Raw genomic sequence first — 144,179 nt, 5'->3', positions numbered from 1 at the left:
CGCGAGATGTGTTAATAATCCAATAAAAATAAAACTTACTGGCCTTACGCAAACGATTATAAATTATTGTAGCCATCTAATCGATATTCGTTGGCGCGCGCGCGCCTGGAATGGCCACACCATTACGCGAAACAAGAGGATCTCGTTGCGGTGAAGATTCGTCTTCGCGGAGGCTGTTTGTGTCTTCGGATAATCTTGAGCGGAGAGATGAGATGTTATTTGCGAGTGCCGATGTGACTACTGACAATAGTCCGGGTGCGCTTCAATTGGAGAAAATCAGTTCAAGCTTAGAAAGCAAGTTTCCGGAACTAACCTTCACCCTTGGGCGTGCACTGGACAATGGGAAGCAGGTTTTGGTCGTCAGCCAACGCGTATTAACGCCTTTGCCACCGTTTGGCTACACATCTCGTATTCAAGTTACCATCCTAGAAGATTGTACTTATAGAATCCATGTGCTACTGCGAACGCTAGAAGACGGAACTGTAAGTGATGAGACTGAGGTGTGTGCCCTATTGAAGAAAGTTTGTAATCCTTCATACAAGTTCTGCCCAGGAATTGAGTGGGCTCACTATCATGAGCATTACTTTGAAGTTATTCGTTTCCATCCGAAGAGTGTACATCGAACAGAGGCCCCTTTCTATCGGGTGGACTCAGTTGATTGTAAGTTATGGTTTGAAGTCCCAGCTAATGCACCTCTGACGGCCAAGAGTAGTGCTGAGGTTACTTGCTCAGCTTGCAAGAGACTGATTTCAAACTTGGATTGGCAACTGAAGCGCACCACAGATGAGAGCCCATCGGTGAAGGTTAAGAGGCAAGCTGCTTCTTCAAGAGCCAGACTAACATACATGTCTCCAGCGAGCCAGGTTAAAAGAAAACAGAATGCCATGATGGAACGGGGCCTTGACAAGAGGAAACTCACACGATATGAAAACACGGAGATTACTTTGTCAGAAGAGCAGCACACACAGATGTGTGATGTAATGGATCAAGTAGCTGTTGATGACCTACAACGTATTTTTGAGGAAGGAGAATCACATGGTGTTGGCAATAAACTGAAAGAGATATGGACAATGGATAAGAGGCAACAGTTGGAAAGTTTTCAGAAAGATCAAGCTAGAAATGGTAAGAGTTTTCATAGTAAAATGATTGTTTAGATGGTGACTACATTATTTTCCTTTAGTGACTGGTAAGCGGAGTAATCAGTGGAGTATGATCACCATTAGGATGGGTAAGATGACAACTTAAAATTTTAATTTACCTTTACCTTTTGTAGCTTTGGCAATTTATACTCGAAGTCCAGCGGCATACGAAGCATTGAAGGGCTTTGACATATTGCAATTACCATCAAGATCCCTACTTCAATCATATACTGGTGCATTTTTGCATGATCCAGGCACCAGTAAGAAATGCATTGTTGATCAAGTTGCCCAGTATGTACTGTTCAAGTCCGAATGTGAAAGGCAAGGCAAGCATCCACCCCAGTCTGATGGTGTATTGGTGTTTGATGAGGTGAAGGTGGCATGTCAGCTGATGTGGAATTCGAGAAATCAAACACTATCAGGACTGGCAATGACTGCGGACGATATGTCTTCACTGATTGATGTTTACCAGTTGCTGCAGAAGCCACAAGTTGCTGCACAGACCAACTACATCCTGCAATTTTTGTGGCGTGATCTAACTAGTAGTTATGATATTATTGGTCCGTATTTTACATCTGCTGGATCTGTTGACTCGAAGTTTGTTTTAGCGTGTGTACTCGACACTGTCAAGCTGTTCCAGCACCATGGCCTCAAGACTAGCTTGCTAGTTTGTGATGGTTGTGCAGCTAACCTTACAGCCATCAAAGCTGCACGTGAAGAGTGCGGTGCATACTCTATCCTGGATGATGTGACCACTGATAGATTTGAAGTGAAACCATGGTTTAAAAATCCCTTTTGTCCACCAGACGTCATTTTTTGGATGATATGTCCTTCACATCAGGTAAAATATGACGTACAGTGATTGCGCAAGACAATTCATTGTGTTTATTCTTTGCAGCTGAAAAATATGGTCAATGCTCTGTTTTCATCAAAAAGTGGTGGTACCAAGCTATTTCATCGCAGTCGTGAGACAAGTGTTTTCGGGTGGGACACAATCATAGAAATGTATAAGAGAGAAGTGAACCGAGCCAAGCAGCAGCAAACTCGCATGGTTCCTCGTTTAAAGGAAATACACATTTTAAGAGATTCCTGGACAAAGCTTAACGTGTCACCAGCTAAAATTATGCAGGTTTGCTCCATTGTACTCTCCATGAATGTATTTTATACATTTACAGCAAGAGCAAGTATTGACAGAGTTATACTCGCATATACACCAACATCCACCACCTGCTGATGTTAATGCAGCTACTGAGGCTCACAAATTTTTAGAGGCATGCAACTTGCTTTTTGAGAAAGGATTCCTGAGCCACGAGAAAGTTTCCTCCGTGGATTCAACTGTGTTGCAGAGTATTTCAGGTGGCTATCAATATTTCACGTCATGGCTTTCAACACTGTTGTCTGAAGGTATCTTGTTGTGTTGCTATTCTTTTTCAGTTGTCACTGGCATTATTTCTAGATGGTCAGTTTCCTCACACATCTAGCACGCAGAAAGCCTTTCTCTCGTGGCAAAGTAAGTGATTTGGTTTAGTGATTTATATTTTATTTTATAGTTTGATTACATAGCCTGGGATCTACTTCGCATAGATGTTTATGGCTTCCGAGGATTCTGTGCTTATTTCTTTGAGAGATACCCAGGATATTTTGTGTCTCCACTAAGGATATCAAGATCAGCGGTGGAGAGCTTATTTAGTCAATTTAAGCACAATGCAGGAGGGAAACTGGATTCGTGTAATTACGTTACAGCAAGGTGTGCACATTTGGTTAAACAAAGTGCAGCTCAGCATCACAGCAGCACTGGGTACCGCGACCAGACACTTAGCTACATGGAGTTACCCCTTCAAAAAAAGAAATATGGAACCAAATAATTTATCTTTAATAATTTACAATTTTTAAAATTTATGTACACAGTTTACTTGATAATTTAGTGTGATTACTCAACAGACTAGTGCGCAAGTTTACATCCACCGTTGATGCCAAACCCTTCTTAGCAGCAAGTTCTTGTTTTGTCGCTGACAAAAATTCTTGGATTCTAATGTTGCATAGTTTTCTGGTCAGTTCTTCAAACACGTTGTTTACAGCTGTTTCACTTTCTTTATCAAAAGTAGTAACTGGCAATCGCTTTGATAAAGCTTCTAAGAACTCTGCTTTGTGTGTGGGCTGTTTCTTTATTTCATCATGTGCAATCTACAATGTAAAATTGTATAGTTAAACTAATGTACGATGGAACCTGTGCAATCAGTTGTTTGTGTATAGAGGTCACCCAACTGTAAATTCCTCGACTCCAACATTTATACACTAAACAGCCTGCATGTCCTACGGCCAAAATGTGTTATCCTAAATTTAACAGGTTCCATTGTAGATGCAGTAAAATAGTCTAACCTTAATTAAATCACCTCCGTGCTTGCTAAAGCTTGTCGGATTTACGACTTTCTTCACGTTCAGGTCTACTTGTTGTAAAAATGGAATGAACACCTTGTGTGGGAAATACATGTATCCACGATCCTGATATTTCAGATAATCAGGTATATCCGACTTGTCCTTAGTGTTTATTGCCTGTAAAAGGCTTATTTCAATGGACATCAAATTCTTGTTCGTTGCACTACGAATTTGGTCGTAGCGACGGTGCAACATTTCACATAGTGCTCCCCCACCAAACCTGTAGTACACTCCTTCTTCTTCAATGACTTCATCACTTGTGCCAGTGTCCACTGCATCACTTTGGCTTAGCTGAAACGATGAAACGTGCTCAACCAGAGAGTTGTATATGGCAGTTGACAAAGCCATCATTGCTGGTCTACTGGCAGGCACCGGAGCTTTATGCTCCTTGCAAAAATCAAGCCAATCTTGTCTTAACTTAGCTAGCTCAGGATGATCGTCTTCTTCCAAGTCGATGGTGCTTAGCTGGTATTTTTCTTCAAGAAGAAATGCGCTGCAATGGGAGTACCACTGCATTTGAAATCGAATCTGCGAGTTTTTCTCCTTCTTGCAGTCCGAATGGAGTCTGGCAAAAATGTCTCGATGGTACTCAATTAGCCTATTCAACAACTCGTTCGCTTCGCACAATGCGTTTGCAAACTCTGTTAGGGAACTATCCGAACACTGTTCCTTTAGCGCAGTGACAACTTCACCAACAAGAATGCTTGAATCAATGGCTCTAATAGACCCTTGTAGCGTTTTCCTCGCCTTTTTGTTCATAGCCTTTGTCTGACGCTTTCTTTTCGGCTTTGGTTGTTGCGCGTTAGCCCCTTCCGAGGAGCTTTCTTTAGACCGTCGTCTCTTCATGTCCACGTAGATCACGAGATCACTACTGAACAAACTGTATCGATATTGGTGTTGGCGCGCGCGCCGCAATCTCGCTTTACCTTTGAAACAATTAACGTGTCTAGCCAGAAGCCATGTATTCTACGCGCTCATTTTACACAGGCCTATGGGAGGTTAGACACTCTCTCTCTCTTCTATTATTAACTCTTGGTATTACTTACCAAACAAACAAAGACACCGCAATCACTGCTATTTGACTGTAGTGGCATATTTGAGATCTAAATTAGGTATAATTATACGTTTTGTTTACTATAATTCTAATTATGCACACCACTGATGCTGCATTAATATCTCTCCAGGTTGTCGCTGTCTTCGAAACCAACCATTCCTTAAAGACACTGATGCAACTGACATACACATTTGCAGTTGAGTCAAATAGCCACAGTTCTTTCTTTGTGGTCTGTAACACCTGGAAACATGGCTGTTATGTATAACAGTCAATCAGAAGATATTTTACCACAAGTATCCAGTGTGACTCGTTGATGTTGACAGGAATTACCCACAGCTCATAGTCACAAATGTTGACCTTAATCAAGTGACATTACAAATTAAGATATAATTAAAAGTTTACTTATTACTTACATCTCGGTACCATCTTTTTGCTAAATTCATATTACGGCACATACTGTTGTATAGAAAAGTGGATGCAACAAATGTATTCAGTCCCTTCTGTAATGTTATTTTGTTAATGTACAGTGCTAAAAGTTAATTTCATACCATTTGTAGGCAGCGTTTTGCAGCAACCTTTAGAAACGTAGTGATTCCCTAGCGTATAACAAGATTGTACATTATGTATTGTTTACCAATAAGTACCTTATCTGTTAGCCAGTTGCCAGGGAACAAAGCATATACATCGATGTCCATCATATCAGATGATCCCATTTTCCCAAATATACCTTGACTTGCTTCCTGCCAAATATCAAGTACCTGTATGTGTGCACATTAAATACAGGAAGTCATGAATGACATAGAAACAACATACCACTTTGCTAACTTCTGGCTTAAGTGTCCACCATTCAGGTTTACAAAGGTCAACCCAAGTATGGCTGGTACCTGAATTGTAGCTACATTTATGTTGCTCTGTGTAGAAAAGAAATTATACTTATATATATATACAATGCATATATATCCATTGCTTAGCTTACTAACCTGTAACAACACATCGCCTATTTACACAGCACTGCTTCTTCTTTCCTGGGCCACCATACTTGACCATATCCTGGCATGCTGAGCACTTCTGACAATCCACGGATGTGCATCCAATACACTCTCCACATCGACGGGATCTCTTTCTTTGTGTATTATTACCTTTAAAAAGTTTTAAACATACGTTATTTTGCTTTACACTAAATCACTTACTTGCTTTGCCAACTTGCACACTTGGCTGAATATTCTCTTTACACCTGTCTTCACTGTGTTGTCTTTTCTTTGATTTTGATGGCCACAGTTTGGAAGAGTATTTTGGACGACCTCGAGCTTTTATACTAGGCTTCAGGTGTATTGAGCTTTTTTTAATGGATGTGACTGCTAAGTTTTTCAGTTGTGTTTGCTGACCAGCTCCATTACCGTCAATAATCTCCTCGATACTGCTGTGTAGAATGGTATTTTGTTGCATGGTAGCCCTCTTGGCTGGTTTCATAATCTGTTTTTCAAGCTGTGCAGTATCATCATGCCTTGTGGTATCACTCTGTTGCGTGACATCACCATGCCTTGTGGTATCACTGTGCTGTGTGACCTCACCATGCCTTGTAGTATCACTGTGCTGTGTGACATCACCGTGCCCTGTGGTATCACCGTACTGTGTGACATCACCGTGCCTTGTGGTATCACTGTGCTGTGTGACATCACCGTGCCTTGTGGTATCACCGTGCTGTGTGACATCACCGTGCCTTGTGGTATCACTGTGCTGTGTGACATCACCATGCCTTGTGGTATCACCATGCTGTGTGACATCGCTATGCCTTGTAGTATCACCATGCCCTGTGGTATCACCGTGCTGTGTGACATCACCGTGCCTTGTGGTATCACCATGCTGTGTGACATCACCATGCCTTGTGGTATCACCATGCTGTGTGACATCGCTATGCCTTGTAGTATCACCATGCCCTGTCGTATCACCATACTGTGTGACATCACCGTGCCTTGTGGTATCATCGTGCTGTGTGACATCATCATGGCTTGTGGTATCACCATGCTGTGTGACATCATCGTGGCTTGTGATATCACCGTGTTGTGTGACATCACTGTGCTGTGTGAAATCAACATGCCATGTGGTATCACTGTACTGTGTGGTTTCATCATCAATATCACACTCGACTTCATATTCTATGGTTTCCCATGAACACTCCTTAACAGCTTCATCACTGGCAACCTGCCCATCTAGTGTTGATTCCTCATGATCGCTTGTGCATTTTTCACATTCATCATCACAGCTTACAACAACACATTTTGAACCTGAGTCCCAGTTCTTTACCAGCGTTTCAACTGTGTTGTACATCTCTCGAAACTGTGGCATACCAACCATGCTAGCCTGAGCTGCAATCTTTTGGCACAAATTCAACATTTTCTTATACTTTTGAGCTTGATTAAGTGTTTTCTGCATGGGTGGTTCTGGCAAAAGATCATACTCAAGTGCACAATTGCTAGTACAGGCTGGGTCATCATGATGGGTGCTTTCTGTGACAAAGTCGATTTGATAAGATTTCAGCCAACGCTGATTTATCATAGAGAGATCTACAACAGAAAGACCCTTGTGCAAACGAGTACCAATTATGTGCCTACAAGGAAGCAACATAGTGTTCCAGAATGAGCAAGAACAAACACCAGCTTCTATGTCCACACTGTGAGTGTGGTCTTTATACTTTACTGTTACTGCAGAATCACCTGTGTCTACAAACTCGTAATCAACTTTCTGAGCTACTTCTACCTGATTCTGTAGAAGTTTAGTGGCATATCCTGTACAGATCGCAGAAACTTCTTGCATTCCAGCAACATGGTCAAGTTTAGTTGATATGGAAGTAAACTGCTCTACGAAAGCATTGTGGCTACTCTCTTGGTTGATGAAGTTCATAAAGCTGAGTACCCCTTCAAACATCTCAGAAAGTGAGGATGTACGACCAATTAAATCTTTAAGCTTGCTATGGCTACATTCTAAACGGTTATTTGTTGTGTTTCCAAAGTGAACACTAGAATCACGTTGAAAGGAAGCCCACATCTCCAAGCAGCTATTCCAGTTGTCAAAAAAGTATTTCTCAAAACTGGGATTTCCCAGGCGTACAATTTCAGCTAAGTAGTCTTCATAATCATCCATGCTTTCACTATAGACAATATCATGTAAAACTTTCCTTAAGCTGTCCCTTTGTTCTTTGGGAACTTCTGCATCTGACACAGCTTTGTAAAAGCACTTAATCACATGAAACTGGCAAAACAAAACTGTAACAGTTGGAATTTCATCCTTAAGTACAGCTATCTCAGTGAAATCTTTGTCTATTACAATAACCTTAGTGTTTCCATAGCATGGATTGCTATTCTTAAATGCTTGGACAATGGCTCTCAAATGTTGTGCACTCTCGTCTGTGGTAGCAGCATAAAACACAGTTCTCCCATGACCATTGCCATCCTCTATCATAAAGGAGTATAGAGGCATACGAGACTTATTCACATTGTAAGTTCCATCAATCATAAGCACCTCTGGGAACTTTTCATACAAACCTAGCAAGTGAGAAGATGCAAAGTAAATGATAGACAATTCGCTATTTTCATTGACAATTATGCCTCCTTTACTACCCTGATCTCTTTGCATTTCCTCTTCTAGCCGGTCAATTGTAACCTGTGCCTCATCACGACCACCTTTAGCTTGAATTTTAACCTTAGTGCATACATTTTGAATATCTTTTAATATAACCTGCTTCCCGAACTGCTTTAAGATATATTGTCTCACCAATTTCAATTTTGGGGCAAGTGTAACCAAATCTTCTATCTCCTTCAACTCATCACCAGCCAGTCATCGTTTAAATGGATAATGAGGCAAAACTTCTGGCCCTATTGGATGACAGTGTTCCAAATTGCATTTCCGCACTTCAAACTTCCTAGCATGGTGATTATATGAAACATACAACTCAGCTTGGCACTTCAGAGCAAAATGATGTTGAGTTGGCCTAACTCCTTTGCCTCTTTTTCTTGGCTCCCCATAGTGTACACACCTATGCAAAAAAATACAGCTATTGTTAATTTTATTGTATATAATATATTGCTTACAAATCTTTGTATGTATGTATGCTACTTGTTTTGAAGGTACTGACATGGCAAACTAGGGTACAGTACAGTTATACATACCCAACTGAGTACACTGTTTGCACTACATAATATGCACAATACCTATAGATAGTTTTTATAATCAACTGTGGGTAGTACTGTATATCAGGGATTATGAAGGTTCGCACATTCTTACAACAATATTGATCAGAAAACAACCTCACAATACTTCACAGCACCTTGACAATATTGGTGAGACAAGTCCAAAAGTGTCTTCTGTGCAGGAGTTGGAAAAAGGGTTAAGACATTGTCACTAAGACAATTTACGCAGCTAATTTTCACAGCTGACATTTTAGCGTTTGTTTCCAGACTCAGACATCTTGTCATCGTGTCATCGTGTAGCAATTATTCGTTTATAAGCATGTTTGCAAGGCACAGAATATTATTATATAGACCATAATACTGCCGGATGAGAAACATGTGGCATTGTTTTAAGTTGTGACATTCAAGCCTGCAAGGTTGTGCTTTTACAGGGTAAGTGACATTAAAAAGGTAGCTGAAAAGCTAATAAACAAATATAATAAGGTAGTGATATATGATTACTTTAACTGCTTGAATTTCTGATGATAGTTAACATCTAGTCTTGCATACCACATGGTTTATGTGGGGGCAGCAAATAAATCGTCTGGTGTCTGTTGCACACATTACGGACTAGTGGTCAGCGGTATTGAAATTTGAATTAGTAGTAAGAAAATATCGCGGTATATCGGTATATAGTTAGCCTGCTATTTTAAGTAACGCTTGAAGCCATCAACAGTATAGGTTAAAAGCAATACTGGTATTTTGATATATTGGTCAAAAAACCGGTATTTCGATACATCGGTATTGAAATACCGCATAATCAGTTATGCAAATTTATCACGATAAACGGTATATCGCTGAGCACTATTACGGACCACTACCAGAATGTTGGCAAGGCCAGTCAGATCACTTCGTGCACTTTATGATGAAACAAACACCAATTATTCAAATTCTTAGTGCTGAATCTGGCTTTCTCTACAGGCTGTTGTTTATGAGCAATATGGGCTTAGGATCTTAGTTTCCCTACTACAGGAAAAGGATATGGTTTGCTACGACTTCGTGAAATGGCAAAACTGTAGCGAAAGACTTTCAACAATGCCTCAGATAAATTACCAAGACATTACTAGTACAACATTAGTCTGTTCACAGAGGTCAATAGCAAGACTATTACATCATCCTTGGTGCAAAACAATGCCACTATGTATTCTGGTGTTCATGGAAAGTGTGCAACAGTGACCAGATGGTTTATTTTCTGCCTCCGGCCCACACAAACTGTCAGGCATGCAAAACCGGTCAACATCATCACTAACAGTAGTACTATAACAGTCATTTGATGTTTAATCAAATCTACACGTACACCCGGGAGGAGGGCAGTGGGGCTTAATATTGATAGGTGCACTATTTGGAAGATACACCTTACTGTCTCAGGCTTGATCTCAAATACTAAGTGTGAACTTCAACTTTCTGATATTGTAGGTTTGTTTTGTTCTCAGCTTATAACAAAAAGTGAGAATTTTCGTATCCAGTCAAGCAAAAGGTTTGTGATGAATAACTATAATAGAACAGCTAGTGTGACAGAAGTGTTGAACAGTTTACAATGGCACACATTGGAGAAGCGAAGAAATAATTTGAGAGCCTCACTAATGTATAAAATAATTAATGACATGGTAGATATTAATGTGCACCAACAGTTTAGACCAAGCAACACCACAACTAGAGGTCACCATCAAAGATTTCTGCAGTTGCCAACAAGGGTAGATGCTTATATGAACTCCTTCTTTCCTTTTACAATAAAATTATGGAACCAACTAGATGATCATATTATCCAAGCTCCATCTCTTGATTTATTTAACAATTATATAAATTTGTAAATAAGTAGCTAACTACATATGTACGAATATACTCATGATTGAGTTTGTACATTAACAAATATATATATATAAAATCCTAGAATAAACACTCTGTGATTACTAACCTATATGATACAAAGGCAAATTTCAAGCTCTCAGCAAGTCTCAAATTACTGCCAATGTTCTCCCGTCGTTGGTTGTACTCTTTTACAGACTGAGAGTTGAAACGTCGAAATGGATGGTAATGCTCATTTTCTAGCCGTTTCACAGCCTCCTCAATTTCTTCATAAGTCTCGAATCCTCTACCAACAACTATTTCAGCCATATCCATGGCCACGAACGATTACTCAATATCTCCGTAAACTTTCCGCATCACATCGTGCCACGAGGCAGACACAGTATCGATACCATCTGATCAGGTCACGTGACTCGATTGGTGTCGATAGCGTATTGGTGGCCCTTAGCGCCACCAACCAATTGGTGTCAATAGCAAAAGCCAACTTATTAACGCTAGTCGTGTAGCTCTTTCGTGAGCCACGCCCACTTATCGCGTTACAAATGTACGCTCAGCTACGCTCGTTTATTAGTAAGTGCAGTCTGTAGCACGAAATTGTGTACGTTGTTGTCAGCAAGCTTACGTGGAGCCACGCCCACTAATCGATTATTGTACGAGTTGTATATAGTCTAGTCTTACAGCAGGATAAGTACTTTTGTGAGCCACACCCACTTTAATATATCGGAAAATTGTAATACTAGGTATGCACGAAGCCACACCCAATTGCTGACTGTAAACTCACAGTAGCTACGTGGAACCAAACCCACTGACTGATTTTAAATTATAAACTTACCGGCTTAGTTATCACATAGCTACCTGTTTACTCAACACAAATTGAACGCTCAAAACGTAGTCACGCTCGCTCGAGACTGCACGAAACATAGCTCTTATCTCACGCCTCAGCTTTAATTAATCCGGGTCAGTGGATCATCCTGGTCAGCTGTAGTGATCCGGTTTCAACGCTGGTTATGTCACTTCACATGCAGCGATTGGCAGTCAGGATAGTTTCACAGATGGTGTAATTATATACACCAGTTATGATACTGCACAGAATTCCTTTTAAGTGATACTGTGAATCCATTACAAATGATCCATATGCCATCCTTGGACATAGAACTAACATGATCATAAAATGGATTTCTTCCAATGTTGGCAGTCAGGATAGTTTCACAGATGGTGTAATTATATACACCAGTTATGATACTGCACAGAATTCCTTTTAAGTGATACTGTGAATCCATTACAAATGATCCATATGCCATCCTTGGGACATAGAACTAACATGATCATAAAATGGATTTCTTCCAATGTAAATGGTTGGTACTTCTCCATATTGTCACTGATTATCATAACCAACATAGGCGGATCTAGAAGGCATTGTCTGGGTGGGCCAAAGGGGGGCAAGAAGTTTTAGTGTACAACAGTATTTATTCCACTAAGAGGAACTCTAGTACACAAGTTATATTCACTTGCATAACTTTATTAAGTGTATTATTATTATTATTATTATTATTATTAATACTTTGCAGAACTGTACAGATCAATAAACAAAATTAAACAATATTTAAGAGCTTATAACAATTAAATTACAGAACTGAAGGTCTACCAGTGTCTTGCACTGGTAGCCATAATTAATTACTTACAAATTACAATAAACTATATAACTACAAATAATAATTACAAGGGGTAGCTATAAAGAGTACAAGTTAAAGAATAAAATAGTTTGTAGGAGCTGGAATGTTTAAACATTTGGAACAGGGGCAACGGAAACAAAAAGTACATAGGTTATTACTGCCAAAATTGTTAACAAAATGATTCCAAAAATAATTCTTGAGTTTGAATTTGATAGTTAGGAGGGTTTGGGATAGGTCAATTAATGGTAAGCTGTTCCACAATCTGGGTATACGATAGAAGTAGGAATTCATTACACTGTTTTTAGATGCTAGCTGGATGAATGATAGACATACAGTTTTAGACTGTAGTTAGAGAAAAAATTTTAAAGTGATACCTCCTAGGTTTGAATTTGGGAGCATTTTTGATAACATTTAGCTAACAAAGTGTATAATTGCAAAGCATATAAAGATCAATTAGCCTATCTGATATAAAACCTGTTTGATGGTAAAGTGTGCTAAATCAAAAATAAGATCTAGCTAGTATTGCTATATTAGGCCAGGCCAAGTTGATTGACAGTTTATTATCCAGGACATTTGAAAAAGTCATGCGGGCGGGAGGTCATTTTTTCATATTTCATAATTTTTTAACATGGAAAACATTTACAAAGTAGTTTCACACAGTTGCTAGCTACTTTAACAATGATTGCAGAGCTTATTTGATTACGTCACTGTTGATACTTAGCTATTCGTTTATGCAATCTCTCTTTAGAAATCCATTTATTGAAGGTACTAACGAGTCCAGGCTGGGAATGATCGTCACATTTGTTGCACACACCATGTTTTAATATACAAAAACGAGTTCAGAAGCGTAAGCAATGATTATCACGTGAGAAATAATGAATCATGAAATTATTGCTCTATTCCTAGAAACCCATGCGGGCGGTGACGATAAACTGAATTAATTAGCCTGGCCTAATGATATTAGAATTGTGACTGTTCTATTAGAGTAGTGACTGCTCTATTAGAGTATCTCAATCTTAGCACAAAAATCCAAACTTATTTGCTTCACTTTCTTTACAGTGTACAGTATAACTGTAAAGTACATTTATAACTGTTGTCTTCTATTTGCACATTGGCTTTCTATACTTCTGAATACAGTGTGAATGCATGATTCCAGTTGCTGGCATCAATATAGTACTCTAAGCCCAAAGGGGCAAGAGAAGTAGTGGTGTGCGATATCAGGATTTTTATTTCGATATGTTATCGATACGATATTGGGATAAATATCGAAATTTCAATACGATTTTCGATAATTTTTAATTGTGTGGGTGGTATAATTGCGTGGGCGGCCGATATTTATAAATATGCTTGAAATACAATTTACACACAAAGCATTGCATAAAACTAATAATAAGCCTAGGAAACTGGTAGACAAGTTTTTAAAGTGGCTAAATAGTACAGAACCAACCTTCATTTCTAGCGTGATTGCGCAATCACACACTAAATGATGTAGATTTATCGAAATATTCTTCGATATTTCCATAATTATTGAAAAATATTACCTTTTCGAAATCTGCTAAAGCAGTATCGAAAATCGATACGATAACGATATCGACAAAATTATCGCGAAATCGATGTTTTTCGATATATCGCACCTCACTAAAGAGAGGGCCAGCTGGGGCACAGCACCCCTTGGCTCTCCTCAGATCCGCCTATGATAACCAACACTTTTTACGCATTTGCATATGATACATTTGATCACCAAAAGCTTGATGGGAGCAACACAGGAGCAACACGGTGTATATTACGGTTGTACTGCTGCACTATATTATTAAGTTGTGTGTACTCTGGAATAACTTGCATGCACTCCACTGGAATGGTAGTCCCAGGTGGCACCAGAAATTTGGGACATGACTGTTGAAGACTCTGGTACAATTAATGACACACATATACACATACATACCTCAACAATCAACTCACCCTTTGCATTTCATCTGCTGCGATGAATTGATTCAACCCAGACATACTACAGTTACTTGTGGTGCATGATACCTTTAATGTTGTAGTTACAAAGCTTCAAGTAAGAAACAATCCTACTTACTTCAGACATTTTACATTGTTTCTGCACGCAACACTGCTTCATTCTACTAGTGCTACCAAATTTCTTCATATCTTTGCAGTTTGTACAGTGACCACAATCAAGACATACGGTAGTGTGTCATGCAGCCCAAGAAGCCAGTGCACAACACCATGAGTATTGTATCTTGACAGGAAGAAAGAAAACATGATTTTCGCACCTCCGTAGCTCTGTGCTGCCTTAACAAAACAAGACAATTTTTCTTATTTATTTATTAATTTTATTAATTAGCAATCACCCGACAGGGTTTTAACGCTAATGTACACGGTATGTACACATACCGTAAGTTCCTAGTTTAAGTTACAATAACATAAGTGCCTAGTTTAAGTTATAATAACAATTAGTGCTAAGTTACAATAAGTGTTAGATTACAATGAGTGCTAAATTACAGTAAGTGGTAAGTTACAATAAGTGCTAGATTACAATGAGTACTAAATTACAGTGAGTGCTAAGTTACAATTATAAAGTAGGAGTAGTTAATTGTTTAAATGTTTCAAGATCAATGCATGGTAGATAGATTTGGGATACATAGATCGTTCCAATGGGGAATAGTTCTGGGTAGGAATGAATAGAGATACGTGTTTACTGAAGATTGTATATGATTAAATTTCTGATCGTGATGGGCTCAGGTAGCAGTTTGATTTAATGATGGCAGACAGCAATTTGGGACCAGTAATAAATGATTAACTATCTTGTACCAACGTTGAAACCCGGTAACTACTGCTGACCCGGATGACCCACTGACCCGGATAGCAATCTGGGTCAGACCCGATTGACCCGGATTAATTAAAGCCGAGGCGTGCGATAAGAGCTATGTTTCGGCTAGTCTCGAGCGAGCGAGCGAGACTACGTTTTGAGCGGTCGATTCGTGTTGAGTAAATATTGCAACTTCAGCTAGGAAGACCAAAAAAAAAGAGGTCATCACCTACTGTAGGGTCCGTAACGCGAAAAATCGATATCCTCCAATCAACTACCTAACTAACGCTACTTCAATTGACTTTTTACTTACTTACTTAATATTAATACATATATTGCACTTACATACTCGCTTGCGTGGTTTTGCAATTATCATAATAATAACTATTGTCATGTGTTAGGCTAAGTGTAACTTGAATAACACCAGCGTGGCAGCCAAGTTTGTCACTTTCTTCTGGTAGAAAACGATACAAATGTCTTAAAATCACGTGATTTTTCGTTGCAGCGATTCGTAGGGTTCTTCGTATGCCACGATATTCACTCTAAACATTGTTAAAGTAGTCTATCATCAACTCAAAGTATTGGTGGTTTGATTTTATTGGTCAGTTTCTGGTGGCAGCACGATCTGTGCAGCTTTTTGGCGACAGACAAAATGTTTCTTCCGCTGGAGCACAGGACAAGCAGAGCAGCAACTGCGCCGTGGGTCAGCAATGACCAGTACTAGGTAAAGTACCTGCATGCGGAGTATGGTTATAATTGAAGCTTGTTAGCCATCTGGCTGAGCCATCTATATGCTGAAATTAGGCCAAAATGACGCGATTTTTGCAAACAAATACCAGAATGGTTGATACATCAGTGAGACTGTCGCCAACAGAAAGGATACGAAGCTTATAAACACCTAACAATATGGCTATCTCGTCCAGTAAACGCATAGAGCAATACAATGCATGAAATAGCCACCCACGTGATCGATATTCAAATCTCGGAAAATATTATTATTATTATTATTTGTTAATTGGTACAAGGAAGACAAAGTCTTATAAAAACCAATCTCAATACATCTAAATAAAATCAAACCGGCGGTCATATAAAAATACATCTACTTTAGTCTTAAAGATCAGTACATTAGGTGCAGATACAATTTCGTGGGGTAAGGTGTTCCAATCATTGACGATTCTCTGTGAAAAACTATGACCTCTAATAGCAGTGTTAAAGCGATTTTTGTAAAGTTTGAGTCCATTTGATCGGGTGGGGTTGGTATTAACAGTAAAAAAATAGTCTTTGTCCACAGATACTAAATTGTTCAGGATTTTGTAAGTCATAATCAGATCCATTCTGGTTCGACGGTAAAGTAAGCTGGGTAGATTAAGTTCTTGGAGTCTTTCAGAGTATGTCAAATTATAGAAGGAGGGTATAAGTTTTGTGGCTCTTCTTTGAACTGCTTCTAATTTACGAATGTTTTTCATAAGATGAGGGTTCCAGACAGTTGACGCATAGTCCAAAATTGGGCGAACAAGAGTAACGTATAATAATCTTATTGTGTTGGCATCCCTGGAGGCAAAGGTACGTTTAATAATTCCCAATACCCTGTTAGCTTTCATTACAATTTGATTAACATGCGTATAACCATAATCTATTGTAATGACCTTAAAATCACTTGGAATTAAGTGACAATCAGTTTGTGTGCATTAGGTTCAGCATCTCGATTAGCCCAGCAGTCTAAGACTCTCCCTATGATGCCATCACAGCATAAAACACACATATCTTGATTTACATCAATGACATCATTGCCAACATCCAAAGTGAGATCCGTCTTTTTGCAGATGATATCCTTATTTACAAAACCATTAAAACACCACAAGACCATAAAATACTTCAAGATGATTTAAACTCACTGACAAGATGGGCAACTGACTGGATGATGGAATTCAACATCTCCAAATGTAAAATTTTACAGATAACAACACACCATAACAAGAGTACTTTCACATACAAAATGTCCGACATTCCACTGCATGGCTACAGTATTAGAACACAATTACCTTGGAATCCGTCTCCACCACAAATTATCATGGGATCCTCACATCAATTACATCTGTAACAAGGCAAATCGACTCCTTGGATTCTTAAAAAGAAATCTCCACAATGCACCATCAGAAATTAAAGAACACGTCTACAAACAATTGCTCTTACCATCATTACAATATTGCTCAACCATCTGGGACCCCTATCATCACACTAGTATTAGTAAACTAGAAATGATTCAACACCGCGCTGCTCGTTTCGTTTTGAACAAACCCTGGCACAGATCTAACCAAAACCATGATAGCATCACAGACATGTTAACCAGTCTTGAATGGCCTACACTTCAAAACAGAAGAACAATTGCTAGACTCACCTTCCTATTCAAGATTGTCAGGAACTTACTAGCAATACCTGATCATTGCTTACCGTCACCAACTCCAGTGTCCTCCACCCGTGCTCAACATCCTCTCAAGCTAACTCAATTGCAAACAAGAGTTGATGTGCACAAATACTCCTTCCTCCCTCGAACAATTATTCAATGGAACTCCCTGCAAATTCCTAACATCGACACAATAGATCTTGAAACATTTAAGAACGCTGTAAGTAATGTAATCATAGATATTAGAGTACAGGGATTAGAAACTAGCGCGCGCCCTGAAACACTCCGCCGTTGGTGAATTCATGAGGCCAAAATAGTGTCTTCTGCTCTGGACTACTTTCTACGGGCGTGGAGTATTTCATGACAATCTCTTTATGTTTTACAAGTACTAGGCAAACTCCTATTGTAAGTCTTGTTGTGAGTTTTTGCCGCCATCAATCATTTTAATCTCCGTTGACACGATTTTTTTGTGTACCTGTTGTGTTCATGGTGAGTTCATTTTCGACTGGCAAACAATGCCACAGTAACCCTAAAGTAACATAGTTTTGCATGGTGTATTTCATTTTATTATTCCGCTTGATTAATGCCCTTTGGCAGTCTCATCTCGGTTCTTTAAAATACTACTCCATGATTTATCAACTTCAACACAAGCGCTGTTATGCGAGAAACATCTTTCAGTGGTACTGTGCAAAACTTCAAAGTATTGCGAAGACTTCAGCACTATTTCCCCAGTGGAACTAGACTTCTGTTCTTCGTAACAGGTAGACAAAAAACGGAGGTATCCATTGATGATCAAAATTGTAAATGGCGATGAAAACCACCCAAGACGATTAAACAACAGAAGCCAGAAGCATTAAAAGTCTTGTATATCAACTACAATACCACAAGGTGGTTGAAATCAACTGTAAGACGACTAAACCACAAACTGCCATCCTGTCCGCATGGATTTAATCAATACCGAGGAGTGCTTCAACCACAATCAATGGTAGATATACACGGCGCGCGCTCGGTTGCCTATCCCTTCTCTCTAATATCTATGATGTAATATAATATGTGATTGTAATGCTCATTAGCGTGTTGCCCCTAGTGGGCTTTGCTAATTAACAATAATAATAATAATAGTGTGTTTGATACTAGAGTTATAGGTGACACTTCCCAACAAACGACCAGCTAAATAAATATTTGCACGGTGACCGGCTAAATATCCACTTCGTAATATAAAACATTTAAACAGTGGACAGAGAGGCAAACTCTGCCCAGTCCTGGGATGATGGTATTGTTGCCATCAAAAGGGCAGGTCCAAGGACTGAGCTTTGGGGGACACCAGGTCAGCGTTGAAACCGGGTCGGGTCAACCGGGTCACATTTTTCAGGGTCATCAGGGTCCGACCCGGTTTACAAATTATCCGAGTCTGACTCGGATTGGATCACGTGAGAAACGAAATTGATCGTTTGACGACGTGGAACCTATAAACGCTATTGCGTAGCTCTTTCGCTAGCCACACCCAGTTAGCGCGTTACAAACATACGCTCAGCCATGCCCATTTATTAGTAAGTGCAGTCTGTAGCACGAAACTGTGTCAGCTGTCTGCAAGCTTACGTGGAGCCACGCCCATTAATCGATTATTGTATGAGTTGTATATAGTCTAGTCTTGCAGCAGGATAAGTACTTTTGTGAGCCACACTTATTTTAATATATCGAGAAATTGCTGCACGAAGCCACACCCAATTGCTGTCTGTAAACTCACAGTATTATTATTATTATTATTATTAATACTTTACAGAACTGTACAGATCAATAAACAAAATTAAACAATATTTAAGAGCTTATAACAATTAAATTACAGAGCTGAAGGTCTACCAGTATCTTGCACTGGTAGCCATAATTAATTACTTACAAATTACAATAAGCTATATAACTACAAATAATAATTACAAGGGGTAGCTATAAAGAGTACAAGTTAAAGAATAAAATAGTTTGTAGGAGCTGGAATGTTTAAACATTTGGAACAGGGGCAACGGAAATAAAAAGTACATAGGTTATTACTGTCAAAATTGTTAACAAAATGATTCCAAAAATAATTCTTGAGTTTGAATTTGATAGTTAGGAGGGTTTGGGATAGGTCAATTAATGGTAAGCTGTTCCACAATCTGGGTATACAGTAGAAGTAGGAATTCAGTACACTGATTTTAGATGCTATCATGTGTCTACAAATAATAATTCATGTGCTATCATTCATTCATGCTATCATGTGTCTACAAATAATAATCAATAATAATTCATTCATGCTATCATGTGTCTACAAATCTGGGTATACGGTAGAAGTAGGAATTCAGTACACTGTTTTTAGATGCTATCAGTGGGTTTGGTTCCACAGTAGCTACGTGGAACCAAACCCACTGAATTATAAACTTACCGGCTTAGTTATCACATAACTACTCGTTTACTCAACACGAATCGAACGCTCAAAACGTAGTCTCGCTCGCTCGAGACTACCCGAAGCATAGCTCTTATCGCACGCCTCGGCTTTATTCAAATCCGGGGTCAGTTGGTCATCCGGGTCAGTAGTGATCCGGTTTCAACGCTGACTTGTACAGCAATGGTAAGCTGCAAGCTTCAATTTGAGAAAGCATTCCGTTCCGTGGTTTAATCTATCATTCCGTTCCGTAGAATAGACCCCACGTTTGTCTGGCAATAGCCAGGATAAATTAATATTGGCAGTGGACTCCATCACTCCTATAAATGTTTGTTCCACAGGTTTGAAGTCAACCCTTCTTCCTTGTCTTCTCATTTTAGCTTGGACAAGTTTTAAATTAAAAGAAGGTGTGGAACGTCTCGCAATCACCGATAGAAACATGATGATGGCGATGATCCAGAGGTTGAGTTAGTGGCATATGCAGGAGATGTAGACGCACAGGTCGAAGACAACGAGCCTTACAGGCTGGGATAGCTCGACACGGCTGCAGTGGTGGTTCCTGATGTTCCTGATGCAGCTGTACTGTGTCCCATACTCGTCCCTCCTTCTACCAGCAAGGTGGTAAAATTATAACTCATTCATCGGCCAAACTGAATGATCCGTCACCCCCGCGAGAAATATGTCATTTCGAGAATATCATCCTTAAGGTAAGTTTCAGCTGGGTTGACTTATGAAAGGAACAAAAGATGAATTTATCAGCTAGCTACATAGTTAAGCTGAAAAAAAGATTACTATGATGCGGTAGCTACACAGAAATAGCTAACACGTAAGCTAGCTATACTAACTTTGAACAATCTGCGAATGTTTCAACAGTAACTTGCTGAAAGTATACATCGGCGTGTTGTTCACCTCTCTGGAGAGTGAGGCGGTGCATGCACTGGTAGACATATCCACTGATTTTTGATACTTCGATGATTTGTGCTCACAAGCTGTAGCTATTTATACTAGTGGCACTGTAGACCACAATCTCAGCACTAGATCTCAAACCCAACGCAGTACAATACACAGTACTATTCCTTCTTTGTCCAGTCTGTGACAGTCTTTATGCAGCATAATGAAACAGATAAGGCCACTCCAAATAAATTCTCTGTTTCCCGTCCTGGACTCGGGCATATTTGCATGCGGGCGGGCGGTCCATTTCCATTATTTCATTATAATATTGGCAGCTTTTCAAGCCATTATTTATCTGGTACAGCCATAAAAAGCTGTGTAAAAGCATGATTGAGCTTGTTTCTTCCTTTTTAGTTGCAAAATAACACAAAAGTGAAGTTTGTGAGCACCGTTGACACGTGAGCTGACACTGTTTCAAGATGAGCCTGTCAGTATGCAAGAATAACCAGAAAATAATGGAAGAATACGGAATAATGGAATATTTAGAGCTGACAGTAACCAGATGCGGGCGGTGGACGGGAAATAAGAGAATTAATTTGGAGCGGCCTAATATAGATAGTAGTTAGCTAATCATGTATAGGGTCCACAAACCGAAAATTCGATATCTTCAAATCGACTTACAAACTATAGTCATGTGTAGGGGTAGGTCTAATCAAGAAAACGCTAGAGTGGCAGCAAATTCCATCCATCTCTTCTAGTGAAAATAACGGGAAATGTCTTGAATTCGATCGATTTTTCGCCGTCGTATTTGGCAATGTTATTCTTTTGGGCCAAAACTCTCTCTCAAGCTTTTAGAGGTTGTCCACTCTTACTATGGAGTATAGGTAGTTTAATATAATTAATTAATATTTGGTGGTGGCGTCGCGCACATCGCCTATCAGCGAAAAAAAGACGTTTCGTGATCTGGAGTACAGCAGACTTGCAGGAAATACTGCAACATTTACTGTAGTGATCACCTCCATGTCAAGTACCTGTGTGCAGAATATGGTGTAGATTGAAGTTTGTTGACCATCTAGCTGAGACTAGCCTAGCCAGATTTAGCAAAACTTCCTCTCCGATCCAACAAATACTGCAGTCTCGTGCACATAAGCACCTTTAAGTGTGTGGAATTATGGAAATGATTACTCAGCACAAGTAAAGCTTCCAGCGAAGGCTAGATTACGAACACTTTAATCAATTACGGCATGCGAAACGCGATTTTTCGCACAAAACCAAGCCTCTCGTAGCTAATATATAATTTTACAAAAAATATATTGTGAAATATACTTGACAACTACGCTGAGTGCAGTTAAATAATCATTTTTGTGATTGTTGATTAATTTCATTGACATTCTGTATGAAAAATCGATCATTTTGACTGCTCTATAACTGCTCTATTGGAGAGTTTCCTTCAAATTATACATAGTAGCTATGTTGCATTGGTCTATATAATTTAATGCTGGCATACTGCATGCTATAGTAAAATCATTGTACCTTTTTCTGAAAAATATCTTCTTCCTCATGCTCAACAGGGCTAACAGGTAGTATAGACATAGCATCTGCATTTTTATTATGATATACAATGTACTATTTGGAATGTATATGCTGAGCCCACTTATGCATGGGAGCAGTACTAGCAATAATTATAGTAGCTATCTAAAGCAGAAACCAAGGGCCTGCTCACCAAGGGCTCACTCCAATTCCATAGTTGATGGTAGGGAAGAGTGGCTCTGCCGACTACTGTCAGTGAGAAAATTAAATCAAAAGTTGAGATATATGCCTGAAAGCAATTTTCAAGCCAATTAACAGTTTAATGTACATACATTTTGTTTATTCTATCTGTGTGGGCCACTCTTATACATTCCATGTAATTTTCCAAACTACACTGTTAAAAATAAGGAGTAACTGTTACTCCCCTAGGGGAGTTCCCAGTGTAGGGAGGATTTAACACCCCTATATTTTTGTGGAGAGTAACTAACACCCTGCAAAGGAGTAACAGGAACCCTTTGAAAAATCTATTGTAGGGAGTTTTAGTTACTCTAGGAGAGTTCACATAAGCATGCAAGGTGTTTCCTTTACTCCATGAAATTCTACAAATGACTCCATATAAAATCTCAAATGATGTTAAAGACATACAGCAAAACTGTAACAAAATGTTTAAAATATCCAGCTTTATAATATTCGAAAGTCACTCAAGAGATCAGTAGCAAGGCTTCATTTCATCATCAGCAAACGACGCTTCACTGCCACTTCACTGGAGTTACTGCCTGTCACATGACATATTATCAGCTGTAGTAAATAGCAGTATAGTAAAGAAATATTCAACAATCACACACTTGTTACCTGTATGGCTGAAGGTACATCACACGCAGTTGCCAACAAAGTTGTAAAAACAATTCTGCCAGACCAGCAGCATTGGTAGTGTAAACTAAAATAAGCACAGTTGCTATCATGCAAAACAGTACATTTTTGCTACCTGGAGTTCATCATTTTGTTTGTCTACTTGTTCACTGATTTCTTGCAGCACCTGTAATATATGTTTACAAATTGATGCACAGTCACTGTATGTTAACACACTTACTGGATCAAGGGCGGATCCAGGAGCTGGCAAGGGGAGGGGAGGGGCACAAACAGGCTAAGTTGTGTAGGTGCCGGTTAGGGAGAGCATATTCTCTTGTTAGTTGCTGTATTTTTAAGCAGCAATGATCACTCTTTAGTAGGTTGATTGTCCTTTGCAGATGGTTGTGAAGTCTTAAAAGCTGTTTACAAGGCTATGTAAGTCTTAAACACCAGCCATACGATAATTATTTTAGAGGCACTTAGTACGTACGAAGGTACTGGGTGACAGTTTCACAGCTTTAACTTTAGACTTTGCAATAAATGGTGATAATATGCAGTTTTATATAAATTGATTTTGTTCTGACAACTATGACAAAGTATATAGTATTTCTATCAAAAGAAGCAGCTATGGCTCTTCTACTGAGGGAGAGGGGGGAGGGGGGCATTTGCCCCAAATGCCCCATCCTGGATCCGCCATTTTGGATGTTGTTTAAATTCTATGTTCTCAGTGACATTGAGACATCCGTGCTAAAAAGGTAAATATGTGTTTACGTAACTATAAACATTATCTCCTTACAGGTCTTGGAAAGTTGATGAAGTCGAAGACGCACAATGTACATTGTATCATAAAGATTCTTGTTAACTGCAGACGATATATCTTACTAGTTAATTCCAGTGAATCTGCATGTAATTATGTAAATACACTGACAATGATACATGCTACTGACCTTACCAGCAATATCATTGTGTCCGGCTGCTAACGTTAACTGAAAGCATACGGACATGATATGTACGCCATGTTTAAGCTAGGTGGCTTTCCTCTCCTCCCTCAAGTCTTCAACTTCTTACACACTGAATACTAGTAGCTAGTGGTGAGTGGGCTGAATACTGTACGTACTAATCGGTGATACGGCTGAGTCCGCCGAATTTTATTCTCTTTCCTTATGCCTTGAACTATTTCTGCTGTGTCACGATAAGGCGCCTAAACCCTCACGAGCAGTGGTGACTTCCGTTGCAGCCAGTTTAATAAACCCGGCGTGTCACACAAGACGACTCAAATATGAGCTCAAACGTGCCTGAAGAAAGAATGAACGAGATAGTGAACGTCCAGTAATTATTCACGACCAAGTAAACACTTTAGTATCACCTTTTAAGCACTACAATTCCTCAGAGAAACAAACCGCTTTCAACTACTCAACACGGTTCTGTTGTTAAAGAAGCCGTTTCTATGGTAATACTCTTCACTCTAAATAATGCACTTGTAATAGAAATGGTATTTAATAATTATACATACGTATTTCAAAATATTCTTGACTCTTGAGTAACAATTCGTCCTCCTGCTTTCGTACTGTCCACTATGTCTTGGTTAGTCTGTAAAATAAAACTTGAGTAGCTAAATGGCTGCCATTGAAAAGGAAACCTAAATAATTACTTTCCTTTTTACATTGAGTGGCTAGAATTGAACTGGGTAGTTAATGGAGAAAAGATCATAGTGAGACAGCTATAAGTGGCTCATCATTCAGTTCAGCTATGTGGCCTCAGTAGCTAGTTATATAGCTACTGGCTCACTGAGTTCACCTTAGTTACTATAACTAGCTGGTAATTGGAACTCTTCAGTTTGGTGCTTTCACTTACTTGGAGTTCTCTTTACCCTTAGTGGGTTATACTGTTACTCTCCTAGTAATCCGAACTCCCCTTTTAGAGTAAAATATTTTACTCCCATAGTTACTGTTACTCCCCTGTTTTAACAGTGTACTAAAATTCTGCCTCAAAAACTTTAAAATCAGGACCCAGTGCAGGACAACTTTTCAACTATTTGAATTTTGTGAAAAGATCTTAATATGTGACCGGGCCTACAAAAATAGGGCATGTGGGCACATGATTTTTCCTACTTTTGCAAACTTTCATCACTCATAACGTTTTGTACCAGTATGCTATGGCAATGCAATTTTGAGCATCTAGTAAGAATGTAATTGGCTTTATGACGCAAGTAACAAAATACAAATATTCTGTTCCAGCACTGAGATATGAACTGTAGAGCGATGTGGTATAGTTTGTGCCCACATGCCCTGTTTTCGCAGGCCCAGTCACATATATTAATACAACAAAGTTATCACGATAATTACTCTAATCCAGTGGAATGTGCATGGCTACTGCTCTTATTAAATGTTTGATCTAATCCATTATAACTATGTCAATTTTCAAGTTCCAGTAAATCATCTGATCGGCATCTCATTTTTTTGAAAATCACAATAACTAAACTTCATTTTTAGTGATTTTATGTCATGAAGGTAATACTATGTTTTTAATGTCTTGCACAGGATATGATAATAGCGTTACTATTCGTGTGCTATTTATTATGTGCTATTTATTACAGTCTGTTCTAAACTTAAGCCTTTTTATTCCAAGACTTCCTCCAATCAATATTTCGTGGGCGGACGAATTTTGCTGTAGAAACTTTGTTTTGTTTATTAATTTTTTGTGCGTGTGTTCACGTGAGGAGTGTCCAACAGTTGTTGCCCCTGTACAAGTAAAATACACTGTCAACACAGAGGCTTATTTATTTCCATTGTTATAAGGAGGGCACTGAGAGTTTTCACCATACGTAACTACATCACACGTCGACATTACACACCCGCAAATGTTCTAGAGACATCTACACTACAGCATCATGGTAGACTAATGTTTTCGCTGTTTATACTAGTGTGGCTTCTCAGCATATCAAGACACACGATAGTGTGTCGTGCGGCCCAAAAAGCCGGCGCGCAACACCCGTTTGTATATTTTTTTTTATTCCGACCCTAATGGCACTCCCATCCTCCCCGATCTCTAGTTTGAAGTTAAACCTAATTTAATTTATAAATGACAAAAAGCAGAAGAAAGAAAAGGCGTATATTGACAGGAAGACTGAAAACGCAATTTTCGCACCTCCGTAGCTCTGTGCTGCCTTGATGAAAGATGAAACAAGACGAGCTTTACTGTGAACATGCCCTCCAACTTCAGCACTCCACATTCCAAATTTGAACGAAATCGATTCAAGCGTTCCCGATATATGCGACTTCAAAAATTGGTTTAGTTTCTTCGCTTCTTTCTTCCTCTTTTCGCACACTTACAAAAACTGCTAACGCAATATCCGATTACCTTGAAATGTGGCACACAGAAGGGGGGTATAAAGGCGCATCTCTCTACCAACTTTGGATGGAATACGATAAACAGGCACAGAGTTATTAGCGATTATTCACGAAAAATAGCACAAATATGTTGTCACTCCTACAAGGTAAACCGCTTAAGGGAAGAAGCTGATAATCGGTGGGTGAATAGGATAACTATTGAACCTCAAACCTTTTGTGGTTTGAAAGAAATCGAGCTAAAAACCAGGAAGATACAACGAAAAAACCAACAGTGTGTAACAATTACACAATCAAGATTAGCTAATAAAAACGACTATATAAAGACACACGGTAGTGTGTCGTGCGGCCAAGAAGCCTGCGCGCCACACCGTGAGTATATTAACAGGAAGAAAGAAAACGCAATTTTCACACCTATGTAGCTCTATAATCCCTAATCCGATTGGGACCAAATTTGCTACAGACGTGCCGGCCAGGTAGGGGAGTCTACATACCAAATTTGAAGAGAATCGCTCCAGTCATTTCCGAGATACGAGCGAACAAACTTTCATTTTAATTTCTTCACTTTTTTCTTCTACTTCTTCATTTCGCACACTTCGCAAAATCCGCCAAAACACACGAATTCGTGCTCCAATTAAGCTGAAATTTGGCACACATACACGGCTCATTAAGGCAGATTTTAGTACCAACCTTGGTAGGAATCCGATGAAGATCCACGGAGTTATGACTGATTATTTGCGTAAAATAAGGTCGAAGTTCTGTCACGCCCACAGGGTAAACCCCTTGGAGGAATGAGTTGAAACTTGCTATGTGGATGGAGTAACCATCGTAGGAGTGCCTTTTTGTGGTTAGAAAGGAATCGAGATAAAGACCATGGAGATATGACACAAAACCCAACCTGTGTCACAATTACGCGATCGATTTTTATGAATAAAAAACTATTAGTTTTCACGCCTACCAGGTAACCCGCTTAGATCAATGAGCTGAAAATCAGTATGTAGCTGGAATAATCATCATAGAAAGTCCTTGCAGTAGTACAGAAGAATCGGATTACAAACCACTGAGTTATGATTCGAAAGGCAACTACGTGTAGCAAATGCGAGATCGAGATACTCTAATAGAACAGTCACCCTAATAGAACATTCAGCTACGTTTATAACTTACTCCATTATAGAATTATATTACATTGCAGGTTATTCTGTAGGGAATTCAGCTACAACCAGTTAATCTGATAGACATTTCAGCTACAGGCAAGTCACCCTGTCAAGAGTTTACTTAGAAACAAATCACCCTGTAGAGAGATCAGCTAGAAGAAGTCACCTTGTAGAGAGTTCAGTTACAAAGAAACTATGCACCATGTAGAGAGTTCAGCTGCAAACAAAATCATCCTGTAGAGAGATCAACTAAAAAAAGTCACCTAAATGCTTGTAGAAAGTTCAGCTACAAAGAAACCATCATGTAGAGAGTTCAGCTGCAAAAAAATCACCCTGGAGAGAGTTCAGCTATGAAAAGATCACCCTGTAGAGAGTTCAGCTAGAAGAATTCACCTTATAGAGAGTTCAGCTGTAAATAAATCACCCTGTAGAGAATTCAGGTACAAACAAACCGCCCTGTAGAAAGATCAGCTAGAAGAAGTTACCTTGTAGAGAGTTCAGTTACAAAGAAACCATCATGTAGAGAGTTCAGCTGCAAAGAAATCACGCTGTAGAAAGTTCAGCTATGAATAAATCACCCTTTAGAGAGTTTAGCTGCAAGCAATGCACCCTGTAAAGAGATCAGTTAGAAGAAGTTACCTTGTAGAGAGTTCAGCTACAAAGAAACCATCATGTAGAGAGTTTAGCTGCAAACAAATCACCTGTACAGAACAGCGTTGAACCGGGTCTGGTCATCCGGGTCAACCGGGTCACATTTTCTCCGTCACATCCGGGTCCCACCAGGTTTACAAATTATTTTCCCGGATTGGATCACGTGAGAAACGAAATTGTTCGTTTGACGACGTGGAAACTTATTATGATTATGATTATGATTAAGATTACTGAAAACACAGTTACAAACTGATATGTTCAGGTAAGGAAAAACATTACAAATCACATAGACAAGAGTCACAATTATAAACGCTATCGCGTAGCTCTTTCGTGAGCCACGCCCACCTATCTCGTGACCAACATACGCTCAACTACGCCCATTTATTAGTAAGTGCAATATGTAGCACTAAACTGAGGGTATTTATGGTGAGGGGTAGTTATTGTCAGTAAGTGATGACGTTTTTTTTTGTTTTTTTTTGGTCTTCAACCTACAGCTAGGCTGAAGTTGCAATATTTACTCAACACGAATCGAACGCTCAAAACGTAGTCTCGCTCGCTCGAGACTAGCCGAAACATAGCTCTTATCGTACGCCTCGGCTTTAATTAATCCGGGTCTGACCCGGATTGCTATCCGGTTCAGTGGGTCATCCGGGTCAGCAGTAGTGACCCGGTTTCAACGCTGGTACAAAATTCGGCTACAAACACATCACCCTGTGGAGAGATCAGCTAGAAGAAGTTACCTTGTAGATAGTTAGTATTTAGTATTTGTGATTTAGGATACATAGGCAATGCCTGTATATGATCCTATTCTATAGCTAGCAAAATAAAATCAAACGTAATTTAAATTAGCTACCAGTCATGATCGATAGTAAACATTTGTGAGGAGAAGTGTTGATCCAGTAGGTTTTTAAAACTGTTGATAGATTGGGCTGCAATCACATTCTCTGGTAAATTGTTCCATACATTAATGCTCCTTACTGCAAAAAAGTTTGATCTTGGCCGGGTGACAGCACGTGGTTTTAAAAATTTGTTTGTGTGGCCCCTGGTAGAACTGCGTGTATTGGTAGTTCAGCTACAAACAATTCACCCTGTAGAGAGATCGGCTTGAAGAAGTCACCTTGTAGAGTGTTCAGTTACAAAAAAAACCACCATGTAGAGAGTTCTGTAATAAATATATGTATTATAATATTTGTACATTTACTGATAAAATCAGAAACATTTAAAGTATTTAACACCTCCTTTATCTTTTCTTCTTCCTGTGGTAAAGAAAAAATAGGTTAAAAAAGCCCCAAAGCCGGCCATAGGCTGGCTATGCAAATACAAAAAGAAGTGAAATCTAATCCAAAACAGCCAAGCTGTAAAAAAGAGTGCGACCCTCAAAAATGTTATGGTGAAAGAAGATGTGAAATCCAAGGTGGCGGCCAAGAAATGGCTGTGATGGTAGGTTAATGGTAAAAAGTTTAATAATGACAATTCCGGTGAATTTGGTGCCAAGACCAAGCGGCACCAAAATTCACCTGAATCGTCGTTATTAAAATTTTTACCATTAACCTACCATCACAGCCATTTCTTGGCTGCCACCTTGGATTTCACATCTTTTTTCACCATAGCCTTTTTGAGGGCCACACTCTTTTTTTACAGCTTGGCTGTTTTGGATTAGATACTATATCCTCCCTTTTCTATACCTAGGATAGTACCTATTGGATGGTAGCTAGTCTACACCATTGTTTAGAGGTTAATTTTTACAGGAGGTATCCCCGAGTCAGGTCACGTGATTTGAATTATTCTGAAAGATCACTGCATGCTATAACTTCCTGTTTTCTATACCACATAATCATATGAATGCTTACTAACTGCTGGCTTGACAATGGATAAAATACTCTAATTGAGTAGTCACTGTCATTAACTGTTATTAATCACCTACTTTAGATGAAGACCTTGAAGCTAATAGAATTCATCCATTATGGAAACCTCTATATCAGTAATATGGTGCAAATCAAGCCATACTTAAGCTGAGGGTACTAAATTTGTATAGCCTTATCTTACTGCCCATCTCACTTGTTATTTTGTTCAAAAGAAAGTAGAAGTCATATGCATGTTGCTTATGTGTAGGTTCAGTGTAGATGGAATTAAGGACCCTTGGCTGGCTGCGTGGCTCCTTAGTTACTTTTGGTTGCATTCCATAAACAATTACTTGTGCATTCTCGTCCTCACCTTCTTTTACAGCTGGGCTGTTTTGCATGGAATAATATAATTATTATATATGGGTCAGGACATTGCTATAAAATGACGAGATAGACATTGTTAATAAATTGAATGAAGAATAGAATCTAGGGGTTAGAAATCTTAATTTTCATACGATTAGTCATTGTTCAATTGTGGTAAATAGAACAAATAAGCTTCTCGGCTTAATTAATGGAACTTTCTGAATATTCATTCTGCAGATATGTCTACCTGTCTATATATATATATAAACCACTGTACAACCCATTTCAAAATAATATATTATGGTAACTGGGTGTGCGGCCCAGCCTCATTATAATATAAAACAGGTATTCATAATTGGAAAAATTCCAATTCACTATATATAGACATTCATATAGAGCAGACAACATAGCCGTCTACATACACAGAATGTTACAATGATATAGATTGTTACTTTTTCAAACATTACCCATACCAAAGATCCCCTGTTTAACCTGACACTTTGTGTAGAGAATTTGCATATGAAAACACAACAAACTATAAACAGTTAAGAATGTGCATATGTACATAATTTGTGGTTTAAAGTGATTTGCTCATTTGACAAAGTTATGCTTCCTTAGCGATGCATAGCTACATTATTGATGAATTATGAATTGATGAATCAGCTTAACACAAGAAATAAAGCTATGTCCAATAATTAAATATGTACACAATAGCGTGGAGTTGATTAATTCAAGGAATAGCAGCTATTTACTGGACACCTGGTTTTTATATAGAGGTTGCACAGCATCATCTTGTTTTTGCAAATCAAATGATTCCTAATACCATACAGTACTACTGTACTGTATGCTAATAAAAGTTGCTGTATCACTATACAATGAGTGATCGCAGCAGTATAATTATACATCTGCAGCCATCAATTTCTATGGGAAATATCAATCATCTATTTGTAATACTGTAGCTCTGGTATAGATTAAAACTTATAAAAGTTAACACTTTCTGCATGATTATGGCTGCAAGATGTTAATGATAAAAACTTCAATATTCTGACCATACCTTTGCTTTCCAGCTGGATTGCTTTGAGTAACTGTAACTAGATTTACAGTTTATAACTGATAAATGAGACTCTCAAGAGATAAATTTTGTAATCAATAACACAAATAGAATATAGAGCTAGCTATGCACATATTGACACAATAATAGGCTAGGCTGCTAATGTTTAAACTGAGTTATAAGCATCACCATCATTATCAATAGGATCATCATCATGTAGTTGATAGTTATATTATTTGGCTGATGACCAATTACAGCTACAGCATAATGTGGATAGGATTATTTTCCTGATGATCATTATTTGGCCGGCGATCATCATTATTTTGCTGGCGATTATCATTATTTGGCTGGTGATCATTTATTTGGCTGGCGATTGTCATTATTTGTGATCCAGTCTGCTAAAAGGGGTCTTATAGCCTTTCCAAATTGTCAAGTTTAACTCCTCATGTTTTCAACCTATCACCTTTATATTACACCAAGCCAGAGTGCTATGTATGTTAGAGGTATACGGGAACCAAATTTCAGGATGATACCACATTCACAAGTCTAGTTACTGGTTGCCAAGTGCATGCAATTGAAAAGGCTATAAGACCCCTTTTCACAGACTGGGTCACATTTTGCTGATGACCAACTACAGCATTATTTGCCAGAACTAATCTGTTTGCCAGCTGGTTATCATAATTGTTTATCCAGCAACCATTGTTTATCCAGTAACCATTGTTATTTGGCTGGGGACCAGCATTATTTAGTGCTTTAGTTACCATGATTTTGCTGTACACCACACAAGGCACCTCTGTTATGAAGTACTACAATTAATGTGACTATTATGATGAAGATAAAGTCCACTATATACTATGACCAGTCCTAGTACACCACCTGTATGACAATAATATCATACAGCTTGATCAAACAATTTATATACTCACCAGCAATACCAGCGTATGCATGAGGGTTAATTTCATTCTATGTAAATTCATACTAGAATGGTTAATACAAGTTTGTACCAAGTGATATTACCTTTGCAGAAGATTCTGATTGGTATTCTAGAATTGTTTGACATCATCAAAAGATGAAGTTTAGTACATAAGTAAATTATATTATACAGTGTTATCTGTGTAACTGCTAAGGATGACTAACCAGTTGGAGAACAGTTATGTTGCTAAGTTAATTTTGCTCAAATGGTTAACCTTATAGGTATGGCAAATAGTACTACTTTAAATACTAGCTTTTTGCACTGTAATTCATTTCTCTTTATTGACCATGTTACAGTTCTAGCATGATAGGACAGGTACTATTAACACCACAAAGGGTACACATGTCTTGATAAAAATTGTTGGTTTAGCTTACATGCTATTCTGCTGTTTAATTAACCAGTGTAGTCACATCATTCCCAATTTATTGATTTGTCATTGTGGCTATGTGGAATGTGAAATGGTCCTGCATGAAGGGCAGTTACCAATGCTATAGTAATAAGCTTTTTCCTTTTCAGATGAAAGTTTATATGCTAACTCCAATGGAGGATATCAACATAATTGTGTTGGCAAAATTGGTAGTTATTATTGTAAATGTGCTGATGGGTGCACTCTTGATGAGGTGCACACTTCCAGACTATTTATTTTTTATGATTTAGAGAAGCAATTAAAAAGAATTGAAGTTATAGAGAAAAGAAGGTACTTACTTTTATTAATAGAACACATGGGACAAACACACAGACTAACAAACATGCAGCCAATTGGTTTTGCTCATGCCTGCCCTATATACCTATCAAATGTGCCACTATATCCTTTCAGCAGTCTATATGTTGTGAAGCAACTTCAGCATGCTATGAACTTACAATATATTATGAGCAAAGAAAAGTCAAATTAGAAAAAGTATGCAATGGTACCTGCCCTATGTGCAGGACCATTTCAGATTCCACAATAGCCACAATCAATGCATTGGGAATGGAGCATTACAGATCATATCCTAAAGTGTTGTATGCATGGTCATATTGCTTTAACTTCTTTGCACATGACTAACTTTATTCTACCATGCTCTAATAGTAAAATGATGTGAGCATGCAGGTTATCCCAACAACTGTAAGCTAAGGCAATAATTATTATGCGCACATATCCAAACTATGTGGCACTAGTAGTATGTGTCCTATCACACAGAAACTGTAGCATGGTCAATTACTGCAAACCAAGACTGGAGTAAAACAACTTAATACACATGCAGGTGTATAGTTATACTTCCTGACACCCAGGTTTATAATTTTTAACATTATAAAGAATTGAAGTTACAAAAATGATGGCTCTTACTCTAATAGAACACACAGGCAAACACACAGACAAATAAACATGCACCCAATTGGTCTGCCTATGCTTGCCCCATACCTATCAAATGTGCTACTGTATACTTTTCCAACAGTCCATATGCTTTGAAGCAATACCAGGATGTTAGGAACATACTATGAGCAAAAAAACTTAGATAAGTATGCATAGATAAAGCAAAAAATTATTCCTGTGGCTGGATTTAAATCTGCAGCCTACACTAACCGCAGCAACTTCGGGGAGGTGCTGTATATACCAGATGAGCTCTGTGGTTTGCTACGGAATCATGCAGCTGAAGTTTTCTCTACATTATGGGCTTTATGGCCTTCAATGTGCTGTAGCGGATGAAGGAAAGCATGTAGAAGCTTGCAATCAACTTTGCGAGGTAGCCAGATGATCGTATTATTTTGTGTTTTACTTCATGCGTGAATCATGTCGATACATGCTCAGATTAGTGAGTACACATTGTCAAAAGCTGATCATGATATATGAAAGGTCACAAAAATGTGGCACTGAGAAGAAAAAGTCGTCATAGGCAGGTGTCGAACCCTTGACCTTTGGGTAACCAGCTCTGTAACATTATTCCGGTATTCACCAAGATTTCAGACCTGTGTGTATCTTGACATTCTTGAGCACCAAGTTATGATGTTTTGAGTTCATAGAATTTGATGTGCCCCTTTTTGCAAACCCAGTCACATAATTATTATATATATCAATTTCCAGTCACTAGAATTTAGACACTGAAAACACATTATATATGCTGATAAATCAGCTTGTACACATGGCCTCAAACAAAACACTGTAGCTGCTGAACCAACAACTCTACAGATATGCAATTTGTGCCATTACACCAATTTCAAGTTGCAGTATTGCAAAACCACTATCAATTGAGATTGTTGCATCACTAAACATGCTCTATGCATTTCAACGTTCACAATCTTGCATATAGGTTCTTAATCTTGACATTTTATGAAGCATTTACTGTATACTCACTCAGTGGCAGATTTAGGGTCATCAAATAGGGCTCTTAACCTCCTCCAAATTTTTTTAGTGGACATGTCATTGTGCTGCTATATATTGTCATGAAAATCTAGATGTTTTATCTTTCTATCTGTGACTTTTAGCTGCATAAATATCTACCACCAATCTCTATCATATAAATGCTGTGCCCCATAAATAACTTTCATCTGATTGTTGTCTACATAGATAGCTACACACCAAAAATTGTTAAATGTATAAACCTTTAGGTGTTCAGACACTGCTTGAAGGTTCTTAGTTTACTAATTTGTTAAGATGCCTTACTGTAGTTATACTGATAGTAAAGTGTCAGTAAACTTAAGTATATGGAACATAATTATTTTACTAAGTTTTAAACTCTCAGTAAAACATCAGTGAATGCGGGTTTACTGAAAAACTACTAAAATAACACACAATTAACTGTTCCATATACTGGGGATATACCACTGCAGTAAACTAAGATACTTCAAGCAGTGAGAGTATGTCAGTATTTTCTAAGGAGCTGCATTCAAAGATCCTGTCTAGCAACTACCACTGTATTTGAGTGTACATAGGTGTGCAGAGCTGCTGTACAGACTGTATAAAATAGTTTAGCAGGAGGATAGCTGGAACCCTGGCCCATCAACAATTGCACACTATACAAACATCAAAATTGAGATACTCTAGTCACCAAGTATATAGCACTGTGTCAAACAAATACTCAGCAACAGTATAGCTATTCTTACTATGATAAACTGCTGAAATCAGCCACGCATTCAATTTCAGACGGGTCTAATGTTCAAACATTTCCTGGGTAGCATGTATTTAGCTGGACAATAGCAAGTTTGTTAGTCAAGAGCTCAAGACCTCACAATAAGTATCAAGATTGAGATACTCTAATAGAGCAGTCACCTCTAATACAACAGTCAAATGAACTCATGCTGAAGTCACTCTTGGATTCCATCTCAGAGTGTCTAATTTTCAAAAACTTCCTGGGGGGAGGGGGGATGCCCCCAGACCCCACTATGTTGGCATGCTTTGCATGCTATGTGCTTTGCACACTAAGGTGTGCCTTCCCTCCTTAATGTAATTTTATTTCATTTTGACCCCCCCCCTTTTCCAAAAGTCTGGATCCTCCCCTGTACTCATTAGAACCGTGTGACAGTCCATACATGTTAGCAACTTCTCATAATTGTGTTGTGAAATAAATGTGAAGCAAACACAACATATTAAATGCATAAACACACAGAATAGCTAGCCTAGTTTCTGTTCAGAAAAACACTACAGTCAAATAGTAGCAGTACTGCTCACTAGTACACAATTAGTGAAGCACATTGCCTGGTTGTCCCACCTTCATTATTAGCCAAACAACAGTACTTCTTCTTATATGATCGTTGAACATTGGGAATAGTCAGACTTGAAAATAGCACAGTCATGTTGCCCCAAGTATGGTCCGATGATGAAAGACTTGCTTGCAGTTGAAGGAAGGCTGCTATTATCCTTTGCTTTCCAATCATATTTCAACACACCATGACCATGTGCAAAGCAGTCTAATGTAACATTTTTACCTTGCCATACCATGATCGTCATAGGTGGTTTAATGATCTCTGGAGGAGGAACTATGAAACAGAAGAACAAAATACATAAATTTTAAAAACAATTGACACTAATCATATTTTTGTTGTATGATGTTTGTAGGAGATTCAGCTTATTCGATAGAGAATATTGTCAATCAAGTAGTATTTTGTGTAGATCAACAGCTCTGAATAATCAATTCTAGAAATAACTTTCAGTAAGTATCCTGTCTATACCAAAAATGTGATTTTGCAGTGTAAACGTCTTCCATCAGTGCATGATAATCATTATTATGAATTTGAGTAAAACTGTGCCAGTTGTTATTGTGTGATACAAATTTCAAATGCTATATTTAAAATAGCAGTGTAACCTAGCTTCAATCTGTTGGCATGTATGAACATACTATTCTTATATTAAGAGCCCATTAGCATTACAACACACTTATGATGTTTATGGATTCCTGGTTATATAACTGTGCAACGATCTCCATGTAATATACGACCACATTGTAGCTCCACTACCAAACTATTGGTTTTAAGCCTCAGCATATTTCAAAGTACGTGCAGTTGGTTTGGAAGTTGCCTTTTTGGCATGGCATGACTAACTTGAAAGACAATTTTTTGTTTAGGTAGTAAAGACTTGGCTTGATGGGAAGCAGGGGAACACAGGTGGATGGCTATGTACAGTTGTTGCATTTAGCTGTTAAGAAGCCAAAATATGTTGCCACCATCTAAATGTCAACCTTAATTGAAGTCTAGGTGGTACTCAACCTTCCACCCTTATTCTCCACCCCAGTGTGAGGACTCATAATACTACTGCATTCTTCAAATTTTCCATGTGAAAAGTTATGTATGGTTGGGCAGTAAAATGGTATAAAAGTTTGCAACAGTATACTATAATTCCATGATATAATTTATGGAAATGATTTCTGAAAGGCCATGAAATGTTTTACTTATGCAGATCATAGCCATGGCACGCCTTACTAATGTATTTTTTAAAGTTAAATTCTCTACCACAATAATAATTTTTAGTGGCGCTTAAAACTCACTTAAAGGTGCTGGAGAAGCAATTTTAAATGATTTTTGATAATCAAACCTGTTTTTAACTTATACAAAAGTACTTTTAGTCATAAACATAACTCTAGTGCAAGAATATTAGCTATAGATTGCTTCAATCAGGGTATATCAATCTTTTTAAAAAAACTGTCAGGAAATCAGTGAAACCCAGTAGAACCATGCTTGATAGAGTGGAATTAATTTATGTTAAAAAATAGTATTATAATAAGTCTGGAAGCAGACAAGCCAGTTTGTAAAGGAGCATGTCTGCTAGTGAAGGCAACACTAGTAACTTGATATATCATTTAATTAAAGGAGCAATATTTGGGCTTATGTACGGAGGCTCTGTCAGCACAGAAAAAGTATTCATCATACCAAAACTCTCAGTCAGACAGTTTAAGTCAGCCACCACCTGTATAGCCAATTATCATTGATGCAATTGATTCCACTAGCAATTTCAATGCTAAGTCACCGGAAGCATTAAAGCTGAATTGGGCTGTGGGTTATTTTGTTGCTAAAGATGAGCAGCCATTTTACAGGTATATGGTTGAAAAACTTCCAAAGTATGATGAAAATGCTTTGTGAAGCAGCAACTTCCACTGATAATGAAAAGGAATTGTTATCCCAAAATTAACACAAGCCACTAATACTAATGATTACTAGTGTTTTTTAAAAATTGTAAATTTAATAGTGAAGTAGGGATCTTTGCAACAAAAAGGAGTGAAACAAGAGATGAATGATATTACAGCCAGAGGCGTAGCTAAGGGGGGGCAAGGGGGGGCATTTGCCCCCCCATCACTAAATGATTTTTTTTAAACCTTCGTCACAAGTTTACCAGTATTAAACTGACACGCAAATGACTGTAAATCATGTACACTACTACGCGGTATCACCAGAGGTTGCTAGTGAATGCGCACACACAACATTCAACTCGCTCGTGAATCCATCTAACGAAAATATTAGAGACATACTTCTATATTTAGCCTAGATTACTCGCGTGATAGAACATTTTTGAATCTAAAGAGTGACCCACTTCTCCGCGACAGGAGTCACAACTCACAAGTGACAAAGGAGACCAGATGACGCTACGAACCTAAGATGATAAAGTGTTAGTTAAATAAATGTACCCAGAGGCGTAGCTAAGGGGGGGCATTCCCCCCCCCCCCCCCCATCACTAAATGATTTTTGTAAACCTTCGTCACAAGTTTACCAGTATTAAATTGACACGCAAATGACTGTAAATCATGTACACTACTGCGCGGTATCACCAGAGGTTGCTAGTGAATGCGCACACACAACATTCAACTCGCTCGTGAATCCATCTAACGAAAATATTAGAGACATACTTCTATATTTAGCCTAGATTACTCGCGTGATAGAACATTTTTGAATCTAAAGAGTGACCCACTTCTCCTCGACAGGAGTCACAACTCACAAGTGACAAAGGAGACCAGATGACGCTACGAACCTAAGATGATAAAGTGTTAGCTAAATAAATGTATCAAGTTTATTTTATCGAGTCGATCACACTAGACCTTTGTACGTACGGCAGTGCAGTCTGTTTTTACTTTGTCAGTCAGTCAGGTGGATCAGTCAAGCTTACAAGTTCTGCTAGCAAGACGGGTGGGATTTCGTGCAATACATTACATTTGAATTTCGCCGGGTGAAGTGAGTGAATATGTCATCCTATCAGCAGTGTGCTAGGACTGCAGCACAGGTTGTGGCTAACATAAAGTGATTTGTATTTGCACTAAAGTATTAGCTCTACCGGACTGTGGATGAATTTGTTGGAGTACGGTTGCGGCACGTGTGATTGGAAGCAGTCAGTACTGAAGTAGTTATGTAGCTAGTTATTTAAGCTGTAATAATACAACACCGCATGTTGGCTAGTAGTCTGGCGCCGCCCGCCCCTTCGCAAAAAGTAAGGGTCTGGTGAAATACAAATACCTAATCATTTCAAAAGGAATTCAATTAGACAGCGCACGTAATGCTTGTTACGTCAGATGATTGCACTTCAATTCGAGCAAAAGCATTGTGTTGCCAAGGCGATTTCTGTGTGAGCGTCATTGGCATGCACTAATTGGCTAGCGCCGAATCTGGGCGCTAGAAATGATTTAGTATCTGTATTTCACCAGACCCTTACTTTATGCGAAGGGGCGGGCGGCGCCAGACTAGTTGGCTAGCCCACCATTGGGTTATTAGCCTTTTTTGCAATCATGAATGATTTTGAGTGTTTCGTGGGGCATCCTGCCCCTCCATCACCATCTGGCTAGCTACGCCCCTGATTACAGCATAGCTGATAGCTCAATGGGAAACTCCCTATTTTGGCATTGAACAAAATAATTGTTGTAGCTAATGTGCCAAAGTAGGGGCTTCCCGTTGAGCTATGCTGTAATACCATCATTCATCTCTTGTTTCACTACTTTTTATTGCATAGATCCCTACTTCACTTTTAAATTTACAATTTTTAAAAAAATACTAGTTTGTTTAGTTTTTTGTTGTAGCACAGCTAGCTACAATGAACTTGTGACTGTTCTATTAAAATATCATACATGACTGTTGTATTAGAGTGACTGTTGTAGTAGAATATATCTTGATTCTTTCTTGAGTCAGCCAAGAGGTGTGCAGCTAGCTAAACCAATAAGGGGTGAGGTCATTTTATTTACTGTTAAGTAAACAGCTAGATTTTGTTAAGAGGTGTGGTTTCCATACTCTATATTGCTATTAGTCCACCTAGATCTTCAATTGAAGCACATGGTCATGAACCTATTGCAAACGGGATCCCAATCACGAACTTGCACATATCTAGTCTTATAGTAGTGCCAGGACTGAAGCACTTCTGAAATCCAGCTCTGAGATAATTCTGTGGCATCTATATAATAATTTATATTGCTGAAAGAATGTGTTGATATGGAAAATTAATGCCTCGATATGGTTTTGTTGGATAAAGAATACAATTATTTGAATTAAATAAATTTTAAAATGATCCCATAAATGGTCAACTGGGAACTTTCTGAATTTCATATGCAAAAATGTGTGTGATGGTCTGAACTTTAGCAGCTACCATTCAATATTTCCAAGTGCAAGATTCTACATTAGGATGACTAAATCCTAGTATTAGTATTATGCAATGGGCAAAAAAATTAAAAATCAACATTATTGTACTGTAAATTTATATCTAATCCAAAACAGCCAAGCTATAAAAAATGAGTGCGGCCCTCAGAAAGGATATGGTGAAAAAAGATGTGAAATCCAAGGTGGCAGCCAAGAAATGGCTGTGATGGTAGGTTAATAGTAAAATTTTAATAACAACAATTCAGGTGAATTTGGTGCCAAGACAAAGCGGCACAAAATTCACCTGAATTGTTGTTATTAAAATTTTTACCATTAACCTACCATAACAACCATTTCTTGGCCGCCACCTTGGATTTCACATCTTTTTTCACCATAGCCTTTCTGAGGGTCACACTCTTTTTTTACAGCTTGGCTGTTTTGGATTAGATTTCACTTCTTTTTTGTATCTGTATACCCAAAAGCCGGCCTATGGCCGGCTTTGGGGCTTTTTTAACCTATCTTTTTTCTTTACCACAGGAAGAAGAGAAAGGTGAAGAAGTTTTTAAATACTTAAACTAATTCTGATTTATCAGTAAATGTACAAATTATATATATAATAATATATTTATTACATGTTAATTATTCCCTACAGATAACTTGTTTGCAACTCTCTACAGGGTGATTTGTTTGTAGCTGAACTCCCTACAAGGTAACTTCTTCTAGCTGATCTTTCTACAGGGTGATTTGTTTGCAGCTGAACTTTCTACAGGTGATTTGTTTGAAGCTGAACTCTCTACAAGGTGATATTTCTAGCTGATCTCTCTACAGGATGACTTGTTTCTAACTGAACTCTCTACAGGGTGATCTGTTCATAGCTGAACTTTCTACTGGGTGATTTGTTTGCAGCTGAACTCTCTACATGGTGGTTTCTTTGTAGCTGAACTCTCTACAAGGTAACTTCTTCTAGCCGATCTTTTTACAGGGCATATTTGTTTGTAGCTGAGTTCTCTACAGTGTGATTTGTTTGCAGCTGAACTCTCTACATGGTAGTTTCTTTGCATGTAGTCGAACTCTCTACACTGTGACTTCTTCTAGCTGAACTCTCTACAGATCATTTGTTTTTAGCTGATCTCTCTACAGGGTGACTTGTTTCTAGCTGAATTCTCTACAGGTGATTTGTTTGCAGCTGAACTCTCTACATGGTGGTTTCTTTGTAGCTGAACTCTCTATAAGGTAACTTCTTCTAGCTGATGTTTCTACAGGGTGATTTGTTTGTAGCTGAATTCTCTACAGGGTGATTTATTTGCAGCTGAACTCTCTACAAGGTGGCTTCTTCTAGCTGAACTCTCTACAGAGTGATTTTTTTACAGCTGAACTCTCTACATAATGGTTTCTTTGTAGCTGAACTCTCTACAAGGTGATTTCTTCTAGCTGATCTCTCTACAGGGTGATTTGTTTGCAGCTGAACTCTCAACATGGTGGTTTCTTTGTAGCTGAACTCTCTACAGGGTGATATGTTCATAGCTGAACTCTCTACAGGGTGATTTGTTTGCAGCTGAACTCTCTACATGATGGTTTCTTTGTAGCTGAACTCTCTACAAGGTGACTTCTTCTAGCTGATCTCTCTACAGGGTGACTTGTTTCTAGCTGAACTCTCTACAGGTGATTTGTTTGCAGCTGAACTCTGTAGCTGAACCTCCTACAAGGCGAGCTACAAGTTGACTTCTTCTAGCTGATCTCTCTAAAGGGTGATTTGTTTGTAGCTGACCTCTCTGCAAGGTGATAATTCTAGCTGATCTCTCTACAGGATGACTAGTTTCTAACTGAACTCTCTACAGGTTGATCTGGTCATAGCTGAACTTTCTACTGGTTGATTTGTTTGCAGCTGAACTCTCTGCATGGTGGTTTCTTTGTAGCTGAACTCTCTACAGGGTGACTTGTTTCTAGCTGATCTCTCTACAGGGTGACTTGTTTCTAGCTGAATTCTCTACAGGTGATTTGTTTGCAGCTGAACTCTCTACATGGTGGTTTCTTTGTAGCTGAACTCTCTATAAGGTAACTTCTTCTAGCTGATGTTTCTACAGGGTGATTTGTTTGTAGCTGAATTCTCTACAGGGTGATTTATTTGCAGCTGAACTCTCTACAAGGTGGCTTCTTCTAGCTGAACTCTCTACAGAGTGATTTTTTTACAGCTGAACTCTCTACATAATGGTTTCTTTGTAGCTGAACTCTCTACAAGGTGATTTCTTCTAGCTGATCTCTCTACAGGGTGATTTGTTTGCAGCTGAACTCTCAACATGGTGGTTTCTTTGTAGCTGAACTCTCTACAGGGTGATATGTTCATAGCTGAACTCTCTACAGGGTGATTTGTTTGCAGCTGAACTCTCTACATGATGGTTTCTTTGTAGCTGAACTCTCTACAAGGTGACTTCTTCTAGCTGATCTCTCTACAGGGTGACTTGTTTCTAGCTGAACTCTCTACAGGTGATTTGTTTGCAGCTGAACTCTGTAGCTGAACCCCCTACAAGGCGAGCTACAAGTTGACTTCTTCTAGCTGATCTCTCTAAAGGGTGATTTGTTTGTAGCTGACCTCTCTGCAAGGTGATAATTCTAGCTGATCTCTCTACAGGATGACTAGTTTCTAACTGAACTCTCTACAGGTTGATCTGGTCATAGCTGAACTTTCTACTGGTTGATTTGTTTGCAGCTGAACTCTCTGCATGGTGGTTTCTTTGTAGCTGAACTCTCTACAGGGTGACTTGTTTCTAGCTGATCTCTCTACAGGATGACTTGTTTCTAGCTGAACTCTCTACAGGTGATTTGTTTGCAGCTGAACTCTCTACATGGTGGTTTCTTTGTAGTTGAACTCTCTACAAGGTAACTTCTTCTAGCTGATGTTTCTACAGGGTGATTTGTTTGTAGCTGAATTCTCTACAGGGTTATTTATTTGCATATGAACTCTCTACAAGATGACTTCTTCTAGCTGAACTCTCTACAGAGTGATTGATTTTTTGCAGCTGAACTCTCTACATGATGGTTTCTTTGTAGCTGAACTCTCTACAAGGTGATTTCTTCTAGCTGATCTCTCTACAGGGTGATTTGTTTGCAGCTGAACTCTCAACATGGTGGTTTCTTTGTAACTGAACTCTCTACAGGGCGATTTGTTTGTAGCTGAACTCTCTACAGGGTGATCTGTTCGTAGCTGAACTCTCTACAGGGTGATTTGTTTGCAGCTGAACTCTCTACATGGTGGTTTCTTTGCAGCTGAACTCTCTACAAGGTGACTTCTTCTAGCTGATCTCTCTACAGGGTGACTTGTTTCTAGATGAACTCTCTACAGGGTGACTTGCATGTGGCTGAATTGTCTATCAGATTAACTGTTTGTAGCTTAATTCCGTAAAGAATATCTTGCAATGTAATATAATAGAATGGAGTAAGTTATAAACGTAGCTGAATGCTCTATTACGGTGACTGTTCTATTAGAGTACCTCGATCTCGCATTTGCTACACGTAGTTGCATTTCGAATCATAACCCAGTGATTTGTAATCCGATTCTTCTGTACTACTGCAAGGACTTTCTATGATGATTATTCCAGCTACATACTGACTTTCAGCTCATTGATCTAAGCGGTTTGCCTGGTAGACGTGAAAACTAATAGATTTTTAATTCATAAAAATCGATCGCGTAATTTTGACACAGGTTGGGTTTTGTGTCATATCTCCATGGTCTTTATATCGATTCCTTTCATACCACAAAAAGGCACTCCTACAATGGTTACTCCATCTACATATCAATTTTCAACTCATTCCTCCAAGGGGTTTACCCTGTAGGCGTGACAGACCTTCGACCTTATTTTACGCACATAATCGGTCGTAACTCCGTGAATGTCCATAGGATTCCTACCAAAGCAGGGGCGGATCCAGGGGGCCCCTTTTACTCGAGATACTCTAATAGAGCAGTCAAGTCGATATACTCTAATAGAACAGTCACAGTAGTCTTTTGAGGAGCAGTGTAGCAAGTTATGTATCTAGATATAAATAAGGAAATATAGTTGGTAAGGGTATCTATGGTGAGGGACAGCTGTTGTCAGCAGGTGATGACCTTTTTTTTTTTTTGGTCTTCAACTTAGTATACACTAGGCTACAATTGTAATTCCAAAATGGAACTCCCCTTTTTAATATTCTGGATCCGCCCCTGCAAAGTTGGTACTGAGATCCGCCTTAATGCGTCCTTCAAGTGTGCCAAATTTCAGCCCGATTCTAGTATGCATTCGTGTTTTATGGCGGATTTTGCGAACTGTGCGAAATGAAGAAGGTGAAGAAGAAAAAAACGAAGAAATTAAAACGACATTTTGTTCGCTCGTATCTCGGAAATAGCTGGACCGATTTTCTTCAAATTTGGTATGTAGACTCCCACAACTGGCTGGCACGTCTGTATCAAATTTGGTTCCAATCAGATAAGGGATCACAGAGCTACATAGGTGTGAAAATTGCGTTTTCTTTCTTCCTGCTAATATAGTAACGGTGTGGCGCGCCGGATTCTTGGGCCGCACGACACACTATCGTGTGTCTTGATTTCATTGTGTCCATATCCAGATTCTGTCCATTTACAATCCTGTACAGTGGCAGGCAATATTCTGGTGGAAGTGTCTGAGGAAAGGGACCTTGGAGTCATAGCTGATCATAGGGGTAAGTAGAATTCGAGGAAAGGCCATCATGGTTATATTGCTTGCTTCACGTCACCCAATGGAACACTGAAAACTGATGTGGGTGGGAGGTGATTATTGATTGTTAATTATACACTTGACTCTTGCTATTTCAGTCTCTAATAGAGTATCTTGATCTTGAAGGCTGCCAGGACTGTACACCCATGCACCCTGTTGAGCAAGAGTGGAGGACTTCCACCCTTTAATGGAGCAGACTAAACCATCACAGAGATACTTTTATTATTTATTATATTTGATTAGCAAAACTCGTAAAGCTAATTTACAAGTACAATTACAAAGACGTACGAATTATAGTATCTATTCAATAAACTTTTGAAATTCTCTAATTGATAGACATGAACAACATCTGTAGGCAATTGGTTCCATTCAGGAATGGTGCATGGAAAAAAGGAGTACTTAAAACTATCTATGGTAGGCTGGTAATGGAGGTCCTTCATGTCATTTCCTGATCTGGTGGTAGTAATTGGTGATGGAGTTGGGAGATAATTTGTTGGGATTTCTAAGATTTTATTGATTAATTTATAAAGTAAAATTAGAGTACTCTCTCTTTGAAGTTGTAAGATTGGCCACTTAAGTGATGACAACAATGAACTAATACTGGTCTAACATTTCTTCTCCAAGGTTGGTTCAATACAAAGAGAGCTGCTCTATGCTGAATCATTTCAAGATTATACCAGTGGTGGAGGAAGTGATTGATATGAGGGGGGCTGACCAGAATATAAAATCTTTGGCAGCATGGGGTCTGGGGGGCACAGTCCCCAGAAACTGTAGCCATTTTAGCATTCACAATGTCTCAAAGTTCACCAAAATTAATTTAGAACAATTTTATAGGTGCAATTTAAAGCATATTAACTAAAACACCAATGTTTAGTCAAAACTATTTAAAACAGGTTATTTGCCAGTTAAAAACTTTATTTGGTAAATCTTTTAGCTGTTGACTACAGGTTTAATGAACATATAGCATTAAGCAGTACAAAACAGCCTATAGCCTCCTGGAAACACCAGATAGATACAGTGGTAAAACACCAATTCATAAAGTAAGAGGTGCCTGGTTCGATTCCCGCTGTAGGCACTTTTTCGTTGTTTTTTTAAGGCTACTTTTAGGAACACGTTTTTATGAAGGCCTTGACTGTTCTATTAGAGTATTTGAGTGTTCTATTAGAATATATCGATCTTTGTCACGGTTTTCAGTCCCACTCCTAATTTTGGCGTGATATCATTATGATTCTGAGGGGGTGATAAGCCCCCTAGCCCCACCCCCTTTTTCCGTCGCTTTGATTTATACATAGATAGTATATTCATCTGAAAAAAATGGTTCATCATAGATGTTCTTCCAACACTGCTCAGAACTTTTACTTTTATCGTTTACCACGTCTCTGGAACTCATTACTAAAAATAGACCTATCTCTGTCCACAAACATTATTAAACACCAACTGTCTACATGTGGGATCATTTCATGCGGCAATTCAATGATACAAACGTTCATACCTTCCATTACCTCTGTCCCTGCTGCCACTGTTCAACAGCGTCGCCATCACCATTATGCAGTACTGTTATAAGTAATTATTTACTGTAATTAATTGTAGTATAATCACTGGCAGTACTTGTCAGTGGCTTTCAGTATCTTTTTTGTGTACTGAAAAACAATAATTATACAACCAAGTACTAAGAATAATACGAAACGCGGTTAAAATTACGTCATTAATAATGAATGAATAAATAGCTAAATAATAATAAATAAATAATAATGTTTGAGAAAACTACAAGGCCTAAGGCTTCGCACTCACCGGGAATACAATCCATGTTATTATTATTATTATTATTATTATTGTTAATTAGCAAAGCCCACTAGGGGCAACACGCTAATGAGCATTACAATCACATATTATATTATATTACTTACAGCGTTCTTAAATGTTTCAAGATCTATTGTGTCGATGTTAGGAATTTGAAGGGAGTTCCATTGAATAATTGTTCGAGGGAGGAAGGAGTATTTGTACACATCAACTCTTGTTTGCAATTGAGTTAGCTTGAGAGGATGTTGAGCACGGGTGGAGGACACTGGAGTTGGTGACGGTAAGCAATGATCAGGTATTGCTAGTAAGTTCCTGACAATCTTGAATAGGAAGGTGAGTCTAGCAATTGTTCTTCTGTTTTGAAGTGTAGGCCATTCAAGACTGGTTAACATGTCTGTGATGCTATCATGGTTTTGGTTAGATCTGTGCCAGGGTTTGTTCAAAACGAAACGAGCAGCACGGTGTTGAATCATTTCTAGTTTACTAATACTAGTGTGATGATAGGGGTCCCAGATGGTTGAGCAATATTGTAATGATGGTAAGAGCAATTGTTTGTAGACGTGTTCTTTAATTTCTGATGGTGCATTGTGGAGATTTCTTTTTAAGAATCCAAGGAGTCGATTTGCCTTGTTACAGATGTAATTGATGTGAGGATCCCATGATAATTTGTGGTGGAGACGGATTCCAAGGTAATTGTGTTCTAATACTGTAGCCAGTGGAATGTCGGACATTTTGTATGTGAAAGTACTCGTTATGGTGTGTTGTTATCTGTAAAATTTTACATTTGGAGATGTTGAATTCCATCATCCAGTCAGTTGTCCATCTTGTCAATGAGTTTAAATCATCTTGAAGTATTTTATGGTCTTGTGGTGTTTTAATGGTTTTGTAAATAAGGATATCATCTGCAAAAAGACGGATCTCACTTTGGATGTTGGCAATGATGTCATTGATATAAATCAAGAATAGAACTGGTCCAAGAACAGATCCTTGGGGAACACCAGATGTTACATCACAAGTGGATGATTTAGAACCTTCTACTATAACTTGCTGTGTGCGACCATGAAGAAAGGATTCAAGCCAGTGTAATACATTCCCTCTTATTCCATAGTGCCTTAGTTTGTAGAGGAGCCTTGAGTGAGATACTTTATCAAAAGCTTTAGAAAAATCTAGTATTGCAGCATCAACTTGTAAATTTGTGTCTTTTTGTTGGGCAATGTCGTTGATGGTGATAAATAATTGTGACTCACAAGAGTGCTTAGACCTAAATCCGAACTGTCTGTCAGAAAGAATATTTTGATCTTCCAGATGCTTCATTATTTGACTTACTATAATGTGTTCCATTGATTTGCATATTACTGATGTTAATGAGATGGGGCAATAGTTTTTTGGGTCAGATTTTCGGCCTTTCTTGAATATTGGACTGACATAGGCATGTTTCCATTGGGATGGTACAGTTCCAGTTTCTAGCGATTGTTTAAATATGTGAGTAAGCATAGGAGAAATTTCAGCTGCTGTTGTCTTTAGTACAAGTGGATGTATGGAGTCTGGACCAGGAGATTTTGATGCATCACAGTTGGTTAGAATGTTGTAAACTCCTTGTTCAGTGATTTCAAATGCTGGTAGAGATGGATGATGTTGTATGAAGAGATAATCGTATAATGGGTGAATGTTTCCGTGGAGGTGATAGAAACGTACGACAATTCTATTTAATGCCGATCAAAACAGCACGTGATATACCCACTACCAATCGAGCAGATTCAAATGGCTATTTAGACGAGCGAATTGCTGTTCAATTGTGTTTGAAAGTGTCGCCAGCTGGCACACTAAGTCTCAAGTCGCCATGCCAGCTGCTAGTGGATGCGCTCCGCGTATCTATGGCTGCAGGACACCTGAATAGGTTTGACATGCTAGCTGCACAAGGACAGGTATGTTTGTTTGTATTGTAATGTACATATGTCTTGTATTTTATATTTTTTCTGGCTTGCTAGGCTCTGGTTGGTTTGGTTGTCTGTTTGTACTAATGCATTGTAAAGAGTGTGGTATGTTTTAAATGTTTCCTTGTATTATTGTACATTTTTCCTTTACCTAGCTTACTAGGCTCTGGCTGGCTTGGCTGTCTTCCTTATCTGGTTCACCTGGCTTGTATACTCCTACAGTATTGTGCATCTCCTGTAGGTTGTGTATGCAAATACTGTGTACACATCACTATGCCATTACCACACCAATGATGTACCGGCACTTAGCTACTGGTGGCCTTTAGTTACGATGCCACTATTGTGTTGTATCTGTCACTACTGTGACATATTGAGATGATTTGGGGATCGTGCCTTCACCACCTAATAGCCTCACCAGGGGGCTGTCATGTTGGTGTATGTACTTGGTTGTATGTGACACGGTCCTAGTTATATAACCAAGTAATAAGAATAATACAAACGTGACATCATAAATAATTAATTCATGGACAAAACTACAAGGTATAGAACAGAACACTAACCGGTATTAGATGAAGCGATATCCGAACATTAAATAAAACGACAGGTTTGTTTCTGCAACTCTTCATTACCAAGTTAGGTTTTCTATATAGCGCTATCCATAGTAACATCTCTTCAGTACCTGGCAACTAGTTCAAACACAGTACACGTTAGCCTTTACAACACATTCCACTCGTATAGCCGGTTTGAGTGTACTGCAACCAGTTTATATGCACTACGTGCAACAGTAAACATTGAACTTGTATAACCGGTTAAAGTTTGAGAACTGTTCGGAACCGGTTTTAGCTTATAGCAACCAGTTCATAGCTATGTGCTGCGCGTTTAACTTGGCGTTACGTACTACTTTGAACTTTTTCAAGACAAACTCAGCGGATTAGGATGAACCGCCGTTGGCTAGAGTACCATACTGGTACTGTCATACTACATAGAAAGCTGGTGTTTGGGATAGACTAGCTGCTCGACCAGAAGGACAGCGACTGCTGAGCGGCATTGAAAGGGTGAAACAACTGAGCCCAAGATTTACAACTAAACTGGCTAGAAGTGTTGTAAGTTTCTGTAATTTAAGTAGGGGTAGGACTGAAAGGTAGCACCAGGCTGACAGAGGCGTAGCGGGAATCGAGGCCCAGGTCCGAGCATAACTAAAAAGATCGAGATACTCTAATAGAACAGTCATGCTAATGTAGCAGTCAGGCAAATCAGAGTATTCAGTAATACCTATTCTATTAAACTGCTGAAATCCGTCTCACATTCAATTTCAGAGGGTCTAAAGTTTAAAATTTTCTTGGGTGTTATGTATTCAGTAGAAATAAAATGTTGTGATATCCTAATGAGAGTTATCTGAAATTACGTCACAGATGTAAAATAGCTGCTGTAGTGTGGGGACGTTGTAAAATTTGTATGGGCGACTATGTATTTTTGAACGGCGATATCTCAGCTAAGACGGAAGATATCGAGCTCTAACCAGCAGGTATGTTATAATATGGATGCACAGCAGGTATGCACCACTTTGTACCCTGTACAATGATGTGGGGAGGCCAGACATATGGTATTTGTTATTTAATTAAGTATACATTGATGGTTTATAGTGGTGAGCACAATTCAACCCCGAAGTAAACTGAGATTTTAAGGTTTCTATAGAGTGCTAACCACTTTTCTCATCTGTAGTAAAAGATGCTTTAAACCTGATTACCATGAGTAACTTTAACTTGAGGTATATGTCCAACTTAAATATTTTAATTTACAAGTAGGAGTTTGTCATGTTATAGTTAGTTATCATAATATATGTTTGTATCGTGGCATAAAACCTTGGTGATATATGATATGGAGTTTTTCTATGTGTGACTGGATTTTGGAAAATAACCTTGTGGGTGCATTGTTGATTCAGAGAAAAAATGTATTTTAATAATTTAATGCATTGTTACTCACCAGCCTTGGCAACTACACGTATGGATTTTTCAACAAAGATGGAGCAATTCATAACATTTAAGAACACCTGGTGGCCAAGATAACTCTTGTAGAGTTTCCCACCATTTTAGATAGATTTTTCACCAGTGTTGCTATATCATGAGTCCTCAAAAAGGGGCTGAGTGTCGGGATGGCAGGGTGGGTAAGAGATAGACTACAAAATGGATGAGGATGGTAATTAAAGGCACCAGACCACAAAACAGCCCATCAGAGGTAGGAATAGACTGAAATCTTACAAAACATACATACATCACACATTCAGCTTACTGATCGTCTGTCCAGAGTGTATACATAAACCCCCAAAAGCACTTCCCTGCTGTTCACAAACCTGTACAGACATCTGGCATGGTTATATAGGCCACCAGAAAACAGTCTACCACAAGCAGACCTGACAAGTTGAAGAAGAGTTTGATATGGAAATTGTTAGCCTGATAGTGTAGCAACTTCATGCTGGTGCTTTCACATTTTTGGCTCTTGCACCCATATGGTTGATTTTGCTATATCTAGTCACATGTTGTGGCAGCACTAATGTCAAGTACATCAAGATACACTAATAGAGTAGTTGAAAGTTACCTCAATAATGTAGGCTCTATTTAGCTTTTGTTTATCACTACACATCATAAGGTGAAGGGTTTGACTGTCATTTGCAGTACTGTTGAGCAACATCAATTAGTTCTTAGATTGATCTCTTTTGAATGTCCGCCTGCTAAGTGCATGTGTCCCTTCATGTTAATGGTCATTGTGTTCGATTTTTCACACAGTTCTCATGACCGGTGAAAATACTGTAATGGCAACTGTACTAAAATTTAAGCAAAATAAGTGTTATTTCTTTCCCAGCTACTCTCTGATAGTGTGAAGCAATAAATTGTACTGACCACATATTGGTGATTGCTCTATTAGGAATAAGTACATTGCGTGAACTGTGTGATTGTCATGTTCACACTGCTGTGGAAAGGGTATCTCTGATGTCCACTCAATTACAATGTTTAAACTTCCTCATCAGTAACTGGTTTTCCAACCTACTGCCACATAATCTAAAATTATCATTCATTTTGGCCAATGCATACGTTCCATGAATTGCAGTAGTCTCCTTTTAAAATTGTATTATGCTTTATCTGATCTATTCTGCCACTTTTGAAACAATGTACGCACATAAGTTAGTCCACTGAGATTTTTCAGTATGGTCTGGGTTTCTGCATTTTTTGTGCATAACCACAAACATGCTGTCAAATTAACCTTGTATGGCTGCCCTTAGTTAGTTTAGTGTCACCGAACTTGAAGCCAAAGCACATAATGTGTACGTACTGTATTGACAATAATATAATATTTTATATGTTATTAAACATCAAATTTCCACATATATACAGTGCATGTATCAAAAGCGAAAGATTACAATACTATTGAAGTGATGGGAGGGGGTACAGGGCACATGCCACTTTCCTTTCACACACATACACACACACACACCATTGACCATTAAAGTGAAGCCATCTACTGGACGATGCCTCACACTATTGGTAGTGAACCAAACCATGGCTACCTCTTCCTCCCTTGTGGACATGTCATTTAATACTTGTCTGGCAATACCCTGTCTACTTTGAAATTCATGGTGACAAGTTCCTATGCAGAAAGAGTAGGGTTCTGCACCTTCTGGCACACATCTCTCTACATGTTCCTGTCTTTGGCAAAGCAGTACTGAATCTCTTGAATCAGGTCCTATGGCTTCTGCCTCGCCTTGTCTCTCCAATGGACCTTAGCTCCATGCACAGGCTGAGGCTGTGGAAACCACTCAACCGACGTCGACAGTCTCCGTTCCTCCCCACAGACAGACAGACACACACTAATTCTGTACACAAGATTTTGTAGTCTTGTCAAATACTCTAATAAAACAGTCACCATATGCAACACTATTAAAATTCTCCATTGGGTATGAAAACTTGTATCAGTAGCACCATCCCAAGGGTACATTTATCATACAGTACAATAGTACTGCATAGTAAAGATGATGACTGGGTGGGCGCGGCTGGTGATAAAACATCACCCAAAAATTTGCCTTGATTTTTCTTCATAACGACATGACAGTATTGGTTGGATAAAGTCAAGTACACTTCTCTTGTTTGTTTCATCATATCTGGTCAATCCGGACTGGTAGCATTCTTTCCTTAGTGACTTTCTTTGTGTTTCTTCACATGATATGTCAAGCAAACCACATAATATAGCTATACATGTAATACCATGTAAACATAGTTAGTGAGTGAACCTTGTGTTAAGCTAGATAACTTGATAAACTTCTAAGTGAGTACATGCAGTTTAGCAATATGTGGTGCGTTATACTTTTAACTAATCGGCAAAAATTTGCTGACTACTTGCATATACACATATACATGTACATTGTTCCTACTCTACAGTGTAGTCCTAATTTTTCTTATACTTGTACTTATGTAGCCTGCAAGAATTTATTTTTTTGCAAAACAGTTATTTTATCGTTAAACCTGTGACTATCACTATTCACTGTGCTGGTCATGCACTGTTTTACATGCCCCATTTATAGATTGCCCCGTTGGTAGTTGTACTTGGTTATATGTGCCCCAGGCCTAGTTATGCAACCAAGTAGTAAGAATAATAAGAAATGCGGTTAAAATTACGTCATTAGTAATGAATGAATAAATAATAAATAATGTTTGAGAAAACTACGAGGCCTAGAGACATGAACTAAGCGGGGATAGATTCGCCTGTGAATGAAGGCACAACCGTATAATAAGTATATACGCCTGTTCGTGCTGATGACTTTACCGTACGTGTAATTCTATATAACGCCCGGCACCACGCCCTTGTTTTATTACAGATTGCTCGAACGAGAAGATTAGTAAACATCCGCGGAGAGGCCAGGCGCCACTTTACTGGTAAGCAACAACATTACAAGTATGTTTAAACGTTTGTAACTGTGTCTTTTGTGTGCAGGATATGCGCTCCAGGTGTCATGCAGTGAAGGACCAGCTGATGACCAGTTGGGATACCAGCTGATGTGCTTATAAACAACCAGCTGGAACAGCAAGGTAATGAGTAATGTAATACTTGTTGTATTATAGGTCTACATCTTCATCCTTCATCTGGCTTGCTAGCGGCTGGAATTATTATCATTATACTGACCGCCACTTTCATCTGGCTTGCTGGCAGCTGGCATTATTTTCCACTCGGCTTAACTACTAGTCTACTGTGAGTCTGTAATAGCTAAACAAGAAGCCGATGCAGTGCTGCATATACAACAATGTGTAACTATCTCCTGTATGTTGTGCATGGCTGTATCCATAATATTATAGACTGTGATCACTGTGCCAATGCTACACCGCTGATATACAGGTACATCACCAGTGGCCTCTAGTTACAACAGAGTCTGTTGTGCCATATTGGCTTGATTGGGATGAATTGCTAATTGTGCCTTCACCATATCCCTTATTCTGCACAGCCTCACTTCACTGCTGAGTCATCTTCAGAGACACGTCACACCTACAATATATAGTTACTTTCAATATAGCTAACTTAACTTGGTTTTTGTGTAGGTTGTGTTTTAGTATTGTGGTTTTCTGATGCCAGTTAAACTCCCTTGCCTGTGTACGTATGCATATGTATCATTTCCACAGGTACACGCACACTGCTCTGAGTGTTTCCTATGGCACTGTTTATACTTGCCCAATGGGTAGGTTGCAACGTTGGTGTATGTACTTGGTTGTATGTGACGCGGTCCTAGTAATAATAATAATAATAAGTACGTAGAATATACTATCTATGACTAATACTATTAGACTACAAATGATGTACAAGATTATTCACCAAATTGTAGATCTAAAACTAGTATTAGGCCAGTGAAACGTAATTACCAGTTTCTCGCTCAGATTTTTAAAAATTTGATGTGGGCAGTAATTATTCATTATTTTCCAAAAGCACAACATGCATCCCAAATATGAAGATTTCTGCCAAAAATCAGTGAAATTTTCATAGATTACTCTTGCAAAGTACGTTACTAATCCATATAAGAATATTCAGCTATTTCAGTTACTCCTAAACAAGTGATTTTTCCATTAGAGTATAGCTGATGGCTCTATTAGAGTAAAAGTGACTGCTCTATTAGAGTATTTCGATCTGAATTACCAATAATGAAATTCCATGCGGGTATATATATATGTGTGCAGGCGATGACGCGAAACTGCTAATCAAGTTTCATTGGCATTAGCTTAAGTTGTCTGTTAGAGAGACAATATTATTGCTTCAACAAGAGGGAATTATTAGAAGCTGTGATTTTCATTAACCATCATGACATGCTGTTTTATTTGGAAGACATTTGATACTCCGAACTGATCGTGGAGACCATACCTGGTTGATGAACTTCAAGAAATCTGAAGGCGAGATGGAAAGAAGCTACTAGAATATGATTTCCTGCACATATTGTTGTAGTAGAAAACACACCAATGCTGACTCCTTATCACATCTTCCAATGTGGAACCAACACAGTGATTGTGAGCAAATTCTGGTGTCGACCGTTTCACTCCAAACTGTTACAGCAAATTGTCCCAGGAAACCTCCAGTAGGAAATCTTAAAACAGGTCCATGACGATGGGCATTTGAACCAAGACAAGACTCTCAGTAGACTAAAACAGAAGTTCTGTATACTGGCCTGGGCACTACAATGATGCACGGAACTGTTGCAATACTTGCATGACCTGTGCTACACATAAGACTGCACCTTCTAAATGGAAGGCTGATCTGCAGACCATGAAGACTGGATACCCCTTTGTGGATATCTTAGGACCCCTATACCAAAAAAATGTGAATCTGGAAAACATATAATGGTGCTGTGGACTATTTCACTAAGTGGATGGAGGCGTATGCTATTCAAAATATGTAAGCTATCATAGCCAAGACAGTGGCGTAGCCAGAAAAATTTTATTACCGAGGCAAAGTTTATACATTCACTTAATTGAGAGGGTCTACTTGTGACTCAACTGATTCACAAACACTTTCAAGCATGGGTGGTACAGCATTTGCAGGTTGATTCGAATTCTCTGGTTGGATGGAAGAAACTGTTTCAGAAGACTCTGAGTATTTTTCTACATGTCATGCTCCAGCTTAGTTAATGCAACAGTATACCATGCTTCAATTAATAGACTAGTTTAATTGTACTCAACACAAAAAAAACTGACTTACTCAGGAGATATTTTGAGTGCTCAGGCCATCCATGGACTGCAAAGAGGTCATAGCCATGCACACTATACTTTTTATTGATCCTATGTGATATTTAAGTGAGAGATATCTCTTTCATGAAATAATCAACTGCATCTGCTAAGTATGTCAAGCTATAGGGAGTCTAGGGGCATGCTCCCTCAAGGAAATTTTTGAATATATGCATGTGGAAGCTATTTTCATGATATACGTGATCAATGGGCTCAATGCAATGTCATGCAGTTGATTCATTGGAACACTATTGAAAAGTAATTTAAAGACAATTAACATTGTAAATGATTTAGACCAAGCAGTGTAAGAACACTGGCTATAATTTACACTGAATACTGTATTAGAGTATATTACTATGACTGCTCTTAGAGCATCTCTATCTTTTTCCGCATACAAATTCAAGTAGGTGAAAAGTGGTCCAGGACTGTGTCACCATGGGCTCTGGTCTGCTTAGTACTACAGCCATAGATTCTATTATGTGTGGTACAGTAATGCTGCATAATAACGTTTGAGTAGAATATTTGGGGTGCCAAAACTCAGGCCTGCTCAGCATTTTTTTACCAAGGCAGCTGCCTCGGTTGCCTCAGTGGTAGCTACGCCACTGCAAGAAATTGGCCCTCTTGCATTTTTGGTATCTCTGCATTCTGATCAGGGGTAGCAATTTGAATTACTGGCTTTACTCTATTATTGTTGACGTACAGAAGAGAATTTAGATTAAAAGTAGACATGTTGTTTGAACTCCTTCAATCATCATCTTCAGTAATTGTTTATACTTCATATTTCTTCTAAAGGATCCTCTGCTGCACTCACAATTCCAGTTGTTAATTCAGTTGTCATTTCTTAGATACTACAGTTGATGAAGACAATGTAGATGTTCGAAATATGAAAAGAAAAATGCTGTCATCATTCCATTCTCAGATTAGTGGCATGGAGACAAATAAGCTATATACATTGCCAACACTCTTGGACCCTCGGTTTAAGGGTCGAGTCTTTTCATCATCGACAGCTGTAGTTCATGCAGGACAGTTTCTTGTCAAAGAATTTCTTTTGTTTCAGTCATCAGATTCTGAGGTTTCAGAGAGGGATAATTCTGTGTCAGCTAAAAGACATCGGGCTAATAGCTACCCCACAGAAGAGAAATTGTCTTTGTGGTCATCTTTTGATGAAATAATGGCTACAGGTGAAGAGACAGATGTTACTTTAGCACAACCTCTTTCATCTGTGGAAGTGGCAATTGACAGTTACTTACAAGAAACTGTATAGCCGAGGAAGTCTAGCCCTCATGAATATTGGCAAGAGAAAAAAGTTTTGTATCCTATTTTGGCAAAGATATACATTAAATATTTATCTATTCCTACTGCTTCAACTGCTTCTGAATGCTTATTCAACACAGCCAGAAATATTATTAGTGACCAACATAATTGTCTAGATCCTGACACAGCTGAAATGCTGTTGTTTTTGAACAATAATCTATGTCTTTTTATTAACAGTAAATAGCTATGAGGTAGTTATGACTTGCTTTATGAGGTACATAATTGCATGATTTATTTTATACATTAGCTATGATGTTTATGTTGTATTTATTAGTTCCAATTAACTGTATATGGTTGTGTATATTCTATGTAATGTACAACATTATCATACATACATGCATATGAATAAAAAGTAATTACATTGTTTATAGGATCGGTACTTATACTTGCAGATGCCATCATCTTATTAAATACTCAGTATTTGAAGCATTGGTAGAAAGTGGAATCAGTACAGCCCTAGTAAATGGCATAATGATACATTGGTAAGCTTTGTAACAGTCACTGGCATGAAATGACCTAGACAGCCGACTTCAATTGTCACAAGATCAACCAAAACTCCAGCATGTTGAAGGTCAAGCAGCACTGAATCATAGTGATCTTCTTTACAGTTCCTTGTAGCCAAAAAGTTATGTTGAGTATTGTACTGGGAAATAGGCAATATAGGTTCTTATGTCATATGTCATGGCAAAATTTATGCACAATGTGAATATATATCACAATATACCGTATACCCATAATAGTCCGGTAGATATAACTGAAAAAAGGGGTGAACCCGGAAAAAATTTGAAGAAAGCTGATTTTGGTATCATTAGAAAGCATAGGCGGCGGAAAGGGGGGGGGCTAGGGGGCTGAAGCCCCCCTCGGTCTGCTGAGGGGGGGCTTAGCCCCCCCTCAGAATGATATCACACCGAAATTATCTTTCTTGGAGTGGAGCTGAAAACCATGATAAAGATCGAGATACTCTAATAGAGCAGTCACTCTAATAAAGTGGTCAGTGTGTAGTGAGCTATGTAAGGATTTTTATGTAGTTTATTAGCTAGAAGTGGTAGCTAGTGAGGTGGAAAGCTCTTGTCAGTTGGTTGTGACTTTTTTTTTTTTTTTTGGTCTCACCAAACTATAGAAATAAGTCTGGGTCAGCCCAGCCCCCCTCATATCAACTACTTGCTCCGCCACTGTTAGAAAGCAAATTTTTCATAGAATAACATATCCAAAATCCTCTAAAATCCACCTTGGGGAAAAATTTTTATGGCCAATTTAGTATTGAGGCATATGTGACTGCTAGATTCAGGAAAGTGGATCTTCCACACAAATCCAATTATACCAACTTTGACAACTCATAACTTTAGATTGGAAAATGGTATTGACTTGAAATGTGATCAGTAGTGCGTACCCATATCACTTATAAGGTGCAGAAAATTTCAGACCGATATTCAACTTGAACACTAAGTTGTGCTTTCTCAATCGGATGCATTTGCAAACCCATTTTTGTAAATCTGGTCATTTGTGACCAACAAAAATGTGTTATCCTTAAATTACTTTTTCATAAGAAACAGTTTCCTTAGCACTTCTGCAACTCTCTCTCCTCCACAGTTTCCAACACACTAATAATCCATGTTTGCATAATATTGCTACCACATAGATTTGCAGTGGAAAGCTGGAATTTATATTGTACAAAATCAATTATATGATCTTTGGGACTGGTCCCATGTCTATCATCATCGGTTGCAGCCTTAACCCTTCTAGTTTCCAGCCCCATATTAAGTTCCCTCCAATGAATAACTTCTTGCATCAGCTAAAACCATATCATTGATCCTGAAACTCCATCCAACTGCAAGGGTTAGCACACTTTCACAGCTCGCATGTGTACTTTCTGATGCCACCATTTCCATGTGCTTTGTTTTGTATACCTGAGACTCCTCAATGAATCAGACTGATTCCCATCAAACTCCAACTTTTTCAACATGTGCAATTGTTGCATTATGCAATCCATCATTAACATTTCAATTGTTTGCACATCATTTGATTGCTGATTAGACCAACTTTACCTATTCAAATGTTGTGGACATTGTATCACAGCCACCCCAGGCATGTGAAAAGAGGACCTACATATGTGCCCAATAACGTCATCATTATTCCAAATCTTCAAATGTTTTACAACTTCTGAATGAAAAGAGATACGTACTTGTCATGTTCTGCTTCCAGCATGCACCAGTAGCACAAGAACTTCATTGTTGTCATCAGCTACAATATTCACTCTACTTCCTTCATTTACAAAAATTGAAGTGCGCATTGGACCATCAGTATGTCAGAATCTCCATGTGTGCAATCAGTGTGTAGGACTGTCAGCATCCCCAGGTATGTTATGGTATGTGCAGGTGCAGATATTCAGTCAAGTGAATCTATGGAAGCATGCAAAAGTCAGGAAGTTTTCTTGCAAATGAAAAGAGCAAACATCAATTGATTGTCCAATATCTGAGAGATAATGGCCAGGTTGTGCATCAGAGCAATTTGGATGCTGACACACTGATTGTTCAATGTGCACTTCAATTTGCAACTGAAGGAAGTAAAGTGTGTTATAACTGATGACACTGATGTTCTTGTCCTCGTGCATGGTGCACCGGAGCATAGCAATTATATATTTTCTTTCAGAGGTTAGAAAACATTTGAGCATTGGAAAATTGATGACATTATTGGGCACACAGGTCCTATTGTAATGTCATAATTACATCTTCTCTTTTCGCATGCTTGCATGGAGTGGCTGTGATACAACATCTGCAACATTTGAATGGGGTAAAGTTGGCCTAATCAAGAAGAAAATGATGTGCAAATGATTGCAAGAGCAACCCACTTTCACAACTTGTATGTGCATCTACAAGTTATTTATTAGAAGGAAAACTTAATGACTAACTTGATCCATTACCATAGTGGAGCTGGAAACTAGAAGGATTGAGGCTGTATGCAACTGAATCAGATGATAACAGACATGGGACTAGCACCAGATGTCTTAATTTAAATTGTACAATATAAATGCAAGCTTTCTACTGCAAATCCATGTGGTAGCAACATTATGCTCTCAGTGTAATCATGGATTAAAGTATGTTGCAGCATGTGGCAGTTGCAGGGGAGAGAGTTGCAGAAGTGCTGAGGAAACTGTTTACAATAATCGTGACAAATAATTTCTTCAGAACTTACTTGATAGGCACCTTTTTTATTTCTATAACCAGACTTATTCTTATTTCATACAGCTAATATTGATTGCAATGAATTTCTTATGAGAAAATATTTTAAGGATTTTTGTTACCCACAATGACCAGATTTGTGTATGTTAAAGTTGTCTTTATGTTTGATGACTTATTACAGTGGTCTCCTTCCTTTATACGACCATATCCGAACTGTAGAAATGATAGTTTTGTTAGAATAAGTGAGCATTGAACAGTTCTGTACAGAAATGAATGAGCTTCAATTTCATTTCAATTAATTATCTGAAAACACTTTGGGTTCGGATAATAGATGAATCACTAAACTAATCTTCTCTGCCCCTCAGATGTATACAAATGTAAAAACTTACAAAACCAAGAATGTACAATGATCATACACTAAATGTAAGAACTTCATGAAAATTATAATTTTGGGTGATGTACTTCACAACTGTGAAGTGGTGAGTCTGCAGTGGTGGTTAATACAGTAAACATTTCTGACATGATTGTCATAACTGTGGCTTATCCAGTGTACATGCTTATCCAGTGTACGTGCTTATCCAGTGTACGTGCTTATCCAGTGTACCAGTGTAGTGTACCAGTATACGTAGATGTGAGAAGTTAACTACATTCATGTAGTGCTGATGGGACACATGGACAGACATAACAACATTTAATCAGAAGTGATCGATTCCCCTGATGTGTGTACTGTTTACGTCATTAAATTGCAGCAGATACTGGTTTTCTGGTAAACAGTGCATGGAGTCCAAGGATATGGTTGTTTTTCTATAAAAAACAACAAATCTTACAAACAATACAAATGTGTGGACTGATCCATCTTTTGTATAAAAATACATATAGATTTTCTGGACATCTACTATCTAGTCTACTACTCTAATTTTGTAGTTGATCATGACACTTGAGTTTGCATATAGGTATGCAGAAGATCTTTACGCAACTCTGTTTGTTTGTGTGCAGCACTTGCCATGGAGAAACAACTATACTATCTGTAAATTGTCCAATAAGACCAAGTGTCTAGTCATACCACCACGGCATAGCTATTATATCAAGAACAGAACACATGTGGCACTCAGTAAAATCCGGCTTATTGAGATTTGCATTTGCTGGGCATATTTCAGTATTCATAATTACAGTTGTCTCACTTTCATGTTGCTGAGTTCTGACAACCCAAGCCTATCCAGCCATATTAAGTGCTGTACCTGGGTGCTATTATTGATGGACAGCAACCTAAATTGGGCACATTATACAGGTATTAACATGATCACTGCAAAGGCAAATCCAGTAAGGGGCCGTTTACAATGTAACGTAGCAAAATGTCAGTCTGGTTTAGCAGTTAGCTAAATGCTATTGTTATAATACATGTGTTCGTCCCATTCTTGAATATGCCTGTATACAGTCTGGTCTCCATAGCATGAACGAAACATTTGGAGATGGTCAGTGTAGAGAAGTTAAGGTTGTTGCACTGAACAACTACAATATAACAACTAGATAGTGCCCTTATGCGGAGATTTTGAACAGCTTTACCCATCCCTGTCCTTTGACACACTGGAATGATCACTCTTGTCAGGGATACCAAGAAACGGGTGCCTTTAGCACGAAGAAATTTCCTCGAGATTCTTTATACAGAACGGCTTCTTTCAGTTCAGTCCTGCCGTCTTTCGTGCTTATTAATCACCTTACTAGCCTTCTAAAGCACTACTAAAGATGCAATTCTCTTCCACAGCAACCATGACTTCTCTCCACTGCCAGGAGAATACTAGAAATACACTATACTGAGCGAACTATTACGCGTTTCACCGGTGCTTGGTTCACCAGTATGGCGGATGCGTAGGCAATATTTGAAGTTACGTAAAGTAGATCACGTGTTGAAAATGCTCTATGGAATGCGGTTCGCGCTGCGTTCGTCCAGTAAATACTACTACTACTAAACCTAGTACGCTTACTCGTTAGACAAAATATCTCATACTAAATATAACAATTGTTTCATGCTCTCGTAGACGCGAACCGACTCCATATCAGTACCATTCCATGCCAGCCTGCGGTGCTAAGACTCATAGCTAGTCCGCATAGCTAGCTATAGTTACTACATTTTCACTGTTCTTTACAGGTGTTTTGTGGACTGTGTGAGCCCATTCGCCAGTTGAAATATTGTGGTAATACTACAAACTTATTCAAGCATTTGCAAATGTGCCATCCACGTATTTATAGTGGTACAAAGAAGGCAAGCCAGGATAAAGCTAAGTCATCGGCGAGTGGTAGCTCTTCTTTACCTATAGTAAGAGTATTACTGAATGTTTCGTAGCTCATGAAAAGTACAAGAGTGATAGTCCACGTGCCAAGGAGCTCACTAAAGTAGTGGGGTACTTCATAGCAAAAGATTTAATGCCAACCAGTGTGGTTCAAGGTGATGGTTTCCACAAGTTGTTGGAGAAGCTCGATTCTCGTTATCAATTACCAAGCCGAAAGACCTTTTCAGACAGAGTAATTCCTACCATGTATAACAATACTAAAGATACCAAAGTCTTACCTGGTTTAAATGATGCCAAATATGTTGCTGTTACTAGTGATTGCTGGACAAGCAGGGTCAACCAGAGTTATATCAGTATAACTACACATTTTTTGAAAACCAAATTAGACTAGAAGTTTGAACACTTTGTTTTAGAAAGTAGGGAACTACCTGGGAGTCACACTGCTGAACACCTTGCAGAAACCATAAAGAAGTGTTTACATGATTGGAATATTGAAGAATCGAAAATCAGTTGCATAACAGTCGATAACGCTTCTAATATTATAAAAGCAGTTGAACAGGTATTGGAATGGCCATTCTTACCTTGTTTTGGTCACACCCTTAATTTGGCAGTGAAGGCTGGCCTTGCCATACCAAGGGTGCAAAAAGTCATTTCAAAATGCTCAAACATAGTAACACACTTCAGAAGATCTAGTAAAGCAATATACACTTTTAAACAAAAACAAGTTGCTCTAGGCCTCCCAGAGCATTCATTGATACAAGATGTAGAAACAAGGTGGAACTCTACATACAGGATGATGGAACGTATTTGTGAACAGCAGGCATCGGTTTGTGCTGCTTTAGTCGATCTCAAAAGAGTTGACCTCATTCTACAAGGTGACGATATCAAAATCATGGAAAAGATGATTGACATTCTAAAGCCATTTTTCAGATAACAGAAAGTGTTAGTGGAGAAAGCTATGGTACATTATCATCAATCAAGCCTCTTCTTCATCACCTTCTCAAAGATGCTCTGAATCCAACAAGTGATGATCCAAGTGTGATTAAGCATCTGAAGGAAGCAGTCAAGAAGAACCTTGAGCAACGTTACCAATCTGCTGAAGTATCTAGATTACTTGATGTTGCTTGCTTTTTGGATCCCTGTTTCAAAGAGCTTCCCTTTCTCTCTGTTACAGAACATTCAACAATACATGATATAGTTCGAGATGATGCTGCTGCACTTTACACTGAGTTATCATCACAGTCTAAAGATGACGTATCCATTGTGTCAGTCACTTCAACATCTGACTGAGATGATTCTGGGCCACTTAGGAAAAAAACAAAGACCAGTGCAGAAGCTGTACGAACAATACTAGCAGACATGTTCCAACAATCTAATAACAATACAAAAGAAATAGAACCTCAAGATGTGGCTGAATCAGAAATTGTCAATTACTTAAGGGAAAAGCCAGTGTCAGTGAATTCCGACTCTAAGGAAGACAAAACCGATCCACTAGAATGGTGGAAGGATAATAGTTCTCGATATAAGCTTTTGTCTACTTTGGCTGCAAAATATCTATGTGTTCCAGCCACCAGTGTTCCCAGTGAGAGAATTTTCAGCTGTACTGGGAACATTGTAAGCTCTAAACGAGCATGTATACATCCAGAAAACGTTAATTTGTTATGTTTTTTACACAACAATTTGTAACTTACTATTGTTGTACTGACATTATTGTAAGCATTACAGTTTTTCAGCTAATAATCGATACCTAAAGTATATCGTTATACCAAAGTAACTGTATTGTGATACGCAAACTTTGGGTGATATCGCACAGGCCTAGAAGAGATACGAAGCATAAACAATTACTGAAGATGATGATTGAAGGAGTTCAAATAACATATCTACTTGTAATCTAAATTCTCTTCTGTATACTGTTGTTATTGTATATACGTCAGTAATAATAGAGTAAAGCCAGTAATTCAAATTGCTCCCCCTGATTAGAATGCAGAGATACTAAAAATGCAAGAATCTATCAGCCAATTTCTTGGCTATGGTGATGGCTTCCATATTTTGAATAGCATATGCCTCCATCCACTTGGTGAAATGGTCCACAGCACCATTATATAGTTTCTAGGTTCACTTTTTTTTGTTATATGGGTCCTAAGATATCCACAAAGGGGTATCCAGCCTTCATGGTATGCAGATCAGCCTTCCATTTAGAAGGTGCAGTCTTATGTGTAGCACAGGTCATGCAAGTATTGCAAATTCTGTGCATCATTAGAGCCCAGGCCAGTAGAACTTCTGTTTTTTAGTCTACTGAGAGTCTTTTCTTGGTCCAAATTCCCGTCATCATCGATCTGTTTCAAGATTTCCTCCTGGAGGTTTCTTGGGACAATTAGCTGAAACATGTCCAACACTCAGTCTATACAAATACATTGTCCTTAAAAATTATTTAATCACAGGGAACAAACAATTGACCTGTGTGCATACTGTACTACTTTATCTGATCAGGGCTCGGCTTTGCCCCTGAACTCTTGGCAACTAAAACACAAGTTGAATAGTGGGATCTCTTTGTTGTAGTTCACTACTAGTTTGGAGTGGAATGGTTGACACCAGAAGTTGCTCACTGTGTTGGTTCCCGCATTGGAAGACATGATAAAGATCTACAACAACAATATTATGCAGAATCTGGAAATCATATTCTTGTAGCTTCTCAAGCCATCTTTCAATCTCGCCTTCAGGTTCCTTGAAGTTCATCAACCAGGTAAGATCTCTGAAGTATCAAATGTCTTGCAAATAAAACTGCATGCAATATGGTTAATGAAATCACAGCTGCTAATAATTCCCTCCTGCTGATGCAATAAAGTCTCTCTAGTTTGCTCAACAGACAACTTCCATAAGCTATCACCATTTCTCTGCTGTGCTCATCAATTTGAGATAGCACTACCCTTAGGCCACAGTCACTAGCATCAGTGTCAAAGGTAAACTCTCTATTATACTGAATCGGGAAGCTAGAACTGGAGTGGTAGAAAGACATTTATGCAACTACTTATTAAATGCTGCATTTGTTAAATTTGGCACTCTTTTCTGTCATACACTGAAGTGGTTTAGCAATTTGAACAAAATTTTTGTAGTAACTGCAAAACCCCACAAATTGATGTACTTCCCACACAGTGGCAGTGTTTGGCACTGGCAAGGTCTGCACCTTTCCACCTTGGCTAGATACACAGTTACTACTAGGGATGAGCCTATTTTGCTTTTTTTTTCCACCTATTTTTCTTTCCAGCAATTCTTTTATTTTTCACCTATTTTGCTCAATATTTTGCTCGGGTTTTTTCTATTTTGCTGAGCATCAGTAAAAATTAATTGCAGTATCTCAAGCTTGCAAGCATGTGTGACTGCTCTATTAGAATATTTTGTACATAGTGACTGCTCTATTAGAGTATCTTGATCTTTTGTCCCCATTTCCTATGTTATTGTTATTGTTATTATCTACTTTACCAGTTAGGCACTGGAGGGTGTACACAGAAGGCAGAGCCTGTTCGAGGTGTTTACCCATAGCCTAGGAGCCTAAGCGAAAATCTTTGAGCTAAATATCCTAAAGTGAAACAGGACAAATACCTAGAAGGGGTGAAAAAAGCCAACCCCATCGTGACTTGATCCGCAGACCACCCAGATTCCGGCCAAGCGCCACGCTCGGAGCCAACTTTGGGAAGGCCACCTAAGTAGGGAAATGTTGTTGTTATTATCTACTTTACCAGTTAGGCACTGGAGGGTGTATACAGAAGGCAGAGCCTGTTCGAGGTGTTTACCCATAGCCTAGGAGCCTAAGCGAAAATCTTTGAGCTAAATATCCTAAAGTGAAACGGGACATGAGCTCATGTTACCGCTAATACCATGCGTGACTGTTCTATTAGAGTATCTCGATCTTTTTCATACAAAATGTGCTAAGCTGCCATTCCTTGGTGCCCATTTTTCCAATTTTCTACCTATTTTTCCAGCATTTTGCTCTTTGCTTTTACCAAACGTATTTTTCCAAAAAATTTGCCGGCAAAATCGGCGCATCCCTGGTTACTACCTAATTAGACATAATATGACCCACTTGCTGTTGTAACAAAGATTACTTGGTAGGCTTCAATTTGAGGTCTGTCTGTCTAAGACAGACAATCAAACAAGGTTCGTAGGTTCTGTAAATGTTCAGTGAATTGTCTTCACAGCACAATCAAATCATCAATGCTTTGCCTGATCCCACTTACTCTCGGGCCTGTGCACGTGGCCCTTGAGCTCATGCATATATCAGGAAAAGTACTCATGTCTGTGGTATAACTATTCCATATACCTTATATACCGATGACAAAATACTCTGCATACACATGAAGTTCTCCTTTCTTGGATATTCAATAACCTTGTACTCTATATAATACAAACATTTGAATAAAAAGATACCATTGCAAGGGCAGATTTAGATTTTTTATTGAGGTTTCCCGACACTGGTCCAGTATATTCAGGAAATTGATTGCAAAGGTATCAAAAGGTGCAGATCAAAATGCTCTAATAGAGCAGTCAACTACTCTAGATCTAGAACAGTCACATTTTTATATTGTTTTCATTTTGAAAGGTTAATTGGTTTACCTGTACCAACACAGTGAACATAGTCTAAAATTGCATCTCAGAGCATTTAAGACCTGATATTTTTCCAGGAGGCAATCCCCAGGTGTAGCCTATATCAATAAGCAGCCTATATCAATCAATTCCTAACATGATTAAAATGTAAGTTTTAAAGATTTCTTTGATAAAAAAATGTTACCAGATTCAATCTCTTAGAATACAAAATTTCCTGGGGAAAAACAGGTCCCCAGACACCTCCCCCCTCACATTTAAGATTTAAGTGTGCATGCAACAGAAAATGTGGAAACCTATGATCAAAATTTCTGGAGCTGCCCCTGCATGACAATTACTTTGCAATACACTCGTTGTGTTTTTTTATGCAAACGAAAGCTCTGATTCTTTCTGAATTACATTAATGCAAAAATATAATAAGTGATACAACTAAGGTTTGCCACATTAAACATAAATGTATAGTTAGTTAGCAGATCATGCTGCTGAAGAAAAACTATATAAATATATATCATCAATATATTAAAGACCATACTATCACATGTGTTGTGCAATGGTACAAGAATTATTTATTATGTCTATTAGTATCTTAAAGCATTGTTTATTTGTGAAGATCTTTTAGGGCTGGATGTACGTAGAAAGGTTGCCTATATCCTGAATATGAAGAGCGAGTAGATGCTGAATAACGACACACATCTCTGTTGGTGAGAGAGTAGGTCTTGATGTGCTAGATAGCCTAGATCCATTATTGGTTGCATTAGAAGTATTCCATCTAGCTGGGTTTTGTGGTGATTGTGTTGCCAGTGTAGATTGTTGTGGGTATACTTTATTCATATTCTTATTCCTGTGACACGTTATCAGTAATGCTATAAATCCCATGTACATCACTGACACTGCCACTATACTAATCACTAGAAAACCTATATGGTATAACAAACAAGGTAGGGATAATATCTCATATATATAATATATATGCATGGTATAAACTTTTAATACAGCTGATAACATCATTTAAGAGTTCATATGTAGTAGTTGTAACATGGGCACGAGTGATTTGCCTGAAATATACACACGAGCACGAGGGCGCAGCCCGAGTGCGAGTGTGTATATTTCAGGCAAATCACAAGTGCCCATGTTACAACTAATATATTCCACTTGGGTTAATCACCTGCAAGTGCACATGGAAACTGCAGGAATGCTTTGCGAGTGTATTTATATGGGACCATGTGACTTTCGATTGTGGGTAACGTCGTAAGAGCAACGACAAGGCACTGCTGAGAGGCCGAACGTAAATGTATCGTCACGAGCATGCAGATCGCTTCGATTGTGGGTACGCAATTAAACACAGGAAGCCCAAATACGAGCTGAACAGCTCATAATGAAGCTTAAGTGCACTATAAAGTACTTACTATACTAGCCATGAATAAACTAAAGCAGTGAACATGTTTACAGCGCTATAATGGCCTATCCAATTAAGCGCCACACCCAGTCACTACGCGTGTGTGACATCGCGCCAGGTGTCAAAACGGCAATGTAAAGACGATTCAACTACACTAAAGTACTTACTTTACTAGCCATGAATAAACTAAAGTAGTGAATACTATTAACACTAATGGCCAATTCAATTAAGCGCTACACCCAGTGTCTGTGGGACATCCCCACGTGACTATTGAATGTAACATGTTTAATATAAACTAACCTGTGACCTTCTTCATTCAGTAAAACAATGAACTATCTTTTTCCCCAAGTCCATGATCTATGCCTTGGCTCACTTTACAAAAACTAAAACCCACTATCGATCCTGTGAAGTGTCGCTATATTAAAGGAGAGGAGATCACACAGTTTCATCAAAGAAATCAAATGATTTCTGAGAGTGCTTGAAATGCATTAATGAGAGTATATTTTATAGTTATAACACGGTTACGAGGGATATGACAAAAATATATGCACGAGCGCCCGCAGGGCGCGAGAGCATATATTTTTGTCATATCCCGAGTATCCGGGTTATAACTGTTATGTACTACTTTCATTGTCATGTCTACTGCTCCCGGTAGTAATACAGTCGAAAGTAAAACATTGATTGTTAAAGACAACATTGGATTGTTACCTGAAGATGAACTAGCAAGCCATTATTGTTTACAAGTTCCTGGCTGGTGTCCCTGTGTTAACTGCCGCGACTTTTCACCACCAAGCGTTCTCTGCTGGCTAAAGACAATGCTAAAGACGATTTGTGCGACATGAATCATGAGTCATACCGCCTGATGTTGAAGCGAAAGGCAAGTGCTACAACTAGTGCTGTGAACACTGTTGGAGAATGTACAAAGGCTGCTAAGCAGCAAGCCCAGGAAGTCCAAGCGCGTGATACACCCCGATACGCACTCCGGCGCTGCCTTGGATCACCCCAAGGATCAACCAGGCAAGAGGTTTCAATTTGACTGCCACAGCGATGATTTACAGATGACCAGTAATTTAGTGAAAATGGTAGTGGCACAGAATTGGTGGCATATGGTTCTTCTACCACAGCTGTAAGTCATAGAAGTTCATTGATTAACCAAGATCAGTTTGTTACAAAGCAACACTTGCCACCCCCTGCTCCAACATTTATCTTTAACAGTTGCAACTTTTCAAGCTGTCCAATATCTTTTTCTGGTTCATATCAAGACAGTACAGATGACATTGATGAGCTTTTAAAAGACATATCAGTTGATCAGCTGTTTGACCCATAAAGGACATTATAGAGACAGTGAGAGACTCTCTATATGATTATATCTATGTGATTATATACAAAGTTTAATTGTACAATTATTGCTTAATAATCAATCAAAATATTTCAAAGTCTAATACAACTATAATTGCCATAGAAACAGGCCTCTTATAAGTATCACCTCCTGGGTTGAACAAGTTGCATAATGTTGTTTACTGGACTTTATGGAATGTAAATGTTGAGAGTTTGTTGACTGTTGAGACCTGCACATGGAATGCTGTGGGACACCACAAAGTGTGGTATATCAGTTATATACCACAGTTTGCTGTGGTATATCATTTATATACAACAGTCTGAGCCTTTGATCTGAGGTGTGAAAGTGGTACATACAAGTTATATCACTCCTAGGAGGGATATAACTGATATAACTTGTATATACTACCTCCTATTCTCGTTACTGCATTCCTGAGCACTGCTAGCAGTGCTATTATACCAATTATACACCTTCTCTTCCCTTTGAAGTGAGGTGTGAAAGTGGTATATAGAGCAGCTCAGGTATTTCCGACCACCATGTACTTTCGGACGCAATATTTCCTAGAGGAGCAACAAGACTCGATCAATTATTACACTATTATGAAGACCTATGACTATAACCTCCATACATAAAATATAAAAGGATTCGGTTGCATCGTCTGGCTGCAGTGACCTCGGAAAGCCAGTGTCCAAAAACGTCGATGCTCGGACAACGACTTTTAATTTAATTTAATAATTGCTTTACAGAATTGGAATTACATACAGTAGAGGCTATAGTGATTACAGAGACATACAATTCTGAAGGACTACCAGTGTCCTGCACTGGTAGCCTAGAGCACTAACTACTTAACTACAAAAACTATACATGCATACATTTATATAATAGTTACAAATAATTATAGTTGGTTGGTGCAGGAGTCTTGGAGCAGCGGGTACAAGGACACAGGTAATGAAAAGTACAGGGGGTATTATCAAAGTTAGCTAAAAAATGATTCCATAAAAATGCTTTCAACTTTGGTTTGATTACATCTAGTGATTGAGATAGGTCAATTATTGGTAAAGAGTTCCATAATCTTGGTAAACGATAAAAATATGAGTTCATGATAGGGTTGATATGGGCTGTCTTGGGGTATAACTTTGTGCCAGCAGATCTTGTTGAACCTGTAGTAAAGTTGGTATAGTTCAAGATGTCAAATTTATCTGATGGATTTTTGATGGATTTGATAAAGAATAATATGTCGGCAATTTCGTAAATGTACATTAGTGGCAACATACCAGTTTGTATTAGCCTTGTTTTATAGTCTGATTGATAGTTTGATAATATGAATTTGGTGGCTCTTCGTTGGACTTTCTCAAGTGATTCAATGTCTTTTAACAGGTATGGCCTCCACAGTGGGGAACAATACAGTAGCTTTGATCTAACTAAAGTGATATACAGAGATTTTCTGGCCTGGGGACAATTGGAGTCCTTGAAGACCCTACACAATAAGCCAAGAGATTTATAGGCATTAGAAGAAATCATTTCATAGTGTGCTTGCCATGTTAGCGAATTAGTAAAAACAATCCCAAGGTCTTTACAGCTGGAGGACTCATCAATTGAATGACCGTTGACATGATATTTAGAGTTGAATTTGCAATGGTAGCTCATAAACACAAACTTTGAAAGATTAAATGAGAGAAAGTTGTTAATGGACCAGTTGAATAATGAATTGATGTCTTCTTGGAGATGCTCAATGTCTAATGTTGATGTGATTTGTCTGAATAATTTTGTATCGTCAGCAAACTCAAATAGGTCTGATGTGACAATTGATGGGAGGTCATTGATAAATATTAAAAAGAGCAAAGGACCCAGAATACTCCCCTGTGGCACGCTGGAGATAACAAGTAAAGTGCCGGATAGGTGGTTGCCCACAGAAACACACTGGGTTCTGTTGTGTAGATAGAAACTAAACCAATTCCATAAGGTGCCAGTGATTCCCATGTTCCAAAGTTTAACTAGGAGTTCATTATGCGGCACACTATCGAAAGCTTTTCGAAAGTCAATGTATATAGTATCTATTTCATCTTTTGATGTTATTAGCTGGTTAAAATAAATAAGTAGTTGGTGCAAGGTTGAAGAATTCTTTTGGAACCCAAATTGATATTGTGTGATACAATTAGAAACTGAGTTAATTATCTTATCATAAATTAGTCTTTCTAAAACTTTGGATGTAATGCAAAGAAGTGAAATGGGACGATAGTTTTTAACTGAGGTTTTGTCGCCAGACTTTGGTACAGCTGTAATTTTGTGCAACTTCCATTCAGATGGTATGGTTCCACTGGTAATGCTGGTCATGAAAAGGTGGTGGATAGGTAAGGCAAGAGCAAAGGCACAATGTTTTAAAACAGTTGGAGGAATGTTGTCTATACCACTGGCCTTGTTGGGATCCAGGTTATTTAAGGCCTCTAGGATGTCTTGTACTGTGAAGTGGATCGAGTCCAAGCATTGACCAGGGACTGGTAGATTCGAAGTGTCGGGTAGATTAAAGTTACTCTGAGAGAATATTGAATGGAAGTACTGGTTGAATAACTCAGCCTTACCAAAGTCTGTGTTCGCTGTGATGGAGTCATTGTGTAGCTCAGGCGGTAGGCTGTGAGATTTCGAGAACTCTTTAATGTATCGGAAAATTTTTGTGTCCTTATTTGTAGTGAAGTTATATATTAAGGTCTGCTCAAATGCAGACTTTGCTGCAATACTAGAAGCTTGAAAAGAGACTTGAGCTTTGGTTAGTCGTTGGAAATTGTTTGGTGTAGGATTCCTGTTGTATTTACGCTGAAGTGTACGAAGACACTTGTGGGAATGTCGTAGTTGGGGAGTGAACCAGTTAGGAAATTGTCTACAGTGCAATTTGACCTTTGAGATAAACAGTTCAATGCCAGCCAGTATGTTACTTCTTAAAATGTACCAAATTTCTTCAACATCAGAAGAATTGTAGAGTATAGAGAGGTCGCAGTTCAATAGGTACTCTGTTAATCCATTGTAGTCACCTTTAGAAAAATTGAAGAACTCCTTAGTAGATGTAGAATGTGTTGAGAACTTAAAATTAGTTGAAAATGTGATTAAATAATGGTCAGATGTAATACATTGGTATTCTGGAGAATGAACAGATAAATGTAAAACGTGTTCAGGACTATTTGTTAACACAAGGTCTAGTATGTTACCACATGTATGGGTTGGGGATTCCACAAGTTGCGTGAAGTTAGATTCAAATATACTATCACAGAAGTTGTTGGAGATCGGTGTTCTGCCAGTGAGAGTTGCCCAATTTATGTCCGGTAGATTGAAATCGCCAAGAATAAATACAGGGTTGGACAGGGTGGTAGTGGTGACTAGGTAATCGGATAGGTCCTTGTGATAGTCAGCAGTGGCATTTGGAGGTGCATATACCATGCAAAAAATGACATCAGAATCATTAAAAGAGACAGAAACGTTTACCACTTCAAGGTTTCTGGGACTTGGAATTTGTTTACTAGGTAAATTGTCGCTGATTGCCAGCATGACGCCCCCACCACGTGAGCTTCTGTCCTTTCTAAACATTGTGTAACCCTGAGGTAAGATTTCAAGATCTGCAATGGCTTCGTGCAACCAGGTTTCAGACAGGCCAATAATTTGAAAATCAGATGCATATACAAAACTCTGGAAAAGGGGTAAGTTTTTTGCCAAGCTCCTGCAATTTTGCACGCAGACTTTGGGCCCAGTAGGGCCAAGTCATGCTGAAGAGGTGGAGGCAGCAGTTGAAGTCTCCATGTTGTTGTGGGGTGGTGAGGTGCTATCTGTATTTGATGGCTCGTTAGGTCTGAATCCTGCGCTGTCTGCTTGGCCATGTAATTTACCTTTGACATAAATTTTATTGCCTCGAATTTTTATATCAGACTTTGGGGTATTGTCTTGTATTAATTACCAACGAACTTTTAACAAATGAGACTCCGTGACCCTTGCATCACGTGAGAGGTCAGGTTTGATGACAAAAGGTGACTTTAACTGAGATCGCTTGGATAAGATGGAATTGACATCAGATGACCTGTTCAGAGTCACCAGTAGGGGTCTAGGACGCCCTGAGGAGGGATTGTATTTTCCAAGCCTTATGTGTGCTCGGACCCCACCCTCTACACCCTTCCCATGCAACTTCAATAGCTATTGTGTGGTAGTGATTGATAGAGCTAACCTTGAGCTACCCCATGATATAAGCAGATTAGATTTTTATTAACTGGTATTGTAGATAGCCAGTTTTTTCCAAAGGTGGTAACTTGATCAAACGTCGGACGCAAAAAATCATTATATTTTCAGACTTTTCATTTCTTTGTGATAATTTTGGTATTTTATGCCTTTCAGTAAAGCACTAGCTTAAAAGGCTTTAAATGCAGCAATTTAAACACAGGTATAGAGTGTTTTTCATCAATTCTAGGTAGAAGAAGCCAAGCTACATATAGCTGTAGTATAGTACGTCTATACAAATTAGCTAAATAAGGCCACTCCTCTTACTCATTTCACATTTTTCATATTATTAAAATCAATTTCAGATAGTGGAGGTCAGCAATAAGCTGTAACAGTGTGCAAAACCTCGCTACCGCATATATGACTGTTCTATTAGAGTAGTTTATTGGTTGAGCGAGTTTCACTTGTTAACTTTTGTGTTGTAAGCTCCTGTATTTTCCTAGAATTTGTTCTGGAGCAAGTCATAGACGTTGGGTCATGCAAACACGAAAACCTGTAAAATTTAAACCAGCGAAATTCGCTCAAAATATAAACTACTCTAATAGAACAGTCATATATGCGGTAGCGAGGCTTCACACACTGTTGTAGTTTACTGCTGACTTCCACTACCAGAAATTGACTTAAACAATATCAAAAATGTCAAATGAGTAGAGAAGTGCCTTATTTAGCTAATTTGTATAGACGTACTATAATACAGCTATATGTAGCTTGGCTTCTTCCACCTAAATTGGACAAAAACACCCTATACCTGTGTTTAAATTACTGCATTTAAAGCATTGTAAGTTAATGCTTTACTGAAAGTCATAAAATACCAAAATTATCACAAATAAATGAAAAGTTCAAAAATATAATGATTTTTTGCGTCCGACGATTGATCAAGTTACCACTTTTGGGAAAAACCGGCTATCTACAATACCAGTTAATAAAAATCTAATCTGCTTATATCATGGGGTAGCTCAAGGTTAGTTCTATCAATCACTACCACACAATAGCTATTGAAGTTGCATGGGAAGGCTGTAGAGGGTGGGGTCCGAGCACACATGTCGTTGTCCGAGCATCGACGTTTTTGGACATTCCGAGGTCACTGCAGCCAGACGATACTACCGAATCCTTTTATATTTTATATATGGAGGTTATAGTCATAGGTCTTCATAATATTGTAATAATTGATCGAGTCTTGTTGTTCCTCTAGGAAATATTGCGTCCGAAAGTACATGGTGGTCGGAAATACCTGAGCTGCTCTATATATATATATTATATAGTTACACAACGGCCATGAGTGCTCTGCCTGATATAAACGCACGAGCCTGAGAGCCGTTAGGCCTGAAGGCAAGTGCGTTTATACAGGCAGAGCACGAGTGCATGTTGTATAACTGTTATGTACCACTCACCTAATAGGTGAGGAGAGTCTCACAAGACAGCTGTAACACTTATAAAGGCCAGGTTTCTAACATCGATTGTGGGTAACCAAGCCAGACGTTGTGATGACGTTCCCCCTGCAGTACTGCAGCCACCTGAGATAGTACGCTATGGGTTATATCACTAACCTGCATTCGCTGTTCGACTCTCATCATGTAGTGCTCAGCATGCCAGCGTGATCACTCAATCGCCATATAGACTAAGCGCCAGACTAATCGCCATAGTGATTCTCTCGAGCAAAAAAAAGTAGCTAAATAGACGTTTTAAGTAAACAAAACCTAACTACTAAACGATGCTAGTCTAATTCTTACTATTCACACTGGCTAAACTCGAATCTGCTGGCATGACAGAACTGGTTACCACAATCGAACGTAAAGGTTAGTATTATTTAGAATATATTTGTTTTATTGAGTCATTGTCGAAGTGGACTACAGTTTAATCTGGACTAAGATGGCACCAGACTAGTAAGGTGTATAAGTACGTTTATATATATGTAGACTAGAGTTGTGGCCACCCGCGTTGGCTTTATCGATCGCCATTGGCTGCTTGTAAACATTATACGTATTGGTGACGTTATGGCCCACAATCGACCTTTACACGTCAGGCTATAAAAGAATTCAAGTGATATGTGAAGTGTCTTTCCACCTATTAGGTGAGGTGTCGTAGTGGTCTTCGCAACCGGCACTTGTGCTATGCTGCACAAAACCGCAGCCAGTGCAATATCTGTATATTGACTGCGGTCGGTGCATTATAACTTATAATGCACTCGTTGTGGTCTAAATAACCGCAACCAGTGCGTTATAAGTTATAATGCACTCGCTACAGTCTGCAGCAGTGCAATATACAAATTATGGCACTGGCGGTGCCTTTGAACTGCCCACGCAGAGTGGTACATATATATGCTATACTACAGATATTGTGGTATTCGAAATATATACCAAAAGATATACACATTTAGGAAAGGGTGCTATAGTGCAAGGCGAACCACAATATCTGTAGTATAATATGTTGATACATCATCTCTTTAATTACTATAACATCAATATGTTCGATATACTGAGTCCATCAATGCCCAGCATTGAATATATTATATAGCTATACAACGGCCACGAGTGCTCTGCCTGATATAAACGCACGAGCCTGAGGGCCGTTAGGCCCGAAGGCAAGTGCGTTTATACAGGCAGAGCACGAGTGCACGTTGTATAACTGTTATGTACCACTCACCTAATAGGTGGGGAGAGTCTCACAAGACAGCTGTAACACTTATAAAGGCCAGGTTTCTAACATCGATTGTGGGTAACCAAGCCAGACGTTGCAATGACGTTCCCCCTGCAGTACTGCAGCCACCTGAGATATTGAAAGCTAGTACGCTATGGGTTATATCACTAACCTGCATTTGCTGTTCGACTCTCATCATGTAGTGCTCAGCATGCCAGCGTGCCATATAGACTAAGCACCAGACTAATCACCATAGTGATTCTCTCGAGCGAAAAAAAGCAGCTAAATATACGGTTTAAGTAAACAAAACCTAACTACTAAACGATACTAGTCTAATTCTTACTATTCACACTGTCTAAACTCGAATCTGGTGGCATGACAAAACTGGTTCCCACAATCGAACATAAAGGTTAGTATTATTTAGAATATATTTGTTTTATTGAGTCATTGTCGAAGTGGACTACAGTTTAATCTGGGCTAAGATGGCACCAGACTAGTAAGGTGTATAAGTACATGTATATATGTAGACTAGAGTTGTGGCCACCCGCGTTGGCTTTTTCAATCGTCATTGGCTGCTTGAAAACATTATACGTATTGGTGACGTTATGGCCCACAATCGACCTTTACATGTCAGGCTATAAAAAAATTCGAGTGATCTGTGAAGTGTCTTTCCACCTATTAGGTGAGGTGTCGTAGTGGTCTTCGCCACCGGCACTTGTGCTATGCTGCACAAAACCGCAGCCAGTGCAATATCTGTATATTGCACTGCGGTCGGTGCATTATAACTTATAATGCACTCGTTGTGGTCTACAAAACCGCAACCAGTGCGTTATAAGTTATAATGCACTCACTGCGGTCTGCAGCAGTGCAATATACAAATTATGGCACTGGCGGTGCCTTTGAACTGCCCACGCAGGGTGGTACATATATATATATATACACTGTATGGGTCCCATTTCTACAAGAAATACTGTCAGTAATATATCATTATAAGATAGTTTAGTCTGAGTCTATTATCACTCTGTGTTTTTATAGTGCTGATTAGGTGACTGCCTTGGTGTCTGTACTGGGAAATCCAAAGTATACAGTACAGTTTGAAAAGTGATATTTATCGTTATTGATGATGAGAAAGGGCCTGAGCCAATATGACTGTTAGCTTGAAGTACATTTCTGTGAGACTGTTGAATGTTAGCCACATTTTGAAAGGGATAATGACTTCTAGTGCTGCTGAGAATTCCACTTATTCCTTGATGATCATCAGAATCAGAATTTGAGTACGCTTGAAGACTTTGCTCATTATGGTGTCCTGTGATAGCTGCAATTTTGTCATTTGAGACCCCTGCTTTCTGAAGTTTACGGACTGTTGTTTTTCTAACACTGTGGTTTGTAAATTTTTTGTTAGTAAGGTCTAAGCCACCTTACATAGCAATATATTTCATGTATGTGTCAATGGTATGTATACCAGCGGGTTGAGTTGTGTACCAAACTTCATTAATTGGCCATGGTGTGTTTAAAGGTTTAAGGTAAAGAGGGCCACTGTTCTTTAATTCATCAGGTTGCTTTGATATCAATAGTTCCAGCAACTTAACTGGGAATTGATCATGATCCTGGTAGTACAACCGCTGACGTAGTCATCGGCTTTCCTTAACAAGTCCACCTTGCTTGTCCTCCCAACCATTCTACATAAACAGTTTTACCTAATACATCTTTTACAAATTTCAGATCTTCTAGCTTTATTTGATGGTGTTCTTGGCAACCTCTAGTACCAAATTGCTGGCTAATTGTATAGAATATTGAGTAGTTCAGACTGGTGGGATTTGTGCACCCCAATACACCCTTTTCCCACAATTACTTCTCTTCTTCCAAAGTCAGTGCATCTGATCTGTTTTTACGTTTTCCCATACCCTTCTCTCTCAGTGATATAGCCTTTCTATTCAGTACTTTCCTGCATCCTTCAAAGGCCTTGTCTTTAATAATGTTGTATTTTTGGAATTTCTCTCTCAGCCATCGATCCAGTGAAGATAACATTGTTCAAGACTATCTGGCTAATACTTACTCCCATGATTCTTCCTGACTTCAGCAAAAAAAAGAATTGCAATATTTCATCAAGGTAATCCACTGGAATATTCTAAAGTCACTCCTGTATGTTTCTAGCTTTTCTCCATGTATCAAATCTTTTTATCTAAGTTAACATAGTTTTAGTGGTGTTATAATTTCTTGTTTTGTCAGCAAATGTTTGAAAGTCAGACCTTACTAGCTGTGGCGAATGAACTCATAGCTTGGGCGTGGTCTTGAGTGTCATGACTAGGGCACGTGACTTGACTAGCGACGTCATTATTAGAACTGCAGAGAGTTGTTGTGGATTCTAAAGTGTCGGAAGTCTCGTTGGCAGTAGTTGCTCTCTCTAAAGTGTTATTGCTGGTGGTGTATTGCTTCCTTATTAAAGATGCATCCAATTCTGTCTCAGCTAAGCTGCTAAATAACTGGTCTAGTTCGTCTTCCTCATCCAAATGCACAAACATTGCAAGGTTCAAAGACAAGAAGTCTGTAAGGTCTATTGTATTCATTGTATATGTGTTTTACTACTGGAGTGTGATATATCATAACCATAGAGATGAAAATATATAGCCAATCACATTCGGATATCACCGAAAAAGACTAGAACAAAAGTTATACAGTGTTCATTGGCTAGCTTACTGTAGTATATCAAACATATACCACCGCCTCTTATTGGACATTTTGTACAGGACACGATATTGATGTTGTATTAATATATATGTTATACTACAGATATCATGGTATTCGAAATATGTACCAAAAGATATACAAACTTAGAAAAGATGTTATAGTGCAAGACAAAGCCTCGCACTATAGCACCCTTTCCTAAATATGTATATCTTTTGGTATATATGTGACCTAATTTTAGAAAACCGTCGATATCCGCACAATTTTCAAAATGCATTTTATTTGTTCTTTGTTTTCTACAGGGACAGAGGAATGGACTAGCCAAGTTTCAGCTTCCTAAGTTAAGCAGCATTGGAAATACAGCACTAGACAGCCGGACGAGCAAATTAATTTGATATGTACAGAAGCTATCAAGAAAAGAATCTACAGGCGCTTACATAAACCATTATAACTATGACGTACGGAATTGAATCTTGGCTCATTTTGTTCGCCATGAATTTGTGCATCCACCAAGGTATAGTTGTTTCCCCAGGCATGCTTCTTTGTTCGAGAAGGAAGGCAAATTCACTGAAAAACGATCGTCGGTAAATTCTTTCGTCACCGCAATGTAAATACACGTCTGCAACATTGGAATCGTTTCGTGTACGGAAAGATTTTTGTACTCACCATGGACAGGCGAACATAATGATGTCCAGCATCTATCCATTGGCGGCTTAATTCACCCACCAGTGAGGCGATAAAAACTTGCGTAATTTTTTTCTAAAGCTTGCTTTTTTTACCCAATAGTTTTTAAATGCGTTTTATTACAAAAGTACTGTTGTGCGTATATCGACGGTTTTCCAAAATTCGGTCACATATTTCCAATACCATGATATCTGTAGTATAATATATTAATACAACATCTCGTCTCCCACTTGGGAGCAGTAACAGCAATTTCTACCATTATTAATACTGGTAACTAATTCCTTGTGATTAGCATGCTCAAGGAGTATGCACATGTGTTGCAGCCTGCAATCTTCTTGAAAAGTGGTCCAACAATCCATATCAACTGTTGCTAAGCAACAAAATTTAAACCTGACCTAGTTACATGCCTTTTAGCGGTTGCTTAGCAACCATTGCTATGGTGCCAAAATCATTTTTAGAACTAATAGTGGCTAGTCAACAATGTTGTTGCTAGGTAACAGGTATTGATTACTATGGACCAGTAGTTCTCAAGTTGGACATGCCAAACTGGTAAAACAACTAAACACTATCAAATTTTTTTAGCCAATCAAATACATATATCAAATGTACAAGTGATATACTGATTCCATTGGCTAGTTTCACTACTGGAGATTTTGTCCATGAAAATCCAATGAAAAAAATGTTCAGCCTGTGAAAAGTAAAGTATTCATTGGGTTGCATCAATGAAATTTTATTTTCATAGCATTTTCATAGGAAAATTTAATGAAAACCCAATAAAAAATTACCAATGAAAATTCCAGGAAAAGCAGTTTCAAAGAATTTTCAGTGGTAATTTTCATTGGGTTTTCATTAAATTTTCCTATGAAAATGCTATGAAAATAGAATTTCATTGATGCCACCCAATGAATACTTCACTTTTCACAGGGTGAACATTTTTTTTCATTGGATTTTCATGGACAAAATCTCCAGTAGTGTTTGCTGTAGTATATCAAAAATATACCACAAGCTGCTATTGGAGTTTTTGTACAGGACACGATATTGATGTTGTATTAATATACGTATGGTATAAACTTTTAATACAGCTGATAACATTATTTAAGATTTCATCATAATATTGCTTTTGACAAACCCTTAATGAAATTAACCCTGCACAACTTTGTGTGCAGCTAGAGGTACCAAAAGCCTCATACACATGGTACAATGCTATGGTAGCACATTGCATTTATGTAGTTGCTGTTGTTTGTCCATGGACAATATTTTTGCTCGTTTTCAGCATCAAGACGCAAGCTGTATAGTGTCTTATGTTTCTAATTATGTTTCTAAGGAAGTTTTTGTGCTACATGATTTGCCATCAAAATATATATATTCTCGTGATTATAAGTTAAAGCCATGGAGTTATATAGTGTGGTGCCACCGACCCTATTTAGGTGCTTATACAAGCACCCTGAAAATAGGGTCTGATCTGTCTAGCATTCAGGACTTGTGTTTAGGAATCATAATTACACTGCGGCTCACGTTAACAAACATATCAAACAGCAAAGAATTCAATCACAATATTGATGTTTTAAGGGTTTCAATCAGTTAATCTCTATGGGCGGTTGATGTTTAGGCTGTGGAGATGATATTTCTACTTTCTGAGGGAAGGCATCTATTACACATGAGTGGTAAATGGAAAATTTTTTCTTGGTTTATTCACCCTGACACAAAAAGAACTCACGCAACTTTCGTTTCATCACTTTTGCCCCAGTATTTACTCACATCGCGTGGCCAAAATGCTGGCAATACTGCGATTTGATTGGACACACCAGTTTTCAGTAACGGTGGCACAAGTCCTCGATTCTAGACAGACCAGACCCTATTTTCAAGGCGCTTGTATCAGTAAGCACCTAAATAGAGTCAGCGGTGCCAGACTAGGAGTTATAGTACAAAGTCTACTATTTTATTTATGGTATAGTGGATACTGAACCTAAGGTCGGTTCAATAACGTACCGGCTATTGAACCTGCAGTAAAACTTAGACAATAAAGTTGCTAAACTGAAAAAAAGAACACAAAGCATCCCTGGTCTACTGCAGTGTCTAAGGTGAGTGTGCTACCAGCTGTACTATCCCATACACCTACCCTACTATTCTATCTTATAAATATGATTCCAGCAAGAAGTAACCTGTATTTAGCATGAAGAACCAACACCTGGGTGAAGAAGAAACCTAGGCTGAACCCAACCCTACACCAACTTGAGGTTTGCCTGTTAAGCATAATGATGTCTTTCACTGTGACGTCAAGGTGAGCTAGGGTTGGACAGACCTAGCTCACCTCGAACTCACCAAGATCTTACTTTCGTGCAGACAGTGAAGACATCATTATGAAAATAGGTGAATTTGAGGAGAGCTAAGGTTGGAAGTGAGCATCCCTAACCTATCTCTAATGCTAATTTGAGGTTGGCCTGTTAAGCATAAAACTAATGTGCTTGATACTAGAGTAGTTTGTGTTATTGAAAAAAAGCTTTTGGTTCAGTAATCCCACTTATAGGACTTTAAATGCAGGTAACTTGCATTCACAGCCAGAGTATACATAGAATTACAACTATTTACCTATGATACATACTTAATTTCTACTATACAAGTACACTGAAAAATTTGGAATTTTCAACTAGAGTAGGGACCATAGCGCATCGGTAAAAAGTACTGAAACAAGTTGGAGTAGGCACAATATTAAATCTAACACTTCTTATTGTTTTACTGTGATTTAATATCGTGCACTACTCCAACTTGTTTCAGTACTTTTTATCGATGTGCTATGGTCCCTAGTCTAGTTGAAAATTCCAAATTTTTCTGTGTACCTGTTTGTTAACTTTTTTTGCAAATAATTATTATGACTGGTGAACCCACGCATACCACATCTGAAATGGCGCCGCGCGCCCCAGCTATATCAATTATCGTCTAAAAAGTGAAGTATCCTTGTGCTTCATTATCAGCTATGTTCAACCGATTACACAGCATTTCGGATCAAGAACTGTTCAAAAAGAAAGTACTGAAACAAGCTGGAGTAGTGCATGATATTAAATCACAGTAAAACAATAAGAAGTGTCATATCCCTACTGTGCATTTCCATTATAGTATATTGAGCAAGGTAGGGATATAACACTTCTTATTGTTTTACTGTGATTTAATATCGTGCACTACTCCAGCTTGTTTCAGTACTTTTTATAGTCCCTACTCTAGTTGAAAATTCCAAATTTTTCTGTGTACTTGTTTGTTAACTTTTTTTTGTAAATAAATTATTATGACTGGTGAACCCATGCATAACGGAACTGAAATGGCACTGCACGCCCCAATTATCGTCCGAAAAGTGAAGTATCCATTACACTTCGTTGTCAGCTATGTATCAAGAACTGTTCAAAAAGCACCTCTGAAATCCACGCATATACCGAAAGAAAGAAATGGTGCCGTGCACCCCAGTTATATTAATTATCATCTGAAAAGCGAAGTATCCATTACGCTTTGTTGTCGGCTATGTTCAACCCGTTACGTAGCAGTATGAATCAAGAACTGTTTGAAAAGCACCTCTGCTATCAAAATAGTCACTACGAAAAATACGGACGATTTCTGTTACAAAGGGAAGCCATCACGTGCCGCTATTGCCAAATCGACACCTTGCGCTGTCAGCAAAGATGAATGGGACACAAAGAGGACAACGGTAAGTCCATGAAGAATGCACTGCGGCATGCCAAAAGGCACATCTTGGGCCGAAGCGACATTGAACAGTGAAAAAATCAAGTCCCTAGCTGCAGCCATTATCAAGGTACGCTTGTCTGAAAACATCAGTCAGTCATTCAGTCAGTCAGTCAGTAGAAAATTCCATTGAATAATTTTTTAAATTCCGTAGCGACTTGTTGAAAGCATTTTGGGTCGATCTGAAGGCTTTTTTGGGCTTAGGTTTACCTAACCAATACTGCCTTATCATCGTCTGGAAAAATTGAGGCTGGTTTCTGGTGATGCTAGTTCGTGGGCCACGCCTACTCCTTTGTGGTCCCTACTATACAGTTACTATTGTACTGTATGATTCTGTTAAATATATTATTTTTAAAATTCCATAGCAACTTGTTGAAAGCATCGATCTGAAAGTTTGTTTGTGTTAGTTTTACCTAACCAATACTGCCTTATCGTTGTCAGGGAAAATTGAGGCTGGTTTTTGGGTGATATTATTCTGTGGGCCATGCCTACTCCTTTGTGGTCCCTACTATACAGTAACTATCGTATTGTATGATACTAAAGTTAGGTGAGTAGATTTTGATTGGCATTATGAACAGCAGCAGAGCATTGTATCACACATGCATGTATTATTAGGGGTATAATTGGTAAGGTAGTAGGATTTCAGCTGACTTTTTGAATAAACATGTGATAAAGTTATAGAATATTCAGCAAGTGAAGATTTAATTGTGAAATAAAAACAGTCAATTAAACTGAAAAAGGTGTGCCATAAAAAATCCAGGTGAAGTGTTGCAAAATCCATAAAGGAGCCAAGAAATAGTTAATCATCATTGTCTTGTCAAGTTAGGTCCTTATCAAAGCCAGAAGTCGCCACTCAAGCTTGCCACACCACCCAGAAAATACAGCTCTTAAACCAACCTCAAGTAATTTGAGTAATGATGACACTTAAAACCATGTATGGTAGTGTAGCTACCCACTGGTGGTGTTAGTTTGATTTGCTAATGTGTGATTTGGATCAATCTGCGATATCTTCCAATTCTAAAATTACCCATAATATATACCACTTTGACACTTCAGATCAAAGGAAACCACTTAAGTCTATATTTCATGTATTGCCCTAACCACAGGGTGATATCATGATATGGCCCTGTGGTTAGGGTGACATCATGATAATATTATAGCCCTGACCACAACTGCCTTTGATGCTGAGGCAGTTACAAAGCATTGGTTCCCTTTGATTATTTATATAGAGCTGCTTAAAGTTTTGTATTGTGAGTTAAAATAAAGTTGCACCGTGGGTTTGAGTTTAACATGTTGGTTTAGTTAGGCTAGGCATTGTTTTGAAGGAAAAAGAATTGAGTGAGTCAACATTTCATAGTTCAGTAACTAGGCATCACTAAATACAGTGGCGAATCTAGAAATTTTCAGAAGGGGTTCAGGAAGTTTTCGATATCTGTGATCCCAGACTGTCCAGCTGAGGTGAATGTTAACTTGATAGCTCAGTGCCTATAGCTACATAGATCTACTGTATGACGTAAACTAGTACTAATGAATCAGTAAAATCACTCCACAACATTGTTTCATAGTAGAATCTTACCAATCCAGGCCTTTGCAGAAAGTTTTGAAGGAAAGCAGCACTTATACGCATTAAAATGATATTTATTTTTAGAGACGCTTAACATGCTTAAACACTATGTCATTTTATCACCCACACGATTCGTAAATAAATTTGGAGTGTGCATACTATTTTCAGAGGGGGTTTCAGCTGAAACCATTGCAACCTCCTGTATCCACCACTGAAATAATCGTTTTTGCAATGTGGGGATTGTTTTTCTACACAGTACATTTCAGCTGCATGAAAAGATGCCTCAGACATTCCCAACCTATACACCTAAGTATTTATTTTAGCACCTTAGGTTACTTTAGACATCCACAAAGTGGTTATTTGGTATCACTACAACCAGTGAAACCCTCTTTTTGTGCCCACAATTTAAACCCACAATCGATGTTTGCAAACCTATTATTAAAAAGTGATGTGGTGAATGCAGGTTTGTCTTCCTTCACCTATTTGGTGAGCATACCAGAGTGGTATATCATATTACTTATACCATGGCCACGAGGGATTTACCTGATATATATGCCCTTGCCCTTGGGCACATATATATTAGGAAAATCCCTCTATATTGTAGCTAATAAATAATATACACACACTCACCAAATATAACTCCAATTATTATTGCTGGATAATAATTCAAAGAATCCTCATCCTGTATAATTGGCCATTTAATACAACACTGACTATATAGCTATACATTCTTTTACCTGAGAACAATTATGATAATCCTTTTTGAGTGAATATCCATCAACACATGAACAATAATAACTTCCATTAGTGTTGGTGCAGTGGTGGTGACATCCTCCATTAGAGATTTTACACTCATTAATATCTATAGTACAAAAGCAAAAATGAGTAATTTATAATTGTAGCTACATGTGTTATTAAATTGAATAATCAAGACACAATGCTGCCTATAGTGACAGACCAATGGAAAATGCTATTTTAAACACCAATAAGATATTCATTCCCAAAGTATACTTGAATGGAATTTCCAGGACATTTATCATAACAAATTTGAACTAAATCTAGTCCAGCCATCTGCAAGGTACACACCTTCACATTTTGGACAACTCGCATAACTTGCACATGCTTTATGCAGTTCACCTCAAACTTGGAAGGTATATACCTGAACATTCTGAAAGGTATGATGATGATGGCTGAAAGAAGTTTATGATTTGCTTCATTGGGCTATACTGGTTGTGGTCTTAATTTGCGTCTATTTGCAGCACAGCCAAATGCAATGCCTATTAGTCGGTGTTATTGATAAATTTCGTGTACATGACATACTTATTGAGGTGAGAGAGATGGATATACACATCTGTATACTTTTTTTAGGGTTAACCATTGTAGGTTCATGCTATATATTCAGTAAGTTCTGTGACTGATGCAGTGATCTTCTGTGATAACAGCAATTTCCGCACTTAGTTTATAAGAATGGTATGTGTCATAGACATTGGGATCTTACATCTAGCATTATAGACAATACTATTTCTCCCTCATGGTGATCAATAACTCAATCTGTTCATGAAACACTGTTGGAATTAAGAAGTAGGAATGCACATGGTGAACTGGCTTGGAATATAAAAGTGGTAGAATTTAAAAGTGGTAACTATATGTTTGCATTCACCTGAGCCCTCCTTTCTTGTTAACAACTCTTGTTACATGTGTCAGCTGCCTAAATGTTTAGTAGCACTATGACGCCCTTTACATGCCAGAACTGTGCATCAAAAAAGCACATTGATACTGGCAAGAACAAGTGAGTTATGAGACTTTAAAAATATCCCATACATTTAGTATGGACCATTCAGACATGCAAACATGTTTACAACATGAAAACATGCTTGTTCCAGTACAAAACCATTGGGAGTGAACATGTGCTCACCTCTTTGATATTACTGGGTTTTTTGTGGGGCTCAGGTAAACGCCTACTGACTGCTAGTGTGGCAGAAGTTCAGAATCTGCAGTGGCTATGGATAATGTTTTGAAAGGATCTACAGGTCTAGTCGGTTCCATGACAAAATTTCCCTTGGAATGTTCAAGAGGTGTACACAAATGTTTATCCAAACAAGCTAATCACTAGGTCACCATCTCCCTTCTGAAATTGATCAACATGCCTCCAGGCAAACATGGCAAGAAATCCAACAGAGCAATACTGAAATACATGATAGATTTAAAATATATTCAGCTGTCAGCAATATCTAACTCTTATTAACACCCATTCTTCCCTTCTACCGTTAAGTTATCGAACTTTCTCTCTGAATATGCAGTCAATCATCTAACTTGAAGTATTATAATAAGAGAGTTGTGCAATCATGATGATTGTAAATCCATTATATTCATTTACCACATAATTAAATAAATAAATTTTTACCAGTACAATTGTGACCATCCTCATTGAGAGTATAACCAGTAGGATTGGCACATGTACAATAGTAGCTACCAATAGTATTGGTACAGTTGTGTTGACATCCTCCATTGGAGCTGGCGCATTCATTGATATCTATGTATATGTGTGCACATGAAGAAATATAAATACATACATCCTGTATACATACAGACACATCATATACACATTGGACTATAGCAATTGGAACTCATGTTCAAGTCCATAGGCGGCAGAAAGGGGGGGCTAGGGGGCTAAAGCCCCCCTCACAATGATACTACGCCGAAGTTATCCTTCTTGGAGTGGGGCTGAAACCGCGATAAAGATCGAGGTACTCTAATAGAGCAGTCACTCTAATAAAGCAGTCACAGTAGTAGAGCAGTGTGTAGCGAGCTATGTAAGGATTTTTAAGCGGTTTATCAGCTATGAATGCATAGCTGGTGAGGTGGGCAGCTATTGTCAGCTGGTTGCAACCTTTTTTTTTTTTTTTTTTGGTCTCACAATACCAAACCAGAGACTAAGTCTGGGTCAGCCCAGCCCCCCCCCCCCCCCCCCCCCCCCCCCCTCATATCGACTACTTCCTCCGCCCCTGTGTTCAACTACAATAAAATTACAAAATATATTACTTTGTGTCATATGTGTAAAGATCCACATACTATTCGTAAAATGACAGGGTCATATCAAAGACAAGCAAGAGCGGATTTAGCACCCCCTTCAAAACTTTACTATAATATTATATGTACTAGCTATAAGGCTAATAGTAGCTACAGTACAGTTGCAATTGCATCTAAAGCACACTGTATGTGGGAAATGAAACGATGGAAAGAGCAAGAAGAGAGAGAAGAGCTAATCTTTTCTAGGAAATTACCAAATGTGACTGGATTTTGGAAAAAACAATCCAAATCGCACATTATAAGTTTTGTGATAAACAATTCAAGTCAGTATAACTTGCCAAGGATAGCAAGCACGTATATGGAATTTACGCAATGGATGCATCAAACTATTACCTTTCAGACCATGTCCAGTACTTGTAGCTACTCATAGAGTTTCCAGTCAAATAAGATAGCAAATCTGAGCAGTTGAACTAGCGAAGTAGTATCACGAGTGCTCATAAAGGGCTGAGGAGGAGGATGGTGGGGGGGAGAGTGTGGGTGGTGGCAAGAGATAGACTTCAAACAAAATAGAGGCAGACCACGATTGAAGTCCAGACACGAGATTACAGTGCTGTGCTGGCTCCTTAGTGGCTGATATGTAGCAAAATCAACAGAAAAAACGTTCGGCCAACTTTATCAGGCTGTCCACCAGTAAACCACTGATTCTTGCCAAGCTAGGTCTTTCACATGGCCTGAAACTGCCATTCGAGCACTCCACCCCAGCCAAAAAAGATGTCTGTTAAAACCAGCCTCGAGTAGTTTGAGTAGTACACAGGGTCAAAACTAGTAGTAGCTACAATAGTGTAGCTATTCACTGGAGGTGTTAGTTTGATTTTGCCAGATGTGCGATTTGGATCAGTTTTGTAAAATCTGGTCACAAATTATATATTAGCAGTAAAACCACAGGAACAGAAACCAGTATGTGAGCTAAAATTGAACCTCTTCATCTTCACCTGTGCATGTGCACTGCTATCTCACCATTATACCAAACATCCTACAATACCAGTTGCATAAAAGTTAAAGTCTATACATTTTATGTACTGTGAATCATAAAACATCAATTCTTTTTTTGTAAAGCAAATAACTTCTTTTGGTTTAATGTGTACATGTAAGTGGCGTAGTGGGTAATTAGCTGCAAACTTGATGCTTGGGTTAAAAATTTTAAGTATCTATAAAATTGGAGATAAAATTAACAGGGCTACAGCTGTGTGCACCCAAGCTCAGGGGTGGATCCAGGACCTGGCAAGGGGAGGGGCACAAACAGGCAAGTTGTAAGTAGTTAAGGAGAGCCAGATCCTCTTGTTAGTTGCTGTATTTTTGAAACAGTAAATAATACACCTCTTAGTAGTATCTCACTGTTGATTTTTACTATTTTGGCCTTTTAAAGCTGTTTTAAAGGCTCTGAATGTCTTACACAACACGATAATTATTTTAGAAGCGCTTAGTATGTACGAAGGTGCTGGGTGACAATTTCATAGCTACTTTGACTTTGGTTTGCTTTAGTTTCAGGTGAATTCATAATAAATGCTAGTAAATGTGCATATTTTCATGAGTTTTATAATCTGATCTTGGCCTGGCATATAGTTTAGTATTTTAATCACAAGTATGGCTCCTCCACAATGTAAGGGGGGGGGGGGGGGGGATTTGCCTCAAATGCTCCATCCTGGATCTGCCATTGAAACTGCATGTACCCAAGAAATTACAGTACTTAATCAAGCTCCACACAGTTTCTAAATTTTCCCAGCTTTAGACCAAAATAAAGTGTGACCACTGTATGCATCCCTTCTACTTGTATGTTGCATTTGAAAGTACATTATTATATAGGTTTATAGAACTTTGCGTGGGCGAGATCAAAGGAAAAAGTGTACTTTAAATTTCATAAAGTACACTCTCAGCCGGTCAACTGCTTCGTTGACCACAAAGAGTGCTTTATTGCACCGCAAAGAGTGCTTTATTCAAGCAATAAAGCACAGTTGCCCACGTGCCTTAGTGTAGGCTAATAGCCTACGGGGCTCGCGCCAGTACGACTAATCACCCAAGCCGGTGAAGGCTGATAGCCTCGCCGCGCTGAGCTAATGTTGAGGATGGGGCCCGTCTTGATGTTGTGGCCAATGGTTTTTGGGAACGCAGTCAGAAGGCATACTTTGATGTAAAGGTGTTTAATCCTTTTGCTCCCACACACTGTTCAGTGTCTTTACCCCAGTGTTACAGGCGTGCGGAGCTAGAGAAGAAGAGGAAATATGAAGAAAGGATCCGTGAGGTGGAGCATGGGACATTCTCTCCCTTAGTGTTTTCATGTACTGGAGGCATGGGACCCCCTGGCCACAGTAGTGTACAAGAGAATAGCCACTCTGCTGTCAGAAAAAAATGGACAGTCTTACAGCATGACCCTGCACTGGTTAAGATGTAAACTGAGTTTTTCACTACTTCGTGCAGCCATCACTTGTTTGAGAGGTTCTAGATCTTCCTACCATCACTTTAGCTTTAAAGAGTCTGCAGCTATTGACCTTGTTTGTGCAGAGGGTAGGATTAGCTCATTTGACTGACTTTATCTTTTGTTAAGTAATAGTTATAACTATTCTATATAATACTAATACATAGTCTATGAGAAAATCACCCCAGCCGATACGAGTTCCACCACTGGATTGCTTTTATAGACATACCTAAATGCTTCGATCATGGGTGGGAGAAGGTAACATTGCTGTTACGTTTGTTAATGTAAACGGACAATTCCTGGAGATATCACGGAAATACTTCACCATGTGACTCACAATAGAATCGATTGTGGGTTGCGAGCAAAACCTGCCAAAAGACACAATGAACGTCTACTATGCCAAACTATGGTGAAATACGCGTGAGTTACTTTGTTAAACTAGTTTGTGTGCATTCAGGCTGCTAATAGTTCGTGCAACGCTTGTTAATTACGAGTCCTAGTGTATGGTGAAGCTACACGACTAGAAAGTTCCATAAATCATTTAAAGCATAGCCTTGCTCGTGCTATATGAAAAATAAAGTACTCGGCGCTTGGCCTCGTACTTTATTTTTCATATAGCACTCGCGGCTATGCTTTCACATATACGTATTATAGAGGGGCGGATCCAGGGGGGCCAGTGTCCCCCCTTCAGAATTTTTTTATAGCATTGCTCATTGAACATAGCTAGGCGCTTTAGACATAATTCAAACACTTTTATGCAATTTATATGTGTAATATAATAATTGTGTCTGTAGCAAATTGTTACCCATATTGACATAGCACAAGGGGGAACTAGGTGGGATAGAGCACTCTCTACGTTTAGATACCGAAATACTCTAATAGAACAGTCATTTACTCTAATAAAACAGTCAAGATTAACATTATTATAAACACTGTTTGTTGTTTTAAACAACTAAAACACCTGTTCTAAATTGAATTAAAGACTCTATCCACACCCTAGTGACTATAGAAATTTTCTGGAGATGCAGCTGCACGTCAAATGCCAGGATTATCTATATGCTTAATTTTTGTGATGCACAGGGGACCCTTATGCTAATTCTAAAAATTTCAACTTAATTTCAGCCAAAATTAGCACAAAATCATTCTCAAAAGTCATTTTCTTTATAGACTTTATACTACAGTTCAGTATCATTCATGCCTCCAGCATTGAATTTTCATAGGCATTTACAAATCTTAGTAGAAATTATCTTAGACTGTAATAAGCTTTACAACAACAAACACTAGACCTTTGAATCGCGTGTGTTTATATGGCTTCTCGTAGCGTAGCGCTTGTTTCAGAGTGAACAATAAGCCACTGGCAATAAAGAGCTGTTAAGCGCAATACATGAAAAACAGAAATCCTGCAAAATTGAACATTTCAACTTATAACTGTCAGGCCAGCTATCAAATTTCAATGCTATAGTTTTCTTCGCATTCAGGTGTCGTATTCAAATTACAAATCTGTTAATTTCTGATGAAATAACTTTCAAAGAGGTGATGAATTGCAATTATGTGCAAATAATAATGTTGAATGGAGCATTAATGATTTAAATAATTATTAATTTTAAAAATAGTCTTCTAAGCATCAATCTTAGAACATTAAATTTTCAAAATTTCCTTTGGGCCTTTGTACTAATTCTGGTTTTTAATCCAGTATCTTCCAGTGTTTGAACTATCAACAAATTTCAGTCAAACTTGTCACCAAATTCAATATCAGAACGTTACTGAATTTTCAAAATTTCCTGGGGAGCACCCCCCCAGACCCCCCTGGAAAGCTCACACTTCGCATTTCGTGGAGTGTGCTTCGCACACTGTGGAGTCACTTCTACCTGTGTGCACCCCCACTTAGCAAAATCCTGGATCCGCCCCTGTTATATCCAGTTCCTTATCATCATGCTGTAAAATACTGTTGAAAATACATCATTATCAATTTTCCAAAGGGATGCTTTCTCAGGTACTTCTGACCATAAGTAATTGACCTTCCCTGGTGAAAATAAATTGAAAACTCTTTGAACGCATAGATTCAGTAATTTTTAGTATTATTAGCATCAGTTTAAGCTAACAGAATTAAGCCTTATGTTTCTAGACCCCTACTTTGAACTCAAGCCATACTGCAGCTAATGCTGTGCAAATATTAATATGCACTGCTAGGTAATAATAATTTCTGTTATAAAGTGGCTCACATGCTTATGCTTACTCAATCAAAACTGTTACCAAATTCAATTTCAGAAGACTAAATTTGTGAAAAAATTCAGTGAAGCATGCCCTCATGCTCTGCATGTTGAGTCTCACTGAGCGTACTTTGCACTATGTCACTATCTAGTTATTATACCAACCAGTTGCCACTTTTTCTTAGTCCCCAGTAGTATAGATGCACCTACATCTTTCCTAGATCCGCCCCTGACAAGACCATAATTAAAGGCTATAAATGCTAAACATATGTATACTCCTCACATACATGCACACATAGATATGTATTATTATATATGAAAATCAAATTCTCCTCATCACAACACTGTGACAATTTAAGAATGTACAGCAACCGACAATTATGATTAACAGGGGTGTATCCCCAGATTTGGTAGTCTCATTCCCAGCCACCCACGCGCTCGATCACGCGAAAGACCTTCACGCAACCGAGCGCGTGGGCAGCTGGGGACGAGACTACAGATTTGGTAGTGAGTTATAGGTGCAGGGGTTTGGGGGCTCAGCCTCCAGCTACTGGCAAATTCTGAACAGTAAAACTTCCTAGATTCGTAATTTCATACTCAGTTCCCTTAAAGTCCTAAATATCAACCATATGGTAGGTAATGTTACAAACTGTAACAGTCTGACTACATATCCAATTGAAATAAAAGCTCAAGATTTAGCCGGCTACTGAACAAATCTTTAAAATTCAGGCCGATATTTACATTGTTTTTTAAGGTTACGGTATAGTCACGGGCAATCATTCAAAATTTTGAATGCCTATCGATGCTTTTTGAGAAACCCATAAAACCAGTCTAGCAGCATGAAAAGTTTTAAATGAAGGTGAAGCTCTTCATACCTCAGTGTAGTTTGAGGCAGGTGGAACACTACAATTTGTTGTAGTAACACAAGTAAGCCAGCCCGTACATCGCTCAGCTCCAGCTGTCACTACCATGTTTTTCCGCCGCCAAATACAGCAAAAGCTATAGGCTCTATTGGCTTTTCTGAGGCATAGTGATACTGTATACTAAATTTATTAGGTCCTGTGGAAGTGTTTTTGGCGTGTTTCTACCCAGTGACTCAGATACAAGCCTTCAAAGAGCTTGTTTCAGCACTTGAAAAAACTACTAAAAGTTCAATAAAACATCTATACTACCAGTAACTTTAAAAATCGCTTCCACAGGACCTAGATATTTTAGTTGTTTAGCTACTTGTGTTGAAATTATAAGGATTCAGTAATCTGTTAGTCTGGTTTTTGGCAGCGTGTTTTTATAAAACATCGCTCTATTGTAGACCACACACACAGGAACAGTCGTTGTTCTGTAGTAAAAACAAACAAGCACAATTAGTTGTATTGCTAACACAACACAGTTGTTGAAATTATTTATCCCTGCTTGGTTTAAAGCAGGTTTTGTAATTTGTTCCGCCCACGTATTTTAAACTATTCCGTAACCTTAAGGATGCTTGCAGGTATTTGAAGCCATATAATTAATGTCTCAAGCAAATTGCAGATGAATCCATATATTGGGAACACTAAATTCCAGGAGCGGATCCAGACTTATGGAAATAGGGGTCAAAATGAACTGAGGCACTACATTCTCTGATTTGGTAAGGTGAGACAAAAAAAATGGTCATAGCCAGCTGACAATAGCTTCCCACCTCACCAACTATGTATGCATTTATTGCTGATCGTAAAACACATAAAAATCCTTACATAGCTTGCTACACACTACTCTAATACTGTGACGCTTTATTAATAGAGTGAATGCTCTGTTAGAGTATCTCAATCTTAGTATATATACTAAAATTTTTGGAGGGGGGTCAAGAGCCCACCTTGACCTCCCCTGTATCCACCTCTGCTAATTCCCTTACTTTTTTCAACATGAACCAAACAGAATTTTGCTAGTTGCATGTTGATCAAAATAACTGAATATTTGATTATTCTTTAGCACCAAAAACTATTTGTATTACTTCTACTCCAGGCACTTGTCACTTTTTCGTTATCTAAAGCTTTAAAATTGGTTTCATGTATCTGAGCACAGTTGAAGAGGTGCTTACAAATATTCAAATGGTACGTGTGTTAACAAATTGAATATAGTCATGATGACCAAATATTCAAATAATGGAATAATAGCTCATTTGTTTCCCACACACAAGTCGCATTGTGTAATTTCAGCTTAGAGATCAGCTGCATGCAATCAAGTCACCCTGTAGAGAGTTCAGCTACAAATTAATCATCCTGTAAAAATTTCAGCTATGATCAAGTCACCCTGTAGAGTTCAGCTACGTATGTTACAATTCACCCTGCAGAGAGATCAGCTACATATATAATTAAGTCACCATGTGGAGAGTTCAGCTACAAACATGTCACCCTAGCCTGTACAGCATTCAGCCGTGCAATAAGTCACCCTGTAGGTAGTTCGCCTACATAATATCCTGTACTGGATTCAGTTACGTAACAAGTCAACATAATAGCTACATGATAATCAGTTCAAATTGATTTACAGTAGACACATAGACACACAAAATTAATAGTGGTTCCTTTCCTGTTTGACGATTCCTGTAGTAAAGAAAAAAAGACAAGGTAAAAGCTTTAAAGCCAGCCACAGGCTAGACTGGTCTGGGAGCCTGCAATTATAAAAAGAAGTGATGTCTATACCAAAACAGCCAAGCTGTATGGCTCTCTATAAATGCCTGGGTGAAACAGTTGTGAAACACCACCATCACAAATCATAACCTTTGGCCTTTTTTGGAGGGCCGCACTCCTTGGAACAGTGGCTGTTTGGTTGCTCAGCAATATGCACCAGTAAATAATTTTTCTGTAGTTGATAAAGGAGAACTCTCTCAAATTGCTGCACAATGAAGTGTAAGACCAAGTATTTAATAATATGCCCTACATATATTCTAATAGAACAATCAAGTGCAGTGTATTATAATAGAACAGTCATACATATATAGGTTACAAATATTGTCCAGTATAACCTCTGATGCCAAAAATGGTTCATACTAAATGTTTTGCAATGTCTAAGAGGGACTAATTTTGACCAAAATGCCAGTAACTTTAGGATTGGCGTTTTTGGTAAATTGACATTACAGCTAAAGCCAATAGCTAATAATGAGACAGATTTAATTGCAACCTGCATCAGAGTAAAAGTTAATGTAAAAGCTCATAAACTCTGATGGAGAGTTACAATTCTTGAAAGTGACTGTTCACAAATGCAGACATTATCACAACCCCTGCAGACTTAAGCTGGCAATTTTACAGCATTCCTTCATACAATTTGAGCAATGAATTCATCACACTATGCATGTTCTCATGCATTCAACTATGCATTGACAAGTCCCTGTACTCTTGTCGCATCAATCCAGATTACTACATATCCCAACAACTAATCAGCTCATTTTTTTTACTGTCAAGAGTTCTACAAGTACTTAACACAACAAATAATACAGTAAAGTGCAAGCATGACAAGGGTTCTCTGTATCACACAGTGGAAACCTTTGCAGAACTTAAAATTTTATTTGAGAACAGATGTGCCTTTTTAACATAATTTTCTTTTGAAAATGCTAGCTTAATATAATTATATTTGAATATGAAGACTTTCAAAGCACATGCATACTGGATTACAATTAATACATGGTATGTTTTGTACAGCTATTGTACATATTATATACATACATAGTTAATAACAAAAATGAAGCGGCTTACCGTGACATATTGGAGGTTCTCCCTCATAGCCAGGACAGCATATGGTTACATTAGTGTAATATATGGATTGATTGTAGGTAATATAAGATTGGCTGTAGCTGGTTGAACTATATAATTAGGTAAGATTAATTATTTTCTTAATGATGTACATACAAATAACTTACAAGTAACGTGTGCATCGTCTCCAGCCAAAGCTACCACATCGGTATGCATCATAGTTACTTTGGTATCGGACTTGATACAAAGTATTTGCAACCATACGATATGAACTTGTGGTTTTATAACAGATTCTACATAAGAGAAAGCTCATATATATATGTATCTTTAAGTACAATAACAAGGTTTATTCCCTCAAAATATATATATATTATATATATATATATATCAGCTAGAAATCAGTGATAAATACCCACATGATAATTTGATTGCATATATTAGTCATAAAATGAGATGGGCTACACTTTCCTGCCATCCCATCACAAAAATGACATACTTTAAGAAGTGGTTGTTCAGAGTACAATGAGCCAGGACTTTGCTTGCAGTAAATTCATCACAGAGTGGAGTCTCTACTGTGACAAACTAAGGATGCAGTAAAACCTTAAATTCTTAACTACTACATGAGAAATACTTTAAATGTTCAATGTTGGATGTACAGCAGTGGCTTTAAAAAACTATGTTTTACAACTAGCCCAAACCTGAGACTGGGGAAAAAGGGTAGTAGTACATATAACCAAAATTTTCTTTACATATTGTACAATTGTTGTGTAGCAAAATGTCAGTGAAGGGAATGATTGAAGGGATTTCAGGGGAGTGTGGGAGCATATTTAGCTAGTTGAAACATAATTGTGGTAAGACTGAATCTGGAAACAATATTATTTGAGATAAGTGACTGAGACCTGGAACTAGGAAATAGCAAACAAAATTACAGTGACGTACAAGTCAATTCTTTAGATCAAACCATTGATTTATAAGATTTTAAGGCAATTATTTCGTGGACTGTGAAAATGACCATAACTATAAATTGCAATTTTAGTTGACTACAAGTGGAAAATTTTTGAAAATGGCAATCTCAAGACTGGATCTTGAGGTACTTTTAGTCAAATCCTTGTAAACATGCACAGCACATGTATGTAATTTTGACTTTATTATTTTCTGTGGTGCAGCTTACTATTTAGTTACTGTCTGACTTTTACAACTAATCAAATCACCATTTACAACTAGCCAAAAGTCATTTACAACTAGCTTTTTGGCCACAACTAGCCCCTTATTTTAGTCCCTGTGTAGAGTAGAAATAATATTATGCCTACATTTGATTGCATACATAGCCATGCAACAGAAACAGCAAAACAAGTGAAATTGGGAACACAAAATCACTGAGAAGCAACTATATAATATATATGCATGCAGACATGAGTGCAAAAAATTCATAGTAAGACATACTATAGTTTGTATTGGAGGGGAGAATCTAGAAATCGCAGTATGCCCCTATACTTCCACCTATAGTTTATTGCTACATAGATCAAAAGAGCTATCTAGTATATATACTCATTTAAAAATCCAATTCTGAATGTTTTAAAGGAGAAAGGAAACCTACGTATATAGTAAACACTAGATAGTATGGAAAACCTATCTTATTTTTGTAAGTATTAACCACTTTGAAGAAGGTAAAATATGTCAGGGCATTACTTTAACACAACATAATTATTCAGTCAAGAATCCTACTAAAACACCACCTTAGCTTTAATCTACAATAAGAAACAATGTTCCAAACAATACCCATGGATTGAGCATTTAATAAAGTACGTGCTTCTTCATGTCAGTGGCATAGCCTCATGGATGGGTATGCACCTATTCAAAATTTCCCATGCAGGAAGATTTCCGTTGCTGTAATTAACAAGATACATACATTGCATAATCTAGATAGCCTTCACAGCAGCTTTAATGCATGGCATCACATAAGAAATCTTTTTAATAACTATGACAGGGATTACGGCAATTTCGAGAAGAGCATGACTTTTGGAGTCTATTGTTTCACAGAAATTATTACATTGCAAGCAACAGCATAGAATCCATTGTTGATGGCTGAATTACTAAAAGTGATGGACAACTATATCATCCAGTGCCAGGCAAGTTGATGAATTCAGTGCAAGGTGAATTGGTTCCTCAATTCAACTGTCTCAGGATCAGGCTCTATAGAGTATATTAACTGTGCACAAACCCAGATGAGTTAAACCGACCAAAAGCAACTGATAAGGAGGTCCGGTGTAATAATCATACAGTATGATTGTATGGATAATAAAAATTAGCACTTTCCCACAAAAAGTATTGACCAGATACCAGCCTCACTACCTTACTGGTGCCTCAGAAGTGTTGGTTAAGTTAATCCCGAAAACATGTCTTCAGTAAGACCTGAAGCGTTTTCAATAAGTTACTATAAAATGGGAGTTTCTGTTGACTACTGATGGCTTCATACAAGCATAAATCATGGACTTGCAAGTGTAGTTAAGAGGTAGATAGTTATCTTTGTATCTAAGTTACATACGTACTATATATCTAATCCAAAACAGCCAAGCTGTAAAAAAAGTGTGCGGCCCTCAGAAAGGCTATGGTGAAAAAAGATGTGAAATCCAAGGTGGCGGCCAAGAAATGGCTGTGATGGTAGGTTAATGGTAAAAATTTTAATAATGACAATTCAGGTAAATTTTGTGAAGCGGCACAAAAATTCACCTGAATTGTCGTTATTAAAATTTTTACCATTAACTTACCATCACAGCCATTTCTTGGCCGCCACCTTGGATTTCACATCTTTTTTCACCATAGTCTTTCTGAGGGCCGCACACTTTTTTTACAGCTTGGCTGTTTTGGATTAGATTTCATTTCTTTTTGTATTTGTATACCCCAAAGCCGGCCTATGGCCAGCTTTGGGATCTTTTTAACCTATTTTTTTTTCTTTACTACAGGAAGAAAAGATGAAGTAGATGTACTTTAAATATTTTATCAGTAAATGTACAAATTATATATATAATACATATGTGACTGGATTTTCGAAAAGGGGCCTTCCACACACAATTTGCCAACTTTGACAATTGATAACTTCAGATTGGAAAGAGCTATTGCCTTGAAATTTGGGCAGTGGTGATTTCTTTGCAGCTGAACTCTCTACATGATGGTTTCTTTGTAGCTGAACTCTCTACAAGGTAATTTCTTCTAGCTGATCTCTCTACAGGGAGATTTGTTTGTAGCTGAACTATCTACAAGTTAACTTCTTCTAGCTGATCTCTCTACAGGGTGATTTGTTTGTAGCTGAATTCTGTACAGGTGATTTGTTTGCAGCTGAGCTCTTTACAGAATGGTTTCTTTGTAGCTGAACTCTCTAAAAGGCAACTTCTTCTAACTGATCTTTCTACAGGGCAATTTGTTTCTGGCTGCATTTTCTACAGGGTGATTTCTTTGCAGCTGAACTCTCTACATGGTGGTTTCTTTGTAGCTGAACTCTCTACAAAGTAATTTCTTCTAGCTGATCTCTCTACAGGGTGATTTGTTTGTAGCTGAATTCTGTACAGGTGATTTGTTTGCAGCTGAGCTCTTTACAGAATGGTTTCTTTGTAGCTGAACTCTCTACAAGGTAACTTCTTCTAACTGATCTTTCTACAGGGCAATTTGTTCGTGGCTACATTTTCTACAGGGTGATTTCTTTGCAGCTGAACTCTCTACATGGTGGTTTCTTTGTAGCTGAACTCTTTACAAAGTAATTTCTTCTAGCTGATCTCTCTACAGGGTGATTTGTTTGTAGCTGAATTCTGTACAGGTGATTTGTTTCTCTGTTGCTGAACTCTCTACAAGGTAACTTCTTTTAACTGATCTTTCTACAGGGCAATTTGTTTGTGGCAGAATTTTATACAGGGTGATTTCTTTGCAGCTGAACTCTCTACATGGTGGTTTCTTTGTAGCTGAACTCTCTACAAGGTAACTTCTTCTAGCTGATCTCTCTACAGGGTGATTTGTTTGTAGTTGAACGATCTGCAAGGTAACTTCTTCTAGCTAATCTCTCTACAGGGTGGTTTCTTTGTAGCTGAACTCTCTACAAGGTAATTTCTTCTAGCTGATCTCTCTACAGGGTGGTTTCTTTGTAGCTGAACTCTCTACAAGGTAACTTCTTCTAGCTGATCTCTCTACAGGGTGATTTGTTTGTAGCTGAACGATCTGCAAGGTAACTTCTTCTAGCTGATCTCTCTACAGGGTGGTTTCTTTGTAGCTGAACTCTCTACAAGGTAACTTCTTCTAGCTGATCTCTCTACAGGGTGATTTGTTTGTAGCTGAACGATCTACAAGGTAACTTCTTCTAGCTAATCTCTCTACAGGGTGGTTTCTTTGTAGCTGAACTCTCTAAAAGGTAACTTCTTCTAACTGATCTTTCTACAGGGCAATTTGTTTGTGGCTGCATTTTCTACAGGGTGATTTCTTTGCAGCTGAACTCTCTACATGGTGGTTTCTTTGTAGCTGAACTCTCTACAAAGTAATTTCTTCTAGCTGATCTCTCTACAGGATTATTTGTCTGTAGCTGAATTCTGTACAGGTGATTTGTTTCTTTGTGGCTGAACTCTCTACAAGGTAACTTCTTCTAACTGATCTTTCTACAGGGCAATTTGTTCGTGGCAGAATTTTATACAGGGTGATTTCTTTGCAGCTGAACTCTCTACATGGTGGTTTCTTTGTAGCTGAACTCTCTACAAGGTAACTTCTTCTAGCTGATCTCTCTACAGGGTGATTTGTTTGTAGCTGAACGATCTACAAGGTAACTTCTTCTAGCTGATCTCTCTACAGGGTGATTTGTTTGTAGCTGAACGATCTACAAGGTAATATATTCTAACTGATCTCTCTACAGGGTGATTTGTTTGTAGCTGAACTCTCTACAAGGTAACTTCTTCTAGCTGATCTCTTTACAGGGTGATTTGTTTGTAGCTGAACGATCTACAAGGTAACTTCTTCTAGCTGATCTCTCTACAGGGTGATTTGTTTGTAGCTGAATTCTGTACAGGTGATTTGTTTGCAGCTGAGCTCTTTACAGAATGGTTTCTTTGTAGCTGAACTCTCTACAAGGTAATTTCTTCTAGCTGATCTCTCTACAGGGTGATTTGTTTGTAGCTGAACTATCTACAAGGTAACTTCTTCTAACTGATCTTTCTACAGGGCAATTTGCTTGTGGCAGAATTTTATACAGGGTGATTTCTTTGCAGCTGAACTCTCTACTTGGTGGTTTCTTTGTAGCTGAACTATGTACAAGATAATTTCTTCTAGCTGACCTCTATACAGGGTGATTTGTTTGTAGCTGAATTCTGTACAGGTGATTTGTTTGCAGCTGAGCCATAAACAGAATGGTTTCTTTGTAGCTGAACTCTCTACAAGGTAACTTTTCTAGCTGATGTCTCTACAAGGTGACTAGTTTGTAGCTGAACTCTCTACATGGTGGTTTCTTTGTAACTGAACTTTCTACAAGGTGACTTCTTCTAGCTGATCTTTCTACGGGGTGATTTGTTTGTAGCTGAACTCTCTACAAGGTAACTTTTTCTAGCTGATCTCTCTACAGGGAGATTTGTTTGTAGCTGAACTCTCTACAGGTGATTTGTTTGTAGCTGAACTCTCTACAGGTGATTTGTTTGAAACTGAACTCTCTAAATGATGGTTTCTTTGTAGCTGAACTCTCTACAAGTTAACTTCTTCTAGCTGATTTCTCTACAGGGTGATTTGTTTGTAGCTGAACTATCTGCAAGATAACTTCTTCTAGCTGATCTCTCTACATGGTGATTTGTTTGTAGCTGAATTCTGTATAGGTGATTTGTTTGCAGCTGAGCTCTTTAAATAATGGTTTCTTTGTAGCTGAACTCTCTCAAGGTAACTTCTTCTAGCTGATGTCTTTACAGGGTCACTAGTTTGTAGCTGAATTCTCTACATGGTGGTTTCTTTGTAACTGAACTCTCTACAAGATAACTTCTTCTAGCTGATCTCTCTACATGATGATTTATTTGTAGCTGAATTCTGTACAGGTGATTTGTTTGCAGCTGAGCTCTTTAAAGAATGGTTTCTTTATAGCTGAACTCTCTACAAAGTAACTTCTTCTAGCTGATGTCTCTATACAAGGTCACTAGTTTGAAGCTGAGCTCTCTACATGGTGGTTTCTTTGTAACTGAACTCTCTACAAGGTGACCTCTTCTAGCTGATCTTTCTACAGGGTGATTTGTTTGAAGCTGAACTCTCTACAAGGTAACTTCTTCTAGCTGATCTCTCTACAGGGAGATTTGTTTGTAGCTGAACTCTCTACATGATGGTTTCTTTGTAGCTGAACTCTCTACAAGGTAACTTCTTCTAGCTAATCTCTCTACAGGGAGATTTGTTTGTAGCTGAACTCTCTACATGATGGTTTCTTTGTAGCTGAACTCTCTACAAGGTAACTTCTTCTAGCTAATCTCTCTACAGGGAGATTTGTTTGTAGCTGAACTCTCTACATGATGGTTTCTTTGTAGCTGAACTCTCTGCAAGGTAACTTCTTCTATTGATCTCTCCACAGGGCGATTTGTTTGTAGCTGAACTCTCTACATGGTGGTTTCTTTGTAGCTGAACTCTACAAGGTGATTTTTTCTAGCTGAACTATCTCTTTCCACAGTTGCATGAACTCCCTACAAGGTAACTTCTTCTAGCTGATCTCTACAGGGTGACTTGTGTGTAGCTGATCTCTATACAGGTTTCTAATTTCTAGCTGATCTCTTGAATTCTCTTCAGGGTGACTGCTCTATTAGGATGACTACTCTATTAGAGTATCTCGATCTCGCACTTGCTGCACCAAGTTGGATTTCGTGTTATAACTCCGTGGCTTTAAGTCTGATTCTTCTACACCATTGATGAGCCTTTCTAAGATGATTACTCCATCTGTACAACGATTTTCAAAGCATTACCCTAAGCGGTTTATCTGCACTGTTAAAAATAAGGAGTAACTGTTACTCCCCTAGGGGAGTTCCCAGTGTAGGGAGGATTTAACACCCCTATATTTTTGTGGAGAGTAACTAACACCCCACAAAGGAGTAACAGAAACCCTTTGAAAAATCTATTGTAGGGAGTTCTAGTTACTCTAGGAGAGTTCACATAAGCATACAAGGTGTTTCCTTTACTCCATGAAATTCTGCAAATAACTCCATATAAAATTTCAAATGATGTTAAAGACATACAGCAAAACTGTAACAAAATATTTACAATATCCAGCTTTATAATATTGGAAAGTCTCTGAAAAAAAAGAGACCAGTAGTAAGGCTTCATCATCAGCAAACGATGCTTCACTGCCACTTCACTGGAGTTACTTCCTGCCACATGACATGGTATCAGCTGTAGTAAATAGCAGTATAGTAAAGAAATATTCAACAATCATATACTTGTTACCTTTATGGCTGAAGGTACATCACACACAGTTGCCAACAAAGTTGTAAAAACAATTCTTTCAGACCAGCAGCATTGGTAGTGTAAACTAAAAAGGCAAACAGTTGCTACCATGCAAAACAGCACTTTTTTGCTACCTGGAGTTCATCATTTTGTTTGTCTATTTGTTCACTGATTTCTTGTAGCACCTGTAATATATGTTTACAAATTGATGCACAGTCACTGTATGTTAACACACTTACTGGATGTTGTAAAAATTCTATGTTTTCAGTGACATTGAGACATCCATGCTAAAAAAGTAAATATGTGCTTACGTAACTATAAACATTATCTCCTTACAGGTCAAGAATAACTTGGAAAGTTGATGAAATTGAAGACACACAATGTACATTGTATTAAAGATTCTTGTTAACTGCAGATGATACATCTTACTAATTAATTCCAGTGAATCTGCATGTAATTATGTAAAAAGACAATGATACAGGCTACTGACCTTACCAGGCAATATCACTGTGTCCAGCTGCTAACGTCAACTGAAGGCAGACGGACATGATATGTACGCCATGTTTAAGCTAGGTGGCTTTCCTCTCCTCCCTCAAGTCTTCAACTTCTTACACATTGACTACTAGTAGCTAGCGGTGAGTTTGGATGGGCTGAATAGTGAATACTGTACGTACCAGTCAGTGCGGATACGACTGAGTCCGCCGAATTTTATTCTCTTTCCCTGAGTCTTGAACTATTTTTGCCGTATCACAATAAGGCACCTAAACCCTCACGAGCAGTGGTGACTTCTGTTGGAGCCAGTTTAATAAACCGGTGTGTCACACGAGACGACTCAGATATGAGCTCAAACGTACCTGAAAAAACAATGAACGAGATAGACTCTAGTGAACGTCCAGTACTTATTCACGAACAAGCAAACAATTTAGTATCACCTTTTAAGCACTACAATTCCTCAGAGAAGCAAACCGCTTTCAACTACTCAACACGGTTCTGTTGTTAAAGAAGCCGTTTCTATGGTAATACTCTTCACTCTAAATAATGCGCTTGTAATAGAAATGGTATTTAATAATTATACATACGTATTTCAAAATATTCTTGAGTAACAATTCGTCCTCCTGTTTTCGTACTCTCTGTTTCCTTCACTATGTCTTGGTTAGCCTGTAAAATAAAACATGAGTAAATGGCTGCCATTGAAAAGGAAGCCTAAATAATCACTTTCCTTTTTTACATTGAGTGGCTAGAATTGAACTGGTTAGTTAATGGAGAAAATAACATAGTGAGACAGCTATAACTTGCATGTGGGTCATTCATATGTGGCCTCAGCTATACTGGCTCACTGAGTTCACCTTATAGCTACTAGCTAGCTAGCTGGTAATGGGAACTCTTCAGTTTGGTGCCTTCACTTACTTGGAGTTCTCTTTACCCTTAGTGGGTTACTGTTACTCTCCTAGTAATCCAAACTCCCCTTTCAGAGTAAAATATTTCACTCCCCTAGTTACTGTTACTCCCCTGTTTTAACAGTGTGGTAGGCGTGGCAAGCAGTCGTTTTTTTTATTAGCTAATCTCGATTGCGTAATTGTTACACACTGTTGGTTTTTTCATTGTATCTTCCTGTTTTTTTAGCTCGATTTCTTTCAAACCACAAAAGGTTTGAGGTTCAATAGTTAACCTATTCACCCACCGATTTCCAGCTTCTTCCCATACGCGGTTTACCCTGTAGGCGTGACAACATATTGGTGTTATTTTTCGTGCATAATCGCTCATAACTCTTTGCCTGTTTATCGTATTCCAGCCAAAGTTGGTACCAAGATGCGCCCTTATATCCCCCTTCTGTGTGCCAAATTTCAAGGCAATCGGATATGGCGTTCGAGTTTTATAGCAGTTTTTGTAAGTGTGCGACAAGAAAAAGAAAAATAAGAAGGAAAAAAAAACCAAGAAACTGAGCCAATTTTTGAAGTCGCATATCTCGGGAACGCGCGAAGCGATTTCGCTCAAATTTGGAATGTGGAGTGCTGCAGTTGGAGGGCATGTCCACAGCAAAAATCGTCTTGTTTCATCAAGGTAGTACAGAGCTACGGAGGTGCGAAAATTGCGTTTTCTTTCTTCCTGTCAATACACTCACGGGTGTTACGCGCCGGCTTCTTGGGCCGCACGACACACTACCGTGTGTCTTGATAGTTAACCAGATATCGCTAATATACATCCCTTCTAACTTGTAACTTGTTAGCAACTAAGTTGCAGTTACAATAGTTACAAGTTACATAGTAATCAGTCACTAATCATGCTTTTAAAATTTGAAACACTCTACAATATTTCCCAGGGGGGACAAGGGGGCTGTAGCCCCTGTGAAAAAAATCATGGAGGGGCTTAGACCCCCTAAATTTATCTGTAGCTCTGATGGAGAGCCTAGCTCAATAGCATCAATAATTCGAGATACTCTAATAGAGCAGTCAAGATCAAGATACTTCAATGGAGCAGTCACAGTATTTATTTTGTGTAGAGTTATAAAGAAGGAGATATAGTAAGGAGATATAGTCTAGTTGGTGGAAGGCAACTATTGCCAGCAGGTAGTGACTTTTTTTTTTTTTGGTTTTCGACTTACAACTAGGCCATGACCAACCTAGACCCCCAGCATAAAGGTGTCTCCGCCGCCTATGATATTTCCACTATACAGTAACTTTTTACTTGTTGTAAGTAACTACCCCAAAGCTGTTATTCTCCATGTGTAGGGCTATGAAATGGACAGAACATAGACAAAACTACAGTACATGAAATGGCTACATTGCTTATTATGTAGTTACAGGTAGTATAGCGGTGCATGTTTTGTCATATACATAGTTGCATGTCTCATACGTCTGGCACCATTCTTTTCTTTTATGCAGTGTCATAGAAGTTTACTAATGATGAATTATGCTATTAGAAAGTTAACAAAAGTAGCTATATATACAGAAACGTGCAAGGGAAGATCAAAGTGAAAAAATCTAAAGTGTTCTACAACCATCAGGACTGGTATAGAATGGCACATGATACAGTCGAACCTCTCTTATCCGATACCTGTGTAATCCAGAATCCTCTCTAGTCCAACCAAAATGTCATTTACCAATACTTTTGCATAGAAACCAACCTCTGTACTCTGTACTCCAAAACAAAATTTGATTCCCTAAACTTGGTAATACATTGTTTTCAGCCTTTGTAATCCAACAGAGAATAATGTCCGCACTAAAAACAATCACATAAAATAATCCTTTTTAAATTTATTTATTTATTAAGGCTTTACAGCACAAGCGCTGAAAGTCTGTAGGACACCTGGCCCTACACCCTGGCCAAAGTTGTTGCATAAAGTATGTTTGAATAAGTGGAGACATGAGAAAAAAATCCATGACTGGACCTGGGCAGCCTCCAACCTGCAGCCATCTGATTAACGCTCAAACGCTAGCAGGAGTCTGCCAGGCAGTCAGGGTGTTTTCTCCTTATCAGTTTCATGTATATGAATCCATAGGAACTCCAGAGGGTGACTTATTATCTCAAAGTACCCCAAGTGGAACCATATTTACATTGATTGATTTAATTCTTAAGCAACCAAAGCATTAATCAGTTTACAATAATAGAAAAAAAGTTGCAATACTTGCAAACTTTGATTCATTTTTAAAATAAAAACCTTGTGTGGTCAGTTTTACCTGCAATTTATTGTACAATCTGACATAATTCTAGACATCATACAATGTCAGATTACAGAGGTGACTTGATGATCTAACAACCTCCTTAATCCAGCAAACCCATTGAGCATCGGATTAGAGAGGTTTGACTGCAGTAACCTATTCAATATAGAACACTGCATGAGCACTGAGACAATAAACTACCAGGAAAAGGTGGCACACTGGTGAATCTTATGGATTTCAAGAATGTTCAACAAGTTTCCAATTATTTCATGCATGCTGTTTATCTCAGGTTGAGGATGGTTCTCTATGACCATTAAATCATTGCCTTGCCTGTGCTATATGAGAAATATAGCATGTTAGCATTCAAAGTATGGTAGTGAGATGAAGCACTATGGTACGTAGCTTCAACTCATGCTATAATTATTCTCTTACCAACATTTCACCTGTGACGATGCATTAACTAAAACCATTTATCATGGTGTAGCACTATACCTGTATTTTACAGACACGCATTTTGGTTGAAATATTCAAATTCATACAAAACATAATTATATATAAACACTTAAGTGCAAGGAGTTCATAAACTACCAAATTTGCTTTTCATGCGCAAAATAAGTTTCATATACAAAAATTATTCAAACCTTTTAGTCAATTTTTACACAACTATATAATGCATAGTTACATAGCTGCTAACCATAACTGTCTTCATTACTGTAGCTATTGGCTTTAAACTTATAAAGACATATAAAGCTGATTCAAGTATCAAAGAATGTGCCAGTACTGCAAAAGACCTAGATACTCTAATAGAGCAGTCCAGGATAATAAATTCCATACAATGTTAAATAAATAGAAAATATTTACTTTCTGAAGAATAATGTAGTGAATTATGGTAGCCATTTTTACACCTGATGCGCAAATTTAATCTCTACTTTAGCAACAATAGCAAGATTAACTTGCATGTCAGGTGCAATTTGGCTTCCTTGTCTAAGTACTTTTTATTGCAATGATCCCTACTAGTTTATAAATTTCTCAATTTTCCATACACTTGCATGATTGTGAAATATTTTGTACAACAATTCAGCATTAGTAAACTCCTATATACCAAAATATAGTGCTAGACATACATATAAGCATGATAAACTAGGCACTTCAAGGGCTTTTGGGTTCCTGTAAAAGCCATACCCTATACTATATAATTGCTGGCAAACAAACAGTAGCTAAAATGAAATTGAAAATGGAAACTGAAAAACTGAACTTAGTCAAAACTTTTCCTAATATAGCAATTATTTACAAGACCGCCTCTATAATAAGACCACTTCATTATAGTGGGCATGTGAAGTAGGACCAATCAGTTAACTCAATATTTTTATTAGTACCTCAATTTAATGAACAGATGTGTAGGAGCACCTATGAATCCAACACACAGTCTCAATTTACAAGATAATGAATTGTACCATAATAGCTTTTTGGGACTATTCATAAGGTTATTAATAACTAGATAATTATACTGTACATTGTTACTATAATGGCTTTTTGTACGGGGAAAGGATTCTCTATCTTGTGTTTTCCTGTACCCAATGATAAGAAAAGTAGTCAGGCTGTACGTGACTATAAAATATTTTAATTAAATAATGGTAGTTTTACAGGTATATATAACCTTGTTAATAAAACCACAACATTGCACAGACTGGCCCCAAAAAACTCTATGTGGTGTAGCTACATACTTCGAGTTTAGATCTCATTTATACAAAATTATAATTGGTTACACTGATAAAAGTAAAATGATCTCAATAGATGACCTTGTACACAAACTCATGAAATATACCACAGATTTTTCAGTTTCGGATCTTTTTAATAACGAAGTGATTGTAACAATGAGAATAGTATGCAGTTAGCCTTACGTGATATGTATAGTTTCAGTGAAACCTATAGTAAATGATGTAGTCACATAAAGGTGCATGCATGGTCTTATCATAGAGCTGGGCTCTGTGTAAAGGTGAACACTAGTATCCATGCATTTTACTAGTTTTTGACCAATTTCAGTTTTCCATCAGTTTCCAATTTCCACTGTTTCCAAATGCCCTCAGTAGTTACTTTGTTATTGTCTATAAGCTTAGTTCTGTCCATCACACAACCCTATACCAATATGTAAACCAAGCCCAAAACCAGTCAAATGATTTCAACTGTTGGAGGTGTGGTACAAGGAGGATTCCTGTTTTATATTCATAGGACTTGAAACATTTTGGTCATTTTGAAGGACTCTCTACTAATACTGGTTCCATGAAGATTTTGTTAGGCTGCACGGTTTCATTTATTTGCTAGAAAAGCACATAGTATAGCAGTGTAACCCCCAAAATTAGCTGAATCATGCACTTTTTCATAAAGCATGAAACTTTCCACATAAATAATATTCCTTATGATCATATGTATTTTTACTATTTTTTGATATAGTGCCATCACAGATTTGACCGCTGGTGACCTTTGTGGTGACCATTTCTGTCTTGATCTTCCTGAGGCATAATTGATGTGGTAAAACATGGTACTAAATAAAGATCTTGTTGAACATAATAAGTAATTGGTTTTTATTTGAAGTTAATTCTATTTTGAAGTTATGATTGTACAATTCTTTGATTTTACCTGCCCTTGAGGTGTAAATCATCCATGGGAGGTAAATTATCTCAAAATTCATGGGTAATATAAATGATCATAACTTTGGAATGAAATCACCTATTAACTTTAAATAAAACTAAGTTGTTTCATTCAACAACATCTTATTTTGGTATACCATGTTTTAACAAGTTAATTAATGTCTCACGGAGATAAAGACAGAAATTATCAAATTTCTGGACAAAAATGGCCCTAAAGGCTGCCAAAGGTCAAATCTGCAATTGCACTATATCAAAAAAATTTTGTCATAAGGAATACTACACTTTATGAAAAAGTGTGTGATTTTCGGATTGTGCTGCTATACTAAAAACAAACTAGTGAAGGTCACTACTAATGTCTGCCATAATACTCACTATTTTTGTGTAGTGACATTCATTAAATTAAAAGTCACTACAAAAGTATAATGAACGTCACGAGTATTGTGGCAGAAATTAGTAGTAACAATCACTACTAATTTTTTACACATATATCTGTGTAATACAGTTAGCTAGCAACTGTATAGTAAATTACATTAGCATGCAGTTAAACAACAACAAATCTTTAATAAATTAAACTTACAATGGTAATAGCTGCATGGCATACATGTAAGATAGTGGTACATGATAATTACAATACATATGTATAGTCTATGTACTAAAGTTCATCATTGTATGCGTAGCTTAACTTTGCATGCAACTTTTTTTCAATCTAGCTAAATGGTCAAAGTCTATTATCTAAGCCCAATAAACCTATTCTGAGTATGATCAACCAATACCCCATGCATCAAGAAGAGTCCTCGTATTGAGGTGGATCCCCATAATAACAGCTGTTTTGCTTTGAAAGGGCCAGGTATATAGCTAGCTATAAGCGGGCCAGCTCAGTTCATGGCTATATCTAGCTAGGTCACTTATCTGATTAACAGCTATCTTTTTAAAATGAAACATGTATTAAACTTACCCGTGAGTAGAGTCGACTTGGTGTCCTTCTAATACAATAATAACCAAAAAAAATCTTAGTGTGCGTTGCCAGCTCATCGTGCTACAGTTAACGCTGCTGGCAGGCACTCAGAGTAGCTACACTAATTGGGATGCCGGTGACTTTCCAGTATTTTTAAAAGGTTTCTATCAACTGATATCAATACACCATAATTATAAGGTACTTGGCTCGTAAGATGAAACTGAAAGCTGCTGACAAAACTTACATGGTCACGAGTATTCATAGCATGTAACCTCCGCTCATTTAACAATATGGTATACGGACGATCCGTATACGGACCTCCACATTCACATGGTATTTCGCCTCCGTTCTTTTTATCATACCAGTATAGCTACTCACGAAAGGATGTACTGCGGTTTTCCAAGTTCTTGCAATGCAAAGCGTCATGCGCTATACAAGCATGTTCGTGCGCAGTTGTTCAACAGCGGATTTTCAGTGACGACTACTGACTCACAGGACTTTAAACATGCTTACGCATACAACTCGACAGCCACAGAACGTTACAAGTGTAGTTACATTTTTTTTTTTTTTTTTTTTTTTTACCCGGGCTTGATGGACTGCCCTTGCCTACCACCCCCAGCACATAAATGGCCTGTGCTGGACAAACCGGGACTTTCTTAGTCCACGGCAAACTGAGACTCTGCCCGAATCAGCTCCACAATTGGGGGAGTCTTAACATAGTGACCGATGGATGAGCGGGCTCCGCGGATGCATTGTATGGAGGACCGCAAGAGAGAAAAAGATAGACAGCACCTTAACCACCCCATGACAACAGAGTAATCATCGCCCCACTTGTTTGAAAGTTGATGAGCCAAGCGTTGATAAAAAACAGAAGCCTCATGAGCCAGACCACCAGAGGCAGACATTACCAGGGGGGTAAAAGAGGCATGCTCCTCCTCACGAATTCTCTGAGCATACGCACGTTTCTTAATGTTCTCGTGCCTCCGATAACAGGAGGCCAGTGATGAGGACGCATTAGAAGCAGCCAGAGGGTTGAACACCCGCACATCCACAAAACATCTTTCACTTCTTCCACCCCAAAAACCATTCATGGCGATGTCAAGACGGGCACCATCTTGGATATTGGCAGAAGCAGGGTAGTCCTGCTGTGAAACCGGCTGGAGCTCTGGTTCAACAGCTACCTGAGAGCATACTTCAGTCAACAGGGTAGCAGTTAGATCTCTGATCTCATTGTGTCGGATAGAAGGTAAGCCACCCTTGGGACAGGATAAAGCATGCTCCACTGAAAAGGAAGTCCCACATGCACAGTGAGCAGGAGTCCGCTGAGGAGACCACCCATAACGTAGTGCCACGGCATCGTGAAACGCGGACTTATGCAGTGCAAAGCCATGTTCCTGTAGGAGCCGGGTGGTAAGCCAGTTGGAGGCCCCTTTGGCTGAGGCTAGATCTAAAGCGCGTTGAGAGGAGGGATCTAAGTGGGTACGCAAACTGGAAGATCTATCCGAATAGTTGGAAGATTTGGAATTGCGGATTGCGGACTTGCGAGATAGCTGTTCTGTTTTAACAATAGCCGAATTGATACCCCGGTCCAGAATGAATTGTGAAAGAGGCTCAGCAATGTGACACGAGGCTGAATACTCCTCAGCTGCAATAAGAGTTGGGTTTATAATACCCAAACCACCATATCGAGGTGGAAGGGCAAATAATTTACGGATTGTGTCATTTGGTGGAGAGCAACCCATCAAAGTAGGGATAAGTACCAGCCGGATGTTGTCCTCAAGGGGTTGTAAAGCCTCTGATATGTTTGGAGTAGTGCGACAAAGGTAGAGCCAATGGCTTGACAAGCCATGAGTGAGAGCGGAATAAGCAGCATGCGGCTGAACTTGTGCGAACTTGGCAAGCCGTGTAATCTCTGCTGACCAACCAACAACCTTGTCCCTCACAAATTCCTGGACATAAGCGTTTGAACCAATGGCAGCCCCAAGGTAGGGACGGCCCGCAGAAGTAATTTGAACATCAGTATCTGAGAACAGAGTAGTAGCAATTGAATGGAACCTTTCCTTAGAAACTAACCAAGTTTTAGGAGCATTCACAAAATAGCCAAAAGCAGGTCCCTTAATACAGAGCTGGTTCCACCAGATGAGCAAGTCCTGTATACTGCCACAAGCACAAGCATCATCAGCATACCAGACCTGGTCCACTGTCCCATGAAGTTGATTGATTAAAGGCACTGTAGCAAGGGCATACATAGGCATAGCTAGTGGGTCTCCCTGTGTAGTACCCTCCTCTGATAAAATAACCTCCCCAGAAACAAGCAAAGAGGCTGGAGACCTATAAATATTGATCAGAATAGTGGAAAGTGGCGGGCACAGTTGTCTGATGTTGTGTAGAGCCACCAAACGGTTCAGCGAGTTAAAGGCATTGGAGGCGTCCACCAGCAACACAGCCTCAGTGCTTCCTTCCTCAAAAACCTTTCGGACAGCATGAACCGCAGCCTCCGCCCCAGAAAGTTGCCCCGCACAAAGTTGGTGTGAACCAGCTGCCTCCTGAATGTCATCCCGCAGGATGACCAGCACAGCCTTAGCAACAATACGTCTCATAACCTCGCACACACCAATAGGCCGCACCCCAGGATTTTTATCCAAAGCAATGAGGCGACACACCAAAAAAGGCGAGAGCAAATCTGGGGAGAGGAAAACAGTACATAAACGACGAGCAAATGAGGACATTGCAACACACAATTCACCTGAAGCAGAGTGGAATGAGGTACAAAGTCGACGCCAACCACGAGCGTCGATCCCAGAGGGTCCAGCCGCACCAGATGTTCGCAAAGCAGCAGACCTGATAACAGCAGCATTAAGAGAAGAGAATATAACAGGGTGTACGGATGGTGGGTCAGCCCAATGCTGTAGAAGACACTTAGGATCCAAAGGCTGAGCTGGAGGATGTTTAGCCCGCAGAACATCGCGAACACAATGGCCGGGAGAAGCAGAATCAGCTATCTCATCCAAGTTTAGAACTCCACCACGTTGGTAACCTGAGACTAATCGTAAAGCAGCCTTGGTTTTACCCTCAAACATTAGCTTAGAAAAGTTACGTACAAGTTGTGCCTCACTTAGTTTTGGTAAATGGCTCTTGAGACGACCCTGTATAGCTCCTCCCTCAGTAACCAGTTCAAGTAGATTCCCATCCTTCCACTGTTTCAGCCGCTGCTCCAATAGGAGAGTGTGATCCTTGTCCTTAGATGTGCGGCTTGGCTTCTGGAGCAGTAATATACAAACCACAACAATTTCCTTAAGGGCGACAGATTCCAGGGAAGAACCCTCACCTACAGCACGAAACAAACGAGCCAGTTCAAGTACAAAAGCCTTACCAGCTGAACCCCGTGGAACTGCAAAACTGTTCTTCTTCCAATGTATCACTTCCAAATAAACTTTATCCAATTCTGAGATAAAACAGCTTCCATCAAGATCCCCCCACTGAAAGTTAGGCTGAACTACAGGTTGAAAATCAGGTAGGTCAACACCTGACGAATTGTTCAATAGAATGTCGTTGGAGTTGTTAGAAGTCAAGCAGGGGGCGTTAGGTTCTTCCTCCTCGTCAACCTGCGCGACGGATGAGGGACTTTCCTCCCGGAGAATTGAACTCTGCGGATCCAAGCTGGCCCTCGAGCTGGCCTGGAGTGTCGCATTTGGTTCAAAACGGCAACGACGCCTGCCCATCTCATCACGATAAGACACCAAAAACTTCGATATGGGCTGATCTTGGTAGCGAATGGTTGTCTTCCAGTTCTTAGAAGAAGCTTTACCCGCTTTGCGTTGAAGGTCACATGGAGTCAAAAGGTCCCCATTGAGCCGAACACAACGACTGGTGCCACTGGACAGTTCCTTGGTTATCAACTTCGCTTGCAAAGTCCCACATACTATGTCGACGGCCTCCAGAGTTGAGCGACTCTCCGGAAAACCAGGGAGAGAATCGACCATTACGATTCCCACAATCGAGTTTTTTACAAGTGTAGTTACATACATTTAAAGAACTGTGCATACTGGCACAATATTAGCCCATGACGCTTTGCATTGCAAGAACTTGGAAAACCGCAGTACCAGTGGCGTAGCCAAGGGGGGGCAAGGGGAGGCATTTGCCCCCGTCACTAAGTGATTTTTTTTTAAAACCTCTGTCACAAGCTTTCCAGTAACTGACACGCATCCCAAATTAACTGTTTGTGTGCTACTACGCGAGTGCACGCAACATTCAACTCGTTTGCGAGCTCGTTTGTGAATTGTGATAATAGCTAATACGATGATTTCTTGCGAGTTACAACTTACAAGCAATTAGTAAAACGATGCACTAAAAATAAGGTATGCTGAAATCCCCAGGGGTTTCCCCCGCATAGACACCATGCCTTCACAGAACGAAGATATTAGACACAATGCTATACTTAGCCTACATGCACTACTCACGTGATAGTTCATTTTTCGAACCTAGACAGATGACCCGCTCAAAGTGGCTTCGCAAGAGTCGCAACTCAGAATTGACAAGTGATATGCAATGATGCTACAAACCTACGAGGTGATAAAGTGTCACTGTACTCAACCAACAACTAACCATATTTTAACTGGTTGTTTCATTGCAGATTCCATCACATTATTAGAACTCTCTGTAGTTACTAATACTGAACATCACCTTTTAGCTGCAAGGAACCGTAAAGAAGATCGCTATGGTTCATTACTGACTGACCTTCAACAGGCTGGACTTTCAGTTAATCTTGTGACAATTGAGGTTGGCTGTTTGGGCCATTTCATGCCACAGACTGTCTCTAAACTAAGCGATGTATGCCATCTACCGAAGAATACTATTCGTTGTATTCTTCAGCAAGCAGCTCGTGTTGCAATCTCCTGTTCATATAGGATCTTGAATTCCCGTGCTTCCACTACTTGGGATGTAGTTAATCTGTTTACCTGTTGAGAAGCCATGTATAATTGTTTAGTTTTGTATGTAGTTTTTTTTTTGGTTTGTTTTGGTCTTGCCAGGGCTACATACTTTTTAGTAATAACTGGGTAACCCTGAGACTGGACTCCTGACCCCTTGTAATTATTTGTTCATGTAAATGTCAATTATTATGACGTTTATCTCTCTAAATGGACCAACTCTATTTTCCCGAGTTAATCACTCTGGATCTTCGTACAGTGTAGTGGCATGCCTTTTTCACTTTGTCGGTCAGTCAGTCAGATGATCCATCACAAGCTTACAAATTCTGTTAACAGGAAAGGTGTAGAGTTGGGATTTCGTGCCAATACATGGCGTTTGAATTTCGCCGGCTGAAGTGAGTGAGCTCGTCATACTATGCCAGTGTGCTAGGACTGCAGCACAGACTGTGGCTGATGTAAGTAACTGTGACACATTGTATTTGTACTAAAATATTCACAATATAGTTCTACTGGATTGTGGGCGAATTTGTTGGAGTACAGTTGTGGCACATGCGATGATGCTAGACGAAAATGCTTCCATTGATAAGTGATAACTGGTAGCAATCAGTGAAGAAGTAGTTATGTAGCTAGTTACATAAGCTATATTAATACAACACCGTATGTTGGCTAGCCCATCATTGGGTCATTAGCCTTTTGTGCACTTATGAACTAGTCTGGCGGCGCCCGCCCCTTCGCATAGAGTAAGGTCTGGTACGCTTAGTATCACCGAGTTGTTCTGGAGGAATTTAATTTGAATGTAATGACGTAACGAAAATGGCCTTAACGGAAGTGCCTCACGCATAACTGTGGCAGAGATATTGAACTTTCTTCGCCTTTACACAGGCGAGAGTGGATTGGTCTACTTTTATAAAATACACATGTCTCCCTACTTAGGAAATCAGAGCGTAACAGGGTTTTCCGCGTATCAAACAAGACGAAAAGCCCTTCCCGATATAACACTTTCTTCTCTTTGTTCTTTATTAGCTAAGGCTCCTTTTGTTTCTTCAGTTCTGTTAGGGCATTTGATTCATTCTTTTGACGTAACGTACACAAAAATGCGCTGATTAAACGTGAAGCGTTCTGATTGGTTGCACCAGTTTTTGGTAATCCGGTACAACTCCACTATACTAAGCATACCAGACCCTTACTCTATGCGAAGGGGCGGGCGCCGCCAGACTACTTATGAACAATGTCGAGCGTTTTTGGGGGGATGCCTCCCCCCCACCACCACCGTCTGGCTAGCTACGCCCCTGCGCAGTACAGCAGATTGCATTTCCGTTTTAAAATTTCGTGACGCGTAGCTATGCGCGCACACAAAAATGAAGATGCTTTGTTTCACGGAACAAGTTGCTGACGTCAGTTATTACTATCTAATCCAAAACAGCTAAGCTGTAAAAAAAGTGTGCGGCACTCAAAATGGCTATGGTGAAAAAAAATGTGAAATCCAAGGTGGCGGCCAAGAAATTAATGGCTGTGATGGTAGGTTAATGGGAAAATTTTTAATAACGACAATTCAGGTAAATTTGGTGCCGCTTGATCTTGGCACAAAATTCACCTGAATTGTTGCTATAAAAATTTTTACCATTAACCTACCATCACAGCCATTTCTTGCCCGCCACCTTGGATTTCACATCTTTTTTCACCATAGCCATTTTGAGGGCCACACACTTTTTTTACATCTTGGCTGTTTTGGATTAGATTTCACTTCTTTTTGTATTTGTATACCCCAAAGCCAGCCTATGGCCGGCTTTGGTGCATTTTTAACCTATCGTTTTTTTCTTTATCACAGGAAGAAGAAAAGATGAAGAAGATGTTAATACTTTAAAAATTTCTGAATTTATCAGTAAATGTACAAGTTATATATATAATACATATATTTATTACAGAACTCTCTGCATGGTGGTTTCTTTGTAACTTATCACTCTACAAGGTGACTTCTTCTAGCTGATCTCTCTACAGGGTTAGCTGAAATATCTACAAAGTAACTTCTTTTAGCCGATCTCTCTACAGGGTGACTTGTTTGTAGCTGAATTCTGTACGGCTGATTTGTTTGCAGCTGAGCTCTTTACAGAATAGTTTCTTTGTAGCTGAACTCTCTACAAGGTAACTTCTTCTAGCTGATCTTTCTACAGGGTAATTTGTTTGTAACTGAACTCTATACAAGGTGTTTTTTTTTGTAGGTGATCTCACTGCAGGTTGATTTGTTTGTAGCTGAATTTTCTACATGGTGGTTTCTTTGTAGCTGAAATCTCTACAACGTGAATTAATCTAGCTGATCTTTCTACAGGGTGATTTGTTTGTAGCTGAACTCTCTGCAAGGAAACTGCTTCTAACTGATCTCTGTACAGGGTTAATTGTTTATAGCTGAACTGTCTACAACGTAACTTCTTCTAACTGATCTCTCTACAGGGTGATTTGTTTGTAGCTGAATTCTGTACAGGTGATTTGTTTGCAGCTGAACCCTTTCCAAAATGGTTTCTTTGTGGCTGAACTCTCTACAAGGTAACTTCTTCTAGCTGATCTTTCTACTGGGCGATTTGTTTGTAACTGAATTTTCTACAGGGTGATTTTTTGCAGCTGAACTCTCTACATGGTGGTTTCTTCGTTGCTGAACTCTACAGGGTGAATTCTTCTAGCTGATCTCTCTACAGAATAATTTGTTTGTAACTGAACTCTGTACAAGGTGTTTTTTTGTAGGTGATCTCACTGCAGGTTGATTTGTTTGTAGCTGAACTCACTAAAAGGTCATTTACTTGTAGCTGAACTCCTTACATTGTGTCTACTTTCTAGTTGATCTCTCTACAGGGTGATTTGTTTGTAGCTGATCTCTCTACAAGTTGATTTGCGTGTAGCTGATCTTTCTGCAGGTTGATTTGTTTGTAGCCGATCTCTCTACAGGGTAATTTATTTGTAGCTGAACTCTCTATAAGGTGATTTGATTGTAGCTGATCTCTCTGCAGGTTGATTTGTTTTAGCTGAACTCTCTACAGGGTGATTTGCTTGTAGCTGATCTCTCTACAAGTTGATTTGATTGTTGCTGATCGTTCTAAAGGTTGATTTGTTTGTAGCTGAACTCTCTGCAGAGTGTTTTGTTTGTAGTTGATCTCTCTACAAGGTGATTGTTGTAGCTGATGACCTCTTTTCAGGGTGATTTGTTTCTAGCTGATCTTTCTACAGGGTGATTCTTTGTAGCTGACCTTTCTTCAGGGTGATTTGTTTCTAGCTGATCGCTCTGCAGGTTGATTGTTTATAGCTGAACTCTCTACAGGGTGATTTGCTTGTAGCTGAACTCCTTACATTGTGTGTAGTTTCTAGCTGATCTCTCTACAGAGTGATTTGTTTGTAGCTGCTCTCGCTACAAGTTGATTTGTTTGTAGCTGATCTCTCTGCAGGTTGATTTGTTTGTAACCGATCTCTCTACAAGGTAATATATTTGTAGCTGAACTGGCTATAAGGTGATTTGTTTGTAGCTGATCTCTCTGCAGATTGATTTGTTTTAGCTGGACTCTCTATAGGGTGATTTACTTGTAGCTGAACTCCTTACTTTGTGTCTAGTTTCTAACTGATCTCTCTACAGGGTGATTTGTTTGTAGCTGATCTCTCTACAAGTTGATTTGTGTGTAGTTTATCTCTCTGCAGCTTGATTTGTTTGTAGCCAATCTCTCTACAGGGTAATTTGTTTGTAGCTGAACTTTCTATAAGGTGATTTGTTTGTAGCTGATCTCTCTACAGGGTAATTTGTTTGTAGCTGAAATCTCTCCACAGTGGCTTGTGTGTAGCTGAATTCTCTAGAGAGTGACTTAATTGTAGCTGAATTCTCTACAGGATGCTTGACTTGTTTATAGCTGAACTCTCTTCAGTGTGACTTGTAATGTTCTGAATCTCTACAGTGATATATTTGTAGCTTAACTCTCCACAGGGTGACTTGCTTCTTGCTGAACTGCCTATAAGATTAACTGTTTGCAACTGAACTCCCTACAGAATAACTTGTAATGTATTAGGATTCTATAATGGAGTAAATAAATTTGCTGAATGCTCTATTAGGGTGACTGTTCTATTAGAGTATCTCGATCTCGCATTTGCTACACGGAGTTGGCTTTCGAATCATAACTCAGTGGTTTGTAATCCGATTCTTCTGTACTACTGCAAGGACATTCTATGAAGATTATTCCAGTTATACACCGATTTTCAGCTCATTGCTCTTAGCGGTTTGCCTAGTAGGCGTGAAAACTAATACTTTTTTATTCATAAAAATCGATCGCGTAATTGTGACACAGGTTGGGTTTTGTGTCATATCTCCATAGTCTTTATCTCGATTCCTTTCAAACCACCAAAAGGCACTCCTACGATGGTTACTCCATCTACATAGCAATTTTTAACTCATTCCATGAAGTGGTTTACCCTGTAGGCGTGACAACAAATCGATCTTGTTTTATGCGAATAATCGGTCATAACTCCTGAACCATTCATCGGATTTGCACCAAATTTGATACTGGGATTCGCCTTTAGACTCCCTTTCTGTGTGCCAAATTCAAGGCGATCGGAGTACACGTTTGCGTTTTATAGCAATTTTTGCAAGTGTGCGAAAACACGAAGAAAGAAAAAAAAAAAACCAAGAAAAAAATCGAAACTTTGCAATTGGCAGCTCGTATCTCGGAAAAGGCTGGAGCGATTTCCTTCAAATTTGGAATGTAGACTTCCCTGGCTGGCGGGAAACTCTGCAACAAATTTGTTTCCAATCGGATAAGAGATCACCGAGATACAAAGGTGTGATAATGACGTTTTCTTTCTTCCTGTAAACATACTTGCGGTGTGGCGCGCCGGCTTCTTGGGCCGCACGACACACTACCGTGTGTCTTGATTACTAACACTTTACAGTGACCAGTACTGAAGGTCTGACAGCAACATGTGCTGCAGCCTTAGGATTACCTAACCTAATTTCAAGGACTTAGACTTATTGACTTGACATAGTGACTGACTTAAGAAATGAAAAGGTGTAGCAGAAAAGGGGCCAAAGAAAGGAAAAAGATCCCTCCAACCCCAGGATTCGAACTGCAGGTCACCCAATGTCTAGTCGGAGTCACACTCAGTCTTCCTCCAGGAGGAATGGATTTTCTTCCTTAGGCTCTGTTTCCCTAGTCTCGCGTGCCAGACGGTTTGTGTGGGGGCGGCAAATAAACCGTCTGGTCACTGTTGCACACTTTCCGTGAACTCACTGGAATGCAATTAGATTACATCACGGCATTGTTTTGCGCCAAGGATGATGTAATAATCGTTCCAATCACCTCTGTGAGCAGACTAAGACGATAATTGTGCTGGTATTGTCCTGGTGACGTATTCGAAACATTGCTGAACGTCTTACTCTACAATTCCGCCGTTTCACAAATCCGTAGTGAACCATAATCGTTCTTATACCAACGCTTTTAAGAGCCCTGTACTAGGGAAACAAAGATCCTAAGCCCATGGCGTTGTTAAACTTTCGAAAAAGTAATCTGTAGCCGAGATTCAGTTCTTTATTACACTAAGAATTTGAATTATTAGTGTTTGTTTCGTCACAGAGTCCGCGAAGCGATCTGATTGGCTCTGCCAACATTCCGGCAGTGGTCCCGGAATGTGTGCAACAGTGACCAGACGGTTTATTTGCCGCCCCCACACAAACCGTCTGGCACGCGAGACTACTGTTTCCCGTCCTGGACTCAGGCATATTTGTATGCGGGCGGTCGGTCCATTTCCATTATTTCATTATAATTGGCTAGCTTTTCAAGATGCTTATAAGTTTGTTCCTTCCTATGTATATAGTTGCAAAAATAACACAAACGTGAAGTTTGTGCTGATTTGATAACACTGCTGACACTGTTTAAAGATAGCTTTTACTAAGCCTATCAGTATGCAAGAATAACCGGAAAATAATGGAAGAATACGGAATAATGAAATATTTGGAGTTGTCAGTAACCAGGTGCGGGCGGTGGACGGGAAACAGAGAATTTATTTGGAGTGGCCTTAAACCTAATTATCTATTACTAACACTTTACAGTGACCAGCACTGGGGTTGGAGGGATTTTTTTCTTTCTAAGATAGGGTCCCCAATAAAAAGGACCCATCATGCAACTGGATGTTCCCTCAGTCTATAATGCAAGTTTGAAAAGAATCCTGCTATCTGGCTGGTGACGACGAAATACGTATGTAGTCTGGCGCCGCCCGCCCCTTCGCATGGAGTAAGCATGCGAAGGGGCGGGCGGCGCCAGACTAATACGTATGGTGATATTACGGTGATTTTACGAAAAATAGTGCAACCCACTGCTTGTGCAATTGAAACTACTTCACTAATAATGGGTTAACTGCAACACGAACCACTTGCACTTTGAATATATCGAACCGAATGGCACAAAGCTGCAGCTGCTTTGATGGCAGAGATCGCTGACGTCCCAAATTGGCGATAAAATATTTCAACATCACCAGCCAGATAGCAAGTGTTCAAACCGAAACAAAAAGTCTGTAGCTGTATCAGCTATATCAGCTCTGTCGTGACCCAGTGGCGTAGCCAAGGGTGGGCATGGGCGGGCATTTGCCCAACCATAGTCTCGCGGCGCCCAACCCTAAAAAAGAGGGTCTGGTGAAACTGTGTACAAAAAGTTTGGCGCTGCCGCAATATTGGAAGCTCCAATCAGATCGCTCCATTTCAAATTGATTATGTAATGCGTAAATTTCAAAAGATTCGCGGCTTACGGTTAATTACATCCGGTGACTCTGCCGCTTAAGCTCATTGAGAAAACAGCTATAGAATTCTGTTGAGTTCATTTTAATGTTGAATAATAAAGTAGCGCTATTAGTTTAGTGATGCTGTAAGCGGATCTGGTTGAATGGATGTTGTGACGCATACAGTGCACTTACGTAACACGTAAAACGTCATCCAATAAACATTCCAGAGCTCAAACTTTTTGTACACAGTTTCACCAGACCCTCTTTTTAGGGTCGGGCGCCGCGAGACTAGCCCAACCATCACAGTTTCTTGCCCAACCATCACAAACTTTTGCCCAACCATCACAAGTAGCTTAAGATTCACGCGAGGATTCACAGCAGCACACAAAACAACCCTACTTTAATACTGTAAAGCGTAAACGTGTACATCATGTTGAACCATTGACTTCAAAGATAGATGGTGTATCACGTGATCCATTGCGCCGAAAATCCCTTGGAAAGTCCCCACTTCATGTAGACGCACGTGCCACGCTCCTTGGCACGGTTTAAATTCGAAATTTAAAATGGAGTAGAAGCGTGGTACTGTACCTCTAAGTCACAGTTAGTGATAATCGTCAGTAGGATTCAGTGCGGATGGTGTTGGCAGCAAAAGATTTCATTTCAGTGGACTTGTCAAGCGTATTTTTTGATAAGGAAAATACCATATAGCCTAACTTATTGCTGGTGAAAGAAAACGGGAAAACGTACTCTTCTAGATAACAGTAATAGCAGATGGAGCTGGAAATGGAGAAAAGGTCAAGCCATTATAAAGTGTCACGTGCACAATTTGTACTGACTAACCGAGTTGTGGTTTACACCAGATACATGCAAAATGTATATTGGCTGCTATAAGTCTGGGACGAAGCTTTCTTGGCATACTGATATTTGTGATTATCTACGGACTCATAGTTCATAAATTAGCGCCCCCGGCCTTCATTTGGGGCTATGTGGCGTTTACTTGAAAAGCATTGCATATCGCTGTGGTCATAGATCCTTTACACACCCAAAAGATTCTATGGTGTGGTGGTTGGTCCGTAAGCTATACTGCCAGTTGATTGTAGTACATATGTGATGAACTATTTACGTTGTTGGTTCTTGTAGGTTCAGCAGTTTGATGTCACGTGATGCTCAGCTACGACGATCGTCAGCGGAATGGGATGCATACCCTACAAGTAATAGCATAGCTATAGCTAGTAAAATGTTTGCATGCATGCAAGCAACATTTGTTTACACTATAGCATAGGTAGCTGTAGGCCTTGTGTGCATACAGTTTTCATATTTTTCTTTGATAAAGTCTCACATGAAAGTGAGCGTGTTTCTTGTGTGTATAATTAAGTTGATATTATGCCCAACCATCAAATATTGGCTGGCTACGCCCCTGTTTTTCATGACTATAGGACGTTCGCAGTGAACAAGACCAAAAACTGATTAAACAAGTTGATGCTATGCTAGAGGAACTGCAATAACTACGTGTGATATTAGTGTGATCACTGATGAAAAATGGCAGCATTACATAGCTCAAAATAATGGACTTACCTACTGCTAGGAAAATTACATGGGCTACTAGTAATAATACAATCATCCTGATAAAACATTCAGTGATTGAAGTTATTATATGTGACTGGATTTGTGAAAAGGGGTCTTCCACACTCATCCAATTTACCAACTTTGACAATTCATAACTTCAGTTTGGGAAAAGATATTGCCTTGAAATTTGGTAGTAGTGTGTACCAACATAGGTTAATAGATGGTGAAAATTTTAGGCTTGTATCTCTTTGAACACAATGTTATGGTCTTCCAAGTTCATAGAATTGGATGTGTGTGGAAGACCCCTTTTTGCAAATCCAGTCACATATATCCTTTTCAGTGTCACCCCTTCCAATCTGGATAAATAGCTAACTTCAAAGAAAGTTATTATAGCAACATTAGCAATAAACCTTAACATGTGATAGACTTAGGCCTGTTCATTGAAAGACCTTAATAAAATTATGCATTGTAATGATGCATGCAGCCACTGGATACTTTAGACCCTAAAAAATGTATTAAAGCCATTGGGATCAACAGCTTTTAATATCCGAAAGTAAATGGTATACTCTAACTTTATGCACTTACGACTTAACTACAATACAATGATTGCTTTTTCATTCCAAGATTGTGTGCTGTGAAGAATGAATGAGTTTTAGAGCCATAAACATGATTACTTGAAGATTTACTAAACAATGCTTTCCAATTTCCAGTTTTCCACAAGAATCTGTCCTTGAAAAGGATTCAGAACTAATTGATAAAGCTTAGCAGTATACTTCAGTAAACTGCATCAGAGGTAAATGCTAGCTATAGAATGAATGATTTATTATTGCTTTATGGCGAGTATGCCAAAGGTCTGCAAGCAATTGGTGCTTGCAGCCTTAAACACAAATTAGCTAATATAGTAACTATTAAATTAACAACTTAGCTAAAGTGTCTGAAAGTTTGATGTTGGTGGGAGATTGTGACATTTGCTGCACGGACAAAGAAAATGGTAGGTACAGTGATTGTCATCACCAAAGTGATCCACAAAATGATTCCACATAAATTTCTTTAGTTTGACCTTGATGGTTGCAATAGATAAATTGGTATCAATTACAGGAAGAGCATTCCACAAATGAGGAAGACGATGAAAATAAGAGTTTCTATTTAAGTTGTTGGTGTGGAGATGATGTTTGAGTTTGTTATGTGTAGAGGATCTGGTGTGTCCCTGAGTAAACATAATGTATCTTTGATGTCAAAGTTTCTTGAGGGTGGCTTGAGTGACTTGATTGCAAACAAAACATCCTGGATCTCAAAGATATACGTTAATGGTAAAAATGGAGTTATAATAGCCTGGATTTATAACTGATATTATATTTAATTAATTACTCAAGATGTGTTTGGTTGCTCAACATTGAATATGATCAAAATATAAGATGTCTTCAATGGTCACCATAACTGTGAGCAATAGGTGAGATGGAGACGAACTAGAGTAACATACAGATGTAGTTTGACTGATGGACAGTGTTTGGAACAAAATGTATGCCGTATCAAAGCCAATGATTTGTATACTTTGTAGAATTGTAATGATTTGACCACTTCAGGTCACTGGAGACAATCACTCCCAGGTCCTTTTGAGTCTCTTGACAATTAATTTCAGTGCTGGAAATAAGATATCTGGTGTTGGAGATTGACTTGAAGGGAACATGAACACATTTGGTAAAGTTGATAGTTAGATGGGAAAGAGATGTTTGATGAATAATAGCGTCAATATCTTGCTGGAGCTTAATGCAGTCCTCATCATATGAAATGGTCATAAAACATTTCATGTCATCAGTAAACTTCAATACTTTGCTAACTTCTATACTGGAGGAGATACTGTTCATATAAACTAATAATAATAGAGGGCCAAAAATACTCCCCTGGGGGATGCCAGATATAACTGGCAGTACACTGTCTGATAAGGTGTTGTTGATATGCATACATGTTACTGAAATATATAGTGGTAACTATAGGAGAGCCTTTAAAGGTAATTTGCTAGTCAACATGCACAACTACCATACTGAGGTACATAGCTAGTCTACTAGACTTATAACTGAGCAAAAATGTAAAAAGGAGGGTAGGGGGTGATTGAAAGTTCCAAAATCTACCTAGGGTGAAAACATCACCATGTTGGTATTAAACATTAACATCACTGTAGTCATTTTTGACAGGGGGTAGTGACCCAAACCCGGGAATCAATAACTGCATGCTATCTAAACTCCATAATTGGGATACTCTAATAGAACAGTCACCCTAATACAGTAGTCAAATAGATGTTCACTTATTTAGTGAAATCAGGATCTAATGTTATTGGGTGGTAGAGATTTAGTAGAAAGCTTACTATATATGTATTAAAACATGTAGATACCCTAATAGAACAGTCACCTTAAATGAAATAATTATTGTAAAACTGCACACATTTTTGCTGCTTACAGATTTAACCATTGGCAGGTTACAAGCTGCTGAAATTGCCAACACCTATAGCAAAAATTTTGCTTTGGTGCAGAAGCATGTATTTAGATTAGACAACAACACAAGAAGCATTGGAACCACTTCTTAATAGTGTTTGTCAAACATTGTGTTTGCCTGTTATCCTCAGCACTCAGCAACATTTTCATTTCCTTTGCCCATAAAAATGAGATAAACTAACAAGCAGTCAGCTAACTTCTCCGATAATGCAATAATCCAAAACAACAGGGGCAGATCCAGAGTTTGGAAGAAGGGTGCACTTTGCTGAAAAGTTGAAGACCAAAAAAAGGTCAAAGCAACAAACAATGACTGCCCTTTACCAAATGTATTTACTATAAAGTAGATCCTTATTCAGATCCTTATGCATAGCTTCATAGTTAAGCTACACTGCCTCATGAACACTGTGACTGCTTTATTAGAGTGACTGCTCCCCCCCAAATCCACCACTGGACAAGTTTTGAACCATAGTTAGTTTGTTTCATAGCATAGTACATGCATGGCTGATCATGCTATAATATTCACATTTCATTACTTGATACTATAATACCCATTTTTCATGTTTATTTCAGTAATTTTGATATGTCGCATATTAAATTTTCATAACAATGTAAAGCATTGCATTTTTATGCTGAAATATACAATATCATAGGTTTTAAACTGTCAGAATTTAGGAGCATATCTAGGATTTTGAAGATGGGGTTTCCTACTAACAAAATGTTAATAGTGCAAAGCATGAGCTTTCTAGGGAAGTGTTGGAGCATTCTCCCCAGGAAATTTTCAGAATTTAGCACTCTGAGATTGAATTTGATGGCAATTTTGACTGAAACTTGCAAATTTTATATAACACTGTAAGCATAGCTACTGAGCTAAGATAGTAGTACAAGGCCTATTGATGATAGCCAAAGGTTATAGCTCAGAAAATAAATTTGAGATTCTGATATTGAATTTGCAAGATGGAGTTTATGATGAAAAGTTTCATTGGAAGCTCAAGTAGCTTTGTAGCTATGTTACTGAGCTGGAAAACAAAGTTAGAACTGAAGCTAGTAGTATATAGGTTCAAGGCCACTATATACATACGGCGTTGTGAGAATATAGACACTGCTGGCTTGTGGAGTGCCAGTGCATAATCTTTCATCTCCAAAGAACGTCTATAGTAAGGGTGCATGTAATTGGAGTCAGGAACTCTAGATAAAGTGTTTTGTTAGGATAATATATGTATGACTGCTCTGTTAGAGTATCTAGATTTCTGCCCCTAACCCACCCAGTTACCTATTGTGTGCTTAGTGTGCAATGCCTATATGAGCTGATATACATGATTCATAGTCATAAATAGCACCAACACATTTGAACTATATCTAAGCTGCCTAAGCTATGTGTAACAGGTAACACTATGAAAATGAGTGAAGTCTTCTATCAGTGTAGTTAAATATGTTAAGTGCAGTAATGTGTTTGACAAAGGAGGAAAATCCTTGATTGATGTTACATGAGCCTAGACAGATGAATTGCATAGCTAATATTAAACAATTACTGTAAGCACTAAATTAGCTATCAGTCAATACAGACAAATAGTACATTACTATATTATACATCTATCGTCACCTGTCACTTGTTAGAAGCACAGAGTCATTTCCAAGGTAAACTCAAAACCCACAATCGACTAAACATTATTCTAATTAATTAAAGTACAATTATTGCTGTTGTGAGTGATAGTGAGACTCACAGTGAAAAACTTGCTTACACAAGATTCTAAAAAATACTATATTGTACACCTGTATTTGCACTTCTTTGGCTAGGTATAGTATTAATATTAACACTTATCACGCTACTGAGGCAGGTTATTTCAGTTGTACACTGGTTTGCTGCCAAATGGGGCTTCCTGAAACCCCCCTCTATATGCCCTTGGAATTTCAGGGGCTTTCTTGCTAGATTTGCATTGCTTCAGAACCTTCATGCAGTAGCTATAGCTAGTAGCACATACATTTTCAGAAGCCCACTTTTAAAAATCTTAGATGCACTGCTTTTATCTTTTATATCAGTTATTGGTACTTGGCACCATTGCTTTGTTTCAAATTTTGATTGCTTCTTCATAGGCCACAACCCTTTTCACATACTGTAGTAATGTTATTATTATACCATATAGAAATATGTACAGAAATAAACAATTAGCTATGCACTCTCACTGTGACAATAGATTAGCTATAATATTTAGTGTTGGAAATTGTAGGTCACACACCACTTCAAGTCGTGCCGTTTCTGCTCTATAATTATGTTGTATGCCTCTAAACTCATAAATTGTTGGATGCTGGCTATTCTCCTGTTTGATGCATGGGGAATTAAGTCATTTGAAACTGGCATCTTGTATTGAAAAACAGCATAATGCTTAAAATAAACACTATTATCAACGCTGGGATTATGGAAATGTTATAGCTGGTACCTGCCATTACTGATTATTATTCACTCTAATGAGTGAATAATAATCAGTAAAAATATTGAGTAAAAAAGTAAAAATATTGAGTAAAAATAAAAATATTGAGTAAAAATATTGAGTAATATTGAGTAAAAATATTGAGTAAAAATATTGAGTAATATTGAGTAATAAATCAGTAAGAATATTTTATGCCATTCACTCAATGGCATAAAATATTTTTCTGAGCACCAGCACTAACATAGGTGTAGCTTAATGTGTTGCTGCTTCGTGACTCCTTTCACCCTACCTACACCATTATCACAAACAGGTTTAGCTGTGATATTGCATATAAAGGTAGTGCCAAAAGGAATATATAACATTATTGAGCATTATAACCACCACTGTAAACACACATTGCATTATAGGTTAAACTATTGAGCAGCAAACTATGTGCAGTTCGCATAAATTTTTCCAAGTTCTTCACCTGATATTTCTTCATCTGCTATCTGGCTGTATGTACCAGTTAAAATAGCCATTGGGATATCATATACATTATTAATCATTTCAATCTCAACATTTGAATAAGTAGGATTGTTGTAAACATTTGTAAAATTTTCAGGTTCATCATAAACATTTTCTTGCATATTTGCTATTGGACCATACTGAGCATTCCCGATTGTGTCATCCATTTGAATTTCCACATTAGGCTGGATAATTACAGTAGCTTCTGCTTTGTTTGCTGCTATGGTTGAAATTGTCTTTAGCTTACACTTCCTTCGCTTGCTTATCACTATGATTATTACAATAATGAAAATCACTGTAATGGCCAAAACTAAAGTAATATAATCAGTATACTAATGCAGACTGAATTAATCAAATTCTGCTCACCAGCACTAATTGTACTACCAACAGTTTCTGGCACGTTGTTTGACTTCTTAAACACTCTTTGACCCTGCAGTGCAATTACATAGCTACAGTGAGTGATTACAGTAATACCTGGGCTTACTTGTGATACAGACACAACTACAGTGTAAATAATGGTTAATTATAAATTTTGCATAATAACCAGTGGCTAACCAGTGCAGTTGTGATCATCATCATCAAGAGCATAGCCATCATCACATGTACAGTAATAACTACCAACTGTGTTAGTACAATTGTCTTGACATCCTCCATTGGAATCAGCACATTCATCAACATCTGTATAGTAGCATACTTATAATAATTATTAATCTGTCACTTTCAAATAGAAAAATGATAGTTTTATTAAAGGTCTAATGAATCATAACACTCTTGTAGGATACAAAAGCTCCAGCATGCAATGGCTCTACATAACAACAGTAAACTCTATTTTGCTGTTGCTATTTAGAACCATTTGTATTCTGGGGCTTATTATGTATATGATTCACTACACTTTTAATAAAGCAATAATTTTAAATTGTAGCCATGCATCCATGCGTTTTATAGGAAGTGTGAATAAGTGATAAATGAGAAATAATTTTTTGTTTATGATTTGTTCTTCCATACCCCAAACATAGTTCAAACATAAAGGTTACATGCAGACCTGTTTGTGCTATAAATATAAATATATATATACTGTTGTCTTACTTACCAATACAACTGTGACCATCTTCACTGAGAGTATATCTAACACTATCAATACATGTGCAATAGTAGCTACCAACTGCATTGGTACAGTTGTGTTGACATCCTCCATTGGAGTTGATACATTCATTGATATCTGTACAAAGTGATGCACATGAATGTGACATGTCAGCACACCTATATAGCTAATACCTTCACAAACGTGTTTATTCCTTCCAAATATGTATCCACTGTGACATATACATGAATAGCTGCCCACAGTGTTCTCACAATTATGTTGACATCCTCCATTGTATTCCGTGCATTCATTAATATCTAAACAATGATATAACTTGAATACTGTTAATCATACAGTATGATGGACCATACCATCACACAAAGTTGGATCATCCTGATGTAACTGATATCCATCATAACATGTACAATTGAAACTTCCTTCAGTGTTGTTACAACCTTGATTACATCCTGCCGTTCCTTGTAAGCATTCATTAACATCTAAATACAAAACTGCTGAAAGAACAGCAATTTTCCCATGTATGCAATACCTGTACAAGACACTCTGTCCTCCATCAAATGGTAACCAATATAGCAATCGCATGCATATCCTCCAATTAGTTCAACACACTTTTGGGAACAGTTATGAACACCAAGAATACATTCTTCAACGTCTGTGGTATATAATTATATAATATGTAATAACTTGTTCAAATGGCTCATCTGCAAAGTGTGTATTTGTGAGCAGATTATGAAGCCTAGTACCATGGGCAAAAATTCAGTCATGGAAACAAATGACTGTTCTATTAGAGTCAGGCTAGTGTGTAGAACAACTTACTGCTCCAATATCCCAATTTTAGTGATAAATTCAATGCATTCAGGCTCACTGTCTTTTTGTGCTACCATATGCCAATGCAATTGCCTCAATGGTATAACCATACCACTGCATGCTTCTAAGTCCTTAATAATCTAATATAGTTTCAGCTATTTAATGGAGGGTGGTAAGCATAGCTATACATCCCTTCAGAAACATCTGTGCGGTGTACAAAAAAACATGTTTTCAATGCTTTTCTTTAAGTATTAAAATAATTGCTTAAGTTTCATACCAGTACAGTTGTGACCATCTTCACTGAGAGTGTATCCAGCAGGATCAACACATGTACAATAGTAGCTACCAACAGTATTGGTACAATTGTGTTGACATGCTCCATTGGAGCTGGAACACTCATTAATATCTATGAAAAACAACATTGGCAATGTGTATAGTAATGTTATTGATAAATATAGCAGTGCTATTGATAAATTAAAATGGTTTTGGCCATTATTATTTGAAGTTTGCTAAAAAGTGTATGGATTTCAGCTTTGTACATCACATACAATACCTGCCATGCATGTGTGACATACCTTCACAAACATGTTGATTCATTCCAAGTGTATACCCAGGACGACATGTACATGAATAGCTACCAATAGTGTTCTCACAAATGTGTTGACATCCTCCATTGGACACCACACATTCATCAATATCTTTAATAAACATTGATGTTACAAAGTAGTCACAGCACACCAATACACACAGATTGTCACACAATGCAGTCAATTTAGTACTGTATGTGGTAGTAATATTTAGAGAGAATAAACATCTTAATGATTAAGACAAAATATACATTACAAGCATACAGGGGCCTAGACACAGGGGTACCATGTGCTGATGGATCAGTACAGGAGCCCTGGCAATTATTACTTTATGTAGCTTAACTACATAAGCATACCAATACAGCTGTGACCATCCTCATTAAGAGAATACCCAGCAGAATCAACACATGTACAAAAGTGGCTACCAACTGTATTGGTACAATTGTGTTGACATCCTCCATTGGAGCTGCAACATTCATTGATATCTATAGGTGAATGTGCATAATATGCATGGGTGAAATGTGCATGTTATGCACCTTCACAGTCACGCTCATCCATTTCAAGTGAATATCCATTATGACACACACAAGAATAACTGCCATTAGTGTTTTCACAAAGATGTTGACATCCTCCATTAGACTGCACACATTCGTTGATGTCTTTGCATATATACAATAAAATATAATCTTATATACAATCAATGTACTGTAAAAAAAGCATACCAACACACAAAGTCAGATTATCATGATGTAACTGATATCCATCATAACATCTACAAATGAAACTTCCTTCAGTGTTGTTACAACCTTGATTACATCCTGCTGTTCCTTGTAAGCATTCATCAATATCTTTAAAAGATCATACTTAAACACATAGGCCTGCATCAAATATGCCAGCATGTAAAACACATAATACACTAAAGTGCTATGCCAGCATAATGCTAGTATATTAGGTGGATATTTCAAACTATGGAGTTGAAATAGACTGATACTTCTAATTTGGCAGTCAGTGGAAACTGTAAGGAGCCATTGTAGTGCTCCATTGCAGTTTAGATTGATACTCTCTAATAGAACAGTCACTTTGTAGTATAATACTCTCATAGGGCATTCACTGATTAAAATGTTCCAAGATTATTGTAAGAAATGTTGTTAACCTAGTAGCATAATGCAAGCATAATGGGAGCACTGAAGAACATAACAGGTGAAAACTGGGAAATTGGGCAAAATTCTGAGTGTATTTGAAATATAGAACAAGAAAGAGAACCCAATTAAACCAATTATTTACCCTCACAAGTCACTTCATCCTCTTGTAACTCATATCCAGGAAAACAATCACATTCAAATCCTCCAGGTAGTTCTAAACACTCTTGTGAACAGTTATGTGTACCAGTACTACACTCTCCAAGATCTATAAGTGTCATCAAACACAATTGTGATGGTGGGAGAAATTGATCTTATCACCTATTTAAAAGTATTGAGAAATGCCAGTTTGTAGTTCACCAGTGGTACTAATTCCTTACCACCCACTGCACAAGTAGCCAACAGCCAAACTTCCCTCTATATTTTATATAGGTAATTTTTAAATAGATGTGGATCACTCAAGAATGGCTGATTTTGACAGTGAAATTTATATTCATGTAGCATTGTGTTCACGGAGATGTTTTTTACAAAATGAAGCTGCCAGGGAAGTGTAGGAATCAATTGGCCAATTTATGGGCCATTTTGAGGCCTCAAAACTGGCTAAACGGAAAGAAATTTTACAGTGCTAGTCGTTATTCAACACCACAGAGCTGTATAGCTACATACAGCTATTCCCAGGTTGTCCAAAACTCCATTAAGGCCCCATACCACTTGTATGGTTCTCCACTGGGCTTGAGAAAAGTAGCCAGCAAAAGCAGACCACTAAAGATTGGTTGATTTTAATGGTAAAATTTAACAGTGTAGACATGTAGCTTTGTATTTGTGGTTAAAAATCACACCTGCTGTCATTGGTGATAAGATCAGCTTTTATGGATCCAGCCACAATATACCAGAACATAGCTACTTATCTTTTCAAATGACTCACCAGTACAATAGTGACCATCACTAGCCAACTCATATCCATTCCAACATGAACACTGATAAGATCCATCAGTGTTATCGCATGTTTGTGTACATCCTCCATTATCAGTTTGACATTCATTGATATCTGAATCACAACAGTAACTATTAACCACACACAATGTATCACACATACCAATACAACTGGAGGCATAATTTCCAAGATCATATCCATCATGACAAGAACAGTAGTAGCTACCATTAGTGTTAGTACAAATGTGATCACATCCTCCATTGGAGAATCTCTCACATTCATTAATATTTGTAGGTAATCCTTATCACATTAATATACATAGCTAAAGGCACTTACATATGCATGACATGCAACCAAATGCATTATCATGGTGAGAAATCACAACAAAAAATCTACTCACCAGTACAATTGTAATCATCACTAGTCAACTCATATCCATCCCAACAGGAACACTGATAAGATCCATCAGTGTTATCACATGTTTGTGTACATCCTCCATTATCAGTTTGGCATTCATTGATATCTGAATCACAACAGTAACTGTTAGCCACATACAATGTATGTATCACACATACCAATACAACTGGAGGTATCATTTCCAAGATCATATCCATCATGACAAGAACAGTTGTAGCTACCATTAGTGTTAGCGCAGATGTGATCACATCTTCCATTGGAGAATCTCTCACACTCATTAACATCTGCAAGGAGAGCCTGTACATATCACATTCATAGACCATAAACTAATTCTTAAAACATTGTCTTCATAGTCATAAACACATAGTGACAAACTATATAGCGAAGTTGTTTACTCACCAATACAGGTGTAACCATCACTTGTCAACTCATATCCATCCCAACAGGAACATTGATAAGATCCATCAGTGTTATCACATGTTTGTGTACATTCTCCATTATCAGTTCGACATTCATTGATATCTAAAAACCAATATTGTACAAATGAATATATATGTAGCATTCTTAAATTTTCAGCAGCAGACCAGACCAGAATATATATGAGCTTATTGCATGTTTGTGGCACTATAGACATAATTATTATTAAGTACATACGTAATAAAGACAGCACTAATTTTGGCTAAACTACATTATCTCTCATAGGTACAGGATTATAAAGTACTAAAAATTATTGACCGGGTAAGTAAATTGTATAGTTTCAGCAATCTGTATGTATGCATACAGTTTGTACAAGTATATGATGAAAACTGAAAATGCAACTCTTACTATAATACTGTAATATTGCTTAGTCATAATAACTTTTCAGTTAAATGAACAGGTTGTTTACAGCTATATACTAGCACAATAGAACAAAACACAATGAAACAATAGACAGAAACAATGTTTAGTAGATTATCATTTCTCATAGTGGGATATGGGTATGATTAAGTTTTATGGTTTAAGGCTTTAAGCATGCACTGCTTAAATTATCTTACTCTCAACCATAACATGAATGCTACAAAAAGCAATATAGGCATAATTTCATTTTAAAGTAAACTTGAACAATTGTTTGGATTAAATGAGGTTTACATGGCATATTTAAACCAATTTAATGTAGGAGCTAGTAATTAATTATGCAAATATTAATTAGAAATGTTGGTAAGCATTAACTGGAGTTTGCACATGCACGGCATTCAACACATTCCTTCCAGCGTGAACAGCGTGACTCGTCAGTCGCAACTAATCATTAAGAGTGGGCCATCATGCCACAGACAACAAGGACAAAAGGAAGAATCCTTCAATTGCAGTTAGGTTATCTCAGCAACTTTGTATATACAACTACCAAACTAGACCAATCAGTAATGCATATGGGTGACTAGTATGGTAAGAGGTGAGTGAAGTACATTAATCTAGAGCAAAATATTAAGTAATCAAAGATCACCAGTGTAGGGCATAGGGTTACAGCTTGATACTAAAAGCAGCCCGATCCAGTGTAAGATTCACAAGTACAAGAAGAAAAGTTAAGCTTATTCAACAGAAGTATCATGTTAGATGCATACATATATAGTTTAGCTTTCTAAATGCGCTCATGCATGTAGACTGCAGGACTGTTACAATGCAATGATATTTTTGGCCACAAAGTAAAAAACATCAAAGTGCTATGCATATAAACCATATGCATGTTGTCACAGAAAAGTAGCAAATGACTTTAATATTATATTACCAACACATGTGCAGATATACAATCTTTCTCCACACTTCTTGGCTACAGCTGTTGGTGGTTGATTGAGAACCAGGCCAGGGATCACAATAAGGAAACTTGGTTTAAGAAACAGGTGGTTGAAATCCTATGTAACAAGTATATGTATTGACTGTTCTATTAGAGTATCTGACTGAGTTGAATCTTGTACAAAACCTATGATACATATATAGCTAGGACACTAAAGCACTTTGGTAGGGAATAGGCCCTACTATATCCATCCCTAAACATGCCACTGGCCACTATAATATAAACAACATTGCTTATACTCACAGTGTGTGTGTTTAATGGACTCTCACAATAATGCATGCAGTTGAAGCAATAATGTTTATGTGATGCTGAAATCATATGCTCCTCCATTCCAGCTGTTTTATTTGCATGCATAGCTATTATACTGATCATTCATTGCATGTCTAAATGAATGACGAATGTCAAAATACAATGTGACTCTAATGACAGAATGGTTAAAGCCAAACGGTGAATGGAGAACCCATTCATCAAATTAACAGTCAGCCAATAAATATATGCATATGGTTTATTAGCAAAATCACTAGATAGGTTTCTGCCAATTAAAAATACACATAATGGTACACACATATAACAACTTTTTCCACAGCAGTGTTGCTTGCTATATGCTAGTTACGGGCATATACCTCCTAATGTTCACAAATTATTGTGATTTTGCTTCATGTGCACATTTCATTTATATAGTTGTACACAAGTCCTGTGATTAGCTTGTACAGATATACAACCATCATCACATGATCACACAAAAGATTTGATGATCACACTCATGGTCACCATTACATTTCTTGAAAGTGATCATGAGGTAAATATCACATTTCTTCTCACCTTGTTCACAGTTGTTACCAGTCCATCCTGGAGTACATGTACACACTTCTGGTGAACTGCATGTTCCTCCATTGAGACAACCACTAGGACAGACAGCTAACAAAACAGTCAATCAAAAATGTGACTATATATACGTATATAGGGTAACATAGTGATATTTATATGAATGTACTATTAGGCATGCAGTCATATACATACGTATATGCACCATGTAGAAAACTGGAGTTTATTACAGTGTATAATGAAAATGCAGGATGGTTACCTCTGGTTATATTGATATTGAAGTAAAGTTCTTATCGGTTGTTGTGTACCATGTGCATCAGTGATGCTTTTCAACCTTTGCACTCGTATGGTTTCAAAATAGGGCATGTGGGAACATGATTTTTATCTACTTTTTCACACTTCCATCAGGACCATCACTAATAATTTTTTATGCCATTACACTGTTGCAATGCAATTTTCAGCTCTAACTTGGTAAGCATTTAATTGGCTTTAGGATGCAAGTCACAGAATACAGATATTCTGTTCCAGCACTGATATACCTATAGGGTGAAGGGGTGTAGTTTGTGCCCACATGCCCTGTTTTCACAGGCCCAGTCACATATTTACAGTCATTAATTTTATTAATGTTACCAATGTGTTGTGCACATACCTACTTAGACTCCCTTAATGTGCCTACATAATTATTATTATGAGATAAGAGCACAACCCACAATACCCACAATAGCCACATAACTATAGCACTCGTAGTTATATTAGTTTTACACACATAAAATTATAGCATAATATTGCTATATCAGATACTTATGTATAATTATATAATTTGGCTCACCCATGTGTTAAAAACATTGCTTGCAAAATACTTAACACTGTAGGAACAGCTACTAAATGAATATTATGCCACATGGTTTGTCTTATATATTTCAAAAAGGCTATGCCTTAGCACATATTATAGATTGCATTATAATCTTTGAGATCATTAATTTTGAAGCTTGGCATGATCTTGCTATATTCCCCTCTAGTTTTCCCCATTTCAAATTAAGTCTGGTTTACCCCATTTTAAGTTAAGCTCATGTAATTATGATAGCACACGTGCTTGCTACTGGAGCTATAATATGATAAAGAGATTGATATATTCTGCAACTTTGTGGGAAACATTCACAAAAATGATAAAACATCAATGGATGAGATACCTGATATTTATACACCACAGTTGATATACTAGCTAAAAATTTTGTAACCTCTTCTTAAGCTTATTACATCTCTTCTACACTGTACATATGTGGGTTCGAGTATATCACACCATGTTAGTCTTAATTGTGTGCTATAGCCACTAACAATGCAGCACATTTATAAGTCTTTCTTCAATAATCATGCATCATTGTGTCTGCACGGATAGAAAAGAATAAATGTGAGTAAAAACAAACCTCAAAGTCAGCCATTGGTTGGTTTTGGGGCCTTATAAAGTACAAAAAGAATTGAAATCCACACAAAAACAGCCAAGCTGTGACAAAATGGTGCAACCTAAAAAAGCCTGGGTGAAAAAAGTTGTGAAATCAAAGGTGGCAGCCAAGAAATGGCTACTAATGCTAAAAAAAATTAATAATGACTGCATGCATTGTTAAAATCTGTTAGCATTACTTTAACATCATTGCAGCCATTTCTTGGCTGCCACCTTTGATTTCACAACTTTTTTCATCCAGGCTTTTTAAGGCCATGCCATTTTTCACAGCTTAGCTGTTTTGAGTGGATTTATTCACAGAGCATGTGATATCACTGTAGCAACTGTTTATAGAGCTGCGATACTTCATATATAGGCTGACTACTTATATACATACCTTGACATCCTGGAGGAATTCCAGAATATCCAGAACAACATATTGCTGATACAGCATAATATGTGACTAGTGAATAGGAGATATAAACCCATTGTTGGGTTGTTGAGCTATGTGATATTAACCATGCATACATAATTTATGTATATGTTAATATCAACTTACTAAGTACGAACACAGAATGGAACCCAAGGAGATTGACATGATGTCGTATAAGTATATCTGTACACTATTCGATATCTAACTTGTGACTGTGAGACTATATGTTGAGCAGCTACACTTGTATAGCAAACTTGAGATCCTCTGTGTACAACAGAAGAAATATGAATAACTATAATTTATTACTATAGCTGCAGCAAAATTCCAGTTATCATATACAGTCACGCGTACTAGGATTATAGGACAAACATGTATATACACAACCAAGTAAATAGATTTAGCTATACATGCAGTAGTTAAAATAATAGTCGTGCCAAAAGGGGACAAACAGGTTGTATAGAATCACTGGACTGGACTGGTGGACTGGACTACCTGACTCAGTTTATATAGCACAACTGGTTGTAGCTATATATCGCTACATCAAATGTAAAATACCGTATGCAGGTGAACCTGTCTACTTGGTACTGCCTGTTCATCTTAGGATAACAACTCTCTCTTGGTGTAATCTCCATTGTATGACTACCATTTCTCTTGCCATGAAGCCAGTATGCAGGGCTACACTGAAAATCAGTGTCTCACTGCCTGTTGAACATTACAAGTACCAGCCATACAGAGTCAGCTGAATTAAGTTGTGACAGTTAACTGTCTTGCTATTCCATAGGCCCATAGCTGATACATACGTACTGTAGCTGCAGATGGGCAACGTTGACAAGTCTGACATGATCACACCTTTCAGTCTTTTGTGTAGATACGTATGTGTGACTGTGTGTTTCTTTATGTGCGGGGGGAGTGGTCTAACCAGCATACCACAACCAGTAGCCCAAATATTTGGAAAAACCTGAGTCCAGTCCACTGAGTCCAATGATTGTATACAACCGGACAAACGTTAGTTGGCGAGCTGAGTAATGTGGTATCAGTTTATTGGAACAACTAACGAGTGCACATAGCTAGCTATACTTTTAAAAATATTAGCTAGTTAGCTACGTACTTTGTTACTAAATTGCTTATAGCTGTTAGCTAATCCCCAAAACATTGCGTAGTTAACTGACTATACACGAATCTGTATTAATTCATGCAGTGGCAAAAGATACGCACAGTACACCTATGAACGACGCTTACTGTGACTGCTTAAATAAGAGTGTTACTCCCAAGAAAATCAGAAAAGTCAAGATTACTGTCATCACATTTACATCCCGGTCACACTGTAGGAAGAGCCTTTTCCCTTGCTTTTATTCTAATTGTCACGCGAGTTGTACGTGATGGCTATACGCAAATATTTGCCGAAAAGCCGATGTGTCTCTCTAGAAGTCAGTTATTGAATTTTACACTGTTAAAAATAAAGAGTAACCAACACTCTGAGAGTTCCCAGTGTAGGGGGGATTTAACACCCCATGGAGAGTAACCAACACTCTGAAGAGAATAACCATTACTCTGAAGAGTAAGCGACACCACCTTCAGAGCATGTGTTACTCCTCAGTTACTCCTTTAGAGTAATGGTTACTACACTGGGAACTCCTTGAGAGTTGTGGTTACTCTTCATTTTAACAGTGTAGTTAGTTAATCTACCGGAGTACTACCAAACTTCTGCAAATGTCCGATAATTGGCTGATTGAGTGCATTTTAACCTTTTTGCATTACTTGCTATAATAAAATGATGGCTGTTGTTCCGGCAGTCACGTGAATAAAATAAAGCTTAGACAAAAAAAAAGGTCCTCAAACCAAAAAAAAAAGAAAATCCCAAATCCAAAATACCTTAAGCGGGAATTGAACCTGGGACCTCCAGTGCTTGAGCCCAGAGTCCTATATACACCCATTGTGTTATGTGGCTCCCAGCTACCCTCCTCCCTTAGTTTCTACCTTATATGTCTCCAAGTGGAGTAATTTCTATATAATATATAATTTATTGAGATGAAAAGCTGAACCCGACCCTAACTCTAGAACTACTTTTCACATCCCCTAATATTGAATGGTTGGAGCAACCTACTAGACGCGTTCCGGCCCTAAAGTTGAATGCTTGGGGCAACCTACTAGAATCATAAGATGCGTTCCCTAAAGTCGAATACTCTTGGCAACCTACTAGACGTGTGCCCTAAAGTCAAATACTCAGGGCATAGCATACAACTAGTGTGCTTGATAGTGAGAAATCTAGTGGACTGTGGACTACCGGAACAATAGCACTGACAAAATATTTCCGGCTGCCGGAACAATAGCAGCTTTGTAAAAGGCTTGATTCGGTACAAATTTACACCTCTAGTAGCTATAGTTAGAGCAGTAGTGACTGTAACTACAGTACATCTCAAGTTCTTCATTGCTTATATTGAGCCACTGACCATGCCATGCTCTACAGAGTATTGGGGGCTCAGAAGAATGATTATTGAGATTAAATACCACACATAGGTATCAGTATAGCTAGGTACACTATGTGTGTCTTAGCCCTGGTAATGTCAGCAGCCGAAAGCTCTGTTTAGCCCTGCATGGTAATCATGACTCAAAGGTATCAATTCTGACATGACCTCGGTTGAGACTCAAACTCTTCTCAACATCTCTGGGTCAGGTACTAATTGAAGTGTAATTTCTTAGGGTTAAACTAAACTCAAGCCCACAATCAAAAATATTTTGCCAACTTGTCTAATGAAAATTTTTCTCGCGTGATAAATACTTCTTTAGTAGCGATGAAAATGTAAAGCCGTAGGTGTCTTCCTGTATTTTGTTGTCTAATTGTTTTTAATAGATTAATATCATGTACAAACTGTTTAAATTTGAATTGAGTATTTTGTTCAGTGAATTAGCATGCATGCAGCATGAATTTACACACATACATACATGCATGCACAAAATTGTGAAAGTTACTTAAATGTATTAGTATAATATAAACAATTCCATGCAGGGAATTTGATTCAATGATTCTGATAAAGAGATTGTTGTAATCACAGATTGAACAAGGAAATTAAAGTATCGCTAATAATTTTTTGACACATTGTATAGTGTAGAATAACTACAGACAGCAAATATTTTTTGGAGCATTGGTATAATTTCTTTTCAGTTGTACTTCATCAAATACTTCATTGTATTTCTTAAAGAGATAGTATTCTCCAGGACAAGTGGATCTCAGATTAATTACTTAAGATCACCTTTCCTAGTATTTTCTGGTCACATCCAGATTGCTGACAGTCTTTAGCTTAACAGATGCAACAGTACTCTATGTATCGGTGCATATACACTATAAGGTATTAGTGTAGACTTGACCTCTTTACCCATGACATAGGCTACTCGATGAACTCAAATGTATACACATACATATAAATTATGGTACTATAGCCATCTAAAAATATCACTATCAATATAGATAGTTAGCTATACATATATTGCAGGTTAATTCAGTAATTCACAATGCTACATTCATGCAGTATGCTTGTAATTCTTCTGAACAGTAAGAGGAACTTAACACTCACCATAGAATATTCAGGCATAGCACCAAATAATATAGCATAAATCATGCATGATCAGAGAAAGCCAAAAACTGATACAGGAGGGGACTAGAAACAGGATTACCACTGATCTATGTTTTAAATATGTATGTTTACTATAATATAGGATATTAAACTTAATTATTAGTTTCTCATCCCTGCCAGCAATGCCAATTTTTCTTCCCACATCAAGAATTTTTTGTACCAGCTCAACCATCCAGCAAGAGTGTTAATTATAGCAGCTGAAGGTTTAATTTGTTCTGGCTGTGATGTAGGTTGTATGTGGTTTTCT

At 38.3% G+C, this 144,179-nt stretch overlaps 6 protein-coding genes across 16 annotated transcripts in view; 1 reads left to right on the top strand and 5 right to left on the bottom strand.

Annotated features, from left to right (window-relative positions):
* LOC136266723 (uncharacterized) overlaps positions 1-4,612 on the top strand; it is a 4,713-nt gene extending 101 nt beyond the window's left edge. Inside the window, exons 1-7 of the mRNA XM_066061745.1 lie at positions 1-1,122; positions 1,181-1,228; positions 1,274-1,980; positions 2,038-2,268; positions 2,315-2,543; positions 2,596-2,649; positions 2,703-4,612. The exon at positions 1-1,122 is cut by the window's left edge and continues 101 nt beyond it. Of these exons, the coding sequence (XP_065917817.1) occupies positions 111-1,122; positions 1,181-1,228; positions 1,274-1,980; positions 2,038-2,268; positions 2,315-2,543; positions 2,596-2,649; positions 2,703-3,004 (2,583 nt within the window). The 5' untranslated portion in view covers positions 1-110 and the 3' untranslated portion in view covers positions 3,005-4,612. The remainder of the gene's footprint in view (positions 1,123-1,180; positions 1,229-1,273; positions 1,981-2,037; positions 2,269-2,314; positions 2,544-2,595; positions 2,650-2,702) is intronic.
* Positions 1-11,003, bottom strand: part of LOC136266721 (uncharacterized) — a 13,034-nt gene extending 2,031 nt beyond the window's left edge. Inside the window, exons 1-11 of one of the 3 annotated variants that reach the window (XM_066061741.1) lie at positions 10,771-11,003; positions 8,401-8,662; positions 5,820-8,171; positions 5,610-5,768; positions 5,443-5,540; positions 5,274-5,387; positions 5,178-5,225; positions 5,043-5,129; positions 4,918-4,986; positions 4,732-4,869; positions 4,622-4,678 (exon numbers count right to left, since the gene is read on the bottom strand). In XM_066061741.1, the coding sequence (XP_065917813.1) occupies positions 4,622-4,678; positions 4,732-4,869; positions 4,918-4,986; positions 5,043-5,129; positions 5,178-5,225; positions 5,274-5,387; positions 5,443-5,540; positions 5,610-5,768; positions 5,820-8,142 (3,093 nt within the window). In that variant the 5' untranslated portion in view covers positions 8,143-8,171; positions 8,401-8,662; positions 10,771-11,003. Of the gene's footprint in view, positions 1-4,621; positions 4,679-4,731; positions 4,870-4,917; positions 4,987-5,042; positions 5,130-5,177; positions 5,226-5,273; positions 5,388-5,442; positions 5,541-5,609; positions 5,769-5,819; positions 8,663-10,770 lie in introns of all 3 variants that reach the window. The other 2 variants (XM_066061740.1, XM_066061739.1) reach the window with 2 other exon arrangements.
* Positions 11,004-22,975: 11,972 nt separating this feature from the next.
* Positions 22,976-25,112, bottom strand: LOC136266745 (uncharacterized). Of its 4 annotated transcripts, XM_066061771.1 has the most exons (8): positions 24,750-25,047; positions 24,603-24,701; positions 24,189-24,531; positions 24,033-24,136; positions 23,936-23,983; positions 23,373-23,423; positions 23,240-23,324; positions 22,976-23,185 (listed from the first exon to the last, which is right to left on the bottom strand). In XM_066061771.1, the coding sequence occupies exons 3-7, from the start codon at positions 24,238-24,240 to the stop codon at positions 23,259-23,261; spliced, it is 321 nt and encodes a 106-aa protein (XP_065917843.1). In that variant the 5' UTR covers positions 24,241-24,531; positions 24,603-24,701; positions 24,750-25,047; the 3' UTR covers positions 22,976-23,185; positions 23,240-23,258. The 4 variants fall into 4 exon arrangements, with proteins under 4 accessions (XP_065917843.1, XP_065917842.1, XP_065917840.1 ...); XM_066061770.1 differs by adding an exon at positions 25,091-25,112 and having other exon boundaries at positions 24,189-24,826; XM_066061768.1 differs by having other exon boundaries at positions 24,603-25,047.
* A 43,049-nt stretch (positions 25,113-68,161) lies between these two features.
* LOC136266734 (uncharacterized) lies at positions 68,162-112,357 on the bottom strand. Of its 6 annotated transcripts, none has more exons than XR_010706249.1 (9): positions 112,143-112,357; positions 105,813-106,038; positions 105,555-105,734; positions 105,376-105,509; positions 105,217-105,327; positions 105,120-105,167; positions 105,015-105,065; positions 104,881-104,965; positions 104,638-104,826 (listed from the first exon to the last, which is right to left on the bottom strand). XR_010706249.1 is itself a non-coding variant. In XM_066061756.1 (7 exons), the coding sequence occupies exons 1-7, from the start codon at positions 112,217-112,219 to the stop codon at positions 68,342-68,344; spliced, it is 918 nt and encodes a 305-aa protein (XP_065917828.1). In that variant the 5' UTR covers positions 112,220-112,357; the 3' UTR covers positions 68,162-68,341. The 6 variants fall into 6 exon arrangements, 1 of the variants encoding a protein (XP_065917828.1); XR_010706248.1 differs by having other exon boundaries at positions 105,376-105,502; XR_010706246.1 differs by having other exon boundaries at positions 105,376-105,734; positions 105,813-105,911; positions 105,960-106,038.
* Positions 112,358-112,599: 242 nt separating this feature from the next.
* On the bottom strand, positions 112,600-116,144 carry LOC136267603 (uncharacterized). The gene is made up of 3 exons (XM_066062762.1): positions 114,889-116,144; positions 113,789-114,825; positions 112,600-112,623 (listed from the first exon to the last, which is right to left on the bottom strand). Exons 1-3 carry the CDS (start codon positions 116,123-116,125, stop codon positions 112,600-112,602), a joined length of 2,298 nt encoding a protein of 765 aa, XP_065918834.1. The 5' UTR covers positions 116,126-116,144.
* Positions 116,145-130,717: 14,573 nt separating this feature from the next.
* LOC136267602 (fibrillin-1-like) lies at positions 130,718-139,262 on the bottom strand. Its single transcript, XM_066062761.1, has 21 exons — positions 139,259-139,262; positions 138,427-138,522; positions 136,176-136,298; positions 135,935-136,060; positions 135,760-135,882; positions 135,522-135,659; positions 135,351-135,473; positions 134,571-134,693; positions 134,009-134,134; positions 133,823-133,945; positions 133,643-133,771; positions 133,275-133,397; positions 132,977-133,105; positions 132,422-132,544; positions 132,246-132,371; positions 132,069-132,191; positions 131,884-132,012; positions 131,349-131,471; positions 131,278-131,294; positions 131,160-131,223; positions 130,718-131,103 (listed from the first exon to the last, which is right to left on the bottom strand). Exons 1-21 carry the CDS (start codon positions 139,260-139,262, stop codon positions 130,718-130,720), a joined length of 2,577 nt encoding a protein of 858 aa, XP_065918833.1.
* Positions 139,263-144,179: the final 4,917 nt, after the last annotated feature.

This window comes from Dysidea avara, chromosome 9 (assembly GCF_963678975.1).
Source record: "Dysidea avara chromosome 9, odDysAvar1.4, whole genome shotgun sequence".
Lineage (NCBI taxonomy): Eukaryota > Metazoa > Porifera > Demospongiae > Dictyoceratida > Dysideidae > Dysidea > Dysidea avara.
Note: the sequence above shows the minus strand (reverse complement) of the source record. Positions and strands in the feature narration are given on the sequence as shown.

What these genes read in the sequence shown, in the direction of transcription:
- LOC136266745 (XM_066061770.1), bottom strand. Translation starts at nt 24,240, where the DNA reads ATGTCCGTATGCTTTCAGTTAACGTTAGCAGCCGGACACAATGATATT. An exon ending in TCATCAACTTTCCAAGACCT is followed by an intron (nt 23,984 to 24,032) that starts GTAAGGAGATAA and finishes TTACCTTTTTAG; the next exon opens with CACGGATGTCTCAATGTCAC. An exon ending in AACAAAATGATGAACTCCAG is followed by an intron (nt 23,325 to 23,372) that starts GTAGCAAAAATG and finishes TGCTTATTTTAG; the next exon opens with TTTACACTACCAATGCTGCT.
- LOC136267603 (XM_066062762.1), bottom strand. Translation starts at nt 116,125, where the DNA reads ATGGTCGATTCTCTCCCTGGTTTTCCGGAGAGTCGCTCAACTCTGGAG. An exon ending in CTCATTCCACTCTGCTTCAG is followed by an intron (nt 114,826 to 114,888) that starts GTGAATTGTGTG and finishes TCCTCTCCCCAG; the next exon opens with ATTTGCTCTCGCCTTTTTTG. An exon ending in TAAACCCAACTCTTATTGCA is followed by an intron (nt 112,624 to 113,788) that starts GCTGAGGAGTAT and finishes GTGAGTCAGTAG; the next exon opens with TCGTCACTGAAAATCCGCTG.
- LOC136267602 (XM_066062761.1), bottom strand. An exon ending in GGATGAAGTGACTTGTGAGG is followed by an intron (nt 134,135 to 134,570) that starts GTAAATAATTGG and finishes GATCTTTTAAAG; the next exon opens with ATATTGATGAATGCTTACAA. An exon ending in GAATCAACATGTTTGTGAAG is followed by an intron (nt 133,106 to 133,274) that starts GTATGTCACACA and finishes TGTTTTTCATAG; the next exon opens with ATATTAATGAGTGTTCCAGC.
- LOC136266734 (XM_066061756.1), bottom strand. Translation starts at nt 112,219, where the DNA reads ATGAGCTGGCAACGCACACTAAGATTTTTTTTGGTTATTATTGTATTA. An exon ending in GGATGGTCACAATTGTACTG is followed by an intron (nt 86,877 to 88,418) that starts GTAAAAATTTAT and finishes TTTGTACTATAG; the next exon opens with ATATTAATGAGTGTAAAATC. An exon ending in AATAATTGGAGTTATATTTG is followed by an intron (nt 68,644 to 86,644) that starts GTGAGTGTGTGT and finishes TATACCATATAG; the next exon opens with GTTTTCTAGTGATTAGTATA.